This window comes from Fundulus heteroclitus, chromosome 3, assembly GCF_011125445.2.
Source record: "Fundulus heteroclitus isolate FHET01 chromosome 3, MU-UCD_Fhet_4.1, whole genome shotgun sequence".
Classification (NCBI taxonomy): domain Eukaryota; kingdom Metazoa; phylum Chordata; class Actinopteri; order Cyprinodontiformes; family Fundulidae; genus Fundulus; species Fundulus heteroclitus.
In genome coordinates this window covers 34184863-34329041 of record NC_046363.1, presented here as the reverse complement: position 1 = coordinate 34329041, position 144179 = coordinate 34184863, and the positions used below count along the sequence as shown (strand labels likewise).

The 144179-nt window shown below is 38.7% G+C and overlaps 4 protein-coding genes across 5 annotated transcripts; all 4 read left to right on the top strand.

Annotated features, from left to right (window-relative positions):
* The first annotated feature begins 79181 nt into the window (after positions 1–79181).
* LOC105937430 lies at positions 79182–82197 on the top strand. Its single transcript, XM_012878740.3, has 3 exons — positions 79182–79323; positions 79421–79479; positions 81161–82197. Exons 1-3 carry the CDS (start codon positions 79271–79273, stop codon positions 81907–81909), a joined length of 861 nt encoding a protein of 286 aa, XP_012734194.2. The 5' UTR covers positions 79182–79270; the 3' UTR covers positions 81910–82197.
* A 20547-nt stretch (positions 82198–102744) lies between these two features.
* csf3r (colony stimulating factor 3 receptor (granulocyte)) lies at positions 102745–124261 on the top strand. Its single transcript, XM_012878770.3, has 17 exons — positions 102745–102912; positions 106954–107216; positions 108586–108660; positions 108841–109128; positions 110203–110332; positions 110432–110598; positions 113122–113291; positions 113443–113596; positions 113886–113968; positions 114071–114278; positions 115461–115649; positions 115822–115923; positions 116171–116317; positions 116402–116542; positions 116638–116734; positions 119421–119499; positions 122195–124261. Exons 3-17 carry the CDS (start codon positions 108597–108599, stop codon positions 122675–122677), a joined length of 2502 nt encoding a protein of 833 aa, XP_012734224.2. The 5' UTR covers positions 102745–102912; positions 106954–107216; positions 108586–108596; the 3' UTR covers positions 122678–124261.
* A 1493-nt stretch (positions 124262–125754) lies between these two features.
* On the top strand, positions 125755–135626 carry mrps15 (mitochondrial ribosomal protein S15). 2 transcript variants are annotated; one of them, XM_036135263.1, is made up of 8 exons: positions 125755–126021; positions 129641–129703; positions 129805–129880; positions 132136–132184; positions 134284–134368; positions 134479–134537; positions 134964–135155; positions 135354–135626. In XM_036135263.1, the coding sequence occupies exons 1-8, from the start codon at positions 125877–125879 to the stop codon at positions 135456–135458; spliced, it is 774 nt and encodes a 257-aa protein (XP_035991156.1). In that variant the 5' UTR covers positions 125755–125876; the 3' UTR covers positions 135459–135626. The 2 variants fall into 2 exon arrangements, with proteins under 2 accessions (XP_035991156.1, XP_012734232.2); XM_012878778.3 differs by having other exon boundaries at positions 129635–129703.
* Positions 135627–141537: 5911 nt separating this feature from the next.
* LOC110369525 (cornifelin homolog A) lies at positions 141538–143696 on the top strand. Its single transcript, XM_021324643.2, has 3 exons — positions 141538–142330; positions 142426–142562; positions 142762–143696. The coding sequence occupies exons 1-3, from the start codon at positions 142219–142221 to the stop codon at positions 142864–142866; spliced, it is 354 nt and encodes a 117-aa protein (XP_021180318.2). The 5' UTR covers positions 141538–142218; the 3' UTR covers positions 142867–143696.
* The last annotated feature ends 483 nt before the right edge of the window (positions 143697–144179 follow it).

Genomic DNA, 144179 nt, shown 5'->3' with positions numbered 1-144179 from the left:
GTGGGTCCTTAATTCTTTCCTATTTATTTGCTTAGAGTTTCTACCTTTGATTTCTCCCTGTCTGCCTCAGCTTTCATTCTCCTTAGTTTCCCTCTACCTTCATTGCTCTTACCTGTCACTCGTAACCATCTGATGACCTTCTCCTAATTTTTCTCTCATCTATTCCTCTCTCTATAAGCCACCTGGTCATTTTCTGAGTTTGTTAGATCCTCCATTATGCAACCCTTTTTATCATCTGTTTCCTGTGCTTTGTTACGTTTTTTATATTTAAATCGTCAACTACCCACAAGAATTTGGTCCAGTCATCACCTCACTAAATATGACAGTCAGCATCCATGCTTTGATCCAAGTACAGTTTATATTGATTATAACTATACTTCTATTAGTAAAAAAAAAAAAACGCAACAAAAGCATAAGAATATATATATATTTTTAACATTCCTGTGCATTTTTCTGGTCATTTTTGAAAATATTAACTGGAAATGGATTTGGTTACTTCCAAAAAAATAACAAATGAATAATTAAGAGAGATATCTGTTTAGTTTTTTATCTTCAGTTAATATCTATTTAGACTCTCTAAAATCAAGTTTAAAATCTAAAGCCATTCAAATTATATCTGCCATCAAAAAGCTTCAACCAACAAGCACCAATATAGTCTCTCTCAGTCTCTCTCTCTCTCTCCATATATATATATATATATATATATATATATATATATATATATATATATATATATATATATATATATATATATATATATATATACACCGGTATAATATATATATATAAATAACGTTATATAAGTTGTGGTTGTTTCAGAGGATTCCAATTGGCTGACATATTGTAAGTTTTAGTTTAGCTGTACACTGCCCCCATGCTTGTGCCGTATTTTAAAAAAATGCTGAAACGGTGAAGGGGAGATATTTGTTTTTTGTTTTGTTTTTTAAACCCTGCTACGTGTGGACTAGGCCTGAGACAACCTGAAAATCTGGGTCTTGGTCTGGAACAGGGTTCACTCAAGGGGCTTGAGTGTATTCACACCTACACAAAAGGTCCAGACCCAGGAGAAAATCAAACTCTGGTCCATTTAAAGTGTGTCAAATGTGGAGGCTGTGAACACACCCTTATTGTCTTTGTAAAACTGATACTTTTTATTTCCATTATTACATTGAAAAGAAAAGGATGCTTGTTTTCTCATAATATTATGTCAGATGTCTGTTTATTTATTTATACAGCATGTCCTAAAGCAAGCTATTATTGTTGAAGGTTAATTTTCTATTAAAGCAGAGTCATTATTTCTACCATTATTAAATTCCATAGTTTTTCAGCAATGTTTGTACTTATTGATCTATGAAAGACTATCTGAAGTTTGATATTTAATGATTATTTTAATCACACAGAGAATTGATACTTTAAATATGTTTAAAAGTATAAGCCTTCTTTATGTAAAAATAGTATCATTAAAGTGTTTCGTGGCTGAGCCAAGTGTCTCTTTTATGCAAATATAAATAAGGTCACCATAAGTCCCAGTTTAAGCTAAACCAAATTTCTCCAAAGTGATCACAGATTATTTAAAACAGATTTCATTAGTTCTAACAAACAAAAAAGATTAGTTGTTTCCCAAAAAATATTGCTAAAATGTCCTCTTAAGAACTCAATATCATCTCATCTCAGGATCTTTCTATTTCCCCTGACAGGGGCTGGTTTATTGTAGGTCTAACGCAGAGAAACATGAGACAACCTATCTAAAAGATTTTCTAAAACATTTACAAGATTTCATAGTTCTGGGAAGTTTGTATATCTGTGTAGGATTTTAGTTTTTTTCAGCTGAGGAAGAGATTTTAAGCTCTTTGTGGGCTGAGCTGAGCAGGCCCCTCCTGTCGGCCCTGTGCTACATCAAGTTCATCAAAGAGACCTGGATAGTAAGAGCTGTCTGCTGGACGTTCAACCTCTCAGTATAGACCCTATATGCGCTTCGCATTGAAACTACTCCTGAGCTCATCTCTGGGGAAACCAGTCTGCAGCAAAGTAAAGAAGTCCTGCAACTTACTCACCTGGATTACTTGCCAATGAAAAATAGAACGTATATGTGCTTTGTTTAGAAATTATTTATTAGATTTAAATGTATAATTTAAACAATAAAACTTAAATGGCGCACTGACAGCTAGTAGCTTAAATGTTGAGATGGTCTGCCCTCTGAAAGGTAATCAGAAGATAAAGTTACAAATCAGAATAAACCTTGACTCAGAATGTCAGCGACATTCAGCACCATATCTGTTCTGCTGTCCAGTCTGTGGGAGAATATATGCTGATTGACAGGTTCTGTTGGTTTACAATTCTTTAACTTCCTATGCAGCAGTCTCTGGGCGGTTGCAGGAAGCCAACTGTGGGGAAGGTGCTAAAACAGCTTCAAGGGCACTTTGGCTTGGTGTGGCTCTTCCTAACTTCTGGCAAAGCTTGACTTCTGCAAACAAAAATGCACAGACTAAAATTTAAGGCTGGAGGCAATACACATATTTGAGTACAGAAAGCATATTTTTCTTACCCAAGCAAGAAAAGAGAACAGAAATCCTTGATTTCATGATGCCATCCTTCCAACTGTGGTACATTCTTAAAAGAAATATAACATTAAACAGAAACCATGCATTATTTACTGCAACAGGAAAGTTTACTCTGAGAAGTATGGATGTAAAATGTATACTTCTGAAAACAAATCAATTTTTTTGAAATTTCATGTTTACAATCCGATTGCATCACCCAACTCTTCTCGATCCAACCAAGCAGCCCTTATCAGGGTCACGTTTAATGGCTAGTTTCAATGAAGTAGCCATCCGTGAGGTCATGGCATGAGAAGGTTTGAGAAAGGGAGCATGACCAAGGTTAGAATGAGAAAGGAGACACGAGGAGAAAACTTGGACCAATACACAAAGGGCTAAAGGTACCACATAGGTTGACACACAGAGGTTGAATGACCAGCAGCGAGCTGTTCTAACACACTGCTAAGATCCCACCCTCTGGGGAAATACCACACAGACACAACACACCTAACTACCTGACTATTAAAGAATCAATTACATTCTCTTGTGATCAAAAAGGAGAACACTGAGTAAAGATTTAACAATCACTCCATTACTCCATGTGCACTCTAATCTATTATGAGTTACATTGGGGGCCTGCGCATGTCCCGGAGTCAGTTAGTTATTCCCAGATTCATCCGAAGCTTAGTCAGAAATGAGACATTAGTAAAAGCATTTTAACAAGATGCATTTAACTTGTGGAGGGAAGACATGATTGGTTTGACTCCTTAGTTATCAGGATGTCTGAGGGCAGAGGGTGGAGCAGCTGCAGACAACTCCAGCTGCCGGAAAGTTCAGATCAGCCAAAGGCCGAGGACACAAATGCCCAACACAGTACAGAGGAAATCAGCACATTTCATCAGAATAAAGGCAGCAGCTGAATGGCCTGTGATAAAAAACTCTTGCCGAGCCATTTCAAGAACTGGCAGCAGTGGTGGAAACTGATTGCATGCATTCACTGCATCTCATTTCCTGCTCTTTCTTTCTTACAATAAGTCACAATTTTAAGATTTTGATAGTAAGAGAAGAAAAGCACATTTGTAAATCATTTACATGCAAAATGCATTCATCTCAGTCACTAAGAGTGGGGGAGACAGAGGATTAAATCCTTTGACTGAGATACCAGAGGTCTGCAGTAGTTTTCATATTAGTATTGTAATGATTTTCTCTTGTCATACTGTTAATTTAAATTGGAGGATTTTGAACTATGTCTAAGAAGAAGAGAAGAAAAAGAATCAGTTTTATTGGCCAAGATTGTGTGCACAAACAGGGAATTTGACTTTGCTTTCAAGCACACCGATTGAACAGACATTAATTATAATATACAGACTTTTGGGGGGAAAAGATATGGATAAAAACAAACAGAATTTATGTGTATGCACAACCAATTATTTATATGTGCATACACCTCAATTGACTGTTGTTGATGCAGAACAGCAGCAAGTTTATGATGGAGCTTTTCACTCAATGTTCAAGGTTAAGTCCATTCATCCTATACAGATCATGTCATCCACCTCTCATCTAATAGTTGCGTTACATTAGTGATTCTTAGCTGACTATAGGTGTAAATATGGATGGTTATCTATTTATTTGTGTTAAATGTCTATTAAGGACTGTACAATCTGCTCCCTGATGTTCTCGTTCTTGAGCATAGCTCAAATAGACCAGGACAGAATGGGTATAAAAGCAGGCGGATGAAAAAGTAATTCTTTCCTTTTCCTTCCCGTTCACCAAAAATGGATTTGTGCCACAACTGAATGATGACAATGAAAGTACAAAACTTTTGTTTAACAGGAGTCTTTCTGGCTGTTCACTTATTCCTTGCCACAGCAAGTCTGAACACCTTGCCCACAGACTTGGCAAACTTTTTGTGCCTGATGCATCCAGGATTGAACCCAGATCCAAAGTATCAAAGACATGGACTTAGCCCACTACACCACCGAGGGACACAAGCATTTTATGTGCAACACTGCAAAACTGGTTCAGATGTGCTGTGTGTGAAAACAAAGATATACTGTATTATTTTGTGCTTAAATAAGATCACATTTGTACACAGCAGTTACAAATACAAAGAAGTTATAATTATTTTCTGTGAGTAAAGGTTGCGTTCAGGCTCCTGCAATTGCATTGTCTACTGATACAAACTGCATGATATTGCACACAGTTAGTAAACTAAAAAGGTCACAAATTGTACGTCTCCTTGATGTGCAAATCTAATTTGTTTATAGCATCTGTGAAGGAGCATCTGCTGCTTACCAAGGAGACAATTAGCAATCCATCAGTCAGTGCTCTGTCTTGTAGCTAACTCTGATCATGCTCTGCCAAAAGGGATGGGGATCAACAAGCAAATGTTGGCTATCAGATCTGCAGCCCAACTGGGCTTTTGCCCTACAAAAGTTACTGGTGATTCAGGATATTGGCTGTCTTAGTGAATAGACAAATATTGTATTAAACTTACAATTAGAATTGATTGATTTTCAGATATTAACTATTAGATGTTATGGGCTACTAACTTTGCTTACTAGTTTAACTATTACTAAGTAGCACCCAGGGATTGAAAACATCATGTCCTGTAAAGGCTTCATACAGTATTCTAATCCAATGAGGTTCAACAATACATACACAGGCTCACATATATGTGCATGCAACCCTTCTAATATCTGCTTAAACCTCCCTGAGACACCATGGACTTTTTGTGGTGATTAGTAAGGCGCTGCTATAATTATAAATGGATATTTAATCACTCTTCTTGGCAGAAATAGTGGAGGTCATTCCCTTGCAATGATCCAGCTTTTAAGCATAGTCCATAAATATCCAATTGGGCTGAGGTCGAGGCCACTCCAAAAGCTCAATGCTGTCCAGCTTTATATTTCAAACCAGTTTTGCTGCCTGTTTGGGATAATTGCCCTGTTGGAATACCTATATGTGTCCAATTTTTAAAACCATCTGTTCCAAACTGTCAACTCCAATGAACAAGAAGGGTCAGGATGTTTAGGAACAACAAATGAACCATAGAGGCTCAATTGTATCATAGACTAAATGGAATGCCAGTATCACCCACAGTGAAGTGAGTATTACATTAATATGGACTGAAAGGTTGCAGAACAAGAAAGGAAAGCCTGATTTTATATCAATGCCTCCAAGGATCACTAAAACCTGCAGCTGACCACATGGACAAGGCAAATGTCTTGTGGAGAAAGCTCTATGGTCAGATGAGGAAAAACTGAGCTATTTGGCCACAATACCAAAAAAGGGTTTGGATAAGTCAATGTGTTACTTTTACATCTAAGGACACTAAGCCAACTATCAAGCATGGAGGTGGAAGCATTATGATTAGAGTAAAATTTACTGTACAGGAATATTGGTGTGTGGCACAAACTGGTGGAATAATGAAGAAATACCTCAAAATTCTTCAACTTCGACACCAATTAACAACTAAACAGACACAATTGAGTTACAACAGGACTTTTATAAAAACAGCGCACTTTTTGATTAACAGACAAGGCTACTTGTCTCTGTGTTTAAGAAAAGGAGAAAACCAATATGGTAAATAGTAAAATGGCCTGTACATGTATAGCACTTTATCAACTCCTGAGGACCACAAAGCGCTTTACATTCAGTCATTCACCCATTCACTCACACATTCATACCCTGACAGCGGTAAGCTACATTGTAGCAACAGCTGCCCTGGGGTTGACTGACAGAAGCAGCGCTGCCACACAATCAGGGCCCTCTGACCACCGACAGCAGGTCAACGTGTAAATGATAAAGGAGTAAATCTTGAGGGTATTAATATAAAATTTACAAAGAAAAATATTTTGGGATTTTGCTCCTCTTGATAAAAAGACAGGCTTGATTTGTAAGTTGTCTTAATAAACTATTTTCTTATTTATTTATATTCCTTACTGTCCTTGGTATATGTACATATACCAAACATTATGAACTGCCAAAGCTACATACCAAAGTATTTCATTCACTGTTTAGAATTACGGTGTATTTCATTATATGTGACTGATGTAATTTATTTCTGATGATATTACGGAACAAAATGTATAGTAAAATAAACAAAAATAATTGACATAGATAAAATTAGTTGTACAGAAAGACACCATTCATAGAGTGTCAGAAACCTTCCATTATCTCTGAAGTCTGGCAGCTGCTGTGAACTACATTTGCTGCAGAGAGGTCCCTCCTGGTTATAGACTGGGGTCACATCACTCCATCACTTCATTTTACCTGGAGTGAAACATACCTCCATGATCACCTTCAGGCATTCTTATGCGCAGTCTAATGAGCTCTCCAACCAATTATGATCCTGTGGAGACTCCCAATCCTCTTATTTGCATCTGCTACTATGCTCACACAATGAATATCTGCAGAAAACATTCCTGCTTGAATGCACAACATTGCTCTGGGGATGGTAAGATGGATTTGCAATGACTAGGTACTATTCTGTTAGTATATCCCCTTCAAATAAAAATGTCCCTCGCTGCAGCTCTCCCCACTGGGACAATCTGCACCATGACGAAGTGCAATTATGTGCCGCATAATAGCCAGCTCTAACCCCAACCCTGTTTAAGACGGGAAGGGCAAAGCAAAACCCTGTGGGACATGCTGTGACTGTGGAAAATTGGGAAAGAGAACACGCATGACACACTGACTGAAAAACCTGGCAACAATAGCCTAATAATGGAAAGTCATGCCTTGGTCTGACATCATCAAGCAGAGGCGACTTGTGGGTGAGGAGTTTTTGTTCATGAAGGAATGCACAGGGATATTACTATGCAGTACTGCAACTGATTCCAGTTACTTAAAGTAAAATGCTGTTACTACTGATCTCTTGGGGGAGATATGCATCAAAAGAGAAGCGAATAAGATGTAGTCCTCGCGTATGTGAACATTAGCACTCTCTGTATATGGATTTTCAATTTCAAGCAAACACCAGGAATAATTTGACTTTTTTTTTCTAAAAGTAGTTTGAGATAGCATTATTTTTGAACAAATTTGGCTATAATTTTAAATAACTCTCAATCATAAATCAAATAGCACACATGTTCATGATTTTCACCGAGAAGCTTTTTTCACTGTCTCTTGTAATCCTGCTTTTTTTTTAGTATCTTCCTATTTTTACACCACTGCAGATTATTTCCATCACTTCCACTTAAGTGACATTTACAAATGAGGGTAAAATCAAGAAGGCAGTGGGTCCTAAATTGGAAAAGGCATTGAACTGAAGATAATGCCACAGGCTTCTTAATATCAAACCAAATGATATGAAATGTCAAATGATGTGAAATTGTTGCGGAGACACATTTTATGCTCCCACCCTCATCAGTGCAGCACTTTTTAGGATTTTTTTATTCCGCCTTGTGAGTGAATTCCTGATAAGATTATTGCTACATGCAGAAGATTTGAACATGACTGTAACTCTGAGAACTTATTGTCCTTAACTAAACTAAAAGGCAATAATAGGTTGACTTGAAGAACACGGAAATTAAAGTTTGTATAGTGGCCCATGTGTGGAGAGAATTTGCATGTTTGAATTTAATAAAATCTACATCTTCTATGTAAATTTCCATGACTTCTTTTTTTTTTATTCTGTGCCTCGAGCCTAAAAACAAAGACATTTTGTCTTCCGCAGAAGGGGAAGACATGATGGGTTTAATTTACCAACCAGCTGTATGCTGGTGAAATTTTTATGCAGCTCTGCCTCATACTCTTTCTGGCGACATCCAGGATATTCATTGACATCCAATCTCACGCAATGTTTCCCTCTATGAATGGACAATTTCTCACTTACCGTTACCCATGTAACAGAGATGATCATTAGTTTTTTTTATTTTTTTTATCCTCTACTTGATTATCTCCGTCTGTCTCATTAAAGGTCCACTTTCTGTGCCCGGAAATCCAGTTAATTTAGGCTAATGTGTGAAACTGGAGACAGAAGCAACGGTGGTCATCAAGAACACCACAACTGTAGATTAATAGAGTCAGTTTAAACATTTCTGCCGGTTAAATATGTGCAGCTTATTTAATCTACAAACCCTCAACCCTTACATGAAAAGAGTCCCTACAGATATAGCTAATCAAAAGCCTTTTTTTTGTATGTGTGGGTGTTAGAGGTCCGATTGCATTTAAGTAATTTCACCGTATTAAATGTATTGCTCCATACAATGCCAAATGCTGGCCAACCAATTTAAGTGCACAAAAATGTTTTCAAATCCACATATCAAGTATCTCGAGAGCATTATTTCAGCAGAAACTGCAATCCAGGGAACAAGGTTAATTTATTTTATTACACTTAAAAACAGAATAAAAAAATATGAGGACACTTTTGTTCTCGTATCTTTTTCACACAGTATATAATACCTAACATATTTTCAACAACAAATTTCAAAGGTTTAAATGGAAGTGGTCCTGTGTGGATATGTCTAAAGCTATTTGAAAACAATGTGTTTATAGAAAATTTGTTTCTAATTTTCTTATCATGCCTGAAGATGAATGAAAACACTTGGGGAAAAAATCCTTAGTGTGTCATGTCTGCATGTCACTACATTTTTGGTAAAATCCATGTTGATAAAGCTCTAAGACACTAAGCTCTAAACATTGTAAAGTCTTGTGTTATATCTAATTAGGGTCTTGACCTCACTGCCTTTGCTATGTGATGCATGATGAGGAGAAAATCCCATCTAGCTGAAGCCTTTGTCGCCTCCCTGCTGAACCCATGCCCCTTGTTCCATTACATTTGATTTGGAAACCTGTTCACGGTCCAGTGACTCCCATTTTCTCATGGGATTATCGACAGGCAGCCTTCATTTGTTCTAATCCATCTCTTTGTCATTCAAGACCGGATGTCAGTTCCATAATTATGTTTCTATCGTCTAGTCCGATCCGCCTGTCAGATTTATATGGAGGACTTTCACTATGGCACCTTTGCAAAAATCAACAACAAAAACGTGCCAAATTCATAAAAAAAAAGATTCTCTACACTAATGTGAAGTCAGAGGAAAATTAAGAGTTTAATTTTCCCCCAGTCTAGTTTAACAGTGTTACTCGATGTCTTCTTCACCAGCATTTACATTAGAGAAGCCTCTTTTTAGTGATGGGAAGACAGGTGATAGTTCAAGTATACACCAATGTACTCATTATTCAACCCTTGGGAACAAAAGCAGATTATACATTCATGTTTTTGTGAATTATAATTACAAAAAAATTATTGGAAATCCATCCATTTTCTTACTCGCTTTATCCCTCATGGGGTGACGAGGGGTGCTGGAGCCTATCTCCAGCGTTCCACTGGGCGAGAGGCGGGGGACACCCAGGACAGGTCGCCAGTCTGTCGCAGGGCAACACAGAGACAAACAGGACAAACAACCATTCACATACACTCACATCTAAGGACAATTTTTGCATCTATTTAGAAAAACTGAGTGTTAATGAATAGATAAATGATTAAAATTTAAATATGATGTGGGTTACGCAAGCAAGAAGGTCCTGGGTTCGAGTCCACCCTGGGTGTTTCTGCATGAAATTTGCATGTTCTCCCTGTGCACGCATGGGTTCTCTCCGGGTTCTCTGGCTCTCTCCCACAGTTAGGTTCTCTCTAAATTCTCCTTAGGTATGTGTGAATGGTAGTTTGTCCTGTCTCTCTCTGTGTTGCCCTGCGACAGACTGGCGACTTGTCCAGGGTGTACCCTGCCTCTCACTCGTTGACAGCTGGAGACAGGCACCAGCTCTCCTCGTGAACCCAACAGGGATAAAGGGTGTAGGAAAATGGATGGATGAATGGTTTTCATCCACACTGTGTCAATTGTCCCCTGAAAGTTGCTTTAAACATGCCGGATGCATAGGGAGCAGTGTACTGCAAGTTTTACACCTGTGTCAGCCAGTCAGAGTCATTCAAAATAAAGTCAATGTTGAACAGCATTGTGCCGGTGTAAAACATCTGACCTTCAAGTGCTTTTTCTCCGCTGCACCTTGCCATGTTGGAGCAGCTGGACTTGTAAAAACAAACTTATAAAAAGCCTCTGAACCAGCTGTAATATTTATAATGTCCCATGTATGCTTTTACTTTGAAGTCTCAATGCCAAGGTGAAGACAGGAAATGCAGTGCTGTGCCCAGTTTGACTAGAGATGTGGTAGATTTGTGAATTTGTTGTGTATATGTATTTACAATATGAACATATTTTTATAGCTAATTAATTTGCTACACTCCTCAGGATGAGATCTATAAAACTGCTGGACATGCAGCACCACAAGTATTTCATCACATAAATATCCAGTGTACCATCAGACTAAACAATGATCAGGCAAACCTCTGTTGTGAAAATTTTATTGATGTATGTAACTCTGATCATATCTTGTCTGGATGCACCTGCATATTTCCCGTGTGAAAGAAGCTCTAATGCTCACAGATTCACTATTGTGTTTCCACATCCAAGGACACAGAGAGGAGTTGAGTTAGATAGGAACTGGATCGTACCAGTGGCTGCACTCCTCTGACGATAACTCCCACTTTCTTTGTTAACCCAGAATGTATAAAAGTTAGTGTGTTCTTTTTCTCATTGCTCTGTTTCCTGACTGCGTTGGGGGACAGAGACATTCAAACGCTCATGCCTTTGAATTAAAATAACTTAAAAACAAACGATGCATCATTTGTTTTCATGAGTGGTGTGCTCACTTAATTGATAATTATTAATATCCATAACAATTTGGCGTTGTCGGCAGGATCCGACATGCCAGGAGGACTGCATGGTGAGGGATAAGGATGCTTGGCCAGCCTGAAGACCTATCTTCAGTCCACCTACATAAAAAAAAAAAAAGGGGAGTCCTGGAACCTGCCTGCAGCTCCTGGCTGATCGGATCCGAATCAAAGAAAATTCTGTTATGATTTCTGAGTGAGACACTACTCTAAACCATTTTATTGTACATTAACCATCATCTCCTAATACTTGTTTAATTTAATTTTGCAGAGTTGGTGGAGTGGGAACATCAGCGCGAGGGCCTGACCCTGTCTGGAGAACAGGGCTGGTCTATTGGCAACAATAGGACCCGGTCTATTGGTAACAATAGGACCAAGCAAGACAAAGGGTTTTGCGGGTGGTCTTAGCATTTCTACACCTCATAAAGGAGAAAGCCAGGACGGGCAGACGTGCCGCCTGTGGTAAAAAAATGGGTTCCGGAACCTCAAAGGCCTCGGGGGTGTCTCCCCCTCCTCCAGACTCTCCAATACATAAAATTATGGGGGGAAAAGTGGAGATGATTGTGTTTAATGTGCTTTCATTTGGTAAGATAAGTTATAATAAGTTATTATAAGTTTATAAGTATAATAGGTTTATAAGTCAGTTTATAAGTTTATAAGTTATAAATCAGTCAAATAAGGTTAAACAGTTGATGGAGAGAGACTAGGTAAAAAGTAAAAATAATATATATCTATATATACATATATAAACAGGGATTTAGATCTGCGGAAAAAATTATTAAAGTGCTGCAATGAATGCTAAAACTAAATTCTGAACTGAAACAGAGGGCAGGGGAAAATATTTTTCTGGTGACATGGTAACAGACATGACAATACTGGTTGTGCTGCTGATGACCCCTTGTTTAAAATTACATATAGACATGTGATGCTTCACCCTCCTTTCCATATGCTCCATTGCAGATGGAGCTGCAGGCCCTCCAGGTGGCTGACCCGGATCTGGACTCCTGTCCCCCTCCGAGAAGACATCAACCTGTTCAACAGTATGCGGACTGAGGCAAGGCTGGGGAGCGAGGCGAGCTCAGCAAGCAGGGCGGCTCTGACGGAGCAGCGGGTGGAAAACTACGGGAGGATCCCTCCCTCATCAGACCCATTCACTCCCAAGGCAGAGCAGACACAAGAGTCATCTCAAAGCCAGAACTGGACTTTATTCGCACCTCTCTGTTTTTCACATGCCAGAGAAATGGGAAACAGCGAGTAAACCAAGGACAGATTCATCAATTCCCCATGCTGGAGGTGACAGGAGCGAATGAACCCCATGTTTAGACCAAGGACTGCAGCTAACATCCAGGCCAGCGCTGCCCTCCTCCCTAATCCCAGAGAGGAAGGACAAAGGTTGCTGCAGAAAGTGAACTTTGTCTGGAGACTGGAGTCAAGTTTTGCATCTGGCTGATTCAAAGAAACGTGCTCTGCTCAGCAGTAATGTCATCAGTGGAAAAAAAAAAAAGAAGAGACACTGATCTGCACAAGGTTGCCCTAATCCTGTTTTCTGATGGATCTCAACGAGGAAGATCTAACCATCGTGGATGTGGCCATGCACACAAGGGCAGAGGCTGTAGTTGTGGACAGTGGTCTCGTTCTGATGCATGTCGCAACTGTGGACAATTGGGACATTGGAAGAACGACTGCCCGCAGGGACCGCAGCAGCCTGGTGCCGGTAACTGACAGGTGGGGGATCGGACCCTGGATCCGGAGGCCAACCTCGTTGAGAAGGGACCTGCCAAGGGGCGTGAGGCTTCACACACACACACACACCGCTACACCTGTGTTTGAATGCTGAAATGGTACCTGCTTCTACTGATCCACATAGTTTGCTCACAGAGGCCATCACACACTTAGAATGTGCCACAGCTGTTACAACAGGCACGCATCTCCACACATAGACCCCTGCCTTTAAAAAAAAAATGCCTTTAAAAATGTTTTCTATACTGGTAATAGGTGAAAAAATTTATTTTGTTGTTGAATCGGGTGCAACTCACTCTTTTCTGCTAAATGTATCAAGGAACAGCCAAAGCTCAGTGGCTGTTATGTTTATTCTGTCTCAGCTTTCAGTTAGGGAAAGTTTTTCTGTTTCTTTTAAAGTGTTTCACTCCGCAGGGAGTGAAGCTGAAGCATTTTTCTTTTGGTGTCTCCTCTGTGTCTTTTAAATCTTATGTATAGAGCTATGATGTGTAGATTGGACATTATCATTTCAACCTCTGACGGACTGACGGTTTACACTCAGGACTCTGACTTTACTGCAGTACTTTGGGCCCTAGATAAATCTTTGTATGCATACGAATGGAAGCTTCCAGCTGCTCCTGTGCCTTAACATCTTGTCTCAGCAGTAAATGCTGCGACACCTGACAGTGACATAATGATTCAGATGACTTACATAGTATTCCCCTTGTGTCTGACGGACTTGACTTTGACTTGTGGAAACTTTCTCATTTAATACATTGATGATTTGTTAATCTGTACCGAATCAGCTAATCAATGCAGGACAGACATGTTGAAATAGCTTTAACATCTCTTTAAAAAGGCCATACAGTCTCAAAATCTAAATGCAGTTTGTGCAGGAGGAAGTCACATCTTTTGGCCATGTTCTTTCACATAAAAGCAAAAAGTAGTCACCTCAGCGGATCAAAGTGGCTCTAAAAATCCTAAAACAAATCACAAAGAAACAAATTAGTTAATTTCTGGGTATGACAGGTTACTGCAGAGCTCACATTTCAAACTACTCCAAGCTTGAATCTCTGTTGGCTGCTTTAATTCACGGACAGGGACTAGCAGCTGCTGGTAAAATCATATGGACGTCTGAGGCAGAACTGGCTTTCTCTGCTCTGAAAGCAATCTTGTCCTCTGCACCGGTGCTGGCTTTGCCAAACTCTGACAAACCATTTATTTAAATGATGGATAAAAAATCTGGTTTCATGTCATCTGTTTTGTTGCAATCTCATGGTGACAAATTGCGAGCTGTGGCCTATTATTCCAGTAAACTTCACACTGTTGCAGCTGGTTTACCTGGTTGTTGCGCGCTATTGCTGCAGCTGAGAAAGTAGTGTTAGCGTCACGTGACATTGTTGGCTACAACTCTCTGACAGTTTTTGTTCCACATTCTGTTTCTATCATCCTCCTGGAACAAAAGACTTCTTATTTATCAGCAGCAAGGTGGCTTAAACTTTCCTTAATTTTATTGGACATGCCTAATATCACTGTAAAACGATGCAGTATTTTAAACACAGCCACACTTCTGCCTACAGAGGAGGATGAGTAAAGTCATGACTGCGCAGCTGTCTTAAATGTTGTTTGTACCCCTCGTCCTGACTTACAAGACACCCCTTTGTCTAACACCGACCTCGTATTTTATGTTGAAGGCTCCTCCTCCCGTTCTGCTCCAGGTTTAAACTGAGATGGGTTTGCTGTGTGTTCTGACTCAGGTGTTTTATGCTCAGGTCCTTTACAGCACTCCTATTCTGCTCAAACAGCTCAACTCATCGCTTTAACTGAGGCTTGTAAGTTGGTGGAAGGAAAAACTGTGGTATGGACACATGAATTGGATCATGCGTCCAGAGAGGCGATGCTGGATATGGTTAAAAAATATTGGTACACAAATGGGTTTTCAGTGGTAGCTGAAAAATTACTGCAAAAAGTATTTGATCTGTGCTTCTTACAACCCGTCTAGGGTTCCTGCACAGCCACAAACTGCACATACGTCTCTACAATTTCCATTGCTACATCTGATAATGGATTTGATTAAGCTGACACCTGTTGAATGAAATAAATATTGTCTACTGGTCGTGGACATGTTTTCCATGTATGTTGAAGCTTTTGCAATGAAACACGCAGACAGCAGTGCCGTTGCTAAAGCCTTATTAATGGAGATCTTTTCCATGCTGGGGGGTCCAGGAGTTAATTTCCAGTGATAATGGGACATATTTAGTAAACAAATCTCTGCAGGAAATCAGCAAACTTCTGAGTTTCTAATTAATAATAATGATAATAATAATAATTGAACATTATTGATCTCACAGTGGATAAATTTACTTCTGCATCTTAACCCATCCCCTTGGGGAGCTGTGGGCTGCCACTGTGCGGTGCTTGGGGAACAATCAGGGGTTAAGGGCCTTGTTCAGGGACCTAGAGTGCAGGCGCTGGGGATCGAACCGGGTACTTGCATCCTTCTCTGGGTGCAGGCGCACTGCCCTAACCACTAGGCCACCACACCACCTTAATTAAAAACATATTGTGCTTATCATCCAAATCAGGAGTAGCTGTAGAAAAGGAAAAGTTTACAAAAAAAAAAAAAAAAAAAAAAAAAAAAAGCAACCTCTGGTTCTCTTGTACATGCAGATGAGAAATAGATCCAGAGCTAATCTAAGTCCTTTGAAATTCTTTTTGCGAGCACAGGGGAGGAGGACCCAATACTAACTTATCCACAATAATAACTGCTCATTTTAAATATTCAATGTTAGAATATTGTAAGGTTCTGTCACGTTTTTTTTTCTCTTTCCCATCAGGCCGTGAGAGCTGCATTAATCCCAGTGGCTGATAAAATCCTGCACCAATTCCAGGCCAGGACAGTGGGTGCTGATCCGAGATACCAGAAGGAGCCACTGGAGAGACAAGCGTTGGACTGGTCCGTTCCAGATCCTGCTGGTGACCCACAATGCCATGAAGGTCCAAGGAAGGAACACCTGGATCCATGCCACACAGTGCAAAGCGTTCAAAGGAACACCACCTGAGCAGCATCCGGATCCGAACCCTCTGCCTACAAAGGGTTCCAACGACCGCCCACCTGTACCAGGCCGGTAACAGGGCAGCGTGAAGCGCAGAGCCACTCTGGAGAGGCAGCAGGATTTTTATTTAGTTTTTTTCGATTCCGTTTATAAAAAAAAAAAAAAAAAAAAAAGTACTGAGTACCAGAAGAAAGGACAATCGACTCTGCAGCCAAGATCAACATGCAGCGGTATGGAAGACTGAAGTTTTTAAAACTAGTGACTGGCATCACACTCATTTTTATCACTCCTGTGCTCACTGAAGAAAAGGTACAGCACGAACAATTTGTGACTAAACTAAGTAATCACACCAATCATACCCATCGGCTGACTCAAAGAGAGACCCATCACTTCAGTGACTTTCATGATCATGCTCATAACATCTAGTGACAACTTATACATCAGACTGCACGGAAAACAAGAAATGACAGTTATGTTTGTTCTTTGATTCTACATGCTTTTGATAATAACCATTGTTAGTACCTGTTTCTGTTGACACTGCCTATATTCTAGCAACCTTTTTCCCTAGTCATTAATCTAACAGGTTAGAGACCATTTTACACCATAAGACCGAAAGGATACTGAAGTTTTCTGATGTGACTAATTTAACTTGTGCCATAACAGAAACTCTTTACAGGTTTCAAGGTAGTAGAAATCCCATAAGCGATCCAGACATCTGTTTAGTGCAGTAAGAATCCGCACCTGACTTTCAGGGAATGACTGTAGATTGTAAAGTAATCATACCTGCTTCATGTGCGATGACCCATAGAAGTCACTCCTCCAAGTCATGTGTGGTTAGATATGACCCTTATACAATTCCAGGATCTTCATTTCCAGCACGCTGTGTTTTAACCCTTAATCTTACAGCTTTGCCAGATGGCAGTAAACTGCATGGTACAGGTAACTTAAAATTTTCCCAGCAGAGATGTATTTTCATGTCTTAAGAACATGGTTTGGATGTGTGGAATTAGATCATATTTGTATCTGCCTGCTGATTGGTCTGGAGTGTACTTTTTAGCTCATTTACTACCTGCCAGTATGATTCAATTTACCTGTTACTGGAACAGAAGGCAAGGCTTAAACAGCAAAAGGGATCTTGGGTATTTTATTTTCTCATTATGGTGTTGTTAATGCAGCACATAGAACCAATGACTTGTCTGTTGAGTTAGAAAATGTCACTGCTTTAACTGAAAAAGGTTTCTACTCTCTGACAAAGGAACAACAGGCTATCAGAACAATGACCTTGCAAAACAGACTGGCTCTAGATTACCTACTAGCTGAGAAAGGAGGTGTTTGTCACATAATTGGGAAACAATGCTGCACTTTTATTCCTGATGTGTCTCACAACATGACCAATATCCATGATAAATTACAACAGTTGCTGACAATCCAGCAGGAAGAAAATACTGGTTCATCCTGGGATCCTGTGTCTTGGCTCGTTTCTGGTGGTTGGACCTCCTGGTTAATAAAGATTGGAGGAATTCTATCTATTTTCTTTTTGATTTTGAATTTTCTTTCATGTTGTATTATTCCAATTGTTAAGAGAACGGTAATGAAAATGACTTATGCCACTATGCTGAAGATCAGTAATGATGCAGACATGCTTTCTGTTTATACTGACCATAATCTGGAGAAGTATGATGTTTCTAAATTAAAAGATGATGACAGTACTGATGAAGATGGATTTTACATTACTTAAAATGCTATAATGATGTAATAACTCCAAGCCAGATGGGGAGTTGATACTGATGTTCAGCATTCTAGTATTTTAAAATTCAGTAAGATGTATGTTTTAACATTTTCTTTCTAACTATTTTTTTATTATTTTATTTTCTTTATCTTTCACTTTGCTTATGTTTTTTTTTTTCTTTTTTACACAATTTCCTTTTTTTACTATTACAGGCTCACAGTGTTTGAAAATTTTCTTTATTATGTGATGATTTCAGCATCAGAAGAGAGGATTGTTGTGAAAATTTTATTGATGTATGTAACTCTGATCATATCTTGTCTGGATGCACCTGCATATTTCCCGTGTGAAAGAAGCTCTAATGCTCACAGATTCACTATTGTGTTTCCACATCCAAGGACACAGAGAGGAGTTGAGTTAGATAGGAACTGGATCGTACCAGTGGCTGCACTCCTCTGACGATAACTCCCACTTTCTTTGTTAACCCAGAATGTATAAAAGTTAGTGTGTTCTTTTTCTCATTGCTCTGTTTCCTGACTGCGTTGGGGGACAGAGACATTCAAACGCTCATGCCTTTGAATTAAAATAACTTAAAAACAAACGATGCATCATTTGTTTTCATGAGTGGTGTGCTCACTTAATTGATAATTATTAATATCCATAACACCTCCAATTTGAAATGTTTGTTGTACAGTCAGTGGCAGTTACATCAGACAACATACGCTGCAGGTGATGCTAACTTTTTCCATCAAGCTCAGGTAGAGTTCTGTTGACTATGTAGAGAGGGGAGGATGTATCATCACTGTGCCAGCTGAGATTATCCACCTCTGCGATGGGCTGCTCATTCAGAGAGATAAATTCAGTTGGAAACTTTTTTCTGGATGATTTTATATTCAAATGAAAATGAAGTATTTTTCAGTTGTTTCAGCCACCGTATATATATATATATATATATATATATATATATATATATAATTATTTTTCACTGATTAAAATTGTATTTTTAATGCAGTTTTTGTAGTTATTGCACAGACTTGAGGATATTGTTTAATTTTTCTCAACTGCATAAACCACATTCATGAGCTTTTAAACATATTCAAGGAGAAAGAAAAATGGGACAAAACTGCATTTGTGGCTTTGACCTTTTCAATATACAAAAATATCTAAACTGTACTTCAACTTAGTTTTATGGTTTTGGCCACAAGTTTTGTATTTTTAGAATAAAACAGCATACTGCGAACACTTAGGGTGGGTCATTTTAATTAAGGATGATGTTAAAAAACAATGTGAGTTGGTGGGTTAAAACAGAGTTTAAAAGTGTGACACTGTGAACACAGGAAAGCTACAGGGTTCCAAGGACATTCTGCACAGGCAAACTTTTTTTAACTAAGCTTCCAAGTCTTGAGCTGTAATTAATTTAGAAAGTATTAATATAACAACCAGATTTTAGTTCTTGCTGGTCCTTTTTGTTTTTTTGGCTGATGTTTTCTTATTTTTTCTTTTTTTTGTTGTCGAGCAGTACTATGTTTTCTAACAAGAAAAATTAACCACTTTTGGGACCATTTGCATTATGCATTATTCTCTTAAAGTCACCACAAATGTTGTGCATATTATTCAATATATCGACAATATTACTTGTTTCTGCTGCTACAATGAAATGTATTACATTGTAGTTGATTTAGCATGTTAAAAAAGACATTCTATAGATAAATTACATATTTACCACCTACTTCTGGTTCTCTTCATCCTTTTTAGGGTCAGCTCTGCAATTGCAAAGACGAAAATGGTCTTAAGGTCCTCAATTTCATTTCTCTTAGCTTTTCTGTTCTGTCAGTTTGCATTAAGCCTAACAGCACATGCATAGAAGCCTGTGACCATTAGACCTTGTAGTTTCTTTTTTTTATTCATCTTGGAGATTTCACCTCACTAGCTTTATTAGGTTTTCTAGTCATCCCTAAGCATTTGCTCTCTGAACCCAAAGTCCAAAAAGATCTCACTCCCAGAGGAATAAAGACGGACTCCAGAGAAGCTGGAGGGCAAGCCACAGAAATCAAAAGCACTTTTAAATCCGAAGCCTGAAAATAAGGCCTTAAAGGTCATTCTTTTAGGCTTTGAGGAGGCTGTGATGAATAGGATGCTCTGTAACACTATTAATAGGAGAGCATATGACACTGGGAAGCACAGACAAATGCAGGAGCCACTGAGGAGAAAGATTTTTGTGTTGAAAAGGTTTTTATTTTGTGGCTTTTGAATGTGCAGTGTCAGCTCAGTTCTTGTGTTTTTTGCTTACAGAGCTAGAAAGACTCGGTCAACCTGGCGGGTCACAGCAAAGCATAGATTCCCTCGGTTGCATAGCGACTGCCCTCAGTGTCATTGTGATGCTTTTGTAAACTACAACTCGAGTGTTTGGATTCCTGTAAACAAGACTCTCCAGTGATGACCTGAGGGATGCAAAAGTAAATCACTTCTAAATCCCAACAGTTCTGTAGCGTATAAGCCACAGAGCTAGTTTCTACTCACACCAGCTAAATGCAGTGCTTTGCAAAAGTACTCTAACTCTTTAAACCATTTCAACATTTTGTTATGTTTAAACTATAAACTTCCATTTATGTTATTCAGATATTATATGACAGAAATGGGTGCACGGTAGTGAAGTATAAGAAGGACATGGCTTTCACATTTTATTTTCATTTATTTGAATATCTTTTTGTATGTGTCCTTTCTTGCAGTGAAGCGCTGAGAATTGGTTTCAGATTTACTTTCACAAAGGGAGCATTACTGCTTTTGCTTGATATGAATGCAATAAATGTTATTGGTTATTATTTTGGGATTATGTCAAATTCAATGGAAACAGAAGGTGAAAGACAAAGGAAGAGAGAAAGGTGAGGCAAAATGTTAAAAGGGAGAAAAGGTGACAAAATAGAGCAAAGGAAAAATAGAGTACACAATAACATTATTGGAGTCTGCTTCTACAACTGCAGAAAGAGATATAGCAAGGACAATCACAGCAACAGAAAAAAGTATCACAAGCCAGCTATGCTATGCCCCCCCCCCCCCCCCCCCCCCCCCCAATAAAGCCCTGACAGAGCCAGGGAGCTAAGGACCCGCAAAGGAGCCACCAGGAGTGAGCCAGCACACACCCAGCCCCGTACATCGAGAGCCACCAGTGCACCAGCTTCACTAGGCTGAACTAAACTGAGTTAGGTTAGATACTCAGATATCTAACTCAAGCTTTCAGCAGCTTCCCTGTCCCAGCTAAAGAAAAATTGTGATGCTGCCACCAACATTTTTCAAAATGAGGAATGTGTATTCAGGGGAATGGGCAGTGTTAGTTTTCCCACACATATTGCTTTTAACAACTAATGGCCGATTTGTGATCAAGTGTCCTATTCCTTTCACCTCAAAGTTATGTTTTTTTGTTTGTTTGTTTGTTTTCTATTGGTCTGATTCGTAAAGTGGTTGTAATTGTTTGTGGTTTTAGTTTTGATAAAATTTGAACTAATTCCAAAAATGGGTCTGCATCAAATATTAACTTGTTACCAAGCTGCTGGCATAAACATGAAAAAGGGCTAGTGCAGAAACCAGATAAAGAAGGAAAATAGCCATTTTCTGGCAGGTTTGTTTCTCTCATAATATATGCAATATAGTGTGAATTAAATTCCTTATTTGTGTATGGATGTTTGCTGCAGGCCAGCCTTCACAGCAAAACTGTCACCTCAAACCTATATATTGGCTGCATACTCTAACATAACATGTATTATAATGCTTCCTCCTCAGGAGGACTCTCTTCCATCAACAGATTTTCATTATCTAATGGGACATTTGACCTAACAAGTATTTTTAATCCCCAGAGAAAAAAGCCACCAATTTGTAAGTCACACAACAAAGACGTATGGAGAAGAATAGAGCAACCACATTATAACCGAAGACTGTTCTCCTTTTCTTTGTTGTTTTAATTTAATTCCAGGTTTACTTATCACTGTTTTTCTGTTTTGCAGCAACAGTCAGCACTTGTCCTGCATTGTGAAATTCTGCGGCTCATTTAACATTCATCCTCACAGCCTGCTTGGACTGAATAACAGCATTCATGGCTGACGTTAAGATGGACAATCGGTTAGAGTGTTTTTTGCCCTGGAGTTTCAACCTGCCAGACTGAATACGCTGAGACACTGTTTTGATTTCAAGTCGAGCCGCACTACCTGCACAAGGCTGTCTATGAAAGGGAAAGAAAACTACTAAACCCTGCCCTGCAATCTTCACTGGGCTGAAGTAAATTGCTTTCTTTTTGACCAGGTCCCCTTTGTTATAATGTGACAAGGCTACTGATTAGACAAGAGGGAGATCAATAAACTGTCAAGCTTCTGGCTCAAAAGCAGTACAGAGAAATCAGGAGAGACTTTCCCTCCCCCCCCCCCCCAACATTGAGTGGAGTTTACATTGAGCCTCCCGTCTTCTGGGTTAACACCCGCCTTTTATTTTACACGTAAAAGCTCAGAGGAGCAGAGATCCAAGCAGACTGTTCATCTGTACAGAATGATCTTGTTACACTTTTACTCTCATAGATATGGTGCTTTTTGATCATCACGACTTCATGGCATGTAAGTTTGAGTCGGTAAGCAATGTTTTGTGCAATCAGTGGGGAGGTGCTGAGAAAGCCCAGCTGTGTTGGCCAATTTGTTTGGAGTTAGCTTGTTCTCTCCCTTCCTGTGTGGGTTTTCTCTGGCTACTTCAACTTCAGGGCAAAAACCCGACCGCTAGCTTACTTGGTGTTTCAAGATTCACTCCCTGTATTGTTATTTATCATGCCTCACTGAGTCGGCCCTGTGATAGACTGATTGCGTTCAGAATTCTCCTTTCGGTTTGTGTAGTTCCCTGAGTCCTGCATCTTCCTGACCCTTTGCTGTTAGGTCAGTGAGGTCCAGCATTAAAATTGATTAAGAAAGGAATAACATCCACACAGCAAGGAAAGTTTGCAACCGACATTTTGAAAACGTTGCAGTGTTTTCCCAACACATGAAATTATTCACAAATTAACTCATACTTTTCCAATTTATAATCTGTCATATTTTATCCGTTAGCCCATATTTTATGACTCAACTGGCCCAAAATGATCAGACCTATATTAAATGAAAATACTAATATTAAGTTGGCATAAGAAAATACCAAGTCACAACAAAACACAAACTTCTACACTATATTCTAAGGAAATGGGTAAACAATGTTTTTTCAGGTATAGAATAGAAGTAGGAAATTAATGGCTGCAATCTCATTGGCGGTGGTGGCCTATGTTGTTTCAGGAAAAGTTTATTCTGGGTTTTATGAGCTTTCTATTGGTTTTATGGAAGCATTTTTGTTTTTTGATAAGGATTTGTTTTTGCTGTGTATGGGAGATGGGGCTGCATGGCTAACAGAGGTGTCAGAGTGAGAAAGCATTGAATGAGGTGCGCTTCAATAACATGATGCCATAGAAAAATAACAATCTTGCATTGCCTTGCTACACATTTGACATTTGTATGTAATCTGTCCTTCCAGAGTATGGAGCACAAATGAACAGCCTGTGCAAAGTCATACCACAACTCCAGATCACTTTTACATGTATATCTGTTTTTTTTTTTTTTTTTTCTAACCGGTGTTTTGTATGCAGATATGAACAACACACAGGTGCTGAAGAAACACTAAATCTTAATTGTAGACTGTACAATGCGCTTCAGAAGGAAATGGTCTTTTAAACACGTCGCTACTGTCAACTGTTGCTTTATTGGGGTGTAATATGTTGGTAAGATGCAACAGCAAGCAAACAAGTTACTAGGTTATATATGTTAACTATTAAGAACATATGCATGTCTGCTCGATATGATTTCTGGCCGTGCTATCCCTTTTCTGGCTATTACAAAATGCAGTTTAGAACATTTCCATTGATAATGTAAAGTATGTCCAAAATATATATTGTCTACTTTTTAAATATGTTTTAACCTCTTAAGAACTGAGACTTTTTGTCCAAACATAGGCATTTAGACACACGGAAAAAGGCTGAAATCATTAGTTCCCTTTTGAAACATATTGTATTTATTTGATCAGTTGCAAACCTAAATTACAAATCTGTCAGAAGAAAATATATATGAAAATATGTAATATATGTTTGAATAGAAACCGATCATTTTTAGATATCAAAAAACCTGTGTTGAGACTAAAATGATCAGGTCTTAAGAGGTTAAAGGCATAACTGGTGTTTATTGCTGAAGCTTTGGTCAAATAAAATATTTTTTGATTAACCTGAAGGTAAGTATTTTATTTTCAATCAGCCATTTACTTAAATAATGAGCATAAGGTCAAGCCTCTGTCAAAAACATGAGACAATTTATCAATCGAAAATTGTAAAATTTAACCTGTGTTTAATTTGAAAAGAATGCAAGCTAAATGTCTTCCTCTTTGAAAAGATATTTTGTTTTTTGAGGTGGCAATTCGGCTGAGAAAAGGACCTGTTACAAGTTGATTTTCCGTATATTCTTATCATGTAATGGATGGTGCACAGGGAACCCGATATTTTAGCTGGACACTGAGGAGCTTTTAAAATGTTTATTTTTAAAAGAGAAAAGATAACAAGGTAGGCAGGTAGGTATGGGCAGGAGAACATATGATACAGGTGGGGTTACAGACAGAATCAGAACTGACCCGGAGATGCAGGAAGAGATTGATTTTTGCTGAAGAATTGAAGACTTGATCAGAAGCTGCAGGGAGAACTAGACTTAATCAGAAGCTGCAGACAGAATCAGACTTGAAGCCGTCGACATGTTCTCAGTGTGAGCAGAGCGAACCACAGAAACTAGTGGACACAAGCACTAGTAAACAGAGCAGCGAGGGCAGGGTGAGGACTGGTCCGAGGGAAAACGATGAGAAGTCACTTGAGAACAACATGCAGGTGGTGAAACAAGGCAAGACGTTCTAGCAGGGAGTGGATGAGTGAGGCAGGTATAAATAGGGAGAGTGACAGGTGAGCAGAGCTGACTAATTAGTGTAGGCAGCAGGTGGAACCAATTAAGGTGCCTGGTGGGTGGGAGGTGACTAAGCTGATTGGATGGTGGCTAACGGCTGAGAAGTGGAACATGATTAGTCTAGAATGTCCAAACAAAAGCCTAAATTATGACTGATAAGGCAGACATTGTTCAAATAGCATTAGTGTACTTAGGCCGTGGGCCAGAATCTGTAGGACGCTTCCTTAAGAAGTTTCGTATGAACTGTCAGGGGGCAACTTTCTTCCACCAGGATAAGTTGCTACACATAGCAGTGATCTCAAAACACCAATGTTCCCACGTTTTCGCTTGCACATTAATAAGTTATAGCCGATAAAAAATCTAAACTGTGGCGCTCCGGTCCAAGAGGTCACGTGATTCGATTTTTGCTGCTCAGCCAATCAGATCGCTGTATTGTCAGCTGTGCGCGTTCATCAGTTCATCATGGCTGCGCTCGTAAGATGTTTGTATGCATTTGTTTCCAGATGAAGAAAGCCCAATAATAGCATTTTCTGGCGCCAGCTGGCAGAGATCTTGATGGCAAGAAAAAAATAAATAGCCCAGACCATCTGTCCATCCATCCATCCATCCATCCATTTTCTAACAGGCTTATCCCCGCTGGGTTTGCGAGGTGCTGGTGCCGAGCTCCAGCTGTCAATGGGTGAGACGCGTTGTATAAACTCGTTGTGCCAAACGAGTTATCCCCTTCGGAATTTGTAGAATTTTGTATTGTATTTTTGAAATCAATAAAAGTTTTAACCTCCAGCTTTGTGAAGTCTAAATATTTTAAACATCACATTCTAGTAAAATGAAATTTATTTTTTTTAAACTCCTAATACGTTGTTCTATTTTTAAAAGAGACATATCTCGTTTTCTTAATACGGTTAATATCTCGATAAGGTTCTTGGTTGAATTAAAATCTTATTAAATCTGATAATTTTGGCTGTGCCTTTATTCAGTGTTCATTTGATCACACGTGAAATCCGCTTTATATAATCTATTCATGCGGGTTTAGCTACCAAAAAAGAAAAAAAGAGAACCAGCAGACAGCTGTGATGGACTTAGGAAGGTGGATTTTGGTTTCAGCAGACAGACATTCGACAATCTAATAACATAAAGCTAATATTTTCGTGACACATCTGGAAATGACCGTTTTCTTTCTCATAACGTATTATACTGGATGGATGGATGAACGATAATGTAACGACACCATTGCTATATTTCGTTAAGAAAAGTAAAACATCCTCATTTCCACGCCTAATAGGTTGGAAATGAGGCGGAGTTGACTAGATTCATTCTTCCAGCTGAATGCGCTCTTGGCGCAGGGAATACAAATTCTGGCGGGGATAAGTCGTTTGGCACAACGACACCTGTGCTATCCTAGCGCAGCAGGTCTTGGTGATATCACAGTAAATTGGGAAAAAGTCTGGACTATTTCTGCCCTGCGATGGACTGGTGACCTGTCCAGTTTATACAACGCCTCTCGCCCATTGACAGCTGGAGATAGGGACCGGCACCTCGCGAACGCAGGGATAAGCGTGTTAGAAAATGAATGGATGGATGGATGGATGAATGGATGGATGGATGGATGAATGGATGGATGGTCTGGGCTATTTATTTTTTTCTTGCCATCAAGATCTCTGCCAGGTGGCGCCACAAAATGCTATTATTGGGCTTTCTTCGTCTGGAAACAGACACAACAGAAACAACCATCTTACGGGCGCAGCCATGATGACGTGGTAAACTCGCTCAGCTGACAATACAGCGATCGGATTGGCTGAGCAGCAAAAATCGAATCACGTGACTTATTGGACTGGAGCGCCACAGTTTAGATTTTTTATCGGCTATAACTTCTTAATGTGCAAGTGAAAACGTGGGAACATTGGTGTTTTGAGATCACTGCTATGTGTAGCAACTTATCCCGGTGCAAGAAAGTTGCCCCCTGACAGTTCATACGAAAAGTCACCGTACAGATTCTGGCCCACGGCCTAACTGTTCCATGGCCAATTGTAGCATTTGAAACTAAGCATTTTTATTATTTTGGGTCACCTTTTTTCACAGGTTTCAGAACAAGCATATGCTGTCTGTGAATTGTAACATTTATTTTTTTCTAACCTGCACATATGATCTTGATATCATATAAAAATTTCCATTGCTCTTTTAGATACAGTTGCTTAAATTAATAAAATAAAGTAAAAGTAAAATTCAGTTTACCATTATAAAATAGTAATGATAAAATTAAGTCAAGAACATTTTAAAACTGCAGTAGAGCTTTTTGAGACAACTGTGAACTTGGCCTGAAAATTTGATTAAGCATACCTTACAGGTCCTTCCCCCTTGCTTTCTGTTATCTCCAGCACTCCCTCCACAGCTCTCCCCCTGATGGCTGTGCCAGACGTTCCTACTGGCTCTAATTGGTTGTTTCTGTCTGGGAGAGGTGCGTTTCTGCAAATGGCAGTGGGACCTCTTGGAGGACCCAGAGGAGCTTTTTTTTCACTGATTATCTGTCTCATATTTTACTGTCAGGACATAATGACCGTTTTAACAAATATGCTAAAAATATATTTGTACAAAAGTTACCTACTGCTACTTTAAACACAACATAACTAGCAATTACCTCCATTATTGCAGTTACCATTGCTTTCTCTCTGTGATGTAGCGGGCTAAGTCAGAATCTTTGATACAAAGGACCCAGATTCGGACCCTGGTTGTGTCAGAAAGGGCATTAAGCGTACAAATTCTGCCAAGCCTATGTGCAAGTTGTAATGACTTGCTGAAAGAACTCACAGTGCAGTTATCACTGCTAACTCTAAGTAGTCTTCTCTGTGTATTTTGTGAATAGTCTTGCACTGTAGGTCTTTTGCGGTATAGTGGAGTAAGTCTGAATTTTTCATGCGTGGGATCCAGGTTTGAATCCTGGTTGGTTCAGGTGAAGCCATCTGGCATAAAAACTCAGCCAAGACTATAAAGAATGCAAGTTGTACTGATTCGCTGTGGCAACCCATGAATAAGAAGAAGAAAAAAGAAGAATGAAATCTTTATTTGTCATTGCAATTGTACATTTTAACAATATGTGTCTTCTGCATTTAACCCATTACCCTTAGGGAGCAGAGGGCAGCTGACAGTGTGGGTTAAGGGCTTGCTCAGGGACCCATAGTGGCAGTCTGCGGGGCTTGAACTGGGTACTTGCAGCCTTCTTTGATCACAAGCTCACTGCTCTAACCACTAAGCCACCACTTCCTGAATAAGGGAGTAGCTGAAAGGACTCATCATCCTACCTTGTGTCAAAGTCTTCAAACAGGCAGTGAGCGTTTCCAAATCTATTATGCTCCATGTCAGATAGACCTGACACCTGAATTTCCCCGACATGGGACAGTAAAGGTTTAATCTGGTCTAGAGGTCAAAAATCCAATTAAAATAAGCAACATTGTGTACATAAGTTAGCCTTCCTGTTTCTGCTAAAGCACCTTATCTTCCCCTTTAAACCATAAAATGTTGCAGCATGAGGTTCTCTCCACAATAAATATTACTGTAACAGAATAACGTAACTTCCACTGCTTTAGATGTTACATGGAAAAATATGCTTTAGACATAAACAGCTACCTTGTCCCTTCGCACTATCCACCACTTAGAGTTCCCAATAGCACATGTTTAAGGGTATATAGCCACATTATATGCTTATAAAGAAAGACCAAAAACCGTTTGATCATGATAAAATAAGGTTATATACACCACACGTCCATCCTGACAATGTTTTGATAGTTTTTTTTTACGCAAAACAGAACCCAGCACCAGGCGCAATGAGTAGAATAGATGTGGTGCCATTTACAGGCAGTATCGAACAACTATCAGAAAGCCAGATGGCGACTAATAAAACACTACTAATTAATACCAAACCGAGCCTGAGCCCTCTACAATGCCTCGCGGTAATGCGGCAGCTCGTAACATTGCTATTACAATTATCACAGTATTAATAAGGACGTTTACTCACGTCAATTAACTCTGCAGTTACATCTGAGAATAGGTAGCTTTAGCTCCCGATTCAGTAAACATCCAACGTTCATACTGTATTCCCAGCACTATTCCAGTCTTTTCTCTCTTGGAATCATACATTTTATTGTTGTTTTTTAGAGTGGATCTTTGACCTTTCTTCATTGTTTCCATTACTTCGCTGAGATATCCTAATAGCTGTTAGCCCCTTCCTTGTTTTATCCCCTGCTGCACATGTGTAGTGTCAGACTTCCGTTGTTGTAAATATACACGAAGGGCTTTATTTACTAACAAATTGAGCAATAACAAAGCATAAAACACCTAAATAACTACTAATACGGCAGCAGGACCTGATAACCTTTCATAAAAACTTTGTATGCAACCAGAATGAGCTACTGACATAAATAAAAAAAAAACTTTAAAATAAAGTGCCTGTGTACCTTTTAACTTTACACATTTTGACAAAATGGAAGTATTGGTATATATGAAACATCAATTTATGTAAAATTATTGAGATTACCATGGATATAATCTAGATAAATTTTTAACTGTAAACTTTTTAGATTCACTGACCAAAATCTGTCAAGGCAAGCTCCACCAACCCAGGACCACAGCATCTCGAGTGTTGGATGGCCTCACCTTCAACGAAATAAGTCAGTTTCAGGTCTAACACCAAAATTATTTGGGTACAGGTTCATCTGTATGTACTTATATAAAACATTAATATAAAATGTAACCACAGAGGACTTAGATAATGTGCAACAGCAAGTTGCCTCAGTTTATATTGTCAATGATTTCAGTTCAGTTGTTTTACTGTTTTTAATGTTTTATGTCTGCCCAGTTGTGTTCAAAATGATAGAAATTCAACATCACTAACCAGAACAAACACTCATTTGGTAGAATTTGTATTTCTACAAGCCAAACTATTTACTGCTAGGTGTTGTAATCGAAAACCAATGACATGCATGCTGCTGATTTAATTTTGTTGCATCATTAAACAAAAGGGAGTGTTTAAAACAAAAGCAACATGGAGTCCAATCTGTGAGATGTATGTATGTAGGAATGTATGTAATGCATATAGTATGTACAAAACATTTTTTTAATCTTTTGCTTGGATTCTGTTGGTATTGCTCAGTTGTTCTGTTAGTCAGTCATCCTTAAAACAAGTTGCCCTCTAGTTGTGGGCTACCTCAAGCCACTTATGATGCAACCACATTTTTTTTTCTATTTCCTTTTTTGTCTTGCTCTTTGGACTGATGTTCAGCGACAGTGATGCTGATAGAACAGGACAGGTGTCCTTTTGATGTCTTCAGCACAGTTATTAACAAATCATATTGTATGTGAAAACTGATCATAAAGGATAGCAAGTAGTGGTGAAAGACATGCATGATAAAGACATGTCTGTGCTTACTGTCTGTTTTTTTCCCCCTTCTAAGATTATCCTCTCTAAGGGGGATATGGAGCAGCAGGTAGCTATTTGCCATCCAATTAAAATTATTCACAGAGTTCAACAAGCAGACACCTGAAAACCATTTTTCCCCCATTTCCAGTTGCCTTCTTTAATGATAAAGATAGAGGGGGGTAGGGGTACTAATGAATGCTGCAGTCTTAGACACATCCCTCCAAGAAGGAACAACCAATCACATTTCTGATCTGCTTATCAAATAATGACTAAATGAGAGTCTCAGCAGTGCCTGCAGTGTAAGCTGTATGTTTTTAAGTGATTTTCTCTAATCATCCTGTGTAGTTCATTAAGCCCGAAGCGTTGTGATGCCCTTTCATGCAGTTTCTAAAACAGTGCTGTTAAATGTGCAACAGCTGTGGGTTTCTAACTTTTGCTGTTGTTACGACACGGCATTGAATAGGATTGTGAATGAATATATGTAAAACCCTGGAACCACATGCAGTGCGGTGTAAGCTGTGAAAACACAACATAAGCCGTGTTTACCTCGAGTGTCAGTACAGGGGGGAAATAATGGAAGCACTTCACGTCAGTACACCTGGTGATAAAATGTCTACTCCCCCTGTGGTTATCTGATGTTTTACCTGAAGTAGTTTGTTCTATGGAGATCTTTGATTATGAGATTTGCATGTGGCTTCTTAGAGATCTTCAGGGAAAATCAGACAACCCAAATGAAATGACTGTGGAGCAAAATAATACCTACAGAGTATGAACAGCTATGAATTAGAATAAGCTTTACCGCTCAGAAATTTGACTTTGGTTCCACTTTGCTTTTAATGTAAAAACATTTTGAATATAACTATAAATACATTTGTTTAGAAATAGAACCTGTTTTTGTTAATATGTTATAAGACAAAGTTGAATTAGTGTAAATATACACAATATGGACTTGGGGACCCTGGGACTATTAAGTATTCATCAGAGCTACAGCTTAGATGAAGAAACTGTCTCTGTTTCAGCTTGCTTTTGGAAATAGCGTTCAGTAGCGCTAACCCAAAGATAAAAGTCTAAAAGATTTTTGTGTATGATTTGTGAGGTTTGCAGATAGTTTAGCTACCATTTCCTGACCCTGGACTTGTACAACTCCTGGATGGAATACAGGTCAGCTCTCTACAGACCTGATTGTGTGCTGCAGTTTGGCCCTGTCATGGTTTGTGGATGAGCCAAACCACCAAGTGATGAGTGTGCACAAGACAGACTGAGGAATGGCATCATCTCCACAGTCTTGAGTGGGTTAAGCAAAACTTGAGGTAGTTCTGACAAAACCAGTGGACAAGCTGATCACCTCTTGCGTGTATTCAGACTCATTGTTGTAATTGACAGTGGTATCCTCTGCAAACTTCATGACTTTCACAGACGAGTCCACTAAGGTGCAGTCATCTGTGTAAAGAAAATAATGGGGAGACAACAAACCCCTGGGGTCATAGATGCTGATGGTCCTTGTGCAATCTTCTGCCAACCACCAGCTGGTTGGCTGTGAGAGTATGTTTCTTGAGGACCAGGATGATGGTGGTGAAGTAGAAGGGAACCTCATGTAGCTCCAGAGAATTGCTGGAAGTGTGAGAAAAGTTGGATGTAACCCAAGATTACTCCACCAAAATCAGCCTATAAAAATAAAAAGCCCAAAATTTTACCTCTATAAGGCAGTTTGGAGCAGATCAGTCTTACTACCTTCTCCGCTTCTGACACGCAAACGCACACAAACCACACACAGACAAACAAACACACAAAATACTTCTCCAGGCAGAGAGAAACTGTGCATTAATTGTTAAGCCTGATCAGTTCAGTTAGCAGCAGGGTGCAAGACACTGACCGCTGAAGGTGGGGCTTAAAGCCCAAGAGGCGTGTACTAACACTCTGGCCTTATATGGTCTGTGGGAAACCAACAGGAGTACATTGGAGTAGAGATGGAGCAGGGCTGGTAGAGTAGTGTAAGGGAGACAATGGCAATGGAAAAGGGCAGCACAGGGTGGCAGGAGGAGGAGGCATTATTAGGTCATGGAGCTGAAGAGGTCTTCTGATGGTGAAAGAGTCTATTTACACTTTCCTCAGGTATCTTTTGTCCAGGCAGGGGATGTGGAGAGGAGGGACATTGGTCCACGTAGAGCAGTGGTCTCAAACTCAAATTTTGAAGGCCAGTGTCCTGCAACTTTTAGATGTGTCCCTTGTCCTACACACCTGGATCAAATGGCTAAACTGCCTCATTAGCATGCAGTAAAGCTCTGCAGAGCTCTGCTAATGAGCTTATGTTGGAGTCAGGTATGTTGAAGAAGAGACATCTAAAGGTTGCAGGACATTGGCCCTCAAGAACTGGAATTTGAGACCACTGATGTAGAACTTTTGAGTCACAGTCAGATGTTGAAAAGTTGGTGGGAGGTGTCAACGGCTGCTTTTTGAACCCACAGTAGAAACGGTTATGGTCGTCTACCGGATGAGGGTTCTGCTCAAGCTTAGGGGATCATTTGCTGTAGATGGGGATGTTTCTCAGGCCAGTCCAAACTAATGTCATCTGCTGAGAAGCTGTTTTGTTTTAGGTTATTGCTGTAGCTAATTATAGCTGCCCTGATCTCCTTGGTCAGTTTGTTTTGGGCAGCTTATGCAGGGCTTGGTCCCTACTACTATAGGCCTCTGCCTTGTTCCGACACAGTGTCCTCAGACGTAAACTGAACCTTTACTGCAACTAACTGTATGTGCTCTTTTCTATCCTTTAGACATGAAAACTGACTCCGAGCTCATCTGCTTAGCTGTGTTTCTCTTGTAGATGAAGCCACTATAGGAGCTACTACTGCCATTATGTTTTTACTTTTCTCTCACATACAAAGTACTCCTGTATCACTGCTTATGTGCCATTTTTGTGTTCAGTCAGTCGTGGCAAAATGGCTGTTCACGCAGTGGCTGGTTCTGCTGGAGGTTTCTTCCTGTTAAAGGTGTGTTATCCTTTCCACTGTCAACACATGCATGCTCGGTATAAGGGACTGCTAGAAAATCAAAGACATGACGCAATGCCAATTTCTTTAGACTTCTGGTGTGTACTTCTAGCGTTGTTTGTAAAAAAAAAAATGGCAGTGCCCTTTCACTGCTGTACAGTACTATTGGAACTCCCTCTGTGAATAGAACTGTTTGCAGTTTATTTTAAAAAAAGGACTCCAGGTGATGGCTTCATGACTTCTGTAACAATCTGACATGAGAACCCAAGCCTTCTTTTTAAAAACACTGATATAACAATTGTACGTCATTAAAATAACACCCTACTGGCAGTGAAGCATAATGGTGCCCGCATCATGTTTCAGGGCTGCTTTTCTTCAGCTGGGAGTGGTACCTTAATCAAAAGGGAGTTAGGCTAAATAACAGCTTTTTGTTAGCAACAAAACCTTCAAGCATCCACTTGAAAGCTGACGATGAAGACCAAAGGCATAAATTCAAGTCAACAAAAGAATAGCTTTTCTAGAAGTACGTCTAAGTTTTTAGAAACGGGCCAGCCAGGATTTAGACTTCAACCTTATTAAAATCTTTTGGGGTGATCTAAAGAGGACAGAGCACTGGACATTACCCCTACAATCTGGCATATTGTGTGCATTTTTGCATAAAGATTGTGTAAAAATCACTTGGTTGTTTTACCTGTGTTGCCCTGTGATGAACTGGCAACCTGTCAGGGGTGTGCCCTGACTCCTACCCAGTGATGGCTTGAGATTACCACTTTCTCCCCGGCAACCCTGCAAGGACAAGCAGGTATAGAAAATGAATGGCTGGACGGATGGAAGATGAGCAATGCCAGTAGACTTACTCTAAAAGACTGAGTATTGTTATAAATCAAAATGCGTTTCAGCAAATAATTAGTTTTTTGGACTTAATGACTTTACTTTTCAGCATGTTTCCCAAGATGGCGCCACGGATGGCAGCCTTGGTTGCTTTGCTATAAATTGCTTTCAGTGGCTTTGTATGTTTAGTCTGCACTTTGCTAAATTCTCCAATCATTTTTACCATATATCAGTGTTGTAGTACTCGAGTCCGAGACTCGAACTCGAGTCCGAGTCATTAGCTAAATTTAGAGACTCATGACTTGGACTTGAGCACTGATGACTCAAACTTGGACCTGGACTCCTACATTCAGATCATTCTGACTCGGAAATTGTGAAAAAGACTCAACTTTTTTTATATCATTAGGCTATAATTTTAATATGTCATTAGAATTTTATTTGGTGTATGATTTTAATATCTAAATTATTAGTGCAATGGAATGTTACTGCTTCATGTCATACATCACATAGCGGCGCCATTAGGATGTGCCTATGAACTGCGACACCACAGCTATGTGTATTTTTTTTGTTTAAAAACATGTAGGCTATGCTTACTTTAGTGCGGAACTTGGACTCGACCAATAAGGACTCGACTTGATCAATAGTGACTCGATTCGGACTTTGATTCGGATGAGTGGTGGACTTGACTCGGACTCGACTCAGATTTTTTTTTATGACTTGGACTTGACTCGGACTTGAACACTGGAGACTCGAACCTGGACTCGGACTCGAGGCATAGTGACTTGACTACAACACTGCCATTTATAAACTGTTTCATATCAGATAGTCCTCTTTTGACATTTGTTTATTTTTTTATAGACCCATAGAACTGAAATCTTTGTTGGTGACACAGCAGCTCTAAACTGGATTTGTAGGTGAGGTAAATGATCAACGCGCTTGTGAGGCTTTGACAATAGGCTCTCCGTGCACACTTGCCCTCAATCCTCTTGGCTAATCTCCACTCCCTGGCTAACATAACAGACAAACTGCTGTTTCTCCACCCAAAAAAACGTAGACATTAGCAGAACTCTGTCTTAGCAAAAATATTCCTCGATGACAACACCCTGGACTGCATAACACAGATGCAAAGCTTCCAGCTCCTTTGAGCAAACCACATCCCGGGGGTCTTGGGAAAAAAACATATGTTTCACCAAACATACTATTTTGGAAGTTATGAAATATGGCCAATTCATGAAACCATAAAATGTTTTCCCATATGACTTTGGGAGACTTCTGAATCATTGCTTGGATGCCATACTTTCTAAGAGGGTCCATCTTGCTACTATACCCAATAGTTCAGACATACAAAGAACACATAAGAGATTGGTGTTACATGTAAAACAGAGCAAGCACTTAAGAAAAATTATTACAACTCTTTAGTGTTATTATAGGCCCCTTTGGTAGGCTCCAAAAATAGTTTTCTTCCCATCTTTTAATACATTCTGGAGGGTTCTTGGTAAAGTAACTGTTAAACTATATCTTCACCATTTATTAATGGCTCCGTTTTGTAAGATCAATGTTGTATATAATGCCATGAAAATAATTTTGTATCTTTCCTCCTCTGATACATTTTAACAATGCATCCCTCAGATGTTATGGATGGTTTCTGTTGATGATGGCTTTAACTGCAAAAGCATTGGCTGAAAGGCTGCTGGCAACTTTAAATAATGGTAGGCGTGTTCTGAATCTTATTTCAATCCTATTTTTATATCTTATCTTAGACATTTTTCTCTAACCCTTCTTCTAAAAGCTTTGTAGATGTTGTAGGTCACATTACATGTGGAAAAATATTCTAAGACGATTTATCTTACTTCTTTTCTTTACATTTGAAAAGTGACATTTTTAACGGATGTCTGTAGACTTTTATATATACTGCACCTTTAGGATGATCCTTTTTTTAAACTTGAGGAGCATTTGAAAGAAAGCCTAGAGGGCATAAGACAGCGCCACTTCCCTTTAATCTTGACGAAAACATGTAGGCTTCCCCGAAAATACAATCTTTTCCCAGCTTGACCCACTTGTTTGCTCTTATCTCCAGGAATTTTGAGGAGGAGTGAAAAGGATCTCGGGTTGCCAGCAGAAACAGATTCCCGTCCATGTTTTTTTTTTTTCTTTCTAACTACAACAGGGTTTTTTAGCAGTGAAACATTATACGGATTGTTTCAAAGACCGTGTTGCCGAAAATGACTTACTGCAAGTGCATGCATGTGTGCAAGCAGCCAATGTATGAGCTATAATATACTCAATGAGCTATACCTAGTTTTGACAGACGAAGTCACTCACACTGAAGACTGCTAGTAGATAAGAGTGTGCCTCCATTTTTAAAGTGTCATTTTGTAGAGCCGCAGGATGTTCGGTATATGACTACAGGCTCCTGTGGTGTTACAAGTGCAGCCGGATCAGTGAGCCGGACAAATTCAAGGCTCTAGCAAGGTGACTCTTTATATGTCAATGGCTCATGTCTAACACCCATAAAATCCTGTGTCTGAGATGTTGCATTCAGATCAGATTTTAGACAGAGCCCCTTTACTTTTGTTAACAAGCAGTAACTTTGTCACTGTCACACTCCCAGCTGGGCTGCTTGGCACTTTTTCTTATCCCATTGGGTTTAATGACCCTCAGCACCAGCATGAACAACCTAAAAGGGCACCATTATTAGTCTTCCTTAATAAAGTGAGATTGTTTTGGTGAGATGTTTCTAAATACGGAGTCCATTCTTCTGTTTGTTGGCTTGATGCAGATGTTTTTATCAGCAGCAGCCGTGACACTTGGTTATGAACTCAGATAATTGATTTTGTATTTTGAAAGATCAGTGGGGGAAAACTATAGAGAGGCCTCTCTAACAAAATCTTAAAGTGACATTTTTTTATTTATAATATTTTAACAAATTTTAGTATATCACTGTCAACGTTTTCTTTTCTCCTTTAACGGGACTGACTATATTATTATTATTTTTAAAAAACGGGGATTGTAGTAATTAAACAAGAGGGAAAAAAAATTCTTGGAGTTTTTTTCCACGTACAGCAAGGGAGATTTCTTAGTGAACAAGGACTGTGCTAGTGAGATAAGGTGTAGAGTCTCTTTTGCTGTCTTATCAGAATCCTCTGCAGTCTTAGCATTGCCACAGCTCCTGGGAATTGACAATAACAACCAAAATGTTTTTTTACCCTTGCTTTTCCTGGAGATGGATTTGTGGGATCTTAGCGTCTAAAAGCCGTCACCAAGCCCCAGCATTAAACGCTATCGTACCTTATTTAGTCAGAGAGAACTTCAGGAAACTAAAAAAAAAAAAAAACATTCCTTGAACTTTATGGGCGTTACTGATGTGGACAAACAAGAAGGGTATTTCACATTTACATAATCCTTAGCAATAATTTCTGTATGATGTTTTTAGCATTTCAAGTGCAAATAAATATAAGAGCTGAGTGTAATAAATTGTGGTAAAGTGAGGAGAGGGGGACGTTTATTTGTATATGATATGATTTTCACCATGACTAGATGCTTTAATTACCATTGCTCTTTACTTACAGCTATGTCTATAACAAAAAGAATTCAGTAAAAATTTTAAATTCAGAAATACATTTCATGTGAAGATATTACTATGTCCACAATTTAAGCAAAGAAAAACATACAAACAAAAAAAACACAGCAGCTATTATTTAAATCATCTATTCAAACTGTTTATATATCGTTCTTTCACATTTCACGGCACTTTATTGTCCTCTGCAATTTGACTGCAAACTTGTTGCAGTTATTTTGTATATAAAAGATATCTGCAGTTTCAAGCACTTCATGCCAAGGTTAGCAAATTGTTACCAGCGCAGACAAAGCTTCTTCATTGCATAAGATTAGGTAGTGTTAATATTGGGTTATTGTTGTGATATTTGTGTAGCAGTTATGAGAATGCTGCAGTAGCGAATGCACGTTATACATGGTGTGTGAGCACTGTGGCGCTCATGCAACAGATTTTTGTCATCAGTGACATCCAATGCCATTGAAATGAAAAGCAGATGTATAAGAGATTTTATCAGGGTGGGCAAGATGAGCACATCACAAAGATGTGACCGACGCTAGACGTGTAACAGCACATGTATTCTCACACTAACCTCTGCTGAATAGCCGCAGTGTTTTGAAAGCTGTACACATGCTAATCGTGCATGGTTAAAATTAAATGTGCAAATCTACGCTTACCGTCAAAAGGTTGCAAACAACACAGTTAACAAGCATTGAACAACAGACAAACCACTGCTTAAGGACTTCCCTCTGTGATTATAATTAGACGTTTAAGAACATTATAGTTTTTGCAGCTGTAAGGAACGCCATGCATGAACTGGAAGGGGTTTCTCGGAAAAACAGAAACTCTGGAGCTCGCCCTGCTTTTCCTGCTATTAGTCAAAGCAAACTGACACTAACCTAAACAAACTAACAATTGCCATACTGCATTATTTTTCGTATGTTTAATTAGATTAAGAAGATAATTTAATGCAAATAATGTATGTATGCGTATTAATACACATGTGGTCATTGCTGGACCAGGCTCCTATAAATATGGTTGCTGAGGCTGAGTAAAATAAGACCTCTGAGCTGTGTTAAAAACACTAAAGAGGTTGAATAAATATAAAGTTGAATTCTCTCTCAGTTGGGCTTGAAACACATTAGTAATTCTTATTGGAAGTGAGCTTTAATAACATCATCTGAATTATTTAAAAGATCCACTCTTTGTTTCTGTTGTTTATGATTTTTTCCCCTCATAACAGATGGAAAAAAAAACACCACAGACATACCCCTCATATGTGCTAAACTCTCAGCAAGTGCCAGAGATGATTAATTTCACTTGCAGAGACAATATGGTGGCTCAGGCTTCCTTCACTCTGCACGTAGTGCTCCTCTGTGTCCTTTGTGTGACATCCAGAGCGGGACAAAGGGGCTGCAAAGGGGTGACTAATGTATCCAGGGGGGTCACATCTAGCAGGCTGTATAATAAGTAGAATGGGATCAAATTTTTTAAGTGGAAACAGATCAGGAACCGTATCCTGCTCCCAGGGATACTAATGCAGTGACCTTGATGAGAGCTGAATCTAAGCTTTGGGTATGTTGCCAGAGGTTAAATCAAGGTTATTTATCCTAAGCTTCAACGTGTTCATCAGCAATTTTGAAATGAATATTGTGATGCGAAATTCAGAACAAATTTAAAGCTAGTTTTACAAAAATTTTGAGAGAGCTCAAATTTTCCACTCATCTGTTACTGATGTCTTGACCGGCTAGAGGAGCATTTGTCTTAAAGCAAAACTGGCTATGAAAAACGAAATGCATGCAAAAACACGGTAGCTTAGCATGAAAACAAAGGTTTGAGATGCCGCTCAGAATGGATCCAGCAAGTCAAACAACACCAGGAACAAGCACTCCTAACAATTGTCTGTGCAGTGATTCACAAACAGCTGCACAGTGCCATCTAGAGGTTTCTCAAGCAACATAATATGAAGTGAATAATAATAATAATAAAAAAATGTTTCATGCAGGTGTCATCCACATTTCTGCAGGTGTATTAGATGTTGTGAGCTGATATCTGTCTCCAGCACAAGCATGCATGCTCTGAGATGATCTGCAGGTGAAACGAAGCCAACATGTCACTGTGATTGCTGATTCTGTTCCCCCCTTATAACTAATCCCCACTGATCCTGTTTGGGAGAGGGGGAAAACGTGGTGCTATAAAACTGGAGCAAGAATGTCTTTTCCGGGGACACGCCTGGCAAGTAGGGAAGCGAAAAAAAAAAAGCAAAAGTCAGGAAAATTCGGAGCAGTGTGTTTTGACGCTGGCCGAAAAGATGGAATTTGAAAACGGCTGCTTTTTGAGGAGAAATTCATTGTCTTTTTCCATTTTAATCACCAGTGCTCAACTGTCCCAGGCAGGAGAGTGACATCTTTAGCACTGCAGGTATACAACCCACAGATAGACGCTATCATCAATTTTCCTGCCCACTGAGCACACATTGTTTACGTTCGGTACACCCTTGTCACAAAAGTCAAACCTCATCTTTCTCACGTTTGCTGTCGGTTAACATTCACAAAAGCGCTTGACCAGATATGCTGCATAAACAAGTTGCTTGTTTCTGCAGGAAAACACAATCCTACTAAGACACGATCAGATTTAACCACAGCAGTATACACGATATTCTTACTCCCAAATTAAGCGCATGTTTGAGAAAACAGCTTCAGAGGTGGTATTAGTTGTGAAGCAAATGTGGTCTTTACTTCAGATGCTGGATCCGAAATGCTAAAGGTTTGGTCCTGCTGTGAATGTGGCCTTTTCCTGAAAGATGTATTTCCTTTGGTGTAAAATGTGTTTAGTTACACCTGGGTAGTTAAAAAGAAATTCTGAAACAGAACATGTCTTGGTAGTGTGCTATCTGGGTAACTTTGAAAGAAGGAAAGAAAAAACTTGTTAAAAATGTTAATTGCATTGTTGGAAAATAATCAAAATTGCAAAAGTTATGGAGGACCCCATGTTCAGAAAAAGGCCCTTTTTTCTTCTTTTTACTAGCGCATAACAAAAGGACTGTAAAGAAGATGTCTACAGACATGGATGAATTTATCATCCCCCCTGGTAAAAACATGCATAAAGCATTAAAGTAAATTAATGATTGGAGTAGTTTAATCTTACACTCACAAAATAGAAAATTCAACCTTTAACTCGAGCTCCTTTATCTATTAGGAAACAAAATCACCGGTGATTTTATATATATATATATATATATATATATATATATATATATATATATATATATATATATATATATATATATATATATATATATTTGTACCCTTTTATAAATAAAGGTACCAACATTTGAGTCACCGCTGATTTTGTTAAAAAAAATATTTTATTTTCCTAATAGATAAAGGTATATAGACTATATACCTTTTATATATACTATATAGTGTATTTTATAGTGTATAGTGTACTCATGGATTATGTTAATAATCCATGAGTTTATGTTAATATGGAGTGAAAATGTTACATCACATGGAGCAACTTTGCTTTTTTCCATTGTCTGCTAGAAGAGATCCCATATTTTTCTTGCTATCCCACACAGTGAGTAGGATGGTAAGGGGGTATAGAACAATCTGTAAAGCTTACTCTTAGGAAGCAACAGCAACAGGAAAAGAACAAGTGTTTTGGAATTGGCCCATTGAAAGAAGGGATACAAACACTTTAGATAATTGTGATATGTCAATTAAAATCAATATTTCTTGATCTGGAATTTTCTCTTGTCCCATTGAATAAATGCACTCCTATCAAAGGTTATAATGTTTTACTGTTCCTCAGAGCTCCTGCAAGATCTTTTTTATTATTATTATGTTGAGGCATTTTACACATCCTTACCAGGTGTGCTACCAAATTTCTCGCCCTATGTGTGTGTGCTTTATTTGAGTGGTTTTAAGGCCGGTGGATGAGGCGAGGTGAGGCGAGGACTGGGATATTTTAGTGTAAAAATGGGGACAAAAGTCTGGAGTGGGGCCCAGCCTGAATTAATTGCTAACACCTGAAGCAAGTGGCGCTTCGGTTTTTGCCACCCGACGATTACAGAGGTCAGTGGAGCACTTGGAGCTCTTGTCCTCATTCTTGGCTGAAAGAAAAAAAAAAGGGTTCCTTCAGGGCTTGCTGTGACTTTAACCAATGTCACAGTTAAAATATTCAAAATTTGGATACTTTCAGGACATTTTCATCGGCTCTGCAATAATTATCTACGCAAGTGAGGATGTTTTGGGGGTGGACCTATTTCTGTCTTTCTTGAACTGTGGAATATCGATAATTACTTTATAACCTGCAGTCACCATCCATTCTGGGGGACGGTGAAATGAAGCTAAAGAGCAAAGCAATATTTTCAAAACTTTTTTTCCCACATTTCATTGCCAATTAAACTTTTTATTAGCAATATGGCAATCATAAGTGATTAACAAATGTTTTAAGAGAATTCTGACTGATAAATATCGTGCGTCAATGGCAAAAGCCAATAACTGAATGCCAGTAAATGAATTAGCAAAATCACCTTTTACACTTAATAGCTAGATTTTTAAAGTTTCATTCTAACATTGTGGCCTACTGCTGGGGGGCTGTCATAGAGAAGATTGGCTGGAGACATCCGGGTTAGGCAAGGAAACTGAATTTAATTGGGAGGTATGCAGACAAACGTGAAAAATCTTCCACAAAGGAAGGTAGAAATTCAAGTAGTCTAAACAGGAGCTACCTGGACTTGATTTTGCCATGAAACACTGACCATCAAGCAAAATCTTGTCATCCAACAGCTCCTTAAACCCTAGCAGCCAGATGAAGAGATTATAAATGGGTGTGCGGGATGCAGCAGGCAGCCGCGGCCTCCAGCAGAGAGCCTCTCACACCAACACACAAACTCACACTCAAACACCAGGATCATGACAGCAGTAATTTATCGTTAATTATTTACATTAGGTGCAGCGGTGACATCAGGCTGTGTGAGAGTTACAAAATGCTTTAAAAGAAACACAAAATGATTATGGAGCTGACATTTTAAACTGCCTTTATAGCAGCGATTAGAAAGGAAAGCATGTCTATCAGTACGAAAGCGGCAATCTTTATTTTACCGACAGAGATTAACCCCTTTGGTCTGAGATTTTCAAAAGGCTGGCAATATTTCCAAACCCACCATGTTCCATGACCAACGGAGGTTGAAAGCTCCAAAACTTTGCTAGCAACTTTGTTATATTCTGTGTAGCCCTCCTGTTTGCCTGCTGAACATCTCTGTCTCTAGCTCTCTCTCTCTCTCTCAATATCTGAATGCACCTCTGCATTACTTAGGAAGTAAAGTTTTCTGTCAGATAGCGTCTCACATCTCTGTGCCTTTTTTGACTTCCTTTTAAACTCGTACCTGCTTGATAACAGCATCAACAAGAGTGCACTGCTAGCTCTTAGCTTGACACATTTACAGATTTAAAAGTGATTGGATATGTGACTTTTATATGCACTGTGGTACATTTACGTTTTACTTGTTTATATGTTTAATGTATGTTGTCCCTTTTGAATAACAAAATCACTGAAATAAATTTTAAAAGTTAAGATAATTCAACTCTCTCCACTCTTGATTTTTTGTAAAATACTCTATTTTACAATGCGGCTTTTGGTCTAAAAGACAATAGATAGACTTGATTAGCAAGTTGAGGCAGCATTTAGTTGTCCTCCTCAGGTCTGGAACAACTCTCTGAAAACCTAAGTTTTGGAAAAAGAAACTGCTGGTTTCTTTAAATCACGACTGAAACATTTTGGATCCAAGAGTTATACTAACTGAACTGTTTGCTCAATCAGTGATGAGTAACTGAAGTGTCAGACTGAGGATTAAATTTGAATTTGGATTTAGATTTTAATTCAAGTTGAATTAAAATTGGCATTTTAAATCTGCTTTAAACATTTCTTTCATTTTATAAAAGTTATGTGACTCACATATTAAAGCTCTCCTTTTAAGCAAAACTTAAAGGTGTTTAATATTTTGTTGTCTTTTCTTCGATCTCTGTAAACCACTTTGGATTTCCTTATGTATGAAATGGTGCTACGGTATATAAATAAACTTGCCTTGACTTAATATAGTGTCACAGCTCCATTGTGTGTTTGACATGAACAGAATTTGTTTTAGTCAGGTCACACAACTCAACACCATGGTGAAGCTGGTTATAAAAAATCGACCTTGATGATAACATTTATCCTGCCTGAATCTTCTGTCACTGATGAAAACGATGATTTGAGTAGTCTACATACTATACCTTAAGTATGGATCCCAAAAGTGCTAGTTTGTATAGACTACTAAGTTTAAGCACATATATTTCTTTGAAAATGAAGCATAAATGTACAAACTGAGATGCAGTGAAGTGAAAATGATTGAGCTCAGTTGCTGTGAAAACACAGAAGACGACAGCAGTAACTGCCATTTCTTCTCAAGGGCAAACTATGTATGTCCGTGCCTTTCTGTAATTTTTTCCCCCATGCATGACATGTTTTCATTGAAATAGTGTGTCGGTTTTATTATATGTTGCTGTTTCATGGAAGACAATATTGAAGATGATTTTCAGCATGCTCTAGGGCTGTCCCCTCAGGGAGTTTCCTTGCACTTTGTCTCCCATGTCAGTATCTCTGCATGCAGGCGACACATTGATCCATTCAGCTAATGCTTAAAGTCCCCCTCGGAAAATGTGCAGACTCACAAACGTTCGGAATTTCAGTTAGTGGATTTACAGAAAAATGGTCATGTTGGAATTATTTTTGCACATTTTATAACAAGTAGAAATGGTATTTAATGGTTCATTGATTGAAATACATTTTCTTGAGAAGATATCAGATGTGAAACAACAAGAAAATGAATTCAGTAACACAATTAGAAATACCCCCATGATCATCAAAACTATCAAAGCTTAAATAAAAAATTCAGCCACTCTAGCTGTCTTGCAGCTCATTCAGATAAAAAGTCACACATGAGAAAGCCAAACTTTATCATAATCTTACAAATACTTTGAATGGATTTTGTAAAAGATTGCTCTATAATTTATAAAATGAGTGTGACAGTGCTGGCCATTCAGCCTTTTCAAAGAAGTTACAGAGTAATGTTTGATGTATGTCCTGTCTAACAAAGGTGATTGAGCTGTGGTAGGTTGAGCACCCTGTGGTTTAAGGTCAGGATGAGCATCATTCTGGCTGTCTTCATAAATGTATTTTAGTCAGGAAGGTAAAATGAAGAACAAAATTTGCCAGGAATAGTTTCTGACAAACTTCAAAAGAGTTTTTCTTTGTAATGGACATTAAACTATTACTTCTTACTCATAGCCTTTTTTTTTCCAGAGCAAAGGAGTTAAACAGAGGTGAACATGAAGCAGAAATCAAGTTCATTATGCCCATGGTGCAAGAAATTGCCCTTGGGAAAATCATCTACGTCAGTGCAACAGTGATATTTCTAAATGTCCTAAATAGGACAAAATTAATTACCGTGATTCCCCTTAAACAGTTCTTGGTGTAAATTGCTGTGCAGAGAAGAGAAACTATAATCAGTCATCAGCACTCAGTGTTCAAGGACTTGTTTTGGAAATGTGGAGGAGGAAGACGGGGAGAACTGTCTCCTTGATATGCCAGATGTTTCCTCAGGAGCTTCTCATAAGGCCTCAGGCTAGACAACAAAGAGGCGCTGAGACGAAGTTCATTGAATCATAACATCTCTTTTTCTTCAACACTAACTTTGGATATGCCGTTCTGTTGAACTTACTATCCCAGCTTATACATGACAATTATTCCTTTCTGACAAGTTTTAATGTGAAAAAACTTTCTATTGTTGCATTACTAAACAGAAACAATGTGTTGCATCTAACTGATCACACCTCACATAAACCATGAAACCCAAACTAAATAAAAAAAGCTTTATTATTCAATATTCAATAGCACCCAAATAGCTCTGACCTCTTTGGGCAATAAACTACCTTTGGAAACACAAGTGTTTTGAATTCTTGTACAAAAATCAAAGTAAAGATATAGACACAGCCATAAACCAGACTCAACTCAATTACTGTTTACAGTTCAATAAGATTTTCCAAACAAATTATGGTTTTAGCAGTCTATCTGCTAAGCCCTATGCATCTTGCATGATTTATCTCGTTTCTATAAAAAAAAAAAAAAGTGAGGTGCTAAAGAAGAAGCGGGTATTGCCATGGCAACAAGGACGCGTGTAGGAGATTTAACGTGTAATTTTCCATTAAACGTCACTCATGTCTCTGGCACATTTATAAACCACATCACAGCAAAAACAATATTTGAACTAGTGATTAAACTTTTTTTCTATGGTTTAACCCCAGTCTGATTAGAAACAGTGGATTTTCAAACACTGCCAGCCTATTGGAAATCTTAAGAGTTTAGGTAGGGATCCACATTCTCTAGGGCTGATATGCCAGTCTCTCTCGGTTCTTGGTGGCTGCTGTCCTGCTACTGTTAGACGTCTCCGCTTCAACAAATCTGAATTAAATAAAAAGGTCACTAGCATGACTCGGCTATATATGTCTGCATGCTAAGGAGGAAATTTAGCCATTTGATTCGGGCGTGTTGGAGCATGGGCACTGGCCTTTGAGGGATGTAGTTTGACACCCCTCTTCTAGTTAATACATATAGGCACTCGGGTTTTAGTGGTTCTAGCCATTTTAATCTCTAATGTGGATATAGAGATGCAAGGTTTAAAATGTATTAAAAGTAAAACTCAGTTTTATGCAGATTGCTCCCTTGCACACAGTGTGACGTTGCCACTGCCCCTAACATAAATAATGACAACTCATTGCAGGAAAGTTCGAAAGGCCCCCTGTATTGTATGTTGTTTTATTACCATTTTTACAGAGAAATTATGTTCCATTAGCAAATGCCTCGTAAATCAAAAATAGGAGCTAGGAATGGGGTAAACCCGAGTAAACAGTGTCCCAGTTAACACAGTCGGAGAAGTCAAGATACCAAAATAAAACTAAAAAAACAAAAGGTTAAGATTCCGATATGGCAATGGCCAGGAAGGCTGTTGTTTTGTTCGTAGTACCCTTTACGACTATCCTTTAAAAAATTACTTTCCGCATGCCAAGACAACTTTTAATTTGTACAGTTCAGAGTTGCAGCCGTTACATGTGAGATTAGACACATTCTTACAACTGTGCCTTGTAAAAGAAAAAATATGTTTTAATCACAGATTACTCTTCTTGATGTGAGGAGTTGCCATATTGGATCCAACAATCGGCCGTTATATTTTTTTTCCTGATCGGAAGCCAGGATTTCTGAGTTCCACCTGTAAATCCAATGAAACATCAGTATCGGCTAAAACTGGTGCTGGCAGGACAAAGCTTTAAAAATAGTTGCAGATTGAAGTTAAGCCCTCAGATTCTGATCAGTGCATCTTTCCAGCAATAAAATTATAGAATGTCTTACATAATTAAATTAAATTAAATTAAATTACACTAGCAGTGACTTCTTCAATTTCCTTTTCAATGGTCAGTTGAGTTATCATCCTAGCCATAGAACTACTAAGGGCTGAGTAATGGTTCAAGATCTCCAGGGAAAACTACTTGAGCATTTATTAATGATAAGTCAGGATGTTCCTTATAGTGCCCCTTCCTTTTCTAAAGTAGTTGTTTTCTGTGACAATGAAGTTTGTTCCAACTCTAAATAAAAAAAAACAAACAAAAAAAAACATGTTTGGCTCCAAGTTTGTGTAAGGAATACTATAAAACATGACATTTAGAGAAAGAAAATCACAAGAAGAGCAACAAGATTTAATTTTTCTTCAGACAAACAGCCAGGTATAGCATATGGCTACTTTGTTTTGCAATCTGTGATAATCTTGCTCATCTTGCAACAGTGCCTTCGGATGTTTTCTGTTAGTAAGGCTAGATTCACTGAAGGATGACTGTACAATGTGGTTTCTTTGACATGGGTTAACCATTGTTTCACTAGTATAAAAGTTACTGTTACATACAGGGATCATCAACAAGGCAACATGCCATATATAATTCCTATCCTCATTAGACCTTAAATATTATACTACACACATACAGGTATGTCATTGCACATTAAACATACATGATCCTTGTCAGCCTGGATCAAAACAGCAGCTCACATCATCTAACCTGAGTTCCTGTGCGTAGGTGAACTTGTGGGCTGACACTGAGCAGGAAAGAAGACCTGAGGCGCACGCTCTCTTTTCACTCCACAGCTACCTACTTATAAATATAGCATCAATACAGAACCAGCCTGTCTGGTGTTTTGGGTGAGGAGAACGAAGCAACTCTACTTGAAGACTTAGTGATCTTAGATGAATGAGGTGTCATTCAGCGAATAAGCAGTGTGTGTGTGTGTGTGTGTGTGGGGGGGGGGGGGGGGGTCTTGTTGCCAAGTGCTGAAGCTACTGGGGAAGGCCATCTCTCTCAACCTCAGTCACTCTCCAAAGATTGGACAATCTGTGCACTCTTTTGCACAACTCATCAAAGAATGATATATTTAAAGTGTTTATTCATCTTATTTTTGATTATTGTGATTTAGAGCAAATGAAAGCCCACATTTTAGTCACTGAGAAAATTAATATGTTGTATATGACAAATAAAAAACAAACCATTTAGCTTCAGTACTGTTGGCTCATTTTGGATAAATTAGTGCATCGATAACGCTTTTCGCAAAAAGTCAAAATTGCTGTTTGGAACAGCTCAGTGCACATGCTTCCCACCTTTTAGATTCTGACAAACGTTGAGCTGTAAACCTTGAATAGTTTATTTGTACGAGTCAAATAGTGAACATATCTGTCTTGCATATCGCCTCAACAGACATTTTAAAGTAATGACAAAACACTGCTGGGTCGGCACCTGCCGAAATGACTCACAATATGGTGATCATGATCATATCAAGAGAGTTTTTATGCATTTGCCTAAACTCTGAAGGAATGCTGAGAAATGTCAATGTTGGATATGAGGACTTTATTGTGGAAAATATGACCAAAGTCATAGATGTGTGCTCGCTACCTTTTGTTGGTGGCATTGAGCCAGCGATTAAAAGTCCAGACCTAATACCAGCGACTGCAGTGTGTGTGCATGTAGGCTACATTTATTTGGCTTATTCTCAGCGGAATGAAAACATCATCATATAATCCATGACATCCCTCATTATTTTAATCGCAAACACACCACACACTGCACACTTGTGCTGAAACAGTCTATGAAATGGGCTGGTGGTCTAAAGGATTGTCAGCAGGGGTGTTTATGTGTGTAAGTGATCTTCAGTGTTGCATAGTTCGCTTATCTTAAACCCTTTTGGGTTTGTTTTCCTCTAAAGTTGCTTGCAACCTTTGTGAGTCATGTTGTGATTTTTTTGGTGGGCTTGTTTTTGCATCTGAAGTCACTTATTTGGGCTTGGCTTTTCTCTGACGGAACCCTTTTTTCTGCCTATCATGCCGCGGAACAAAATACCCCCCCATTATTCTCCCTGACAACTACTAAATACATGCACTTGTAATGATTAGATGCAGCTTCTGTATTACAGTGTGGTGGTTTGCATGTTGGATTTCTTGTTTGTGTGTGTCTGAGGAGGTGTGCATGTGTGTGTGTGTGTGTGTGTGTGTGTGTGTGTGTGTGTGTGTGTGTGTGTGTAAAGGTGAGAAGGTGAGATGGGATGTGAGTGTCTGATTACAATGGGATATTTGACCTTACAGCCTAAGAAAATAAGCTGTTTTTCAGTCTATTTTTTTTAGTCTACTATAGGGCAATAAGCCCTATAATAATTTAAAACATAGGCCTGTAATAACCTATATATATACCCCCGCGACCCCATGAGGGATAAAGCGAGTTAGAAAATGGATGGATGTTCTTTTTGTCGATTGAAGCATGTTGAAATGAAGCTCCAAAAGTATTGGTATTGTGGTCATAGATCCTCTGTGGGGTTTGCATATGGTGAATTTGTTGGTCATTTTAACCACTGTGATATCATGTTCGTTTAATTTGACATTAGTAGTTTGGGTGGTTAGGACAGATGCCACATCCTGCTGGAAAAGTAAATTAGCATTTTCATAAAGCTTATCAGCAGAGGGAAGCTTGAGAGACTATGATGCAAACCAAAAAAGCAAAACCCAGGTCTCAGCTCGGTTAAACTGAACTCGGGAGTTGTCAAATTCCAAGCAATCTCCAAATGCAGCAAGCAGACTGCAGCACAGGACAAGCTGGGTAAATACAATTGTAATTGAGCAATAATACTAATGAAATAAATCATGTATTGCAAATACCTTGCTGAACATCTGTGTAAGGGTGACATCAATTCAATAAAGCTGCATGCATCCCTGCTCGCGCGCCTCATACGGAGCCAGCTCACCTCCCTTGTGTAAAATATGACAATCTCAGTGGTACACTGCCTCGTCCTCCGCTCATGCTGAGCACATTGTTGAGTTGTGCTTGTCAGGCATACTTGCCAAAAACAGCATCACAACCTGTGAATCACCAAATTATCAAAAATAAATTTTATGAGTTTAATGAGAATAATGAAATAAATAATGTTTGTCATGCGAAATGCATCTGTAAGTTTAAATATTTGTAAACAACTGATCTGATGAATTTTTTTTAGTTTTCGTTTTTGTACAAATGTCCATCCATGCCTTAATTTTCTTACTCGCTTTATCCCTCATGGGGTCGCGATGGGTGCTGGTGCCTATCTCCAGCATTTCAATGGGCGAGAGGCGGGTTCTCCCTGGACAGGCTGCCAGATTTATCCCTAAATCCTCATTAATTTCTTACTAAGTTGCATAACTTTAGTATTTATCCAAATGTATATTTTCTTTCAGCCATCTCTGGCTGCTGTGAGAACCAAGAGAATTTTAACAGAAGCATAGATGTTGCAAGATGTTTCGGATGAATAGCAACATATGTAGCAACATTCCAGTTTGATAAAAAAAAAACAAGCATGAGAGCTAAACACTGCCAACTTTCACAGGGAAAGCTGTTGAAGTTCATTTCTAGTTTTCCTGAGAGAATAGCTTTTGACTGTGCACAGGTGGACCTATCAATCTAGTGTCTGTTTTCATGGTTAGCAGATGTTAGCTTGCATAATCAAAAGTAACTTTTTATTTTAAATATTTTGTTTTTCTGTAGCATTATATGGAAATAACCTAGTGATATTTTTATGGGACATTTTGAGAGACATTGAACAAGTAACAAATTAGCTGAGGAATATGATGAAGGTATTATGTCTTTTGATTAATAAAGATATACAGAACTGAAACATGTAATGTTATAAATAGAACTAATATTCTTTATTCTTGTAAGAATGCCTTATGCATTAACCAGGGGCTATCATGTCATGTTAAAATTCATGCTTTTAATGATGCGATTGAATCAATTTTCTTCCAGGCTAAGATAATAGTCCAGCATACAACTTTAAGGAATTTTAAAAGCAAGGAAAAGGTGCACTTGTTTTAAGTAGTTAGGAATTTTCTCTTACCAAAAAACAGGGCATAAATAACACAAGGAATCTTGGATATTTCTATACACCTGACTAATATTTGAATAAATGTCACTCAATATTTGGACATATGGTCGGGGTTCAATTACCCCACTGGTGGCGCTGTGATAAACCATGTGAAGTAAACAATACAACATGGTGTCACAAAAATTGGTTTAGGCTGTCTCTGTTGTTCTTTATGTGTAGCTGGGTCTTAGTTGTGTGTATGTATATATATATGTATATATATATATATATAAATATATATATATATATATATATATATATATATATATATATATATATATATATATATATATATTAGGGCTGGGTATCATCTAGGATGAGCCGATTCGATACGATTCTCGATACACAGCTCACGATACGATACGATTCTTGATACATGGCTCAGCTTGCTTTGATTCCAATATCGATATTTATTACTTTGAATTAATGCTCAGTGATTCAATCACCAAAATCAGCCAAATATTATGTTTATGTTCTATTTATTGATCACAGACATATTAACAGAAAAATAAAGTGCATTTGCTTCAATGCATTTAACGTGTCACAGAAACCAAAAATGTGCCCAAACATCTGATTTTAGGGACAAAGGAGCTTCTAAAATCTTGTCGGCCGCTCCACAAATTCGTCTCACTTGCTCTCCTTCGCTGTGAACTGTAATGGTTGCGCTGTAATAACGCCCCCTAGAGGTTGGGAGGTATATCGATATTGAAAGCCAGAATATGGATATTAAATCGTTTTTAAAAATATCGATATTAATCTTTATATCGATTTTTATGCACAGCCCTAATATATATATATATATATATATATATATATATATATATATATATATATATATATATATATATATATATATATATATATATATATAATTTCAACAATGATTCCAAACAAAAATCAGAACTGGTTGGGCAGCGCTAACACTGAGCTCCTACAATGGCTCTTTTAAAGCCCCAACCTTTATTCTACAGAAAATGAATAAATTGTATTTAAAACTGTTTATTAATTTATTTATTTAAAACAGGGTGGATAGCAGGAAACCAACCAACAGACATTTCTTCTTAATGATTAGGATTGTTAGACATCCAGCCATGTTTATGATATGAATTTCGTATGGTTTCAAAACTGTGAGCTTTTTTCAGCAACTAGCTAAGGAACATTTAATCAAATACAGGTAGGGTGTATGTATAGCCCTGAACCTGTGTGTAATGGAACAAACTTGTGAGTACATTGTTTTAAGGTTTTACACTGATATTTCCAGTATGATCATTTGAGCCTGAAGAACAACTTGTTCAGATGGTTTATCGAAAGCCCAAAATTTATATGACAATCATGTTCATGCTGAATGGGTGTCAAAGACTGACTGCAAATATTTATAAATGATTAAAGCCTTGACCAAAGTCACATGTAAAAATTAATTGTTTGGGTTTTTATGCTTTTTGCATTTTTTTTATTATTTTCTCAATGCTTTTCATAAAGAATAATGATATCTTTTTTTTGTTTGTTTGTTTTTTTTGCATGAAAACAATAAACAGTCTTGCAATTAATAGTGATTTGAATTTGAATTCCCATATAATTAATACAAGCACCAATCACAGGAGAGTCTGATTTATTTTTTCCAATTACGAGGTATCAACCTTTAGGCCTGTAGCACTACAAAATTTATGATTTTAAGTTGATGGGATCTCACATTAAGGTTTTTTTTTTTTGGATACAAGTGTAAAATTATCATTGTTGTATCTAAGGGCCATGTTTTTAGACTATATTGTTTAAATTTTGTTGATCACATCCATCCAAAACTCCTTGGTTATATTACATTTCCAGAAACAATGAAAAAAATTTCTTCATGCAACTCTAGCTCCACTGCTCATCAACAGCTCAGCTGTGGAGGTGGTCAGCAGCACCAAGTTCCTGGGGGTGCACATCACGGACAACCTCAGCTGGACTATGAACACCACGTCACTGGTGAAGAGGGCACAGAAACGACTGTACTTTCTGCGGAGGATGAGGAGAGCCCGCCTGCCCCCGCCCATTCTCACGACCTTTTACAGAAGCACCATAGAGAGTATTCTGACCAGCTGTCTCTCTGTGTGGTGTGGAGGCTGCAGTGCCTCCGACTGGAAGAACGTGAGGAGAGTGGTGAGGACAGCAGAAGGGATCATCGGGGCTCCTCTTCCCTCCATTAAAGATATTTCATCGCAGCGCTGTGTGTCTCGAGCCCGTAACATCATCAGGGACCCCTCACACCCCCACCATGGACTATTCTCCCTGCTGCCCTCTGGAAAGAGGTTCCGCAGCATCCGTTGCAGGTCCACCAGGTTCTGCAAAAGCTTTTTCCCTGTTGCCATCAGACTGTTGAACTGCTGAAGTATAAAAACGGACTGTGTACCACACACGACCCGCGAATTTGCACATTTGTATGTATCCTTCAATATCGCTGCTGCACTTTTTCCGGAAACGTACTGCAAAACTGTTTACAATGCAACTGTCTATTGTTAAATCACTGCTGCACCTTACTGCATAATTGTTTACATTGCTTACATTGTCTTTACATTTCAATCTGCCTACTGCTCACTGCTGCACTTTATCCGAAATTTAATTGAAAGTTATCCTGTATTTGACTGTGATTTACCACTGCATTTTTCTTATCCTGTACTGTAAATTCACTGCAAGGTATCCTGTAGAGCTACTGCAATCTTTCTGAGCTGTATGAAAAAACGAAATTTCGTTCTGTATGCACTCTGTGCTACAAAATGACAATAAAGAAAGTCTAAGTCATATTGACAAAAAAAAAAAAAAATTTAAAACAAGTATCGGGTATTTCTTTGTTATTTTCATTCATGTTTGTATGTTTGCATCAGCTAATTATATTTAAGTAATTTCATATTGTTTGCTGATTGTTTCATTTGCCATTTTATCCAAATCTGGAACCCTGCAAATCTGGCCACTCAGTGAGAATGAGAGTGACCTGAAGTGTCAAAGGAACGATACAATAGGATTGTTTAAATAAAAAAACAATATTTTTTTTTTCAAGACTATAATTGATTTTGTTGTATTATATGCCTGGAAATCCTTATTAAGAATTAAGGATCCACACAACATTTAGTAGGTCAAAAAATGTGCTCTTTGGTAGCTTATCTATTGTGGCACCACTCCAGCAGCTGTTGCTGAATTAAACGTTTTTATGACCTGTCTGTTAAGCCAGATAAGAAAACTGTGTACCCTCTTCAATGTAAAGCTGAGGAGACTTGCCTGAGGTAAAAAAAAATATCTTAAGTCAGCAGTTGAGGGTAGCATTTGTGCTGGTTCTGTTTTCGTCCTAGTCCTGTCTTGTAACATCCCACCACATTGCGTCGTGTCCTGCTGCGTGTTGTCCTGAGCAGGACAAAGCCATGTTTCCACCTACTGCTTACTGGTCCTCTCATATCATGTTTGTGTCTCATGGATATAATCTGGCCTGATTCCTTCCTCAGCTGTGGCTTTTTTCTACTGTCGACATGACAGCCATTAGCTTTACATGCCACAAATCTGGTTATCAGGTAAGAGTGGCAAGAAGAAAGGCATTGTCTAAAGAAAACCAGACATTTTTTTTTTAATTGCACTTTTTCCACAAGCCACATATGAGACACAGCAAGCATCTCCTGGAAAGTGCTCTGATCAGATTAAACAAAACTGAACCTACTTTCTCTCAGTTTAAGTAGAATTGTGCTTCACCCTGAACACATCATCAATACTAGGAAATATGGTGATGGCAGCATGATACTGTGGTGATACTTTTCACCACAAAAAAAATTAAACTGATTGTTGGTGAGAAGACGGTTGGTCCCAAATACCATCCAATGTTTATGAGGTTTCATCACATTGGCACAAAAGCATTAAAAAAATCCTCCAGTAATCCATTGCATTCCTTTTCGGGTTAGATTTGGATTGTTGATCATTTAAGTGCTTAGTGAATAAACAACTTGCTTTTTGTTTTTCAAACCTCCCATAATCATAAATTACAAATAGCACACTCGGATCTGTTGAACATTGCCTATTACAGATAAGCCAAACATGATTCACTGCCCTGGCAGATTTATGATTTAAATTGTGTTATACAACCAAGAAGTTGGCTTCTCATAGGAAATGAGAAAGGTATTTCTCAAAAGATAATAAATCAATCTAAAAGGAGTATCCGCTTGAAAGAAATATAAATATAAAATATATAAATATAAAAGAAGTATACATATATCAAAAAATTGCATACTTTTCACACCCTTTTTAATTATCAGTGGAAGAAATGTTTATTTGTATTACAGCAATCAAACCCTTATTATCTGCATCCAGCATTTTGCAATCTTCAACTGATATTTTGTTCTCATTTTCCTTTAGCAATGTTACTGTAATCTGTAGCTCACTTACAAATTCTCTACCAGATCCAAGCTGGGCCCCTTCAAAATGTCAGTATTGCTTACATTCAAAAGAAACGTGTTAAAAATTACTTTAAGCCTAAAACCTGCCAGGAATATGAATAATTTTTGGTTTAATTTAAGTTTTTTTTTTTTTTTTTTTTTTTTTTTTTTTGAGAACACAGAAGAGATTTTGCCTTTCCATTAATTGGCAATAAATTATGAATTTAACTCCTGCCCACCCCTTCTTGGGTGGCATGGTGGTGCAGTTGTTAGCACTGTTGACTTGCAGCAAGAAAGTTCTGGGTTTGAATCCCTGCCCTGGGGTCTTTGTGCATGTTCTCCTGGTACATGGCTTCCCCCCAAAGTCTAAAAAGACAGCTTTTAGGTGCAGTGATTGCCTTAAATTGTCATTGGCTATGGATGTGTGTTAGGGAGACATGGTTATTTTTTTCTGTGTTGTCCTGTAGTGGATTAGCTGCCTCTTGCACAGTGTCACCTGGAGATAAGCATTACCCCTCTTGCAACCTTGCAAGAATAAGCAGGGATGGATGGATGGACGGATGGGCAACTCCCTACAGAAAAGAATGATGAAAACATTTTAAATAATTTAACAATACTGCTGTGAGACTGTGTTTTGGTGTTGTTTTTCTTATTACTGTATTTTTCTTTTAATCTCTATCTCTTCAAATGAAATGCAATGAATTTGGATGCATTTCTGTTCAACTTGTTGTTTTATATTACTATTTTACATTCATAGTGATGATGTTTATTCCCCTTTTAGATTACACAGTCGTCTATACACTAAACATAAAATAAAAAAAATATCCTCATTCCTTTTTTGTTGTGGCTTCCACTGAAGATTTCTTTGCGCAACGGGCACCACTGTGTTCCCACTGGCTGTAATTTAATTACAGTGGACCTTGGCATACCCAGGCAGAGCCCACGCAGAGCTATGTAGAGTGCCAGCCGGGAACATCCTGTCTAAGGCGACAGGAACATCAGATGCGACAGATGGCTCATAAATCATGGAGGTGCGTGAGGAGAGTCAATGGGAGGCCTTCCTCTGGAGAACACACCATGAGCAGGTGGGCAAAGGGAGCACCAGCTCAGCAGCGTGTGCCCTGGAAGCATTACCGATGCGACTGGGCTGCTGCTTGTTGTCCCAAAGGCAGAATGTGGAGGGGAAGCATAGAAACCTGCTTTCATTGTGTCACACTTTCAGTCAGCTCTTTGTTCCACTTTCTTTAGGGTGTGGTTTAATTAAGAGTGAGAATGTGTTGTTAAATGTCTCAAGATTTGAGCTATGAGAGCGGCGTACGTAAATGCAAGATTTAAAAGTCTCACGTTTGACGTGCACGATAAGGTTGAGTTCCCGTCTGAAAGATTAAATCCAACTGTTGTGGATGAAAATGTTTGTACTGTTTTGCATATGAGCCAGAAAAATCTGAAACTGAATATAATCCCCATCGAGTTCTGGTTCATTGTAAACCTAATAGTTTAGTGTGGATTAACTTGGAAAATAAAGCTTTTTATAATTTTCTATTATTATTGGTATTGATAAGTATGAATAATGGCCTTAAAATAAGACTATTTACATTTTGAATCACATTTGGTCTTCAGTGGTGTTTACTTGTTTTCATGAAAGGCTGCAGCAAAAACCCTGAGCCATACGTGAGGACCGTTTGTAGGTTTCTGGCAGCAAATAAAGCATTGAAGCAGACTTCAATGGCCAGATAGGATTTTAGCATCAACTATATATGCGGATGGGACCGGCAAAAGAGCTACATCATCTGCTACAAGTTCCAAAAAGGAGCGCTAACCAGGCAGGCTTATAATGGGACCATTCAACCACTACCCACGACCATGACTCCACATGGTCTGCATAAACTTTACCATCACCATTATTCCTACCAACATCGCTAGTGGGAAAAAAGTAAGAATTATTTTTTTTTTTAATCCAGCCTCAGCGGTAAGCACTTTCTGAGGTACTTTATCAGTACTTGATGAAATTATGCACAAGCCAAACAATGAAGCCCTTTGTTGTATGTTTTGTATAATGTTTAATGTATAGTACATTGAATTTGCGTGTAACTTGGTGACTGCTGTACTGGCACGTAACAAGTTAACTAGTTACCTGCAGAATGTGGCATTAATGAGGGTTAATCATCCGCAGAGAACAATGAAATGTAATGCTTCAGTATGAAACACCAACAGCTTTGTACCACTGAAGGTTCTGAAGATGATCAGTATATTCATGACTCTCTGCTTTAGCATCTCAATTTACTTTAGTATTCACTCTGGCTTGTGAATAATCAGAGTCATATTCTGGCTCAAATCCATAAGACTGACCACTTGGAGTTGAAACGCTCCCTCTGCTTGACCTTCATCCTTTTCTGCTCCATCTGAGTTGTACTCCTCAGGGAAAAGGTCCATCGGACTGGATGAAAATTTGTCATATTCTATACTGGAATCTGTCCAAAATTACTCTTTCAGCGTGGTGTTCACTAAAGCCTACAAATCAAATTAAATCTTGCCTCTTTGTGTGTGTTCTAGTTATTTTCTTCTATTCTTGCTGTCTGGTGTTAATCATGACAAGGCCCTGTAATGACAAAACTCAAATGTTTAATATGTTGAAATTGTGATTTTTGTTAATACTTTCAAGGTCATTTTTTAATCATATTTAGTAAACAAGTAAGCTTTATTTATATAACACCTTTCACAGGATATAAGCCACAAAGTGCTTCACAAATAAACAATGATAAAACGACACTTAATAAAAATATATAATTATAAAACAGCATAAATGCAACATCGTAGCATCAAACTAGTTAAAAACTAGTTCAAAGCCAGCCGGAACAAGTGGGTCTTTAATAGAGCGTAAAGTTAAAGGCAACATATTCCACAGTGTGGGGGCCACAGCTCTAAAAGACTGGTCCCCTCTGGTCCTGAAATTAGCTTGTAGAACCATTAACAGCCTTTGGCTGGAAGAGCTCAAGCTAAGAGAAGGGGAATATGGTTGTAAAAGCTTGGTAATATAAGCTGGAGCTTGGCCACTCAGGGCTCTAAAAGTAAACACTAAAAATTTTAAATGTACTCTAAAATGTACTGGTAGCCAATGTAAAGAGATTAAAACTGGGGTAATGTGCTGTCTTTTTCTTGTGTTGGTTTAAAGTCTTACAGCAGCGTTCTGCACTAGCTGCAGACGGCCAAGATCTTTCTTAATCAAACATTTAAAAAGGCTGTTACAATAGTCAAGATGAGATGAAATAATAGCATGAATAATCATCTCTAATTCAGCCTTTGATGCCAAAGTTCGAAGCTTAGAAATATTTCTTAGCTGAAATAAGCAGTTTTTTGATTAATCTGTGAGAGTGACACTCTAGCGACATGGCAGAATCAAAAGATATACCAAGGTTTGACAGAGGAGGCCAATACACCCAGACATTTCTTAATTTGTTCACTTTATATATGAAATCCATTTTTATTATTGTCCTGTTTTGTTCCTAGGAAAATTCGCATCTGATCACTGTATTTTAGTTGAGACTGAACTGCGTTTAACTCAGTCAATTTCCCTCAAAAATATTAATTCTAACTATTAAAACACTGAAAAATAAATGAAAATCTCCTGTGATGAAAAAGATTAGAAATTTCTTTTTATACCCATTTTGCAGGAAATGTTACCAAGCTTATGATCAAATAATGCTTTAACATCAGCTCTCCTCCCACAGAAACAGACCTCAGCACAGGATCCCCCCCGCTCGCTCCCCTCACCGCGGCTATTCATTCCTCATCTGCAGCGAGTTAATTAAGACAGCACAGCATTAATTGATCCTGATATGCAATTCATTCACAGGAAAAGTAATTTCCTTTTTGATCGCTAACTGCCTTGGCTTCTAATCAGCGCTTTATTTTGCATTCACTCACATGAAAGAGTCGCTGCTCCCGCAAGCATAAGGCGAGGTGCAGCAGGTGACAATATGCTACATTAATAATAGACAATCCTCTTTTGAAACAGAGCTTGTTTGTTACTTCCAGTCCATTTGAAGGGAATGCTTGACTAAATGTGAAAACACGCCGGGATTCCAATGTATTGTAATACCAATATCCAGCCTCATGCATTTAGTTTATGTGTCTTGTGTAGAACTAAAAATCTTACCTCATTCATGACCTTTTTAATAAAGAATAAATTAAAAACATAAGGCAAAACCAGATGGGAAGTATAATACTAAATCCGTTTACTGAATATTAATCTACATTTTCCAAGTTTTCAGATCAAATGTTCTGGGTCATTTCCTTGAAGGAAACAAACTCTGGCATCACTGAGCAGATGAAAATATTAAGATGAATTTATGTTTTTTAATCAGATACAACCAAAAAGAGAGACGTCAGACATCACAATCTGACAAGGAGCTAGCCCTGCAGTTACAATACAGGCATTTTTTTCCCCTATCAGACAGTATTAAGCCTTAAAGTGACAAAGCATTTATGAATATTTATGCAGCACGGCATGTAAATTATAGACAGGTCAAATAGCACTTGCATACTATTAGTGTTTTAAAGGTTTGAAATGGCTCCAAGCAGGGATTTCCTGGATCATAACACTTAACACCCGCTAGTGTCAAATAAGTTGGCAGCATGTTAAGAATAAATTAATTTTTGAATTGTTCTTTAGTGTTTTGGCTAATTTGGGGGCTAATTGATTTGCTTGTGAGCCAAAGTGTGATGTCACGTACAGCGCATTGTCTTGGGTATTCATACCCCTTGAATTTGTTGCAAATGTTGTGACATCCCGACCATTAATCTCTGTGTATTTTATTGGGTCATTGCAAGAATGACCAACACCACATAGTGCATGGCTGTGAAGTGGAACAAAACTGAGACATCTGAAAAGTGTGGCATAAATAGCATGCAACATTGTGCTAAGCTCCATCCATCTTTCCGTCGATGTTGACCATCTTCCCTGAAGAAAAGTATTCCACCAGCATTATGCTGCCACCACCATGCTTTTAAGTAGGGATGGTATGTTCATGGTACCTTCTACGTGTTTGCTGTGATCCCAATTTGTCCAGTGGAAAACAGCAAATGGGATGTCCTGTGGCTTTCCTCTGATTGCTGCAATACTTGCCCAGCCTATCAGTTTATTTGGACAGTTATGTCTCAGTAGGTTTGCTGTTTTTCCATACTCTTTTGCTTTTCAGATGATGGATTGAGGAGAGCTCAATGAGATGTCCAAAGGAGATTGTTTTAAACCCCAAAACCTGCTTCCTGTCTGCAGCGTTCTCCTAGCCTTCATGCTTTGTTCTCTGTGCTTCATTAAGCTCTTTGATTATCATGTTCTCTAACAAACCAAAAGACTTCCAATAAAATCCCAATAAAATACATTCGAATTCATGGCATTGTGATAAATGTGAAAACATTCAAGGGATTTTTAAAATGTTTCACTGAAGCATTAATGTTCCTTAATGCTCAAAACTATTCATTTAATTTTCATACTTAGCTAATAGTAAAAAAATGTATCAGTGGAAATGGTTAGTCAGGAATACAATTTTTCTTCTGTTTGTAGCATGATAAGAGAATAATTTCCTTCATTTTATTACTTTCTTCAAATTCAAACACCGATACCATTGTACTTAGTTCAGCTGTGATCTCAGGCCTTGTACGCATATAGCCGGGTAGTTATAAGTCAAATATTTCCCCCACATCAAAATCAAAGTGATGCTAAACAGCATTGTGCCTGTGTAAAACAGCTGACCTTCAAGCACTTTGTCTCATTTGCACCTCGTCGTATTGGAGCAGCTGGGCTTGTAAAAACAAACAAATAAAAAGTGTCTGAACCAGCTGTAACGTTCATAACGTTCCATGTATGCTTTTACTTTGAAGTCTCGATACCGAGGTGAAAACAGGAAATGCTTTGTATAAGTAATGTCAGTTGGAAATAAACACCAGAGATACCGTAGGTGAGTGAATTTGTCCAGTTTAACATTGATTAGACACATATTAACAGTCAGACACAACACCAGCATAGAAATAAGCTCCTCTCTGACAGCATTCATTTTTTACTCCACTGTATGGCCACACATGTGACGTCAGAACCAAGATGAGCCGAACCATGGATGCAATAACTGGAGATAATTACTGAAAGTAGATCACGTGGTGCAGATCACCATTTTGGGCTGAGATTGGTTCTGAAGCTGAGTTTTCACTTGGTGAGAACAATGCAGAAACCCAACAGATGGACCATAATTTTATGTTTACTAATTTGTTATTGCTGTATTTTACAAAACTAGGCTGAAACATTGGCAAATTAAGTACCCTGGAGTTACAGAGTACAACCACATGCAATAAGCTGTGCAAAACAGCTCTCTTTCAAGGGTCTGAAGCTCCAGCCTATTTCCATTTCAAGCATTTGAAAACTTTACTCGAGTATAAGCCAAACTTGTGATGGTCCAAAATTGCCCTCCCGAAATATTTGTTGATTTCTTTAGCTTTTTGGTGTACAATCAAAATACAATAGTTGGTAAATTTTGCTGAAATATTGTGAATTAACCTAACAGAAAAAAAAAACCATCAACTGGGGGTTCCTCAGTAGTTTAAAGGCATGGTGATATATGTAAACATCTGAATTTGAGGAAATTCTCTTAAAAACATCTCTCTTTATTCAGGAATTTAACAAATGCCTGAATAATTAGAGATTAAATACTAATGTTAAAACTTAATTGACCTAAAATAGGAAATGTAGTCTGATTAAATATCAATTATTTTCATACGGTGTAAGTAAATGTCTGTTTTCAACTGTACGTTTAACACCCAAAGCTTTAAATGTATTGTAATCACGTCTACAATTTTAGTTCTCCTTTATAATCACCAGTCAATGAAAGGAGATTGGCAAAGGTTATCACACCCCTGTGTTACACCTGCTGGATCAGCGGGGTCACCCGGCAAGAGCGGCGGAGGCAAATTAAAAATTCAAGATGATTTCAATTAGTGACAGAGAAAGGCCTTTGATAAGCGGATATGTGTCTGAATAAACAGACAGACAGATGAACTAATGAATAATACACTCCCAGGCTCTGCGAGTGAGATGGATTCCTCCCTAGATCAATACCTCTCGTACCCACCTTGATGTGAAAGTGCAGGTATCCCCATTCTGAATCAGAGCACATCACAGCGGTCTCTGGGGAACCCCACAGCTCTTCAGCATTAAAAGACCGGCTGAAATATTCAGCATTAACTGCACTTGAAGCCAATGTCACAGGTCCCACTTTTTGCAGCTGGCTTTTATACTGATGCTTTGTGTGCTAAAAAACCTTTCCATCATTTCGCCGAATAAATCTAACATCCAGTTGTTTAAATTGAATCTCTTATTCCCTTTATTGATGAAAAACAATTGCCTGCGTCGTTTTGAAGAGAAGTGTGGCATGCTGTCAAACTCAGTCTGTAACCCAGAAAAGGAACATCAAAACATCAAAATTCTCCTATGACAGCTAATCACGTTGAAAGACAGATGAGAATGGGGATTATTCTGTGCAAACAAATGTGTGAAAGGATTTTATGCAGCGGTATGAAAAAGATTATTCACTCAGTTGCTTGTGCATTGCGCTGTCCGACACTTTAGCTCAGACTGATGTCTCATCAACAACTGCTTGAATTTCCCAGAAATTGTAAGAGGATAGGAGGAATCTCTTTTGAAGTGTCTATCTGTATCACCAAATCTGTTAACCATGGCAATTGATGTACTTACATCAGTTCCTATGTTTGAAAAATGTCCTAATGGGTGAAATCTGAGCTTCAAGGTCACAAAGAAATCTAATTTAATTTTTCAGTGTTATATTGCTAACCTAGAAAGCCATCTGGATAATGTGTAGCACTCTACATTCTGCACATTTTCAGTTTGGTCCTGCTTCCGTTGAATCAGTTTGGGAAAAGGAGGGACATTCAGCAAACCTCTCAAAGCTGGTTGGCTGAAGCCACTCAGCTTGGAGAGAACTAATGCCCGCCTACCAACGTTTGGTTTCAGCCAATCACGGTATCAAATGAAAATGTAAGCAGCAGGCTCCACGAGAAACCACAAGAAGTTATGCTGGTCAAGGCCCTTCTTGCTGTTCTTATTTCCAAGAAGAAATTGTGAATTCTGACAAAACAGTTATGATAGCAGCATACTCCTGCGCTGCCTTGTTTATTTTGGTTCGGCTTTGAGCTTGGTACCTCTTGCTTTCATCACAGCTGGTATGCCCCACCTTAAACCATAATACCGCAATGTGACTGGACCAAACCGCTTTTGGTTCGGACACAAACGATTGAGGTGGGAGCGGGACAAGATGGATTCTCATGTGTTTGTGATCTCACACATACCACGAGAACTCAGCTTGCAGGAAAGGTTATTATGTTGCATCCAATCCACTATAATAAGAGTGAAGATTCAAATAGCAGGTTTTGTTGTCAGCACATCTGATGTAGAATAGTAGGCAATGTCCAATTATTCAGTTAAAGCAGGATGGATGTTTTTTTTGTTTTTTTCTGGTGGTTGCTCTTACTTTAGTTTGTATGGAGAATCTGTATACAGCACCTTCAGCTCTTATTGGCATCCCTGGTAAAGATGTCTTGAAAAGCCTTAAAAATGTTTTATCAAAACGTTGAATTGAATTCAATTGACTTTACTTGTCCCCCATAGGTGAAATTTAATTTCAGTATAGCCCTTTAAGAGAAAGAAATACCTGGTAGACGGGTCCAGTACCCCAAGTGAGCAGTGCTTATGCACACATCCGACATAGGTTCCTGTCCCAGGAGGGCAAAACAATCAGGCACATTGTTGCACTTGTCCTGCTAAGAATAAATTTGACTAAAACAAACTCCCTAGTATTCCCATTAAATAGATGTAACTGGATTATTTTTTATTCATACCTTAAGATCATCAGACAGCTGTTCAATCAAAATTGAGTAGAAGACTGGACCTTACTTTGGATCCAAGATTTTTTCTTCAAAGAGTTCAAAAGTCTTTTTTCTCGACCAGCACGATCAAGATGTTCAGTGCATGTCCTCAGTCCAGCGTGTGGAAAGCTGAGGGCAAAGAGGGAGAATACTCAGGATATCCAGCAATGTGAAGACCTTCCCTCCCAGGAGCTGTGCATTCTGGGATTCAGAGTTCTTTAGCCATCTATTTTTTTTTTTTTTCTGAGTGCAGTACAGTCCTGTTTCTCCATGTGGCTGGGATGGATCCCCAACATTGTGACACAGTATTTGTGTTTTGCCATTGTTGTTTTTCTAACATCCTGTTGCAGTTAGCTGAACCTCGTTGACTTGGGTAGCTGGTACATCAACAGAAACAGGTTCAGCCTTTTTCATTTCAGTTTGTCCTTATTTCTCTCCTCCTAACAGCTTTTGTGAGCATCCACCACACTCCAAGATTACCTGCTCAAAACCAATTTATTATCTTGAATTTTTTTTTAAATCTGTAGGGCTGGACGATATAAAAAGAAAGCATATCGATAAAATAGAAATCATATTGATCGATATTGATAATTATTCTAAAGTGCAGCCCTGGCCATTTTATGCTATTTCTTAGCGACATATTTTTATATACAGAACACACAAACAATGAATTCAAACTCAACCCTTTATTCAACCAACTTTTTACCAAAAGTGCACGTTTTTAAAAAAGAAAAGAAAATGTGTGCTCTCTGAACCCTTTGAAGGGGGCGGAGCTTGATGACAGAGCATTCCTGTACGCTTATCGTCTATCGATCGATATATATTGTAATTGTATTATCGCCCAGCCCTAATCACATGCACAATTTTTTTGAAGCCATTAAAAGATTTAGTTAAACATTTCTTTAGAATTTAACTAGACAGGAAACAGGGTTAACAGTTAAGAGCAAAAAAATAAAAAAGGAGAGTTCAAAGTCCCGGTTTGAACATTCAGTAATATTTCAAAGTGCCATATTAGACAGACGTAAAATAAAAACAACACCAGCCAGGTTGCACTGCAGTGGTTTGAGTTGAGGGACAAAAGTATTTTCATTTTATAAACTTAAAAAAAAATAGCTTTGCTGAATAAAAAACTGCCGAGCTGAATAATGAAAGGCAGCTGACATTTCTTTTTTTTATTTGGGGGTAACTTGAAATTATTTATCATACAGCAGCTGCCAGAACAGCCGCTATGATTGGGCTCCACTCTTAGGCATCATGGTGTTCGCTCTGCAATCAAGTTCTGCTCCCCCTTTGTCTGCACTGATTTTTTTAAACTACTTCAGCAAGTCTCTCTTTTTTGTCTGCTGCTTCAAACACAAGCTCACAGTGAACAAGCTGCTATTTTGAATTTCTCATCTGAAGTGTTTCTTTTTTTCTTTGGGGATTCTTGTATTTCCAAGCATCGTGACAAATAACCTGATTAACAAAGGGTATTTTAGATTTCTAGATTTTAATGAATACCATTTATATACAAGTGTTTGATTGCCAAACTGTGCTCTATGCTTCTGGTTGTCAAAGGTTGGGCTGTGTGTGGTTTCATCTTATTATATATAACCACTTCACTTTTGTATGGATATTTGCTGATGGTAATTCATTGAGTAATATCAATTCTTCAAAAATGAGACTATATGATAGCAGTTTGGTTTAACGGGAAACTGAGACCAAAGGTAATGTGTAGCAAATAAATTAGCTAATAAGATACCCAAGAAGATGCTAAAATTATTTATTTTTAACCAGCTGCATGTGTTTGACTCCCTGTTATTGGTAATTGTCACTGAACACTTTAAAATAGTTCCTGTTCAGCACTCAAAGATTTTGCATCCGCTTCATCAAGGAATTACTTTGTTTACATCCCCTCATGGGCAACTTTCCCCAGCTGGATCTGATTCACACACTGACCTTGTACTTGCTGACTTACCTGGAGGGAAGCTTCTCATGCCCTCATTCAGCACATATTGTGCCAAGGCACGAATGGAACAGAGTTCTGCTCTGGTGATTGCCAGAGGTGGCAAAGAGTCAAATGTATAATTCATCTGTAATGTATAGCTTGTCCACCCCTACTGCGTGCCGTACTGTTGCCATTGACTGGTCTGTTTGAGCTGCCAATCTGCCCCCGACCGGTTGTTTAGGCGTAAAGATTTGAGATACGTTAAAAAAAGCTGTATTTCTGTCGTGTTATTGCTGATTTTCAGAACATCAGTCCGTTTAGTGCGAGTCTCACAGCGGTCCTGACATCTCCTGTCAGCACAGATAAGACACTGACCCTGTGAGGCTGTGCTCGGTTTCCGCTGTGTTTGCAGTCCTGTCTCTCTTAACCACAAGACTACCGGCCAATTAAATAACCTAAATCTGTGTTATTCAGCGCAACCAAATGAGTGTTGACTGCAGAGCGGAAACACTCAGAGTGTGATGCTGAACTGCCTGTGAAAAGTTTAAAGGGCTGCCTTCCAGATGGTCCACAGATCTGTTTTATGCACCACTGGGGGGAATATGACAAAAGCTGCTGCGAGTAAAGCTAAAACAACAGTCACTCTATTTCAAACTAAACTATTTTAAGCATCATGGCAAAAGTGTTAAATAATCAATGCTATTATAGAGACATGCAAGAAAAAACACACAGCATAAAATAATAAATAAGGTTAGATTTTAGGGATAACGTTAAACCAGGAATTTGTATACAATTCAATTTAATTCAATTTTATTTATATAGCGCCAATTCATGAAACATGTCATCTCAAGGCACTTTCCAAAATCAAATTCAATCAGATTATACAGATTGGGTTAGATTATACAGATTGGTCAAAACGTTTCCTATCTAAGGGAACCCAGTAGATTGCATCAAGTCTTGACAGGCAGCATTCACTCCTCTTGAAGGAGCGTACAGCCACAGGGAGAGTCGTCTGCATTGTCCATGGCTTTGCAGCGATTCCTCATACCGAGCAAGCATGAAGCGACAGTGCACTGTTTTAAAAGACGAATAACACTTTATTCACTGTCTGACTTCAATTAAAACCACGCTTTCCATATTTGTTCTATCAGTGGGAACACTAAAATCCTTTCCAGTTGCTAAATGCCAGAGATTTTTGTTTCTAGATTTTTTTTCAAGCCTTTTTTCAAATTCAGAAGGTTCCATCCTTTTTTGTTGTTTGCAGTATATTTGCCTATTAAATTTAATGACTTGTGCTAAACATTGTTGGTATCCTTCCACAAGCTCTGGACAAGAATTTACTGGAACTATAGCCCATTTCTCCTAAAATAATTGTTGAAACTGAGTCACGTTTAAAGGCCGCCTTGCTGACACAGACCTTTTCAGCTCTGCCTGCAATTCTTCCACAGGACTGATATCAGGGCTTTGTCATAGGCGCTCCAAAACACTCACTTCATGCCCGTAAGCCACTTAGGGCTTAAGGGTATGAAGGGTACTAATTTTGTCTTATGTTCTTGGTTATTTCCATAAACTGTACTTTTGTCAAGATGGCATCTATTTTGGGAAGTGCACCAACCCTCCCTGTAGCAAAACACCCGCGCAACATGGTGCTGTCAACCCAAAGTTTCTCGCTTATTTCTCCTAATGGTTTTGAGCAAATCTTTCACAGGTTCACAATGTCTTCAAAGATTAAGGTCTTTGTCCTTGTTTACCTTTGTCAACTGTAATCTGTTTTTCATGTTGCTTTTGCAAGAGTAAAATAATCGCTTCCTTCTCTGTAACGTTTTTTCAGTCCATGTTGGAACAGGACTTCACTGTAGATGATGACCTTCATCATACATCTCTGTGAGGTCAATTGCGTTTGTTCTGGGCATGTAAAGCATGTTTTGCACAACAAAACATGTTGGCTTGGAAACTTCATAAAAGCAGTACTCACTAAATATTAGCTTGGTTCAAAACTTAATTTGAGATATATTATTTGATTTTCAGGGCAATAAACAGCACTTGGCATGTATCTATGCTCTAGAGGGATGAATGTAGCTTGTCTTTACAAGTAACTTCATGCCTTCTCAATTTGCTGATCCAAAGTGGTTTGTTATCAGATTCCAAAACACAGAGGGAGACTGTTTAATTTTGCGAGAGTACAATGTTACCAATGGCCTTCATGGGCTCTGAACATAAAATTTACTGGTCTAGTGCCCCTAGTGGCGAACAGTTACAAGGTGCTGCTTTAAATATTTGGTTAAGGTTAGGGTAAAAGCCAGCAACACACAAGTTTCAAAGACAAAGTGCACATTTTATTTAAGAAATCCCTTCCTTTTAAAGAGGTGTGGTGTTGTGTTACCGATTAATTCCTGTTTTTCTCTTGAATATTTCTTCTGTTTAGTACTTACAGTTTTAGGCAACCTCAGTGTTCTGAAGTGGAAGACATCTGCCAGATACGTGTAAGCAGATTGGGAGGACTACATTGAAGAAATATGTTTTATATTGTTGTCACAGAAGCTCTGTTGCATCAACCTTTATAGTTTAAGCTACAAAATGTAAAAGTTATTATAAAATTGTTTTGTAATTCCTCTTATTTAAAGCCCCCAGTATTTCTTGTTTACAGTATCCCTACATCAACAGGAACCATAAAAGTGTTAAGTTTTCTGCCAAATCTGGAAGCTAAGGGACAGGTGTGCGGTGACAGACAAAGGGGGCTGCACAAACACCATGCACAGAGGAAAGAAGCCAAGACCTGCCAAGCATGCACAGACACCAGCAAACCCCCAAATGACACAACATATGGAGAACTGTGAAAAATCCCCCTGCCCATTCCCATCCGCCACCATCCCATCCCTCTTTCCTGCCACACAGCAGCTATGTGAAAAACAGGCTCAAAGCTGTGATGGAGAACAGAAAATCTGAATAGCTATTTTTGTGACAATGGCAACCATGTTAGGCATTCTCAGAAGGCATGCAAAAATAATTCCATTTCATACAGAGAAGCCCTCAGCTGAAAACATCTAATTTCGTATAATAATTGAATCGATGAAGCTTGTTAGAAATAACAGTTTGCCTGCAGTATCAAAGATGGGATGGTAATACCTGAGTGTTGACTTCTGAATAAAATGCAGTGTGTAAAAATATGAGTGCCCAATTTGTGATGTATGTTAGTCTTGATGCAATGGATGCAATCAATGTGTTGCCCTATTATACAGCAGCTACTTTAGTGCCAGAATCAACCATCACAGCTCCTTATTTTGAACATTTATTTTCTCATTTTAAGGTCTATCTTTAATGGTGTCTTTGTTTTGATTGCATCTTTTGTGCTTTTTTTATCTTTGGACTAGTTTTTTTTTTTTTACATTTCTGCATTTGTTAGGTTAACACCACAAACTTCAATGTATTTTATAAGGCATATTATATCCATCCATCCATCCATTTTCTGACCCGCTTAATCCCTGATGGGGTCACGGGGGTTGCTGGTGCCTATCTCCAGCATTCGGCGTATTATATGTTAGATCAAAATAGTGTATTGTGAAGTGAAAGGCAAAATGTCACAAAAATGTTAAAGTCTGATATGCATCTGTATTCAGCATCCTTTATCATCGTGCCTCTAAATAAAGTCTTGTACCAGTGACCTTTCATGAGTCGCGTAATTAGTAAATAGCGTCTTTCTATTCTGATCAAGAAACACACTTTATCAAAGATAAAGTTGTGGATAAGTTTAAAGCAGGGTTAGCTTATTAAATATAATCCTAACCATTGAACAATTCAGGGAGCACTGTTCAATCCATCATCTGAAACCAGACAATCTATTGCACAGCTGACAAATAGCATGGTCATTCATCTAAAGTGGCAGGTCAGCCTTAAGCCAGCCAGGTAGTCTATACTCTGGATGAGCTACAGAGATCCCTAGCTCATGTGGGAGAGTCTGAAATAAAAGTCTTTGTTGAAAGAAAACCATAGCAATGCTCTGCGATTGTAAAGTTTAAACTCTGCATCAACAGTTCCAGGTGAATCTGGATGATGGTTCTGCTCGGCTTGGCTCGGCTTAGTTAACTGATCCAAGCTCGGACCGAGCTCGGCATGGATCGGTTTAACAAGGGTAGTGTAAATGGGGCTAAAATGTCTTCAGCTTCAGTCCAGTTGTTTTATTTTTTAACCTTTTTTTTTTCATTAAATACACAACAAGCTTTTTACGAGTGTTGAACTATAAAAACAGGCAGTCCTTTCCTGCACTTAGCAAAAATGCTCCTCTGGAAGCATAATTGTAATTTATAACATAAAAAAATTACTAAATGTGAAAGGGTTCAGGGGTACAGAGTACATTTTGCCGAGCACTATTTTAGTTTAATTTGTTATTCACTTTTCCGTGGTCCTTGTGATATATTCTTAGCTTTAAATTATTTTTCCAAGTATGAGAGAGGTATTATCAAGGCTGACCTTCCCTCTATCCATGACTTGTACAGGTCTTGGGTCAGGAAAAGGGCAGCTAACATCTCTGCAGACCCCACGCATCCTGGACACAAATGTTAAAGACTTTGACCTTCAGGTACTATTTATTAATTTATACCTAATGTCTGTATACTGTGAACGCTATAACCAAAGTCAGGTGTCTTGATTGTGCACACAGACATGGCCAAAAAATGCTGATTCTGATTGATGTTTGTTTAAAAGAGAAAAAAATTGTGTTGGCAATCTTCTTGCTGCTATACAACTATATTTAAAATTTCCTTTGTCTGTTTAGCGTTCATTTATTTTAACCTTGCTACACGCCATCTCTCTTTCGATCACAGTATCATTTGGTGACGCTTTAGTGTGAAAGTCTTTAGAAGTTAATAGTCACCAACCACAACAGCAGAAGGGCTTTGATTGCAGGGCACTTCCAGATGTGCAATGGATCAGACAGGCATTACCAGCAGGCTTTACACCCACGGGCCTATGACTGAATAACAGCCTGTCACAGCCAGCTAATGCTTGCCCCTGGCTTCCCATTATGAGACATTCCAAGATAAGTCCGAGTTACTTTTCCCTGCTGGTTCAATTCCATGAGTTCATTTCATCTCTTTCAGAAGCAAACATCTGATTTAGCCATGGACCTAATCTGTACATAAGCCGAGTTTTAAGGATTAGAACAGATGGCAAGCTATATCACCGACTGCATCCATGTTTGTTTGATTTATTCGCTGTTAAAATGTGACACCACTGTGGCCAATTACAGTGTTCATCGCTGATGTATTCTGTCCAAAAGGAACGGCCATCACTGTCTTGTTATTCTTTTCAGACACATAATTAATGCCTTGTCCTGGAGATGGTAAGACACAGAAACAGGAAAGTATAAAATAGTGGACAGTCAGACACATTTTAAGAATATAGGAGTCTGGAAATGTTTTACACCAATGAAGACTCTGTAATAACAAAAAATATGTAGGAGGTGATTTCACTCAAAGTCTGTGTTCCCAGTGATAGCTTTCAATATTTATTATACCAGTAAGAAAAACCTTTTCCATTCTCACAGAGTCACATGGTGCTGATGCCCACTTCCTGCTGTCTAGGATCTGCTGTGTGCATTTTTATTCATCCACCCTTCGTCAGTACTTCGAAGAACCACTTGTGCTCCAGTTACTGTTGTTTGGGATATGTGTTTTCCAGGTTTTCACAGCTACAGGATGAAATTCCTGCCTATTTCTTCCTTTCAAAATAATGCATGTCAGTCAGCGCCTGCAACATCAATTTTCAATTCTTACCATATTTTCTTAATTAAATTTAGATACAGCCATTTTAACACATGAATATGCTTTGATATTAATTATTCAGTTGTAGCCCTGGCTGTAAGTTAAGGGTTGTTTTCCCGATGGAAGGTCAACTACTGTACCAGTCTCAACTCTTCTAGATGATCCTGTTTATCTCTCCTTAAGTCTGACCAGCTTCACTATCACTGTTGAATAAAATGCATCCCCTTGGAATGTTGCTTTCACTACTCACATGTAGGCCGCCAGAACATCCGTTTTTGACTGATCTGACCAGAACACCTTCTGCCACAGGTTTGCTTTTTGAAAACTGCCAACGATACTTCTTCCATGGCGCTTTGTAAGCACAAGGGGGAAAATAAAACTGATTGTGATTCATTAAGGGCAGATTTGTGAAGTGCATAACTAACAGATGGTACCATCTGAGCTGTTTCTACAGGTATAAATACTTTTGCAGGCTACCTCAGGGGAGACAGCATTAGACTTGACAAGTTTTTTTTTTAACTATTATTTTGTTTGTGTGTGAACTAAACCCCATTACTTAGCACTCTATTTACACTTGTATAACAATAAAAGACAAATGTCCTAGGAAGAAGGCTATTTTTCTGTCCCCCGACATGTAATTAAACTTAATCAGGTTGAATGACTATTGCATTTTCTATAGACACATAATTTACTTAAATATGTCTGGCTGCCAGAAAGTACTGTACTATAAAAAAAATGTAAATTGCTTAAATTTCTCAGAATTCAAAACTACTTTTTGGAAGATAGGGTAACTGATTAATTTATTCTTCTGTTCTTTTCTCTTTCCTAGCTTGCTTGAGTCCCTAACTAATTAATCCCTGACACTGAGCCCAGAGCAGAAAGATGTTTTGGGATGGCGCCACATCATATGGAGACCATAGCACTAAACAAAGCCTGTCAAGTGACTGTGGCCTCCATAAGAGTCCCCTCACTCATGCAGAAACCAACCACACGGGGCATTTTAGGGGGATATCACAAACAATACTTGCTGACGACTTTCTTTTCCTAATTGGAATGGAATCTGAAGGAGCAATCTCGGCAGTGTCATAGTTAATTATGCTGCTGGGCTTATTTTGTTTTTGCAAAGTTTTCTAATTTTTGAAAAACAGGGCGGGGGGGACAGATTGCATGCTGCAGTGTATGTTGGTTAAAAGATGAGAGAGAAATGTTCCAGAAAGGCCTAAATTAATTGTCGTCTCAAATCACAGGCTCAGCAAGCCTGGAGCCCGCAGAAGTCTAAACCTACTGTCATGTGAACAGGAGCTGCACTGAAGGGCTGGCCTATTTGGTAAAAAGAAACAAATTGTTTGCTTCCTCTTGCACACATTTTAGTCTCCGCCATTTTTGGATATCTTATCTAGAACATGTTTTAACTATTTGCTTTAAAGAATCAGTTGATCTCTCTGAGTGTGTTCATATCCTCATTTCCCTTGCTCCCTGCGCTGATTGCTATTCCTGTTTGAGAGGCAGCTTGAGCCCTAAAGCTCAAAGAGTTCAGTATGTTCTCCGCTAAGAGAGGGAACGAGTAGGCAGCATTAAAACAGCACGACTGTGCAGGAAAAGGAGCTTGAATTTTAAACATGTACTTAGCCTACACCATGCTAGTTCACACATCTAAATATATATTCTGTACGTTATGGCTGTGCTAGTAACAGTCTCACACATGACATCAGAAATGAAATTAGCTTTTTTTTTTCAGATCATTGAATGCCAAAGCCTCATTCTACTCAACCAGCCGTAAATTTACTACAAGAGTGTTTTAAATTTCAGTGCAAATAAAAAAAAAAAAAACAATGCTCTAGTTTTTTATCACATAACTGCTGTTTAAACAGAGCTTTCTGGCAGCTAATTGGTTTCATAGTTAAGCTCTGACACCTTGTTTTTTTTTCCTGATTTACCAATCTCCTACTTTGACAACAGTGCCAGTGATAATAGGGGCAGTGCTAAACATTTTCAGGGAAATGTAAAATAATATTGATCAGATGCCCCTTTAAACTTGCAGTAGTTGGGTTCCTTTTCCATTATTTGGCAATGCAACTTGATATTTGTAAAATGCATGTTTTGAATGGCCATAAGTTACTATGGCATTCTGATGATAAACAAACTTTAAAAAAATATCATGTTGAATGAACCATAAGGATAGTTGCAATATCTACTTGTGTGGCATTGCATTTGCTAAGAACTGCTTGACTCAAATATGAGTTAGATTATCCTATTTCAAGTCCCATGCATTAAAGCTCTGAATTCAAATAACGTATTTGGTCTGTTGATGGATTTCTGCTTCCCTTTGTTGTATAAACATTTAAATTTTACTCAACAAAATGCTTCAGCTCCAAAAAAAAGTGGTGGGGAAGTTGTGACAATGCAAAACAAGATAAAGCGTGAGGAAAACCTTGAGTCAATCACAATGGATATCATTGTTGCAGTTATAAACCACTATTGCAATTATTTGTTTTCATGTAGTCACATTTAGCAGAGAAAATAAATAATAAATTCATTAAAAAATTTGAGCAAATATGTAAAATTGCTACTACTGCTTTTATTCGTAATTAAGGTTGGATTATCATGTAATAATAATTCTATTCAATAGCATAAAACAAAGTTGAGAAGACCCAGCAGAGACTGCACCTCCTGTGACAACTCAAGAAGTACAACTTTCCATAGAATTATTCAGTCTGCCCTGTTTGTCCAACAGCAGCTATGTTTACATAAATAAAATTTCCCAATCCGATTAAAATATATTTGGATTAAATAATCAGATTGTACCATTTATATAAGCGCACAAGCTATCAATCCGATCATAATGTGCATGTATATGCACCTGGCTTTATTCAGAATAGAACCACTCTGACATGTGCAGTTATCAAATCCCCCTAAAAAAACAAAGAAGTACTTCCATATTTGCTAAACAACACAAAATAGTGAGCAAACCAGTGCTATACGAGTTTGGCTTGAACCTGAATAGCTGTTGCCAGCAAGCTATTTAGCAGTGGTATCTGCAGAGCCTGCAATAGACTGTCCACATAATAAATGTTCCCATTTCCAAGTCATGACTTTTTGTGTATTTCACAAACAGAAACATTCTACTTTACATTTTCGTAACAGGTGGACCTCTGTTTTTGTCGTCTCAAACACAGCTGACTGATGGCTTACCAAAAACAGCTGATTTGCCAAACAAGTTGAAGACATGCAGACTGGAATGTGTTTCTGGTCCTGCAGGCTTTACACGGACGAAGAGGTACACTGTTCAGTAAGCTGTAGCAATCAGAGAACTGTACATTGTCAACCGCTTTTAATGTAAGAACTTTAAACCAAAGAAACAGTGTCCGAAACTTTTACCGGCTTTAAAACTTTCAGCATAACTGAATTTAAAGAGTGAGGTTTAGAAAACAGTGGAAATAAAACCTTAATTTTTATGCATGTGCACTGTTTTTTTTCCTTATTTTTAAGATTGTTCCACATTTAAAAATAGTGAACTACAATTTTTAAGGTATACTAATGTGCAAAATAAATGTACAAAGCCATCTGAAAGATTACATTGCAGCATATGTTATATCATTATTTCTCTCTCTCTCTCTCTCTCACTCACTCTCACACACACACTCACACACACACTCACACACACACACACACACACACACACACACACACAAAACCACTGGTAAAAACACTCTGGCAAGCACTGTTTACAGATATGCGGATTGGGTTTAAGAGCGCAACGCTGAGCATTTCAATCTAAACAGTAAACACTCCTAATTGGATCGTGTGCTTTGATGTGAATCCTCTGAGGACTGTATATTAATGGGCCTAATTGATTCTGATACATATTTGCACAAGTTTAGGAAATCAGCCCCAAACAAATGCGAGTTGGTCTGTCATGATTCTCACTGCAAAGCTATAAATCGCACCTCTTGGTTGAAAGACGCTGGAACTGAAACACTGTAGCGTTCACTGGACTGCTCATTTGGCAGTCCAGTGAACGCGCTCTGTCTGCAGAGACAAACTACAGGTCTCCTGATCTTCACAAATGAGGCCCAGAGGTGATGATGGAAGGCAACTGATGGGGGCTGGGGTTAAGAGGTGGAGCACTGATAGTCCGTCGCTGACCTTGTTTACCATCAACTGCCTCCGGAGGCAGCGTGTCAAGCAATTCAACCTCTTCCACATGAGGTAAATGTCTGTTTGAGTGTTCCTGGAACAAACACGAAGCCGACGCAGGCACCTCGCTGATGGACGTGCCACCACCACTGTGTGTACTATACTGTCTGAATGAGTGAATGTGTTTTTCTCAATCCTGGGAACTCCACAGGGACCGACAAGTCAAACTGCAAAGTTCAAGAGAAGTCGAGTCTACTCTTAAAAACAGACAGACCGTCTTCTAGTTAAAGGAAAAGGTTATGTCTGAGGGCTGATTGAAGGATCCTTATTCTCCCTGGTATTGTGCTCCTTTAGGTTTATCCACTACTACGATATTGGTGCTCAGTAGTGTTTAACCAATTTAGTTGGTTATCAAAGATAAATTCTATCTCATGACTTATCAACAAAAGTAATTCGATCTGATGCATAAATAACATTGGGTAATATCAGTTAATGTCTTCTAATGACAAATCAACAAAACAAACAATCCTACCTCAAAGCTACAGATTATTTGTTGAGGAAGAGTTGATCAAAATACAAATGTTATTTTGCATAACAATCAAAGCTCTTTAAAGAACTAAAATGTATAAAGATTCTGATTGACCCTTGGATGTCAAGAGCAAGGATATTTTAATAATGCCATTCTGAGTTTTATGAGCTATCATAAGCTAAAAGGGAAAGACTGAAATGAGGGAAGAAAAATTAAAGTTCCTGTGCTACATAACTCTGTAGAAGCTGCATGCATTCACATTAAAATCCACTTAGGACAAGCACAAAGAGCCTTTTTAGGTCTGACACATGGCGTTGTCTTCGGTTCATGGAACTGGCTGTGTGATATATGGCTCCCTTACGACCGTTTCTTTGGCTAAGAGACACTTCTGGACACAGAGGACAGCACAGTCTCCACTGCCCCACGGTGTTCTCTTTAAGAAAGGACCGCGGAAATGGTCTCTTATGCTCTGTGTTAGAATATTTTGAGATGTTTCATAATAGATTCGGAACCTGGCTGTTAATGCAAATAAACTTGCTGAATGAAGCACAGCAAAATGGGTAGAGAACAGTGCACTTTTTCTTTTTTTTTTAGTTGTTGCTTTTTGGGGTTGTCAAAAAACAGTAATGACAAGCAAAAAAATAATTTTCATGTTACAAATAAAACATGAAATCACTAGTACCAAGAAATAAAAAGCTACCCTGTTTCGTTTCCTTCTTTTTACACAGTAAAACTATTTTAGAAATTCTTCTTTTGCACGAACATAAAAAGGGAAGCAAGCATTCAGCATTATAGCTCCTACAGTATGGAATCATCTCCACTCAGAACTTGAGATAGCGGATTTTATTTTTTTAAACTTATTTCAGACCAAAATGCAAATGCTTTTAAATTGTATTTTATGTATTTATTTTATAATTGTATTATCTTTTAAAATGTGTTTGACTTGTGTCCCCTTTTGATGTGTGCTGCAGACTTTCTGCCCAGGTTCCCCTTGCAAATGAGATCTTGAGCTCAGTAGGATTATCATCTGCACTCGTACCAGTTTGTGTAAAAAATATAAGAGGCAAAGAGAATAAGAAATGAGCATTGCTTCAACCTACACGTCGTTGTTGCCCTTGGTTTTGTGTGGGATTGTATTGCTTCCTTTATTTTCTAAAGTGGTGACATGATCAAAATAATTAAACGTATGATAAAATAAAACAAGAGCCAATGTGGATGCAGATGGTTTTCATATACACAAAATAGCCTGATACGTCACAAGCGTGTTCTGTTGTAAGAAACTGGTTCTTTGAAAAGGATGTGTTAATTTGGCTGAATCATAAAACGACAATTTCAGGTGGATGGGAGCACAAAGAGTCTGTGGAAATGAAAAGGCAAAATCCGACGGACTCACTTCTTTGGTTGAACATCGCCACCGATATGGAATCCATTATTTGCTACAGAACCCTTTAAATAAAGCCCATGCCTGTTAATTACCCCTGTATGGGATCATGGTAAAGGTGAATGTCCATTTACAGAATTGAATCAAGCTCATGTCAGGCTTGTCATTCCTGACAGAAATAATGTTTCAGCTGAATTTATAAATGTGTTCACAGCCATTAACGTCTTTACTGTTACTTTATCTGAGCTGTAGGAATCCAGCCTATTCCTTGTTTATCTCCAATGTAAGACTGTTAAGTGTGCTTACTTTAAAGAAGTCTCTGAAAAAGTACTGATGTATGCACGCTGTGTTGTTCTTTGAATCTGAAATGAAAGAGGCCGAACCTAATGAGATAATTTGGATAATGATCATGCAGAAAGTGCCATTTAAATTTTTTTTTTGGGTCCGATGAGTTAGAAAGTTTAATTAGAAACCTGATTTTTAAGGTATAATCATCCAAGGTGATGTGACACGGTTACAGAATCTTGTATAAATCCTGCATTTTTTAGCTAAAAATCTAAAACCCTGAGACATAATACAAAAAAAAGACAGGTGGCAAAAGCAATGGAAGGAAGAAAGGAAAGGACAGTAGTTCTATAAAATTCAAAGGAATATAAAGAGATGAGAAGAACAGGAAGACATGGGAGGGAAGAGACAGTTATGGCAACATTCAAACTTGGCCATACTGCACTAAACAGCACCGTACTCATGATAGGCAAGCTTCAGACAGGGAAATGCGACAATAGAACATGATTTTATGCATTGTCAAGATACGATACCCTGGATTTCAATTAATTCAAAACCTTAATCATATAAAGAAGTTGAAGTTTACCAGTTGGCAGGCTGGATTCTGCAGTAGCAAATAATTGCAGCCATGGAGACTGTTAACCCCCCCCCAAACACACACAACACACCCACTGACTTTATGGTTAGGGGACAAGGGGGGGGGGGGGGGGGCTTCTCGGATTCTGTGGTTGGCTTTCAGTTGCCATGATGAGCAGCTGTCTGTAATCAGCTAATCAAGCCCTGCTTTAGGTTTGAGGTTGTCTGAGGGGCTGCAAAAACATCCCAAGAGTGAAAAGTGAGTCAGCAAAATTTTTTGCTGGCATGATGATTACAGTGAGAGTCCAGAAATGTGTCCGCCTCTGGTGGTTGCTCAGGTATCTTTTTGTTTAATATAACAACAATCATCATTCACAGCTGTGCTTGTTACCCTCAGTGCTGTTTTATTTTTATATTTTCCATTGTTGTCTCCAGCGCTGCTCTACTTCAGTCTGTATCAGCCGGAGGTGCATATTGTGCTAAAACAGCAAGAGGTATGTAATTAGCCATAATTGCCTTTACTGATAATTGCCAATTAGTGGGTATATTTGACATTTTAAAATGACATGGCTAACATCGAGTGTTGTTACCACATGCTTTCTCAAGATGAGAGGACCGCTACAAAATGGATGACACAATGCAGTCTGCTTAGCTTCCTTGGACAACTTTTGCCTAATCGCCATGTTGTCGTCAACTGAATCTGACTGTATTGTATGATGTGTGATCCAATTAAACTGGACTATGTGAATTGGATCTGAACGAGTGTAGAGTTATATCTCAATAGATTGGAACATAAAAAAACCTTGGTTTATTCCATTGAGTCAATGTTAATTCAGTGCATTATATAGATTGCAAACTTAGTGATATATTTTAGTTATTTGATTTTGTTCATATTGATAATTTGTCTTGTAGTCAAAGGGAAACCTAAATGAAATATTACAAAAAAATCTAAACAATACAAAACGGTTGGTGTGCTGAAAACAATGTCCATGTAATATAAAGTATATGCACTCAGTCTCAGTTTGGGCTCCTTTTGTGAATATGTGGAACAGCCTGGAGGCGATCGCCCTGCGTCTCTGCTGAGATGTTAAGGAAGCCTAGGTTGCTTTAATAATGGCCTTCAGCTCAGGACCTCATAGATTCTCTATGGGTTTCAGGTCAGCTGGATTTTTACTGGCTAGTCAAGCACAGTTATACCCTGTTCTTTAAACCTTGTGTTGGTACTTTTGGCTGTCGGGAGAGATGCTAAGCCCTGCTTGAAAACAAATGTTTCCGTAAATCTTATCAGTGCTCTAACCTGCCCTGGTAGAGAGACTGTACTAAAGTTTTATGGGAGGAAACGACATGAACGAACATCAGAATATGACTTGGCCCCTCCATATCATGAATGACTGTGGAAAGAGAGAATCACAGAGGACCTAAAGCAGCTTGGATTCTGTCTCCTTTCTTCCTACAGACTCTGGGACCAAGGTTTCTCAATGAAATGCAAAATGTACTTGACATAAAAACAGGGGCCCGATTCCTTTTCACTTGCTTAGGTAAGCCATTCCTGCAAGAGTCTCTACTTAAGGAGACATCTAGAGCGAGGAATGTAACAGTTGTAGCCCAGGAAACACTCCAGCTATAGTGAATCTCCCTCAAATGCCTGAATGGACTTTGTTTTACAATCCTCTCAAAGCGGTAGTTATCCCTACTGCTTGTGTCTTTTTATTCTAACATTTTTCTTTCCACTCAACCTTTCATTACCACTGCGTACAGCACTCTGAATAGCCAGTTTGTTGAGCAGTGACCTTTTGTGGCCTCTCCTCTGTGTGGAGGGTGTGAATGATTGCGTGCTTTTCAATTGTCAACTCGAAAGTCTCCATGATCGACGAGGCTGTAACATTTTTTATTTTTTTGTGCAGTATCATAATTTTAAACAAATTTTCATTGGCTTTAAACCATATTCATGCAAATTAAGAGATTGAAATGCATCACTTTCTTTGTAATGAAGCTATTTTCTTTTAAATTAAAATAAAAATAACTTTCAATCTATTGATGGAGCTGTATGATTGTGTTGAAATGAATAGGACTTTTGGATTGAGTCTGTGCTGAATTGGCCAACTTTGTCTTGTGCCTTGCTTGGAGGTTTTTTTTTTTTTCTTTTTGTGAACTGGACCTGCATTTGTTTTACAGCTCATGCAGCTGCCTTGGGTTTGGAGTATCCTGGAGTCCATGGAGCCCCTGATCTCTCTTCACCAGCTTCTGCTTCGCAGCATCCCAAGATTTTCAAGTATGATAACCTGGCTAATGTTGAATCTAATGTGAACCCTTTCCAAGAGGATCGGTTGGTGAAAGCCCACTTTGATCACCCTCCGTATAGACGAGCTTCCCCCATAGACTCTGGTGGGTCCATGTTGAACTCTGACCCATACGCGCAAGCCTCAAGAGGACACACAGCCGACCAAATGCGTCGGTTTCCTCAAGATCCGTCAGTCAGCAGGTCGGAGTCAATGTCAGAGGAGCTCATGCATGTTGCCCCACCAACACTCAACAAGGCCCCTAGCCATCCTTATTCAAGGAATCAGCACGAGCAAGGTCACAGAAAACAACCTCTCTTCATCCACAGGGAGCACGAACCTGCTGGAGATGGGTCAGCCCCAAATAGACGTGGCAAGCCTTATACTGGAAGTGTCCCACTTCTGAGCAGGGGTCGCCCTTTTTACCAAAGTGTAATTGGTCCCAAAAGGGAAGCCCCGAACCTGGGTTATGTTCAGCTGTTGCGCAGAGGCCATGGGAGGGCTCCGGTGCAAGGCCTTTGGAAGATGGTCAGGCGTCCTCAGCGTCTCCCTCAGTATCTGGACAGGAGAGTCGGTGGGAGGCCACTTGTTCAAGGTAACGCTATCTTTCAAGGCTTGAGGAAAAACAAAGTGAGGCGCACTTGAAATGAGTGTGAAGAAAAGGGCCTGACATGTAGCACAGCTGTCTTGTCAGATAGTGTCACCATGACACGAGTTAACAGGCTAGCATTTTGAGGGCTCTGTGTGGGAAGGGGGATGTCGCGTATCTTTTGCAAGTGTTTAGGCTCTGCTGCAAATTTATGTGCGCCCATATATCTGTACAAGTTCCTGTGCTGTTGCTTTCTCATCTGTAACTCCAAAACAAGTCATATCACACCTTCTCTCTTGAATATAAAAATGCTTCCAAATTGTCAATGCTTTTTTTTTTTTTTTTTTTTTTTTTTTTTTTTTTTCCATTATAAATGACTAAATGAAGTCTGTTACCAGAGTGCCATCTATTGGTTCTAATGGGTACAAATCATCTTGGCTCACAGTGCTTTAACACAGGTGTTTGTTTAACAGAAGGTCAGCCTTTGACAAATCCTATAGTCTGTTAGCAATCTGTCAGCAAGTACCAATGGTGCATATCCCAATTTCTCTAAATGGTCTATAAGTGATATGTTTCACTTGTTGTCTGGCTTCATTTAAAGCAAATCAAAATCCAAGAAATGCATCTTTTGTACTTGACACACAGAGTTTGAGCATGTGAGGTGGCAGGTGGGTAAGGTCATCACCGATCGACCCCCATAAATCAATCAATCAGGAGCTCGGGGAGGGAGTCTGTCTATGAGCAGTCATTTGGAACGGGGAGTGAGGAAATGAGCGGCAGAACAAAGTAAAGCAATCAACTGTGAATGAGCAGCAGGCAGTCGACAAAAGCAGCAATGCATCACAAAGGACATCGGGTTGGGCAGGGAGAACAAGAGGACCACTTGGCAGCAGAGGGCATTGAGTCTGAAGCCATGATGTGACGCTGGGTTTAATTTAAAGCTTGCGTGGAATATTTTGAGCCGAGGTTCTAAAAGAATAGAAAAACCTCTGTTTAGCACAGCTGTGCTTTTGAGATGCTGCGCCACCTTAACCTTGATCAATAATGCTTTGTAATGTGTTCAAAAGGTTTTTATTGTTTTAATGACAGGCAAGCTAAAATGCTTAAAATGGAGGGAAAGAAAAGCGAGCTCGAGCAAGGACTATATTTAGTACAGCAAGTGGCTTCATTTGATGAAACATGTTCTGCATGTTAAACTGAATCTGTGCCAAAAGCAGTTTCCTGACATACAGACTGACTTGTTTTTAGACTTGTACATACAAAATCCTTTGTCATTTTGTATGTACAGAGTGCATACAAAATGAAATTTCATTGCATACAGCTTACAATAATGTAATGAGATTGCAATCTAAATAAAGTAACATTACAATATAAAGTGCAGCAGTGATAAGAATGTACCGTGCAGGAGAAAAAACAGTTTTTAAAAGAGTTCAGAAGAATGTTCCATGTTTACAAGTGGTTTTCACATACAAATTGTGAACTATTGGGAGATCTTCCTCCTTTTGTTGTTATCCAGGTGTACTCCATGGCAGGATATTTTCCGAAGGAAATGTACTGATACTCTTAATCATTAGGGAAAATATGCTGTATCTGAGGTCCCAGATACTTTTTTTTTTTTTTATTGAATTGGACAAAAAAATGTGATTCTGTGAATAAAAATTAAACATTTGTACTTATTTAAATTTATTCAGTGTATATAAAGGACAGAAGGCAACATGCATGTTGGCACATAGTGAGCATTTTCACTCTTTGGCCCCTTTTTAAAAAGCAAATGTTTTATTAGGATTTAATCTTGTTGACTTACAAAAACTAGTTCATAATTGAAGTGTGAGGAAAGTAGTACATGTTTTTGTTTTGTTTCTCTCCCTCTTTCACAGGTAAAACCCTGAAATGTGGTTTGCATTTCACTCAGAATCCCTGCTTCAGTCCTTTGCAGAACCAACTTTTGAAACAAAACCAGTGTTTGCAGTCTTTGCATATGTATGGACTGAAGTTTTCCCCATTCTTGGGTTAGTGGCAAAAGCTAAACTGGATTTAATGGACAGTGTTTGAACATCAGTTTTTTTAAATGGAGTTCGCCATTCCATTGCATCGGACTTTGACAAACTAGCATTGAACTGCACATTGACAATGTACATCTGAGCAAAAATTTGTTGCAAGGCTCAGAGTAAAAAACAGGTAAGAGAAACCTAAATATGTGTGCACTATAAAAAAAATAAAATGTATATAGAAACAGAATGGACTAATCTAAGATGTTTCATTGTTACTCTGGCTAGGGTTGTTGTGCTGGAACATCGATCTCAGCCTTTATAGAAAGTCTTTTGTGGCGTCCAACAGGTTATATTCCAAGGTTTCCTTGTAGTTGACCCCCATCTACAGAGTCCATCAGCTCTGACCAGTTTCCCTGTTCCTGCTGAAGGAAAATCCTTACTTGAACCATGATGCTGCCACCACTGTTTCACCAAGGGGATGATGTGTTCAGTCTATTCTGTAATATTTCTTTTCTGGCACACAACCTGCAATAAGGTCAGAAGGTAGTAGTGCTCTCATCTTTACTGTGTCCTTAACATGACTTACTGCAATTTGTACTTATATTGGCTTTCTTTCTAAATCTGCTCTTTTTTTTTTTTTCTTTTTGGCAAAGATTTCTGACCACAACTTTTCATCGTTCCTGATTAGAACAGTGGGTGGACATCACTGGCTCAGCTCTTCGGTGGTTTAGCTCCTACCTCTGACAGGAGCTTCTGTATCATCATGTAAAATTTTACTTCTACTGCCCCACTTGCTGAGGGGAACCTCAGGGCTCCAATTCATAATCCTCACCTGTTTGCTATTTATTTACGACCACTTGGTGCTGTTCTTTTGGGAAGAATTGAATCCCATCTTAGATGCTGATGACAGCAAAGTTTATTCCCCTTTAAAACATGAGGGTTCTGTTCAGCCTCTACTTGATCTTTTCATTAACAGAGAATGGATGACACTGAATTTCCTTAGTTTTAATGAAAAAATTGAGGTTCTGCTTTTTAAATATGGTGACTCCAGCTGTATCCCTTTTCGTTTTCTCAGTTTTGTCCCACTTGGGGAAAAAAACAGCCTCACTAATTCAGGTGTAATAAAATAAAAAGACAGCCTAAATTTTTATTCCGATGCCACCGCTGTGGTCAAGTTCTCTTTCTTTCGGTTGAAGCCACTTTCAAAAATAATGTCCCTCCTGTCTAGATGGTGCTTATCAGTGGGACATGATTTTATCACCTCGCCCCTGGCTTATTGTAACAGTTTTGATTTGAGCCAGGCCTCCGTTTCACAAATGCAACTGGAACAAAATGCTTCTGCAAAGCTTCTAATGCATACAAGTAAAAAAGAGCACATAATTGCAGTTTTGGGATCTCTTTACCCACTTCATGTTCAATCTTAAATTTTAAAATTCTCAATGTTCTGGCACCATTGTGTGCTCTTAGGTTGGCTGACCAGATGCTTTTGAGTGTCCCAAAGACTTTCATAAAACCAGAAAAGACGGAGCCTTTGCAGTTTTGGCTCCTAAAACGTGGAATAATAATTAAAACTTATTTAAAAGGACACTTTACTCCTTCACTTTTAACCCAGCATGAGTTGGATTGTGTGCCTTTATCCTTTACCCTTTGTATGAAGCTGTATTTTTGTAACTTTTCTATAGCTCCAGTGCATTAACTTGTAGTTGTTTTATGCCTGCTCCTTCTCTTACAGCTTTGAAAAAGCACTTTCAACAAAAGCTTTTTTTAAAATCTTTAATGAAGATGGAATACACAACTAGAAATTGTTACCTGTTAACTGATTATCTTATCTAAATTGTGGATCTTTGCAGCTCCTCCAGAGTTGCTTACCTGTTTCTTCTGAAAATAGTTCTCTAACAATAATCATCTGGATTGTCATTGCAACATGCATCCAAATGATATGTGTTCACCTTTCCCATAGAAAGCAGTGGGCTGCCACCGTGCAGCACCCGGGGAGCATTTGGGGGAATAGGATATTGTTTTATAACCCTGCCTGCAAGATGAATTATCGCGGTATTTGTACTACTGTACTACTACGATTTAAACCGTTTGTGCCTGAACCAAGAATGGTTCAGGCCAATCACGTTGCAGTATTATGGTTTAAGCGTGGACATACCAGGAGCTTCTGAGCCCACAGCAGAACCAATGTAAACATGGCAGTGCAGGAGGACACGCGTGGCTGCTGCTATCACATCTGTTTCAAGAGAATCCACAATTTCTTCTTTAAAAGTAGAACAGCAAGAAGTGCCTTGACTAGCTTACCATATTGTGGTTTCTCATGATGACTGCTTACATTTAATTTAATACTGTCATTGACAAAAACATTTGTCATTTCGCCCAGTCAGCTCGGAGAAATCTGCTGAAAGTCCCTCCTTTCCCCAAACAGATTCAATAGGAGCAGTCCCAGATTAATGTGCAGAGCTAGAGTGCAACACATTATCAGTCCAGCTTGCCAGGCTAATTGTTTTATAAACTTGGTTAAAAATTGTTCATCACTTCCTGACGTTCAGTAATGTTCTCGATAACAAACACACACAAGTGGACTTTATTTTAGAGTGAAAGAGGCTAAATGACACTTTTCACACATTTTTAAAATTTTATTTCCCCTACTTTGCCTTTGTCTATTCCATTTGTGATGGTTAAGTGAGTAAATCTAGACAAACTTTAAAGGGTATTTCCTCTTTTGCAAAAACGCTCGAAGTGGAGCACATTTATCTTTCTATATTTCTGCAAAACAACTCAATGTTTGCTACATTTGTACATTGCCCCAACCTCCACCCCCCCCCCCCCTCCCCCCACCCTCCAAAAAATATTTTGTGTTCCCACTAAATCCTTTTTTCCGAGATTTCTATTTTTACAGATGCTGTAATTATCCCGGGTTTATTGTAAACTGTTCTTTACCAGATTTTTTTGTCCTAGAGGCTTTGTCTGCAATCCAGACTAGCAAAAAGTTAGGGAAGGGACTGGCTCTTTATCATGTCTGCTACACAAAGCAGCATGTCTGCAAAATGTGAATACACAAGAACCACATTTGCTCATACTGTCCTAAATAATGGTTACTATTGTGTTTTTTGAACGTAGCAAATGAGATGAATTTCTCCATAGTTCTGCACTATAGTCCTGTTGGCAGCTGCACTTGGCACATTTAGCAATGAGCTGCTGAAAATAATGAATATCCCTGCAGACCACACAAGCAGCACCAGCAGTAGCAGCCCTCTGGCTCCTCTTGGTTGTTTAATTTATTATTTGAATGAAGCAATCGTTTCTCGCCTGATAGCAAATGTTGGTAATTCAATGTTGAGTTTGTGTCATAGAGAGGGAATTTTGGTTTAAGCTGGAAAAATAATTGCCGATCGATGTTTTTATACCAGTGTTCAAAATGTGGCACTGAGTTGAGAGTGAATTGTGGGCAATTTTGATGATTAAAATGCCAGCAATAAATCAGCGCTAATGATTTTGTGTGCAACTGTTTTTACAGCTGTGGACTGAGTGAGACCACTTTGTAGGAAGGCATACATTGTACTTTAAGGATCAAATCATGCACTCAATGCTGAAGGCATACAGAAGTTTGCATACACTTGTAATAAGCAAAATGTTGAAGTCAATTTTGGGGCTTTAGTGATTTTTGAACCTTTTTTCTGCAAATTATTGTACATAAAATGTTGAGTGTACAAGTTTGAATTACTTTTTGTTTGTTTAGCCACAGAGAATGAACATTATACATTTTAATTAATCTCTAATATTTGATTGAATGTCCTTCAGTATTTTGCAAGTTTTAAGCTCTGTGGCCACTGCTCAAGGTTTTGCAGTAGTAAGTTTTGCTGTTTTGGTATGTGTGCATTTCAAAAACTGAACTGAATGATGTATTATATAGAATGTATTAAACTGTAATAATGGCTAGAACATTGTGGCTTGGATTTAAGTTGGTGCTCCAACAAGACAATTCTCCCAAGAACGGTGGTCAGATATTCAATCAGAATCCAGCCAGAACTTTTACTGTGGCCATAAAATCCATGTGGTTTCTTTGGAACTTGCTAATGGACATTTATTTAAATATTACTGTCAACTAGTTGTGGATAGACTGCAATGAAGAACACTGTCAGATAATACAGTTTACTAACCTTGCCAGCAAACTGAATTCTTGAGGTATTTGTGCATTCACAAACACACGAGAATCCATCTTGTCCCACTCTCGCATCAACCCCTTGAGAAGTGACCCAGCACGAGTCGACCAATCACGTTGCAGTATTATGGTTTAAGGCGGGACATACAGCTGTGATGAAAACAATAGCTGCTAAGCCCACAGCCGAACCAAAATAAACAAGGCAGCGCAGCAGGACATATGCGTAGCTGCTGCAATCACATGACATCCAAATAAACGTGTCTTGCATGAATAACTTGTGGTTTCTGATGATGCCTGCTGCTTACATTTTTATTTGATACCGTGATTGGCTAAAACCAAAGGTTTTTCTGAATGTCCCTTCCTCCCCCGATCAGATTTGATGGGAGCAGGCATTGAGTGTTAAACATTATGAATCTGGTTTGCCAGGTTAGCAATTTACCACAGTCTCTGAAAACATTTAAGTGAAATTGTTATGCAAAGAAATCTGTGCTAATTAGAGGTTTCCCACCACCTTTTATCATATTAAAGTAAGGGCTGTTAGACTGGGTTGTATGGGATGCTACTTTAATATGAATCAACTCTGGTAATATAACCGTTTCCAGTGTGCAGCACACATACACATTACATCTGCCGGCACAACAGGGGCAACAATGAAATTAAACTTAGTCCACACAGCTGTGCTCTAAGATTGCTTTATTAGTTTTTTTTGTTTTGTTTTTTATGGGGGACCTTATGTCTTTATTCCTGATTTTAATTGTTCCCCCTTACATATAAAGATTATGCTGGAAAAACGAAATCCAGGTTTAGGTATCATGCTGGTAAAAATGGTATTTTTACACATTTTAAAAACTAAATCTGAGTTCAGTGTTTGCGTGGCTTACTGTAAAGCTTCTTTTTAGCTTGTTGCATCCTGACCAATGTTTTTATCTCTAGTCCACCAATCCACAGCTAATTTCCCCCTCTTTTCCAAATAAATCCTACTGCAATTTTTATCAAGGTTATACCCAGTCGCGCACGCACGTGTGCGTGTGTGTGTGTGTGTGTGTGTGTGTGTGTCAGGCTGTGCATCTAATATAACAGCTCTTTTAAAGCAATTCTGACTGCCGCCCTTCACACACACTCAGCAAAGGAGGTGGTTAGCAACCATGAGCAAATGTCCTTGTGTGATTTGTCGTGTGTATTTCCTCCTCCCATATATGCTGCCCTCCTCCTGCTGTCCCACTCGAGGCCCTCGGCAAGTCAGCTATGGCCTGCCAGCGCAACTGACCTGTGGTAAGGGGGAAATCAATAGTCAATTCCATTTTGCAGCCAGCATGTGACAGGTACTAGATAGGAGTGGATTGGGTGCATGTAAGGAGCAGGAGCGTGAGTCTGAGCTTGTTTGACCCTCTCCCACATGTACAGTGTCTCATGTGATCACTCTGAAATCACGTACAGCGAACACAGCCGTTGAATCACGAAAACGTTCTCTACTCCCTAGGAAACAATGACACACGCTGCCATTGTCCAGATATTTTGTTCCTCGGCAAATCCAACCTAGGATTTTTTCGTTTTGTTTGCTTTGTGTGACCGATAAAAGAAAACTGCACGGAGAAGCGGGAACTAGTGTGACAAGCAGTTTAGCAATTAGAATTGTATGAGGATTTGCATTTCAAACGTTTTAATGTCACCATCCTTTCTTGCTAATTCAAACCTCTCTACAGATGAATAAATAAATAGCACAAAGCATCTAGTAAAGCTAATTAAATTGGATACATTGGCAAAACCGTACTTTAGAGGCCTCAGAGGAGGTATTCCAATTTTTGCCTCAACTTTGCACAAACCTTTGAGGTATTAAAAATGTGTACACGTGGTCCTAACAAAAACACACAGTGTCACATAAACATAGTTCAACTGCTTTCTTTCTGAGCATGGATTTGTATCTGTTTTTAAAGAAAACACAGACTAGCTTAATTCCTCTCAAGCACTTTAGCTGTTACCTAGCACTGTTTCCGTTCACCTTCTACACTGCAGACTTCTCCAATCAACTTCCTACGGTGCCACCTGTAGTCGTCTTGATGAGACCTACTAAGGAAGAGTACAGACCGTGGATCCAGAGCTTTGTAGACTGGTGTCAGCAGAATCACCTCAGGTTAAATGCAGGAAAAAAACATATGAGCTTTTGGTGGACCTTTGCAGACCCAGGCATGACACCAGTGAACATCCAGGAAACTATTGTTAAGATAGTAGGCTCTTATAAGCGTTTGGGTGTTCTCCTTAACAATAAACTGGACTTTATAATCTTTGCTGCTCACAACAAACTAAAAAAGTGTTTACAACAAGCTAATGGTTGCACTGGTTCTTGTCTCTTGGATGCTAATATCTATTTGCACACTTTTTCTATAATCAGCTGCTGTTTTTCTTTTTCTTTTTTACTTGAACATTTCATATTTATCTGAATATCCCTTATAAGTATTTTTCTTCTACTGTACAGCTTAACTTTAAATTTAGCATTTGTCTTTTTAATTCATGTTGTGTGTTAATCCGGTGTCTTCTGTCTACTTGTTTTTATCACTGTCATGCCCAAATTTCCCCATTGTGGAACAGGGAAGGTATTTCTACAGATGTTAGACCTTGCTATTAGAGGATCAAGTCTACAGAAGATGCATGGCAGAGTGTAACTCCTTTTTTTTCTTATTTAATCAAACTGAAATTGCAGCCTAAACTGAAATAAAGCTGGAGGCTTCAAATTGAACTTGAGTGTAGCACTGCTCAGATACAAAAACTCACTTCACTACAGCTCACCAACATGTGGACTCCAATGTCAGCACATATTGCACTTGCCTTTGTCATTTTATGACTTTATATATATATATATATATATATATATATATTAAAAAATACATTGATTTTTTTTCTGCATTTGATCAGTCAGGTCCTGCCAATTTCTGCCCTCTTTTATTTTTTGATACATTGAAAACAAAAATACTAAACAAGCTTATAAAAGCCTACGGTAGGGTCTCTGAATGGCTGCTGTTTAATTACAACTGGCAGATCATGATCTGTTCTGTCAGCTGACATGAAACTAATAAGAAATAAAAATAGAGTGTGCAAAGATGTTTGTCAAATATTTGGTCCATTGCCTGTATACAGCTGCAGTTTCATTTTCAAGATACATATTTATTTCAATCACATTGTAGAAAAACAGAAAGAAAATGCAAATGTTTTCAAAACTGCTTATTTGTATAATTTAAGTTTACTGTAAAAACCGTGGAGGTTTTCAGGAACCCTGCTTTTGTAAAAAAAAACACATAATTAGTCACATGTGATATTTTCATTGTGTCGCAACTGTTTCATACCCAAGTTCCTAATGTGGGTTTGAACCTATTACAACATTGCAAGTTCCTCCATTTAAAAACAAACATAACAAACATGTTCAATATCATCATCTTATTTATTGTGTGCATAAATATATATAAAAAATATGTTCCATGTATAATAATTGGTTGGTATGGGACAAAGTATACCATCTTTACTATCAAAGTACAGCATAATTGCTGTATGGAAGTAAAATGAAACATGGTTTCAAAACATACAAATAAAGTCAGAAATCATATGGTGTTCATATGTTTTATTAATAATATTAAGAATTATTATTATGTCTAAGGGAGAGCCCTTATAAATAGGGTGGCTGGGATCCGTAGGGTGTCTGAGCTATTAACAATGTTTTTATTGTTTAGTTTTGGGATTTTTTTTTTATTTATTTTTTTTGGGGTGGGGGCAGTTGTAGACAGAACAGTGTCATAAAGGTGAACGAATACCTTGTTGTATTGTATCTTATCGAAACCCAATAAGATGGATGCTAACCAGTCAGCAAACAATTTCTAAATCAGAATCAGAATCAGACATACTTTAATAATCCCAGAGGGAAATTACTTTTGTTACACGCTCCAGATATACACACATTTTTATACATATACATTTACAACATTCCACACAAAATAATATAAATATATACATACATAAGTCAATATATATATATAAAACTATAGACAAATAAAGTGATAGTGACTTGTGCAAGAACAGTGCAAAGAATGCATAAATGTCAGTTACAGAGGGGGGGGTGTCTGAATCACTGAGGGAGGCGTTGTAAAGATTGATGACCACAGGCAGCAATGATTTCCTGTGGCGCTCTGTGGTGCATCTGGGTGAGAGGAGTCCTCTGCTGAAGGAGCTCATCTGCTGGGCCAGTGTGTCTTGGAGAGAGTGTGAGACATTGTCTAAGATGGACTAAAGCCTGGACAGCATCCTCCACTCTGCCACGGTCGTCAGAGTGTCCAGCTCCTCCCCACAACATCACCGGCCCTCCTGATCAGTTTGTTTAGTCTGTTGTTGTCGGCAGCCCACAGCCCACTGCCCCAGCATGTGACAGAAAAGAAGAGCGTGCCGGCAACAACAGACTCATAAAACATCCTCAACAGCGTCCCACAGATGTTAAAGAACCTCAGCCTCCTCAGGAAAAACAGTTGGCCCTTTTTGTAGACCGCCTCGGTGTTCCTAGTCCAGTCCATCTTATTGTTAAAGTACACTCTCAGGTACTTATACTCCTCCACAGTGTCAACAGGGACCCCCTGGATGGAAACAGGGGTCACAGGTGTTTTTGTCCTCTTCAGATCCACTATTAGCTCCTTAGTCTTTGTCACGTTGAGCTGCAGATGGTTCAGCTCAGTCCAAGTGACAAAGTTGCCCACCACAGTCCTATATTCACTCTCATCACCATTTTCAACAGCCAACTATTGCTGAGTCATCAGAAAACGTCTGAAGGTGGCAGGACTCAGTGCAGTAGTTGAAGTCTGAGGTGAAAAGGGTGAAGAGGAGGGGCCCCTGTGTTGCTGACCACGCTGTCAAACACACAGTTCTGTAGGCGTACATACTGTGGTCTGCCCGTCAGGTAATCAACAATCCAGGACACGATGCGGGCCTCCACCTGCATCGCTGTCATCTTCTCACCCAGTAGAGCCGGACGGATGGTGTTGAAAGCACTGGAGAAATCAAAGAACATAATTCTCACAGTGCCCGCCAGTGTAGATTGTGTAGAGTGTAGATTCTGTTCAGCAGGAAGATGATGCCGTCCTCAACTCCCAGGCGGGGCTGGTAGACGAACTGTAGTGGATCAGTGAAGGGCCTGACCATGGGCTTTAGGTGCTCCAGGACTAGCCTCTCAAAGGTCTTCATGATGTGGGACGTCAGTGCCAACGGTCTGTAGTCCTGAGGGCCGCTAGGTCGCGGGCGTCTTTGGCACAGGAACGAGGCACGACGTCTTCCACAGACTCTCTGGAGGTGCAGGCTCAGGCTGAAGACTAGGCTAAGTACTCCACAGAGCTGGTGGGCACAAGCTTTGAGCACCCTGGGGAATACACCATCAGTGCCTGCAGCTTTGCCGGAGTGGAGTCTGGTTAGCTGTCTTCTCACCAGGTCAGGAGTGAAGGACACTGTAGAGGTAACAGTAGGGGGAGGGGTGAGGTCCTCAGGTTGTGGAGGACATGATGTGAAGCAGGGGGGAGGGGTGGAGTCGGTGGATGTGGATTGAGGTATGTTGAGGTAGGTTAATTAAACTTAGCGAAATTGGTAATGCAATCAACAAAAAGGGAGCTTGGCGATTATCCATATTTTTGTATTAGCACAACTGAAAGGCTGTGTTATAAATTGACTGTAAAATCAATTTCAAGCTCAAGCTCCTGAATTTCACAAGCCAGACAGGAAACGTTGGGCAGCAAACAGGATAAAGTTCCAGTGAAATTTAGATTAAAATCACCAATCTAAACTACGCTAGCTTGACTAGCATAAACAAAACATCAACAACGAAACAAGAGAAAACAAAGGAGCTTTTGGAGGATGAAATAGCATATTTAAGCACACGGATAACAAGTTTTGCCCTAGAAAATGTAAGCCATGGCTGTTTTTTTAATCATTTATGAGGGATGCCAACAGAAAGGACCACATGAACTTCCGCACTCTCCAGTGAAACAGGATCCAGATCTTCTTTGTTTTACGTATTAAAACAATTTACTTTACAGGTATTTACTGCCTTGTTGGTCTATTCACATAAAATCCCAATACAGTACATTAAAGTTACTAGTTGTAATGTAACAAAATGTGGGACATTTAAGCGGTCTTGTTGCTTTTGCAAGGCACCTGCACTTTCTAGAAATCATATAATTCTTGAGTTCTTCACAAGTATCTCATCTTTCTTGTTGTATGAAAGCAATGATTGTATTTCCAATGCAAGATATCACCACATTACTTAACATTTAAAAACTTTTTTTTTCTGCACCAAATGCAGTTAATTATCTTATAAAACCAAATGTGAACCTTCGTAATCAAAAGCTCCCATGACAACAGCAGCTGTGGTTAAAGTTAACTGCAGTAATTATTTGTAAAGCATGAAAAGAAAAAGATATAAAATTATGTTTTGTATGAGTGTCTAATTTGGGGTTAGCTGTATCTCTAATCTGAGTAAGAATCGAAAGACGAGACAGCATTCTGTTAAGTACAGTACAAAACTGCAATCAAACCTAGCAGAGTTTGCTTCCTGGGTTTAGCTTAGCTCCGGGACCCTCTGCTAATTTTACTGCTCACTGAAATGTAGCGTGTAATACCCAGTGGATGGAGAACACTTTGTTCATTACTGCTGATTAGGAAATAAGATCAAGCAAAATATGTCAACTCATGATAACCAGTTAATGTGTTTTTAATTAGAGCCCGCTTTTCTCCTCTCCCGATGATTCCTGCTCTGAAACCCACCACCGCTCGCATTAAATTCCTCCTCTGGAGGCCTCTTGATTAAGAGTTAGCCCCTATTATGATTTTCAGGGCAGCTTAGTGACAGAGGCAGAGATGCGGCTGTTTGATTAAAAGGTTAGTGGTCTTGCTCCTTGGCGCGTCTCGCTCACTGTTGTGAAATGAAGCTTCATCAATGGGCTCATTTTAGAACTTAAGTTAATAAATGGAATATGGCAACCAGTTTCCAAGCGCCCTTGGGAGGGTTAAGGCGCAGCTTACAATCCCATTTAAAAGTCTGTTCTATTATCTTGCAGACAGAAGTGTAGACCTGCTGAGAGAGTGAGATGATGGCCTTTTGAAGCCGCTGTGGCAAGACAGCATATCTGGCGCTTCAAAGGTCACCCTCAACAGAAGAGATCTTCCCGATGCAATATAATCACATACTTACTGGAAGATCCCCACATGGACTCATTGTCTAGACGAGTGGTTAACATAAACTTGTGACAAGTGATACATAATCCAAATACTACATTTCGCAAGTACTGTATTACTGCCAAGACAGCAGAAATTAAACTTTCTCTTCGTGTTATGTTTTGTAACAAGAAGACAAACCTATCAGATTTTTTTTTTGTCTTTCTACTGCAGCTTTAAAGTAAAATTGTTCAAATAGCATATTGGAAAAATAAACTGAATGACTCTCTGAAGTCAAGAGGCAAAGATGAAGGTATCCCTCCAACCCCAACCTGAAAATCCAATATAGCTGCAATTTGTGTCAAGCACAGTGAATGTTTCAGTATGTATTATTATTATTACAACAATAATAAAGCAATTATTATCACTTTATTATTGTTGTTAGTCCCATACTTTATGCCTTCTTCACTGATGACTGCATCCCATCACCTTCAGCTCAATTTCAGTTTGCTGATGACACCACCACTACCAGGCTGATCGACAGCCACGAATCAGCGTGCAGAGCGGAGATGCAAAACCTTGCAGCTGATGCCTAAAGAACAACCAGTATCTCAACCCGGAGAAGACAAAGGAGCAGCTCAACGAGTTCAGGAAACTACGAGCTGCAGATGACACACCAGTTTCCTGGGAGTGCAAATCTCAGAGAGCCTCACATGGATCATCAACTCTACTGCTTAGGTGAAGAAAGTGCAACGGTGACTGTTCTTCATGTGGATGTAAAAAGACACCAGACTGCCACAGGAGATGCTCATAACTTGCTAACGTTGCTCCATTGAGGGGATTTTAACAAAGTGCGTTTATACAGGGTTTCTCAGCTGCTCTGCAGGTGACAGACAGGCCCTCCAGTGCATCATCTCTGGTGCACAGAGTTGTAGGAACTCAACTCCCAAAGCTGGAGGATATCTATAACACATGATGCCTAGAGAAAGCTAACAGCATCTGCAAGAACCCTACTCATTCATGCCACCACTTATTTGAATTGCTGCCATCTGGCATGAGGTACAAATCCCTCCACACACAAACAGGCTAAAAAAAAAATTATTTTCTCATAGCCTTGGCTGCACTGAACAAATGCTCTGCAAAATACTCAAAAGAAACATAAACTGATTTGGGTTCGCTTTTTTCATTTCTGCACAGAAATATTCACTCTCTTGCTCCCCATTCACCCCAGCTACTGCTGTTTTATACTGTTAGTGTTTTAAATTATTCATTTTCATTCTCCTTTTAACAGTTTTAAGTCTCGTTTTTGCTGTTATGCAATAGATTATTGCTGCTAAACAGTTTTCTTGCTCCTGAAACTGCTCTGTGTTGGTTTACTGTATTTAAATTGTTAAATTGTTGTCCGATTACAGTGCTGCTTCAAACTATTTTGTTGTACTGTACGCTCGCAGAATGCACTGATGAGAAATAGCATAGTTTAGAATAGAATACTATTTTATTTGATAGCTTGTCAACACAAATAGTATATCGGCCAATCACATTGCAGCAACTCAATATATTTAGTGATTAAGAAGTACTGAAGAGGACCTGCTTCAGATCAAACCAAGCATCAGAAAATGAAAGTAAAGAAACTGAAGTTATTGTCAGTGTGAGGGTCTCTTTTTCACAGGGTCCGTTTCTTTGCTTTGTCCTTACTGTTTGCAGGTCCTGATTAGCCATAGCAATTAGCCTGAAGGGGTAGCGCCTGGCCTGTCCTCCAGGATCTTAAAACTGACTGAAGACTGCCACAGCTCTCTCTCTCTTCTAACCAGAGATGGAGGGAGGGCACCAGCTGTCATTCCTACCAGCACACCCATACAACAACAGATGAACTTTAATTTAATTTAGTGGGTAAATCATATAGATAATTGTCTTTAAATTTATGTGTAAAGAGGTTTTTCGTCTCAGCCAAAGAGCAGTGTCATGACAAATTGGCGGCTTTTTTCTTATAATTTACATTAGTGGTAAATTGATAGCTTTTTCATCTGTATGCTGGTGTGTCATTCATTGCATACGTAATCATTTTTTTTTAAAGTCCAACAAAACTTTCATGTAAAATGTGCCATATAACACAAACAGTTACAAATATTCTGGCATTATTTGAGTCGCCGAGGATGCCGAGATGGCAGCACCCGTGAAAAGCACAGAAACAATGAAAAATACAGTGTTACTCTATGTACGCACGTGTTGGCACAAAATTACTATTCAATTCGATAAAATTTTATTTATAGACCCAATTCACAACACGTCATCTCAAGGCACTTTACAAAGTCAATTCAATCAAATCATACAGGAAAAAAATGGTTTTCTATCAAAGGAAATTCAGCAAATGTCATTGATTTGCAGAATTCACTTCTCCTGAAAGAGCGTAGAGCCACAGTGGACAGTCGTCTGTGTTGTCGTTGGCTTTGCAGCAATCCCTCATACCGAGCATGCAAATAGCAAAATGGAGAGGAAGGCTGCATCTGAAAATGCCTTTTGGGTAAGGACTCTTCAGCTAAAGTGGAAGTGTGTCAGCGGTCGACATGATAAGGGCTGTTCAGATAGTGCAGTCAGTAAGGAAGGAGGTAGGAAAAGGAGGCTGTATGCTTCCTCTCATAGCTACTTTAGCATAGGAACGCCACAATGTCCATCGACGGGGCTAAGGAGCTGTAAGGAGTATCACAATCCTTTGTGAGACATGATATGTAGATGCACAGCCCACCTCAGAGAAATGAATGAGAATGGCCAGAGAGAAGAGAAGATAAGAGAAGAGAGAACACACAATGGCAAGTACCACCATTTACCCTTTCACGTATTGCATGACTTGTTGGTCAGCCATGTGGAAATGAGGCCTTTGGCCATCTCTGTCTTTGTCCTCTACAGCAAATGAAATCTGATTGTGGAGCAGTGTAACAGCAACGTTTTCAATCAATGGAAGATATACAATCACCAGCTGTGACTTGATGAAATATAACATATAAGTGCATATGTTAATCGTGAAAATAAAACTCTGATTATTTATGTACACAACGTCTATTTTGCATACAATGTGCATATACAATTTCCTGTTAAATATAAAACCTAATCATAAAATAAAACAAAATAAATAAAACAAAATAATCGCCAGTATGTCAACTCTGTTTAAGAAGACAACAACAAGCGACTGGACCGGTTACTGTTAGAACTAGAAAGTCTGTATAAGTTTAGGAGCCAGAGTCTCTGTCCAGGTCTGCCCACAGAAAAAATCTGATTCATTTTGGATATTGGAGAAGCAGGAGCATGCTTTTTGGCTTACAAACAACTGCCAGCAATTTCCTTAACGTGTGTACTATTAATAAGAAACCAGCCTGATGACAGTTAATTAAGTTTTCCTGAAGTTTTTGCTGCATGCGCCATTACACGTTGAAGTGTACTAAAGCGGATTCTGTTCTGGAGAGCGTTGCGTAGCAGAGTTGCACGCATTTTCTCTGTCTGACTTGCCTCTTAACATTTCGCAAGAGAGTCTAGAAGCTGAACAGCTAGCAAATCAGTCACTGGGTGGTTTGCTTGAACAACTGCTTTGCTCAGAAATAAATTGAGAACAGTTGTCAGGGTTATCACTTGCAAAATGGGTTGCGTGTAATGATGGCTTTGTGGGAGATCCTGTTACTCAACTTGTTACAAGCTAAGGTTCAAAGATGGGTTGTGACACAGGATTGCCAGTGCCAGACAGACTGGTTTGTGTATTTCAGAAACTGAATATCTTTTGAGATTTTCACACACCACATTCTGTCAGATTAACATGACAGATTGGAATGGTCAAAAAAGAGAATATAAGTAATATATAATATGAAATAGGGGGCAGTTAAGTGGACAAAACTGCGCTGCTGGTGGTAGATGTCAGAGGAGAATGGTCAGACTGGTTTGAGATAATAGAAGGGCAACAGAATATCAAATAACCATTTATTACAACAAATGCACACATCTTCATTTGATCTATAATAATTCAAAATGAAGGAGTTTTGTAGTATAAATTGGTGGTCCAGCTCAGTACTACCAAGGTGTACCAAATAAAGTGCTTGTTGGTATAGTTTTTATTACTAACCAACAGGCATTGGACGAGAGCAAGGTACACTTATCAGTCTTGTTTTTGGACTATAGGAGAAAGCCAGAGTACCCAGAGAGAACCCACACATGCACAGGGAGAGCATGCTAATCATGCAGAAACCCAGGACCTTCTTGCTGCAGGGCAGCAATGCTAGCAACTTCACCACCGTGGTTCTCTATTAAGTCCAAAAACTGGTAAATCCCACTGGTTTTCAATCTTGCAACTAGAAAATAATTAAGTATGGTTTAATATAATACTCGGATGCCATTTCCAACCCCAGACATAAAGGTAGTATATTACAAGCATTTCTATGAGAAGATGAATAAGCTTGAACTACTATTGTTGCTTATTAGCTTTGCATTTGTGATAATTTGGTTCATATTTACAATGAAGTCGTCAGCATGGTACACCATGGTCAAAACATTTGAATATTGTGAAAAAAATCTGTGTTTTTTCTTTGTCAATTATAAGTAAAACTCTTATAAATTCATCGGACGCAAAGTGAAACATTCCCAGCCTTTGTTTGTAATTTTGATGACAGTGGCTTCCAAATAAGAAAAATGCCAAATCTGGTGTCCATGAAATTTAGCACAGAGCATAAACCTAATAAAAAAAACTGCATATTAAGCAGAAATATCAGATGTTTGATAAGTATGCTCATTTCTATGCACTTCAATACTCTGGGCTCTTTTCCATGAATTGCTGCATCAATGCGGCGTGGCATAGAGGCGATTTGCCTGTGGCAGTGCCGAAGTGAAACTGATGAGGTAAAATGGAACCCCAGGTTGCTTTGACAGCAACTTTTGATAGAAGGCGAGTTTGCAGGACAATCAACTACAGCAACACCATGGTCACTGAACCAACAATGACCAAACTGGTTCAAGACTGACTGTGGAAACTTTCCACTTTCATTGGACATCAAGCAAGGTAGATTCTGTGCTTCCCGGCACTTCCTCCAGACTCTGGGGCACTGATATTAAAATTAAATGCAAAATTTACTTTCCTCTGAAAAGAGGACTTTGGACCACAAAGGAAACAGATTTGTTTCCCTGGCTCAGGTAAGATGCTTCTGATGATGTCTCTGGTACAGGAGTAGCTTGACACGTGGAATGCATTTGTAACCAAGGTGTAGGATCAGTCCACACATTGTGAAGCTCCTAAAAATTCTTAAATGTATTTTGCTTGATGATGCTCTAAAGGCAGCAGTTATCCCTGTTGGTGGTGCACCTTTTCCAACCCAGTCTCACTAAAAAACGTATAATATCCACATTGGTCCACAAAAAAAAATTGTTGTCACAATTTGGCTCAATATGTCTACTGAGCCTACGTTTCTACCAGCAAAAAAAGAAAAAGACAATTGTCAACATTCCCTGTACTTTATGTGGAAAAGTCAACATTTAAAGAAAGCATCTGCAGTTATATGCATTTTGATGACATTTCTAGTATAATATTCTCATATTCTTCCTTCAGGGAATGTAGGCAATCTCTAATTTATTATTTTCGCTGAAAATTTCAGTGTCTCCGCAGAAAAATGTTGGAATGTCACCTGCTCTACGGTAGTGTAGACTGTTGCTATGTTCCATGTAGTCTGTGATCATTCTCCGTACATGCAGCGGGAAATCCCCACCCACCCCCCACCCTCTTTCCCCCTGTGTGTTTGGCATGTTTAAAACAACAATCAAGGGTGTAGTTGTGTGCGTTTGTATGGATGAAAACTTCTGAAAGCGATCCCATGTCTATGGTGTTATTTTTAAAAATGACATGGGAGAGATATTCATTTTTATTATGACCTGGCTACATGTGTACAAGGCCTAAGACAGGGGTCTTTATTTCAAGTCTCCAAGGTCTTGTGTCCTGGAACTTTTAGATGTGTCCTTGGTCCAACACATCAGAATCAGTATACAGTCAAATTCTCCTGCTAATTCAGTTCAGTTCAGTTAAATTTTATTTATATAGCACCAATTCATGAAACATGTCATCTCAAGGCACTTTACAAAGTCAAATTCAATCATATTATACAGATTGGTCAAAAATGTCCTATATAAGGGAACCAGTTGATTGCATCAAAGTCCCGACAAGCAGCATTCACTCCTGGAGAAGCGTAGAGCCACAGGGAGAGTTGTCTGCATTGTCCATGGCTTTGCAGCAATCCCTCTTACTGAGCAAGCATGAAGCAACAGCGGAAAGAAAAACTCCCCATTAACGGGAAGGAAAAACCTCCAGCAGAACCAGGCTCAGTATGAACGGTCATCTGCCTCGACAGACTGGGGGTTACAGAAGACAGAACAGAGACACAACAAGACAGACAAAACAGCACAGAAGCACACATTGATCCAGTAATCTGTTCTACATTAGATGGTAGTAGCGGGTGAGCCGTCTTCTCTGGACGATGTCACAGTTAACAGAACGCCAGACCAGGTGTACCTACTATGAAGAAAAAAGAGAGAGAGCAAAAAGTTAAAAGCTGAAATGACAATAGTCATTTCAATGCAATGCAATGCAAAACTGGAGAACAATAGAAATCAGTGAGAGAAATAGACCCTGATGTCCTCCAGTAGCCTAAACCTATAGCAGCATAACTATAGAGGTAGCTCAGGGTAACATGAGCCACTCTAACTATAAGCTTTGTCTTGACTTGACCAATTACTTGATTATCTGACTACGGTGTGTTGAGGCAGAGACATGTATAAAAGTTTGGGACACCGAACCTCGAGGACTGGAATTAAAGACCCCTGGTCTAAGAGATCACTTAGAGGCTCAGGAGACCTCTCCAGGTGTTTTAAGTTAATTGGCTGATTAAGGTGTGACACCATAAGTTTCCAGTATCTAACTTTTTTACAATATCAACATTTTTGAAACACTGAATTTTTGATTTTTATTATCTGTAAGTCAAAATCATCAAAATGACAAGAAATATAGACTTGAAATATGACACTCTGTGTAATGAGTGTAATAACTATATATTAGTTTTAATTTCTGAAATAAGTGACAAAAATATTGAACTGTTTCATGTTATTCTCATATTGTGAGACGTACCTGTACTATAGTTTTCTGTGAGTAATGGTAAAAGCACCTTAAGTATCAAAACTGTGTGAAAGCCATGGTTGCAGAGAGTTTATCTTGTCAGATGATCATGCTGTTCAAAAACAACAATGTAATGGTAAAACACCTGCCAATAAAGCACCAAGAACATTTATTGGGCATATGGTCATTTGTTGAGGCGTAATTCTTATTAGCCCCTTGGCAATCACAGTGCACAGTAAAAAATTAAGATATTCAAAAGTCACCTGCAAAATCACATATCTTCACTATTTGCACATTTTTAGCTGAACCAACGATCTCCTTTCTTTTGAAAACAATGCCGGTAATTTAAACACACCCCACTTTTGCTTCCTAGAACAGGGCCCCATTAGTCATGTGTTTCTTCCTGGAAAATAGTGAAGTTTCACAAATCAAATTCAAAACAAGGATGTTGGTGCTGCTGCTGCTGCCGCCACCGTGGCTCGGCTGACACAAACACGTACATCCTCCAATCTGAGCCGCTTTGAGCCACACCGTTTCATCTCGTACTATCAGGGTTGATGAGAGCCTCTTGTCTTTCTCGGTCGGCTGCAGCTGCTGTGTGGTGAGTGGCAAGCCTCTCTGATGGCTCTCCTTTATCTTCGCATCAAGCAATTTGCTGCTCCTTTCATTATGATCCTCGTGCCAGATTGAAAATGGAAACTTCACAAAACTTGTTTTTTTAAGTGACTCCAGTACAGCTGAAAAGGCCATTTTAATTCCCTTTAAATTGAATCAGATTTTTCTTCTACCTTTATTTCTTTTATTTCTGGCCTGTTTGTGACGTTTGTCCTTCTTAAGGCTTCTTGTGGCTACAGAGTCACATCAGATTTTGAAAGAAATTGAAAAATGCAAACATTTCAGGTTAAATGGTAATGCACAAGCAGCAAGTTAAATTATATTTTGACAACTATGATGAAGGTTTGGTCAGTTGCTTTATCATTAAGAAATGCTTGACTCAAAGCTTTCCTTTGAGATGTTTCTCCGGGTGTTCTTCGGGTGTGAAAAAGTATATTCTTCAATCTTGAGAAAAAGAGGATGTGAAACAGATTGTTCTCTTGTTTGTAAGATTGCGGGACTTCTATGAGTGCTGACGCAAACAATCCCATATTGAACTTAACTAAACTATGTTTTCACTCCTAAATCTTCAGACGTAAATACATAAACATAAATTCTCTTTTCAAAATACAATGCCTGGCATGAGAAATAAAACAACGAAAGAGGAACAAGTGGTAAGTTGTCATTGTACTATGCGAAGGATATTGCCAAATCCTGTGAGTGGGCGTTGAGTAACCCCTGAAAGCAACAGGAAAGGAAATGTACAGAGACAAGAGGGGAACATTTCTTTACACATTGTGACATTTATCTGTGAGACAGAGGGAATATTCCAGACATGTATTTGCAACTTTGAATGGGGAACATGTACGATTTATGCGTGTTTATTTATTTGTTGACAAAATACACTCCAGGTTTAATACCCTCTCCCTCTCTGACGGTCTCTTTTTCTCGGTTGTCTTTTGTCACAACCGCAGGCAATTATCCATTAGTGGCGAGCAGGAATTCTTAAAAAGGCAAGAAGGGAAAATGGAGGTCTTTTTGCAGACTGCTGATAAGAAAAAAATGGGAGAAATTCCATTTCGCTCTCTTTGCAAAACAAACATCAAATGTTCAGCTATGGACAAAGAGGAGAAATCTTACAGTTTGAGTGATAGCTGCAAATGATTTAAATTATGAGTCATGTTTCTTCAACTTGTGGCAAATCATGTTTATATAAAGTTTTTTTTAGCGCAAAGGCAAAACCTTTAAAACAAATAATTTTCATTAACATCTTTTAGTGCAGCTCATTCTGGGCAACTCCAAGGTGTCCCCAGGCCAGACAAGACCCAGTGTGTTCTGGGTCCTGATCTCTCAAAAGTAAATATATAAGAGAGATTCGGATCAGAGGTCTGACCCAACTCAACTACGTGTATTGGTGATCTCAATCTGTTTGTTGTGATTTTATAGCTCACAACCAAATGGGAAGGACAAAATATTGATGGACCAAATAAAGAATGTTATTTTTTGGGCTAGGTTCTTTCTATATCACTACAGAATGTGGCAGTACCCACAATACTGGAGATAATAACTTTACATGAACATAGGTGATCGGAATAAAGGGCCAATTGGAATAAAAATATGTCATGCAAACATGGCAATGACCAGATTAAGTTCAAATAGAATTATTTTTTTTTCTGAATAAGGCAGGTCGTTCTGGTTGGCAGGCATGTGAATGCTTGTCAGGATAAAGTTATTCTTAATGCGTGTCGTATTTTCTCTTTGAGCGACTAGACCATGTCGGGAAGCAAAATTGTCTGTGCACCCTTTTAATGTTCAGAAACATCAGTAACGTCTCAATTGTAATTAGAACCTGGTGCACGTCCGCCTATGGCGTTCCGAAAAAATCGTACACTGCTGCTTTGTTTTCTTCCTATTTTTTTTTTTTATTATTTAGCAAAGACAGAAGTACTTCTATTCATTTCATTTTTTTTTTCTTTAGGGAAATTTGGTATCTCTGCGCACGTCAGTGGTTCCATTCTGAATACAGCCAGGTGCATATGATCGGGTTAATTGATCGTGTGCCCATATAAAATGTACAAACCGATAATTTTTTTGTTTTTGACTCTGAATACATTTAAATCCAATTCTGAAATTTTGTGCATGTAAACACAGCTAATGTCCCGCTCGGTTTATCCATCTCCCTCTCCATCCAGCAATTAGCTGAAATATTTCAACTCCCATGCTTAGTACAGATCCCCAAATCTAAGACGAGCTTTTCTTTTAAGTTAAGAACCATGGCCTCAAGTTTAAAGGAACGGAGTCTCGTCACAGCCGTTTAACACTTGGCTGTGTACTGCATTAATGCATGCTGAGAAGTCAAAGCTTGAAAAAGCCAGCAGAAGCCTATCATCGGCAAAAAATAAAAAGACGAGACCGTGAGCAGATCCACGGCTCTTCACAACTATGCCATGAACACCACAGTCAGGTTCCTGAGGCATCTCTGATGGAGCTCAATGCTCAAGGAGAGACAAGCTCACTTATGTGGCCTTAAGAGCAGTTCAGATACTACACTATATCACTTCTGGCCTGGAAACACCTTGGGTTCCTCCAGAATTTGCTAGTGAATGTACTTAGGAAAAAGGAGGTCTGGGTCTCCTTTCAGGACCTATTCCCACTCGACCCAGTCTTGGTAAATTGGAACTTGAAACAGGAATTTGCTTGCTGCTGTGGTCTCACATATCAGTATGAATTTCACATGTATGTATGTCAGCATGTCTGTGACACGTCTGCGATGTTGAAATCAAAGCGTCATAAACCTCAGAGGTTGTTTGTTAACACATGAGAACATTTATCTCTGTTTGGTTTTGGCATTTGAACAATTGTTTGTGACTACATTTGATGAACTGCTATGTTAATACGCTGTTTTTCAAGCAAAACATTAATAAATCTAACCTAAGTTTGGTCACGTTGCTAAAGTACTTGGCAGATTACTTTGATTTTAGATGAATTGCATCATTCATATTTCTGCAAATGTACCCATCATAAAACTAACTTCATATTACTTTTCTGTTAATCTTTACCTCAGATGGGACTGTGTGCCATACCCCCCCCCCCGCCCACACACACACACAAACATAGACACACACACACCAGCCCAGTTTACTTGATCAAGCTAAGATAACTTTAAGCTAATTCTGTGGTTATATTCAGAAAAGTCGCCAGCACAAACAGTACTCCACTACCTGCCATTCTTGATATTTTCTTATTCTGTGGTATTTAAATTGTAGGCAGTCATACTGTGAGCATGCACATTAATTTCTACTGATTTCTGTCATAGTACACATGAGCCAGGGATTCTGTGTTAGAGAAAAGGGGGAAAAAAACAATTATCCCTGTTTACACGACAACAGAGTGGGATGTTTTTGAAATATTACACTTGAACCCATTTTCAAATTGTGCCAAAAGACAAAAGACATTGTCGTTGTGTAAATGAACAGTACAAATGCAACCAAACTTTTCCATCTTCATCAGAAAACGTTGTGTAAATGAAGCCCTAGTTTGCACACAGGTGGACTTCATTTCACTAATTAGGTTAGGTAATTGGATGGATCAGACCTTTTTAGGGCCATTTTTTTGTGTTTTCTTTTTTTTTTATTATATATTTTTATTGTTTCACTTCGCTAACTTAGAATATTTTGTGCAGCTCTATCATATGAAATAAGATTAAGAAGACTGTAAATTACAGGTTGGAATGTAACAAAATAGGTAAAAAGCCAAGGTGTGGGGGGGGGGGGACACTTTTGCAAGGCACTGTACAAGAAAGAAATGCACCATTTAACAGTGATTTCAAAAACACTGTAAGTGATACATGTAAAGCTCATCTTGTATTAATAACCACAGCTATATTAACTTGTATTGTTTTAATGTTCGTGACTAATTTTAATCATGGTATACAAAGATATATATATATATATATATATATATCGTTCTACCTTTTCGTTCCTTTTCTTTGAAAGAGTGATTGTTGTTTTCACACTTCTACATTTTTTTTGTCTCTGTTCCCACACAGAAACAAAATTATCTGGATTCTGCTGTTGGTTGGCAACCAGATTTTCTTTACACCTGAACGTCACTGCCTGTGTGAGTCCTTTCGGCTGCTCCCTCATTTAGTGGGTCACCACAGGAAGTCATTCCATCTTCCACACAGACTTGGCAGAGTTATTACACCGGATTCCCTGCCTTGCACCACTGGGATTTGAACCCAGGTCCCCCATATCAAAGACACAGTCTTAGCCCCTTTCACTACAACAGAGCAACTCTGAGTCTGTAATGGTGAGTGTTTCCAGATCAATGTCCTCTGACACCTACATTTGTAGCACATCAAGGCTAGTTGCCTGTAACAGGTGGCAGCTCCCATCTTCTTGACTTGACTTCCTTGTATGTAGACATCCAGAAGTAGACATCTGATTAAGTTTTCCATATCATCTTTACTTTTTAACAAGGTTTTCAATGTTACATTATCAGCATTATTGATGTTTCAACAAGCTGAATTGAATGCAGACATTTATCAGATGGCAAACTTAGTTGCTGCACCAACATCCCCTCATATTGATCCAACACAGATATTACTTCAACGATGGCGGAACAGCGACTTTGAGGGGTTTACACGCTTATTATTGGAGTCAGAATTAAAAATGTGTTTGAGAAAACAGAGAAATGCAGAAAGTTGTTGAAGCACTCATAACAAGGTAAAAAAAAAAAATATGGGGTAATGATAGGTAGTAATAGATAGACTGCACGATTTAAAAAGAACTGTTAATACTGCTATAAATTTGTCTGTGAAAAATGGTGATTCCCTCATGATATAAGATTACATTTTTGTTACATTCATCATGGTAAATGTAGCGCAGCAAATTATTTTGGCACTCCCTGGTGTGCAAACCTGAAATAACTGGAGTTAAAAAGCTGCAGTATAGATACATAAAGATAACGTCATACAGCAAAATCACACTTATGAAATATGTTTAAGGGGATGATAAGCTATAAACCGGACTTTAAACTGGTAAAGGATGTGAAAAACTGTGGGCCTGTTTCTTTTCGAAAAGCCATGGAAACCCTTTTACAGTAAATCATGATCTCTTTGAAAATACCAGGAGGATCAAGGGTAATGGATATTACTAATTAATTGAAAAGCAAGTCACTTTGGGGGATTTATCAGCAAAATTATTCAAATTATACTGTCAAATGAACTCTGAGTTGGATCAAAAGATGCAAAATCAGCCTTATTCCATAATATTTTCAGTCCCTTGAGCTAAATCCTACAAAAACCAAACTGTGGAGTGAGTTGATGGGTAGATTTTTCTTAAAATTCTGAGTAATATGCTGCAAAATAAAAAGAAACTGCAATATAAGTTTGTTGTTGTTTTTTTACACCTTTGCCGCTCATTTTAAAATTTTACATTTCAAAGACAGCAAATGCAAGCTGTTTATACAAATATAAAAATATAACGTGAATCCCAGTGAAACACACAGGAACACCGCCCCTGTGATTTATTTTAACCAACACATGTTATCACTCTAATTCTTGCTTTACAATAAAAGTGCATCACTTGGAAAGGAATAGCAATTCCAGGTTTGTTGTGATATGGCACCCAAAGTCTGCAATTTTAAAATGATGCTCTTCAATTTGGCTGCCCAACAGGTTTTGTCACGATGATATCCACATGGATGTTGGTGATTGTCATGCTGGTAGGCTCTTCAAATGGAGCAAGTAGTGGTAAGTTTTGCTTTCAGCGAGAAATTGAAACGTGAATGCCCAACCGCCACTTACAAAGACGATTTCAGACGTGTTGATTTTGCACAGCTTGACTTAAAGACTATAAAAGATAAGGTTTTGGTGTTAGTGAGATTACAAAATATATTTTCTGCATTCTAAACATCAAACTTTCTTTCTAAGGGAATGACACCCAGCCATGTGCAAGGATCAACACGTCTAGTTTGGTGGTGCCTCTGGGATCACGCGTCACCGCCACCTGTGTCATCAGGGAAGACTGCCCTCTTGGACAAGATGTTCACATTGAGTGGCGTCTTGTGGACGAGCTGATTCTCAGCAGCCCTGCAGCCAATGGAAGCAATAGGGTTTCCACGATTGTTGTACCAAGCTTTAATCGCACCAGTGCGGAGCTCACCTGTCGCATCAAGCCTTCTTCTCAAGTTCTCGCTGGAGTGGTGATCCAAGCTGGATGTGAGAAAAATGAAATGTACTTTTATAACATTAAATGAAATCTGATAGGAATTTCTATAAATAGCTCTTGGTTAAATGTTTTGAACCAACTACTTCAATGTGCTGAACCAACCATCCCCTTGGAGAAACTGATGGATGATGGCAGTGCCATCCTATGGGATGCTTTTCTTCAGCAGAGACAAGGACGGTGGTCATTGTTGGCTGGAATATCTATGGTGCGAAACACAGAAAGATCTAAGAGAAATTAACTTTTAAAGGCAGCAGAAGATTTGACATTGGGACAGAGGTTCCTCTTCAAGCAGTACAACAACCCTAAACATACAGTCAGTGCTACAATGTGGAATGGTTTAGATCAAAGCATGTTAATGTGTTAGAAAGGTCTAGTTGAAGTCCCGACCAAAAGAAATTGAGATTCTGTTAAAAATAAAATAAAAAGTACAAATTTAGAGGACACTTCCATCCAATCCGACTGAGCTTGTATTATTTACAAAGACGAATTGGCAAGTATTTCAGTTTCTAAATGTGCAAAGCTGAAAGACCTGCAGCAACAACCCCAGCAACAGATGGATCTACAAAGTATTAACTCAGGGAAGCTAATATCCTATACATGCCACACTTCAAAATAATTATTTCCACTATAACACTTTGTGCTGCTTTGTGTTGGTCTATCAGATAAATCCCTATACAATAAATTGAAGTTTATGGTTTTTACATCACCATGTATAAAAAAACGCTCAGTGAATACTTTTGCAAGGCACCATATGTGATCATCTACATACTGAATAAAACAATGTTTGATTTCAGTTTACACGTATCTGTTCTGGTTCGTGTTTGAAAGACAAGCATTCCCTGGAAAGTAAAAAAATAGATTATTGTTTTACGTTTTACGTATCCTTTACAGTCCGTACTGGTCATCTGGTCATCTGGTCAAGTGCTTCAAATACAAAATATTATATTATCACAAACTTACTTTCAATAACCAAATTGCAGATATTAATGGCTCACCAGAAGTAGTTGATAGATTTGCATATATGTCCCTGGAATTAAAGTATTTGTTTATTTTTTTATAATTAGATCCACCAGAAATACCACAAAATCTAAGCTGTCAAACAAATCTCACCGACTCCACCTTGAACTGCAGATGGGACCCAGGACAGCGGGTCACCCACCTCCCCACAAAGTACACCCTGTACACTGAAATAAGGTACATTTTTGCCTGAAACTATAAGTAGGCAAACATAGTTGCAAGAAACAAATCAGTTTGATGTCAAGAACCGTTTTTCCTTCTTTTGTTTCATTTCAGGGACTTAAATACGAACAATACTTATGAGCTGCCACCAGATATCCATCATCATTCCATTCCTCGTACTGACTTTGGGCTGTTCACTGACATGACGATCTACGTAAAGGCAGAGAACGACCTCGGAGAGGCAAGTTCAGCACACATCGTTTTGGAACCAGTTTGTGCAGGTTAGTATTCACATCTAGTGAACACTGTTTTGGACTAACATACTGGAAATCTAAATATCTGGTTGGTTTTCTACCCATCAGTTGTTTTTAACAGCATTTATCTGTCGCCTTTATTGATGATTATATGTATCTTTTCAAGGTTGCCTCACAGTGTATTGTCTCAATGTGTAGATCTCATTTATTGGGATTGAGCTGTAATAAGAAATACAGCATCCCTCACAATTATTAGCACTGGTGGCTGTTTTTGATATGGACAAAATGGCTCTCTGCCCAAGTCAGGACTGACTAGGGGCACCACAAGGCACACATGAAAACAAAAGCTGCTCTACAAATGAGTTTTCTATTTACAGTTGAACTGTCCAGTTATTGGGTGTTGGTGCCCCACTGGGATGTGCACAGTGTAAGAAAACATTGTTGCATATTGATGGACAAGTTAGTAACTGATTTGCCGCTTACAATTCAGCAGTGACAGTTTTCTTATTTGGGCAATATCGCCGAGGATGCCACGGTGAAACACATTGATAATATGTATCACTCTCCGTTCTGCACTTTATCTATCTGGTTCTGCTCCCATCAAATCCGTTTGGGGAAAGGAGGGACATTCAGCAGAACTCTCCAAGCTGATTAGTCAAAGCGATACCTGGTACCCGCCTACCAATGGTGGGTTTTAGCCAATCAAGTTATCAAATGAAAATGTAAACAGGACGCGCCATTAGAAACTGCAAAAAGCTGGGCTGGTCAAGGCAATTCTTCCTGTTCTTTCAAAGATGAAATTGTGGATTCCGACAAAACAGATGTGATAGCAGCACCTACGCGTGCGTCCTGCTGCGCTGCCGTGTTTGTGTTGGCTCTGTTGCGTGCTCGTCGGCTCTTTCTTTCGTCACACCCGTATGTCCCACGTTCAACCATAATACTGCAACGTGATTGCCCTCAACGGTTTCTGGTTCGGTCACAAACGGCTGAAGCGGGAGCCATACAAGATGGATTCCTGTGTGTTTTTCAATGTACAAATACAGTGAGAATACAGCTTGATGGCAAGGTTATAAATGCTTACAAAGAAAAAAAGGAACACATTTGCACATCTTAGCAGCCAATGAGGAGTCATACACTGCAGCATGACGCTGTGGTTTTTATCTGATTCATCTAGATAGATAGATAGATAGATAGATAGATAGATAGATAGATAGATAGATAGATAGATAGATAGATAGATAGATAGATAGATAGATAGATAGATAGATAGATAGATAGATAGATAGATAGATAGATAGATAGATAGATAGATAGATAGATAGATAGAAAGAAATATCTTGTAATATACACAAATAGACAGCACCAACAAGTAAGTACAAGGTGTGTCATCCAGTGATTCTTTTTGTCATCATTCTATTTTTAAGCCTCCCCACTGATAATAAAGCTATTAATGGCTGAAGTCCACTTACTTGTGTTGCCTTGGCACAGTGTGTGTTGAAAGAGTTTGCTGAATGATGACATTTGTTGCACACTGATCTGCGTTCCTCTTAACAGTAGAGTGTGACATTCTTTTTCTACACTCTACAAACCTAGGCTTGATGGCAAGATAAATTCAGGGTCTGGTGGAGCCTTTTTTTGTCACAGTTCCAGTTCTTTCAAATTATTTAATTTCTCTGACTGTAGATATCTGACAAAATCTTTAGTCTGTCCTATTTTTAAGAGTGGCAAAGGAAATGGGCCTCCATGTTGTGTCAAATGTACGTCCTGGTAAAGCAGGAAGTCATGCTTCAGTAACAAAAGTAAAACCTATTAAAAAGTTTCAGTTACATTTATTTTATATGGTTTTGTATGAGTTCCAATAATCTTGCTACCAACACTGGGTTGGTAAAGCATTTCTTAGCATGTTTTTTTTTTTTCTGAGTTTCAAAATAAAAATTCTGGAATTATTTCAGAAACCCTTTGTGAAAGATTATGCTGGAACAATAAAAACTGGTTTATGTCAAGGTTTTTTACACATATTTACCTGGGGTGCTAATACTTGTATTCCGTATACAAACCTTTTGTTTTCGCGTCCAAGATGTGTTTATTTCATACATTTATGATTATATAAATATATTCCCTTATACAACACAGAATCTAAAAAAAAGAACATTGCAATATGTAGGATCATGAAAAAGAACATAACATGTAGCATCATATAAAACACTTGATGTTTTTTTTTTTCAGTTGAATAAAATCCCGGAAACGGTACTACTTCAGAAATGGGGAAAAATTCTCTTTGTTTGCACCAAACAAGAAACTTTCCATCAACCAGGTGGTTGGATAATTATGTGAGGATTAAAGGAATATTTTTAGCACACATTTTTCCTCTGAGTGGTTTTTAAAGGTCAACTTGTATTTTTGCAAAAGCGCAATCCTTTTCTCTGTGATCAAAGCAAAACATTCATCCAAATGATGCCCAAACTCTGGGTCCATCTTTTAACCTGTGCTTTATAAATTAGAAAAAATTGTTTTAAGAATTTTTTTTATCTTTTTTATCTTTTCTGTCAGCTAAATTTGACCAACCCAGTATTGTACAGATTGATGTGGATCCTAAAAAGTTAGGATGCCTAAAGCTGACATGGACATTGTCACCACACCAGGAATGGCTGAGTAACTACCCTGTAAACCTGGAAGTCCGATATAAAACCGCTGGCAGTGACCAATGGAGCGACCCACCAGTGAGTTCAGCTAAAGCAGTTAATTTAACGTTAGATCATTATGTTATATTTGCCTAAGACTCGCTCTTGTTCTTGGAAGCATCCATGAAGCATTAGAGCCCGCCTGAAATGTGTATTTGATGTCATGCTCGCATGACTTTTTGTTTCTCAGATCCCTGTGATCAACGTTAAATCATCCAAAGTGGTGGTGAAACCTTGTCATCTCCTTCATGGGACTCAATATTTGGCCCAAATTAGAGTCCGATGCAAGCAGAGCCCCTGGAGCGAGTGGAGCGGCAGCAAGTCCGGAGTCACCTTGGAGACTGGTAGGGCTCGGATCGATTCGGAGTGACACAACCAGTCACTCTTAACATTTTTCAATCTGTTGAATTTTCTCTCCACTTTTGCCTCGTCTTTTCAGCGTATGCAAATGTCATGTTGTGCATCTCTCACCGCTTCGCTCTGCAGCACAGGCCGAATTGAATTATTGAGTTTTGTCGCATACACAGACAGCGGATCCATAGACCTGTCTTGTAGGGAGAAGTTTTTTATTTTCTGCAGAGTTAGAGGACTTTCGACAAGTTGCCGCACTGACAGCTGTCTCTTCGTTTTCAGCTCCAACTGGACGTTTAGACTCGTGGGTGAAGGTATCAAGGAATCACACAAGCAAAAAGGCCAACATACAATTGTTCTGGAAGGTACTTATACAATTTTTTGACACCTGTTTTAAAAAAAATGTTTTCCCCTAAAAATAATACAGGATTGTATGAAGTATCTCTTTATTTTTTTTACTGTTTCAGCCATCAAAACAATTCCGTGGAAATGGCCAAAATCTGACGTATGTTGTCTCACAACAAAAACTAGACGGTGAAAGGGGAAGAATATGCTCCACAAGTGAGAAATGCTGTGCTTTCCAACTTTCTTGGCGCACAAGGAAAGTGTATCTACGGGCTGTGAATAGAGCAGGGAAATCTCCCCCCACTGAAATTCGGATTTACAAGACTAAAGGTAACTCATATCTTAAAACAAGATACAGATTATTGCAAAAACATCATATTACACAAATGTTATAACCACACATGTATTTTATGTGTATTTCCTTTTACAAACAAACTAGTGTTGCGTCGATGCCATTTTTTGGCCCCGATACCAATACCCGATACCTGGCTGTGCAGTATTGGCCGATACCGATACCATACCGATACCATCTGTTTGAAATTGATTTGTGTTTCTATATATGAAGACATGCATACTACTTAGGGTAGTAGAACTCTTTATTGCCTACCTGGAATGGGTGACAATAGTTGAATTAACTTTTGGCTCTCAAAGGCCAAAATAGTGAAACATTCGTGGAATTATAACATGTATAATAGTAGTGTAACAGTAATACAGTAAAATTACATTAATAATTGAATAGTCTCTTTGAGTTTTGGCTCTCAAATGCCAAAATAGTGCAACTTTCGTGAACTTATATAACGTGAATAATACTAGTCGGGAGAGAGAAGGCTGCGTTCAAGTGACATACAAACATCAAACTGGTATTGGTGCCCTATTTGTTGGTACTCGCCGATACAGATACCACCATTTTAGTGCTGGATCGGGGCCCCGTCCGATACTGGTATTGGTATCGGTGCAACACTAAAACAAACACGAAGCACTGAATATGGGTTTCAAAGTTCTTTTACAAATAGAAATCTGGAAAGTGAGATATCCCCATTTTGTTCTGATGTGGAAAAATTAAGGCTGCACTGTTGAACTCACAATCTTCACCATGAAACATGGTGATGGCAGCATCATGCTGTAAGGATGCTTTTCTTCAGCAAGGACAAAAAAGCTGGACATAAACTATGCATGGAGCGAAATACAGATAGGAAATGCATTAAGGGCTACAAAAGACTCCATAATCTTACATACATATATTCAATATATATTCAATCCACCCTTTGATTCAGGTGTGTTGTAGTAGGGAGGCATCTAAAAGTTGCAGGCTGATAGCTTTTGAGGAGTAGACGTGGGCACTTCTGGTTTAAATCAAAGCATACTGCGATTTTGAAATGGCCCAGTCAAAGGCCACACCTTATCGCAACTGACAATCTGTGAAAAAGCCTGAAAATTGTTGTTTCCACTTCAAAATGAGTGTTTTGGTAAATCTTTTTCCTTTGTAAACCTGAGATGTCTTTATGCCTTCAGATTACACGCCGAACATGGACGTCACCGCTGTTCCACTCGATGACCGATCATTTCTGGTCCAGTGGACAGCTGTGGTTACTTCGAGTCTCACTGGTTATGTGGTGGAATGGAAACCTTTACTGAAAACAGGCCTCTGCCACACTCATTTTGAAATTGTGAATAAAAGCCAGTCTAGTCTCCTAATAACCGGTACGTCTACAGAGTTTGTCTTACATGCAATCGCCCTTTCATTTCTCACTACATGAACTCAAATAATTTATTGTGCATGATTCTTAGTTTTGTCTTTGCAAAGCCCACCTGTACACACTGTTATTAGCTTGTTGCCCTTGATCCACTCTGCCCTCTACGCTCTCATCCATAGGCAGCTTTGAGCCCTACAAGCCCTACGGGATCTCTGTGTATCCGAGGTTTAGGGATGGGATTGGGCCTCCTCAGACTGTTAATGCCTACTTGAGACAAAAGGGTAAGTCACCAAAGACAAACAGGGGATCACACAAAGAGCATGCAGAGGTGCAAGAGTCAGGTTGCTTCAACTTTAAGGAAGTAGAAAAAGGCTTTTGCATTAATCAGATTACAGGAGAAGTGGGAGCTTTCTGGGAGCAAATTATATGTTATGAAATGTTGCCCTCTTGTGGAAAGAAAAAGATAATTTATTTGCCGAGGCAAATCCAAAACACCATCTAATATAAATGGTCTCTTTGTTATTGAAGCTCCATCAGCTGTTCCTAAACTTGAAATTAAAAAGACCTGGGGGTCATACATTGAGATCTTCTGGGATGAACTCCCCTTAGAGCAAAGGAATGGATTTATCAAGGGCTACAAAGTCTTCTACCGGGAGGAGAATGGTCCTATTAAAGGTAGGTTAAAGGCCTGAATTGTTTTGGCTGTAAAGTGTCTTTGGAGTTGCAGCTCTCTAAGGTTGGACTTTTTTTTTTCTCCAGTTGTGAGTGCAGATGCAGAAAACAGGAGGGTGATCCTGAAGGACCTTAACTCCGCGTCTCTTATTGAATCTTTCATGATGGTTAGCACATTTGGTGGGAGCCTGAATGGGTCAACAATTCATTTTGAAATCAAACCCATTGGTTGGTACCGTACTTTGATTTCAATGAAGTGGATATGGATTGTCAAACTAGATTTTAAATTACAACGTATGCTTTCTTTTTTTTTTTTTTCCAAGATTCTGTTACTGTTGTGATCCTGGTAACTGCAGGTGGAGTTGGACTGGCGTTTTTGATCATTTTCATTGTGCTGACCTGCCTCTCCAAAACCACCACGTAAGCCAAAAACCACATTGTCTAGCGATTTATTTGGTGCAGTGCTATGAATAGGTTTTTGCCTCCATACAGATTTCATCTATTTTTGCCATACTTGCATGTTTCGGATCACAACACAATTTTTTTATGTTTTAATATAATTTATTTGCGGAGTAATTAATTCAATTCAACTCTGTGTATTTATATAGCGCCAATTCACGTCACATGTGGTCTTGGGACTACCATAGAAAAGGCAAATTTGTCGAATTATAGAGACAGACTGAAAGTCAATTCTAAATTCATCCTAGTTTTCAAACATGAGGTCAAGTTTGTTATTCAAAATGGTTCTAATGTTTTCTATCTAAGGAAAAACAGCAGATTGCATCGAATCATTGATTTGCAGCATTCTCTCCTACTGGATGAGCATGTAGCAATAGTGGACAGTCGCTTCCATTGTGTCATTGCGTTAATTCCTTATAACGAGCATTTATGTAACATCAGGGGAAACAAAAACTCCCTTTAAACAGGAAAGCACCTCCAGCAGAACCAGGCTTTGTATAAGTGGCCATCTGCCACAACCAACTCAGGGTTTGAGAAGACAGAGCAGACATACACAAAGAACACAGACGCACTGATCCAGAAAGACTATCTATGTCACAGAAAAGTAAATACATTGTGGCAGTAGAAGCTCAATTTGTAGTTCATTTAGTTCATTTCTTAACATCTATTAAGTTATTGCCCTCGAAATCAGCAATAACTGGTTGTGCCAACCCTAGAGGAAACAACTGCCATCAAGTCTTTTTTTGGACAATCCTCTTATTAGGTTGTTTTAAGTCTGCTACCATGGAGGTTTTTCAAACATGAACTACTTGGTCAAAGTCACAATTGTGTTTATGTCTGGACTTGGATGTGTTTTTTTTTTTTTTTAGCCTTTTACAGATGGACTTCAGATACTTAAAGCAGCACTGTGTAAGTGTTGCCCCAAGTATTAGCTTAATTTGAGATATATTAAAGGTAGAGTTGGTGATTTTTCTGGAAATCTAGGTAAGAAACGCCCTAGTGTTTGATTGGCAGGGATTGGTTTGCAGATTTCACAGAGATAATTTTTTTTCTACCCTTTCTGAATACATAAAGTATTGACTACTCTCAGGATGGAAGAAGCATTTCACCCAGTATAACAAAGTCTTTCTGATCGGGATTACCAATTTAAGATTTATATGATTGTTCTGGTCAATAAACAGCACTTGGAGCTTTTTGATGCTCTGTGCGGGCTGCTCTACTCAAAAACTTGCCAAAGTAACTTCAGAGTCTGTCGCTGAATGGGTCATGTGACCTAAAGTGCTCTAGGTCACATGACCGATTCAAGGTAACAGCAAAACAAAGCAGATATAACGCTTTCCTGATGTGACATATTTTCGGTTCTCTGATGTAGGATTTAATCTAGATGGGTGAATGTGGCCTCGTCTTTAGTTACTGCAGGACTTCTAAATCTGCTGGTCCAACGTGGTCTGCTATCAGATTTCAAAACACAGAGGGAAACCGTTTAGTTTTGCGACAGTGCAGTGTCTCCAGGGGCACTAAACCTGGAAGTTACAGGTCCAGCGTCCCTGGTGGCTAAAAGTTACACGCCGCTGCTTTAACCTGTTTAATGAGCCAAGTGTGTTTGAGCTTCACCAACTGTTGACTTGACATTCACCTTTAGGATTTTCTGATAGAATACAGAAATCACGTTTCCATTTGTTACATCAGGTCGTTCAGGTCCTTATGCAGCAAAGCTGCGCTAGAACCATCCAACTTCCTCTACCATGTTTGATTGTTAGGATGTTATTTCTTTAATATGCTGTTAGTTTCGCACCCGATATAACCGCCACACACATTCCAAGAAAGTTACACTTTCTTCTCGCAAGTCCACGTATATTTTCACAGAAGACTGGAGAATCGTCAAGATGGTTTTAGGTAAACGCCAGACCAGCAGTTGTGTTCTTTTTGGCAGCAGGGGTTTTCACTTTAGACCTCTCCCATAGATGCCACTTATGGCGTAGTCTCATTCCCTATTGTTGAATCATGAACAAACAACAAATGAAGAAATTATCCCGGCAGTGGTTTAGACCTAGTTCTGGGTTCTTTTGTGACCTTCTGGAAGATTACTGGTAGGTTGGCCGCTCCTGGGAAGGTTTAACACTGTTCCATGTTTTCTCCATTTTGGGAGATAATGACTCCCAGAGCCTAATGGCTTTGTAATCCTACCATACTGATAGATGTCAATGGTTCTAATCTGTTCTTGAATTTCTTTAGATCCAGTCATAATATGTTTCTTTTGGGAGATCTTTCAGCCTACTAAAGCTCTATTTAAGGGATTTAATTAATCTACAGGCGTGACAGTAAACAGGCCTGGGTGTGGCTAGTGAAACTGAACCAAAAAAAGCTGGTTAAATCAGTTAACTTGTGATTTATTAAAGGAGGGCAATACTTTTTGAAAATAGGGATAAAAATGTTAGGATAGCTTTTCCCCCCTAATTGATAAAATTATTTGAAAACAACTTTAGTATTTTCTCTGGAGATCTTTTTCTGATATGAAAACTTGTTTTGTGGTCTGACACAAATAACGAAAAATGCAGATAACCACAAGAAATCTATGAGGGCACACATATTATCAGTTCATGGTATGTTCGGTTTCTAACATGGCTTCTATTCTTTTGACCTTAAGGTTGAAGCGTCGCTTTTATCCAGTTGTTCCGGATCCAGCTAACAGCAGCATTAAAAAATGGTCATCAGAATCAACTCAGGTAACGAACATTCACATCTGCTACCAAGGTTAAATTAAAGTGTTAATAATCAACGCACAGGTGTAACATGACCTACCAAAGTGTAAGAGAATTACAAACGTTTTAGAATTGTATTAGTTTCTCCTACACACTTTTTTGACCAAATATTCATTCTATTTTACACGTTGTAGCATTAACAGAAACACAAAGCACAAGCAATACAATTAACAAACTAACAAAAGACATACACAGGTCCAGGACAACCGTAATTAAACATTACATCTGCACACTATGAAACATGATCTAGATTTGTCAACACAACAGTAATTAAAGGAGGCCTCATGTCAAAAGCGCTTTGAGGTCAGCCACTGCTTGATTCCACAAACCACAATTTCCTTCTTATCATTGTGCCCACATGGAGTAGACAACTCTAAATATGCAACATCTATAAAAGACAACACCCACACTGGCAGTAAGACAGGGAATATGGAGGTTTCCATCTCAACACGGCCATTTTCTACACAGATGTTAAACCAGACAAAAGTACCTTTTCTTGTACTTTGCACGATTTAAGTCGGGACATGTCATTCAACGAAACAAACTTCAGGTGAAAAAGGAATATTAATGTGTAACAAAGTGGACAAACTATTTCTTATCACTACACAGAAATAAAACACAGCTGGGAATGCCCAAACCAAATGAAAAAATTTACCCACAGAGTTGGTTTGACACAAGGTACAATTCTGGTCAGCTTTAAGCTTCGTGTTATAGAGCTTACGAGGTGTCAAGTATGTTCTGTGAATAATATTCAGGTATTTACTGATGATCAGGGTTCTTGGATGAACAAAGCACAGAGTCCCAAATGGCTTCCCAGTCAAAGTCAGGATGTAAATTAGGAATATCCGTTCTCCAGACAGCATCCAGATGTAAGGGAACATACGTCTCTTCTCATCACAGTTCTTAGCTGGAGGAAAAAAAAAAAAAGAACAAAGCGTGCTGCAAGTTAAACTGAACACAGAGATCCTCAAATGACAAGAGCCCATTATCACCAAATGTTTTACCAAGGGTGCGTACACCATTATCTCAACATTGTTTACTTTGAACATGTTTTATGGAACACTTATTAATCAAAATACCTTCATTATAAAAGACTGGAAAACATGGGTTCTAGTTAGACTTAATCCCACACACCTTTTCAACACCATGCCAGACAGTAACGATATGAGATAAAACGGGACCAAACCGAGCTGTACATTTATTTTGAGGGGTATTAGCAAATCATATCTCCTTGAGCTTTAGCGGGTCTGCCAGGGACTCCTCCAATGAGCGCCATGCCACCTTCACTAATTTGTTATACCAGGCAACCATAGGGCATAGAGTGAAAGCCCACTGGTAAAGTCTAAAGTCAGGGAGTGATAGACCCCCGGCCGATCTATGACATTGTACTGTAGACAGTCTCACACAAGGATGTTTCCCATTCCATATACATTTAGTGATGGCTCTCTGTAGTCTATCCCAGTAACAAGACAAGGGCAGAAGCAGGATTGTAAAGCTCAGAAAGTTGATATAGAGGAACACATTCATTTTGACAATAGAAACACGTGATCTAAGGGAATTGGGCAAAGAGGACCATCTCTCAAGATCGGCTACAATCTTGGATAAGGCACCCTCATAGGTATTTTTAACAATAGAGTGCAAAGTAGGAGAAACCTCAATTCCAAGATATTTAAACTGTTGGAAACAACAGGTATATCAGAAGGTAAGTTCCCCCCACACACTTATTGTGAATGTAAAGGTAATCTTTATTTGGGGTATATCGGCAAGAAATGTTGAATAGAAAGCGTTACTCCAAATCTATAAACAAGGATTATATAACGTAAAAAGGTTTTAACAAAAATATAGATTGATCATTTCCTATTTGAAAAGAAGTAGGGAGAAGCAAACGCTTATTAATTACCCTTTTTAATTAATCATATATTCATATCATTATTATATTGTCCATACTTTCCATAAATGTTTATATTTATATAATTAACTTGTCCCATTTGATTTTAAAGGTGCATCAATGAATTAGGATATCATCAAAAAATCATTTATTTCTGTAATAGTATTAGTCATCAGCTATTCTGGAGCTATTCTGCTCCTATCGATGGATGCCAGTAGGGACAGCACAGTGTATATTCCAGCTGTGGAAATCAGATGCTAACCAACCAATTATTCAGCAGTTGTCCCCTTAAGACCCGCCCATCCTCATTTGCATAATGAAGCAGAAATCCATATAGAAAAGTAAGAATGGCAGGCAGAAATAAACAGAGTTAAAGGAATGAATAGGGTAAAAATACAAAGGAAGAATAAAATAAAATAAAAACATATGCATAAATAAATACATTTTAAAATAATTATTTAATAAATAAAGTCGAACATCATAACAGAAAAGAAAGAAATAGGCAATTATTACAAAGGTGAACAACTAAAGAAGCTAGTTAAAAGAGATATATACATGTATGTCTCAATGTATAATTTAATTATTGCCTACATAATTAAAGAAATTGATATTTTACACAAAAAGTTCAACTTGAAAAACTAAGCATTTGTTTAATTTAGGCAGACATAATAAAAAGGTCATATGTTGTTTTATACAGTGTGTTTAAACTTCTGGCCTTAACTTTAGGTGCTTTTCTAGTTAAATATATGCATTCATTGTTTTTCTCTGCAGTTTATTCATCCATCCTGGGACAACAACGAGCCCAATCCAATATACTTGTCCCATCTCAGCTTCCTGGACCTGACTACCAAACTCAGCAAAGAAGAAGATGATATTTGGTCAAACAGCTTGGAAGAAACCAGTGATCTTGGAGATTCGATTTCCGGCTCACTGTTCACTCCTACTTACTCTGGTTCAAACAGCGAGGTGGTTCCTTATGCTACTGTGCTGTGTTCCTCTTCAAGCAATGGCCCAACACCAGATGAGCATCCTGTCTATCTGCGCTCCGAGTCTACACAGCCCCTCTTGGAAACTGAAGAATCTTTCAGTCCAAAATGCTATCAAAATGTTGCAACCGATGGGATGCCCAGGCATGATTGTTTTTTTGGGCCCAGCGATGACAATGTCCCTGGGGGGAAAAAAGTTCCAGCTTTGATTTGGGATGACTTTCCATTCCTACATGCCTTAGCCATAAATGAGATGGAAAATGACTAAAGTTAATTTACCGATCATGAAAGTATGCTTGCAAAATTTTGATTTTTTTTTTTTTTTTTTTTTTTTTTTATTTGTAAATTAGCCTAACCAGCATTACAACTCTGTACCAGAAATTTTGATTTAAAGCATTATTGTTTCATTGCTGTCATGGTATCATGTGTAGATATAATTTAGAAAATAAAGGTTATATTTTCAGCATTTTTATGATACTGGTGAATGTTAAATGTACAACTGATTCAATTAGGTTGCATTTCTAAACAGTAAGAAGTCCAAAGGTCAAATATTTCAAGTTTTGTCATTTATAAAGATTTATTTTTCCCTCCCTCACTGTCCTCCTCAGTGTTTGTGGTAGCATTAAAATCCATTGGTCCTCAGTCAGCCTTTGTCTTGAGTTTATCAAAACTCAACTTGCATATAGGCACGTGTTGGCATGTATAGCTGTTTTCTTGTACCATTTTCCAACATGTGAGGATAAGCATCTATCAGTCTAGTTTTAAATGAATGCTCTCATGTGTTGCCTTTTTTTTAACAGTGGCTAAGAGAAATAGGCTTTCATGTCATGTCATGTTTTAACTACAGGTACATACATAAATGATGAATTGCTGATTAAAAAGTTTTTAGTCAAATTAAATATATATGTTTTTAATTCTTCAGTCTGTTTTACAGGATGTGTCAGACTCAAAACGTTGGCCTTTGTGATCTTGAGGGGGGAAAAAAGTCAATAAGAGAAATTATGCAAGTGCAACATAAAAAATTACATGAAGGCTTTTTACACCTCCTTATCAGGGGAGCCAGTTGAGCAGATTGCTCATTGTGTTGTGATTTTAGGTTAAAGTATATGTATATGTTAATATTTTCTAAAAACAATCCCCTTGACTTCAGGGTACATTACAGATTGTGGGTGAACACAAATGACTCATCCAAAGACTGTCTAAATTTAGTCGCAGTCCAAAGAAAGTAGCCCCGTGAATTTTTCTTTTTTTTTTCCTGGGCCTGATGTTCTGAAAGCCTAAAGTGAACATAAGTGTCCTACAATGACCTGTCCTTCTCTGTCACTGATTGGCAACTACTTACCGCTGTCACTGGGTGCAATAGTTCTCTATAAAAAAGGGAGAGGATCAGTTAAGGCTTTAGCTTGCGCCGTAAGGCACGCTTTGCTTCAAACATGAATAAAATAAAGCATGTTAAAATCAAAGATCAAAAACATAAAAACAGTAACACTTTACTGCTATGTGAAGGAAATGTTTTTATTACTCACCTTTATATCTTTGTGGAAGAAGTGATTGACATATTTTTATCATAATCACATAATTTAGCACTCAATCCTGTATATGTGATGTACTCAGCTTTATGATGTTTCATGGGAGAGGCAGGATGTTATGTTCCACAAGAGGACTGTCACAGTGCTGCACTCTGGCAAATGTGTAAATAAAAATAGTTTAAGATTTCCATTGATTGCTTCTGTTATCTGTGTATTTTATTTTTGTGTGAAACTACTCTGTTTTCTATCTGGTTGTTTAGTACACAAAATGTACTTTAACCCAATTTGTTGTAGAGAGAAAATTAAATCCATTGCAAATGTAATTTTTTGTTCTTTCAATCATAAGAAATTATATTATTTCATTCCAGTTCAAGAAGAGCTTTTTAAAGCACATTGTTAATACATATCTGTATTGAAAAATTTATCAAAGTATTGCTATGCATAAATGGTTAAAACAAAAATAAACAACTAGAACAGTGCAACCTTAATGGTTGCACTAAGGGTGCTAAATAGATAGATGACTGGAAATCATCTCATCATTATTTCACAGGTTTGTTGTTAAATTAGTAAAAATACTAGACCTCAGCAATACTTTGCTGAAGTACTCACACCAATTGAACTCTTTTACAATTTATGCAACGAACCACAAATGTATGTATTCAACTGTGTTTCACTGGGATTATATGTAGTTGACAAACAGAAAGCAGGTACAATTTATTTATATATTTATATATTTATTTTACAAATGAAAATCTGAGTCAGTACTTGGATCATAATCACCTTTTGCCATTTATGTTTACCATGTTTAGTGTGGAAAGAAGGAAGGAAACAAGAAAGGAATGATAAAAGAAAGGAAACAACAAGGGAAAGCAGTAAGGGCAAGTAAAATGAATGGAGATAAGACACAAGAGAGAAAGAAAGGCAAAACGTTTAGATAACGTTTTGCCTTTAGATAAATATTTGCCATGCCTTTGTTTTTGTATAATCATCTGAAATCAACGTTTATATTTTGCAGACTGTATAAGAGCCCAATTAATTGTTAATAGAACAGAAATCCAAGCCATGAGATTTAGCTGATTACTTATTTTTTAGCCCTTAACAGTCGGCCTCAGCTAGAAATCTATTGGCTCTTCAACGGGATTCCGCTCATTTGTAACCTCTAAGGCAAGGGTCACCAACATGGTGCTCGCAGGCACCAAGTAACCCCCAAGGACCACATGTGGTGCCCACGAACCTGTTCTAAAGGCAGCGCAACCCACCAGTGAGCTGCCTACAAAACTTTATTTTATTCCGTCACTCCTTCTGTTTATTCACACTTGCATTTTTGTTATAGATATTGTCATTTTTATAAAATGACAATATCTATAACAAAGCATGAAAAATGTCTTTATTTTACATTAAGTTAAGATGCACTCTGACAGTCTTAGTTCAAATGTCAGTAATGGTACTGTAATGGCCTTTTTACTAAGGCAAGGCAAATTTATTTGTATAACACATTTCAGTACAAAGACAATGCAAAGAGCTTTACATGATTAAAATATAGGAAATTAAAACAGAATAAAAGCAAGTTGGAATAAAATGTAGAAACAAAATAAAAATTGGAAAAATAGAAACTAAAGTTGGACTACAAAGTTAAACTAATGATGTTTCAGGAAAACAGTTTAACCAGAACAGTCGAAGGCAATCCTAAACAAAAGTGTTTTTAATCTTGATTTAAAAGAACTCAGGCTTTCACCGCTTTTACAGTTTACAGGGATCCTATCGATGTGCTCCGGAGTTGTTAGTTGAGCCTGGCAGAATCTAATCCTTTTTTCAGACTCGGCTAGTTGCGTCTAACTAAAATGGCGGCGCTCCTGTAGGGGTCGGGTGTGATTATATGCCACGCTTCCAGCGCTGTTCTCGGGATTATTTTGCGTGTGTTTATCTGTAGTCTAAGCCATGTTTCCCAGCGTCGGCCTGCGGGCCGTTCTCAGGTCTTCTGCGGGTGTTTTCCGTGACAGCTCGGCTCTGGGCGCCGCGGTGTCGGTCAGACCTCGGGCCTGCAGCGGTCCGGCTCTGTTTTCAGGACCTGCAGTTAACAAAGGTGAGTAAAACGCATTCAACCCCAGAGAAAGTGAGCTGTCTTTTTCTTTTTTTCCCCCCGCAGTGTATGTTGACAAGCTGCCGACAGAGTCTTACTGTCATTCAACGCCCTCGCCAGCAGTCGGCGCTGTTGGCAGAATTGCGATATTTCCAAATGGGGCTTTTCATAACAGATATTTTGAAGGCAGAATACATTGTTTTAGTTATGCATGATTTCCCGGGAATGTTAACCATTTTACTCTTCTAAATCAGTCCAAACAAAAGTAATCACCTTTATTTGTATGTTATAAAACGAATGTACGCCCTCTTTTAGCTCTTGACGTTGACATCAGATCACAAAATAAAATATTCTACTCTTTACAGGCTCTAAAATCATTTAGATCTGACTTCAACGTGTACAAAAAAAAAAAAAAAAAAAAAAAAACTGATGCTGCCGTTACTAATTAAACAAGAACAAAGCCAAAATTGAAAGCACTTCTTATGTGGAAAAGTTAGTACACCCAGTTGCTTTTGTAGGATTCAGAAGGGAAAGTAATGTTCCACAAGCCAGATGCACTGGAGAAAGTTGGCCACCTTTTATAAAAGCAGCAGCTTGCTGCTGTGGAACTAACCCGGTGCCAAGATGGAAAGACCATAGCAGTGACCATTAAAAAAAAAAAGAGCCAGTGTTGCTGATCATCAGTCTGGGATCTGTTCTTAAATTACTTCAAAACTATTTCACGTCAATTTTCTGGCTGTGGGACTAAGCAGGGTTCAGTTACCACTAAATACCAAACAAGGTTTTAACAGGTTTCTGGTTTAAATTGAAATCAGTAACTTTTCCATCATACCATGGCAACAGTTTAAAGCTCTTCTTCTTCTTCTTCTACTACTTCTTCTTATTTTTCTTCTTATTCTTCCTTCTTCTTCTTCTCTTTTTCTGATGGTGGTTGGCAAACAACTTATAGGTGTTTAAAGCTCTTTGAATGACAGGCCAGAGAAAGTGCCGTCTTGACAGGTGTTTCCTCCATCTGATTGCAGCTTAGAGTAACAAAGCACTGCCCCTCTTTTAGCTGTTGCTGCACACCGCCCATCAGCTACCTAAAAGATGATTCCCCAGGACAAATCCTGCTGTTTGCAAATGTTTCTCATCAAAAATAAATATCAATCGTCAGGTTGTGGAAACTAAAGGAACACCACCCTTTTATATGCCTGAATAAAGGCTGGTTATGCTCGACTAATTTACCAGATAACATCAGTTTGTTAAATTTCAGCTTTTAACTTTTTGTTCTACCTTTTTTGTTTTTCTTCATAGTAGGTACACCTGGTCTGGCGTTCTGTTAGCTGTGACATCATCCAGGGAAGACAGATCACCCACTATTAACATATAATGTAGAAAGGATTCCTGGATCAATGTGTGCTTCTGTGCTTTTTTGTCTCTCTTGTTGTGTCTCTGCTCTGTCTTCTGTAACCCCCAGTCGGTCGAGGCAGATGACCGTTCATACTGAGCCTGGTTCTGCTGGAGGTTTTTCCTTCCCGTTAATGGGGAGTTTTTCTTTCCACTGTTGCTTCATGCTTGCTCAGTATGAGGGATTGCTGCAAAGCCATCAACAATGCAGACAACTCTCCCTGTGGCTCTACGCTTCTCCAGGAGTGAATGCTGCTTGTCAGGACTTTAATGCAATCAACTGGTTTCCTTAGATAGGAAACTTTTTGACCAATCTGCACTATATTAATAAAATTTCATTGAATTAAATCTACTACTCTATAAAGAGCAAGACAGCTAAATATATATACTTTGCACAATAAGCATTTTTTAGTATTCAAATTTAAATAGCAATAAACAGATGTTTGCCCTCTTAGAGAATTCCTTTTTTTTTCTCCTCTTTATTTTAATCACACTTTAAATGTTTCAGATCATCAAGCAAACAAATGTTATATTGGGGATTTGTTTGGTTTACCCATCCGTCTACATTCTGACCCTCACCTGTGGTCAGGTGGTATGACTTACGAGAACGAGGTCCTGCATGCAAGCAGCCGAAAAAGGGCTTCCTCAAGAGGGTGGTCGAGTTTAGGGATTGGGTGAGGAGTCCTGCTATCCCGCTCAGAGTAGAGCTGCTGGCTCTCTCCTCCAAAGTAATTAATTTGAGGTGGTTACATCAAGTTCAGTTGCACCTATACCCTGGGTCGCACATTCAAAAGAGTTCAACTTCATTGGTGGTATCTGTGACATGAATAAAGCTGGAGATTAGGTCTAAATCACAAATAAGACTGAAATTTTTTATTTTATTTCTTTCCAAACGAAGCTGAACAGAATCAATATAAACCGTTGGTCGTATGTAGAAACCAAATTTCTACAAGTTTTCTAACACTACTGCAAGTCTAACACTACTTAGACTATCTGTCTTTATCTAACTTGTCATAGCAACGCCTTTCATCGTTATCATATCAGATGTTCTAGAGGAGCTGAGCCTTCACTTCCCCCTGAAATCTGCCTTAATATTTTCACACGATGCCTGACAGAAGTACTTAAAGCCTGTGGCTTTTTCATGTTTTGGCATCCGCTGCAAACTTGAATGGCCGTCAGGATTTTATGTGATGGACCAACACAAAGTAGAGCATAGTTGTGAATTGAAGGGGGGGAGGATGCATTGTTTTCTTTCTCTGTTTTCTTAGCTTATTCCTTTGTTTTTCCTATGCACATCTGTAATGTTTTTCTGTTCATGTACAGCACTTTGAATGTCTTGTTACTGGAAAGCGCTATACAAATAAACCTACCTTACCTTACCTAAAGCAAAAACTCAATAATATGCCTTTACAGGCCCCTGAGTCAATACTTTTTTAAGTCTTTGCTGCATAACATAAAAAGGGAACTTGGAATCGGTTGCACATGTGGTTACATTTCTAATGAGTAGAGAACTAATCAGAATTTCAGGAAGCCACTTGATTGATGGTTTTGATGATACAGAAAACCGCTATTTTGTCACCATCAGTTTTACGCAACGTTATGCTATCTGTAGTGCACTGCAGCCATGTTCCATCGATTGTCTTTGTCTTGCTCGTATAGTCCTTCAGTCGGCCGCTCAGTTTCGGCATGTTGACCTGTTGCTCAATCGCCGTCTTCAGATTGTTGGTGCTGAAAAGAAATCTTAACTCTTACTACCTGCAGGAAGACAATTTTGGTGTTTTGTCAAGGTGGGACTCTTTGAAACTGAGGATGACTCTTCTGTGTGTAAATAGATGTTTCTTCCTGCATGAGAATTTTTCCATCTCTGTTGTTGACAGTAAAACCAAGAGGCTTAATGTCTGAGACCCCAAGCACCTTTTATGTGGACTAAACTGACCTGAAAATTCTTTACCAACAATTTTCTTCTCTGTCAGTCTGCCCCAGGGCAGCTGTAGCTACTAACATAGCTCACCACCGTCAGGGTGTGAATGTGTGTGTGAATGGGTGAATGATCGTCAAGACTAGTTAAAGCGCTATACAAGTACAAGCCATTTACCAATTTTTTTTTTGTTCACATGCTCTTTGTGGTCTCATTCCTGACCTTTTTTTTTGTGCAAAATTATAACAATTCTTTGTGCAAACAATTTGAAATTCCTTTAGCTAACTAGTTTGTTTTTTTTTCTTTCAGTTTCAGGAAGCTTCGCAGTTCCACCACCAGTGAGACATTATGCCCGGGTTGCAAAGAAAAAGAAAACGGGTATTTAATGAGACAGTTTTCTTTTTTATGCAAAACCAAGTTTACACTGTTTGGCTTATAAAAAAAAATGTCTTCTCATGTGAGCATTCGGCTTCTTCCAGGCCCTGAGAGCCATCTTGATGATCTTTCTCCGACGATGCTTAAGATGGATTATGCAGCAGTCCCCCTTGCTCAGTCGTAAGAAAAACACTCACACCCTACCTGAGAGCAATTCAGTGTATTAAAAAAATATTGTGCGCCAATAATCATAACCTATAATGTGTTTTATCTGGATTCTGTGTGATAGGGAAACACAAGTCTCTAATTGTGTAGCAGGAGGGGGAAAAACAGTGTTTTGCCTTTTTTTTACCTGTACAAAGGCAAAATGTGTATTTGTATACTGACATTTTTTAGCCCACATTACTGTAATACCCCTAAAATAAATCCATTGCAACAAATTGCCCTTACTCTTGGTCTCCTTCAGCTTTTCAAAATAGCTCAAGGTCAGTCACATTGGATAGAACAGCAATTTTCAAGTCTTGCCACAGATTATTAATTGGAATTATTCCTGGACCTTGACTGTGATCCAGACTTTTCCTTTATAGCTCTGTATGTGTTTTTATGGTCATTACCCTGCTGAAAGGTGAACCTCTGCCATAGTCTCAAGTGTCTAACAGGTTTTCCTCTAGGATTGTCATGCATTTAGCTCCATCAGTGTTCCAATGAACTCTGTTCAGTCTTCCTGTCCCTACTGAAGAAAAACATCCCCACAGCATGATGTGCAGCCCTGGTTTTCCACCATACATAACATTTTACACGTGGGCCGCAAAGTTCAGTTTTGGTCTCGTCTGTCCAGAAGTTTGTTTTCCAAATACCGGCTGTGGCCATGGCGTGGCTGGTTGGTAAACTGTAAATGAGACTTCCTTCATAACGTATAGTTATGCAGCTGATTCTCCCTCCTGAGCACTGGATCTCTTCAGTTCCTCCAAAGTTATGAGGGCCTCTCAACTAGGGATGCAAGTTAACGATTAATGAGTTAATCTAAAGTTGACCTTATAGATCAACTAACAATTGATTGATAATCAGCTATTTTCTTAAAAACCCTAGTTTTCTTGTGCATCAGGTGGGTCATTCCATAACTTGAAGAGCAATTTTATTTTACAATATGCTGAGTTTCTGATATTTTAACAGTTTATTGTATCACTTGTATTAAATACTGACTAAATAAACAAAAAATGTGGTTTCCTTGCATATTAAGAAACTTGGACATATTTATAAAACATAACTAAACAGAAACCTATTAGGTTACTGAATAGAAACAAGTTGAAAAGAATGAAATATATGGAAAAACTAGTAATCCCCACCAAAGCCCTCACCATCAACTGAGCTTTGGGCATCATGTCTTTTTCTATCATGTTACGAATGTTTGCGTAATCCTCTCCGCCTTTCTGTCATCACATCCTTGCCTTTAGAGCACATCGGTGAGTTTTGGTTGAGAAACTGACGCTGCTCTGCCAGCCAGCCTGGTCGACCAGGAGCTATTAGATGACAACTTAAGGACCTTAAGTGTTAATATTTAAAAACAGAACTGCATAAAGGGCATTTTGTCCCACAGCGGATTCTGTTTGGACCGCTTCATGCCGCCTCCACCACGACTTTTTCCCTTGTAACTGCGGTTTGGCTTCATTTTAGAACGACCTGCAGCGCCCTCTTCTGGATGGCGACCATACTACAATACTGGAAGAAGGTCTAGCGGATGTTATTATTTAATCAGATGGAACAAACTTTAATCTAATTAACCATTATCGACAATTAATCGTAGGTCTATTATTTGTTTGCATCCCCACTCTCGACTGCTCCTCTGATTACCTGTCCTCTTAGTTTTGGCGGATAGCTGTCTTTGTAGGTCTCCAGTTGTTCCATCTTCTCTCTATTTTCAAAAAAGAGATTAAACTCAAGAGTCATCTTTGTAAATTGCTCAAAGGTTCAGATAGTGTTTTGAATTTCTTCAAAGCTTTATCTCGGACTTGTCTGGCGTGTTCCTTTGCCTTTATAATGCGGGTTCTCTAACAAATGTCTTGAGCCTTCACAGAAAGGCTTTATTTATACTTTATTATTATTATTATATACTTTATTTATAAGTTTAAATTACACTCAGCGGTTTAGATTTAGGGACTCTGTATTAATGTGGAGTAAATGCCACCGAATGCCGAGGCAGGCCACACTATGAAGATTTTTATTAGTAAAACATTGGAAAAAAAAGGCTATTTCCTCCCACTTCACAGTTATGCCCTACTTTGTGTTGTTCTACCGCATAATATCCCAATAAAATACATTGAAGTTTGTAGGTCCAAATTGACAAAATATAAAAAAGTTCAGGAGATGTTGTTTATTTCTGTTGCTATATGAATTCATGTTTTGTTGATAAAACATGGCTGTATTTCTCATTACAGGACGGATGATCTTGTCAAACGCCTTCTTTCATTGGAACTGGCGAATCACGTAAGGACTTATGGTCTAATATATCACTTTGTATGGTTTCCCTGTGCTTTGTTTTTAATCTTTTACTGTTCATTTTTATATTTTATTTCCATATAGGAGCTATTAACAATAGCAGATAAAAAAAAATCGGTTGACATAATTAGTTTAATTTAGTATGAAGTATTTGACCTAGAAATGTAACATACAATTGCAAGATTATTTCCATTTAGTTTCACATTTTTCACATGCACAGCAGTAAAGAGGTGTTCTATTGCGTGAGAACACCACACATCATTTGGTCAGTATAACATTGTCCGGCGTAATTAGCAGGTTAGAGACTGTGCGTATAGGCTGTAAGGTGGTGAAGGGTAGCAGGGCAGTCAAACTTTTTTACAGCAGCAGGCCACACACTATCAGGTAGGAGGGTGCACTTATGCCGGTGCCCAAGCCCCGGAGGGGAGAATTTTGAAAAATAGAGTCTACCTGATGTATTTTGGAAGCTTTCAAGACACGTGATTATTTAAAGAATAGTCAGAGTGCATGTTTTAAATTGAATAAAAGGCAAAAAAAATAAGTGACTGATCAATTCTTCAAAAACAACCTTTGTTTTTTTATTATTATTCTTAAAACATTATATTTTCACATGATGTTATCATGCTTTGACAAGGTATGGTAATCTCCATTTGCATAAAATTTGTTTAATTTGAATTACTAGCACCACATAAAACAGATCAGATTAGGTGAGGTCTATTCATCTTATTATTATTATTATTATTCACAGTTCTGTTTTAAAAACGATCGTAACATTTCTTCACGAACAAAGTTGAATTTGTATGATAAAACTACAGGGTTGGAATTTGAAATTTAATTTACATGTTGAATTTATTTCAGTCGTATCGCTCTTTCGAAATCTCTTATATCAGTTTAATTTCACTTGCACTCATCACACACACGATATCATATCATCGGCGAGGATTCTAGAGACGAACACAAAATGCATCCCCTGAAAACCTTTGATCATTTGCTGCTGTAATATTATATTATATGTAATATTATAGATTTTTCAGAATGAAAAGCTAACAGATGTGCATAATCAAAAAATATCAGAAATACAACTATAGAGCATTCAGTATTGTAAGAAAGCCCACACTGTTTCTGGATAAATACATTACTCTATGACTTAAGTTCTATTCCTTATTATGCCTCTTTCCTTGTAAGTTTGAAATGTCCCATGCTCCTGAATGCACCACAGCTTTCTGACGCTCGTGAATGCATCACACTGGTTTGTGAATGCGGTGCTGTGTAGATGCACGTTTGATCTTCCGCTTAAAGCTTTGCAGTTTCAAAACTCACGTCGGCTCTCACGGTTTATTGTTGTGTGTGAATGACAAGAGACCACAACAAATAAATCAGCCGTTCCTCGGATAAAAACTTTGGATTTAATGTTGTTCATTGCACCCGTAATTTTGTAAAAGAATCCGCCAAATAACAGTTTTTTTTTCCCACAAGAGGTTTAATAAAACGTTTTGATATCATTAATTTAAGAACAAGGAACTGCGTTGGTCACATTTTAATCCGTTTTCTTCATCGATATTCAGTTGTACAGAGCAAGGCGCGCTCCTGCGACAGAGGATGCATATCTCGGCAGGCATGCACTTTTCGGCATAACACCCGTCTGTGTTTTGATCAGAAAAGTAGCATCTCGGTTGGAACAAGGAACCCAATCACTCTTAATGTTGCTCTCAGTGGAGACAGATGCAAAGGTGATTTTTGGGATGTATAATCGGGGAAATGTAGGCAAACATATCGCAAATCGCCGTCTATAGCAGCTCTTGTTGTCGTTGACCGGCTACTTTTGACTGCCCTGCATAATACCACAATAAGCCGTACGCTCCATAGAGCTAGGCTTTATAGAACAGTGGGCAGAAAAAAGCCATTACTTGGTGTGTACCTTTAAGTTATAGGCATGTTCTTTAAATCAAATGCTGCAAGTTCTCAATGTCTTAATTCCAGGTTATGAGGCAACAAAAAATGAACAATGTAGTGAGCGGGGAATACTTTTGCAAGGCACTGTGGCTTAATAGTGGTAATGATTGTAGCTGTCTTGTTTATGTCTTCAGAGGGAAAAGCTAGAGCTGAAAAAGGAACAACTGATTGCAAAAGTTCAGAGAGATGAAAACGACCGCAATTCAGTGGAAGTCCAGGGTGAGAAGCTGTTAGTGTTGCATGTGGTTTTTCCTGAAATCTAAAGATAAATACAACTTTATCTTAGCCGAATGAGAATTGACTTCCCCTTCTGATGTTTCTCATTGCAGTGGCTATCTTGACTGCAAGAATCCGAAACTATCAGGAGCATCTGCAGAAACACCACAAAGTGAGTGAAATGAGTTTTTCGGCCCCTGCGTGCCGAACTATTGCGTGTCCTTTCTTAATGACGATAAATTAACATGATTCAGAGTCTTGTCAGCTTTCATGTGTCTGCTTCCTCTCATTTTAACTTCCTTTTGGGGTGAGGTGTAAATGTGCTACAGGATATCCTGTGTACTAAACCCACGTAAATAAAATGTGTGCAAGCATAGCAATGGTCGAAAGTTTTCCGTCTTACGTCACTCTTTACACGTCAACATTTTATTAGATTTAAAACTGGGGTCTAGAGATGGGGAATTTCAACAGCATCTCTGTCACATCAATGAGATCATTTTTATTTTTATTTTTTTTTCAAAAGTAAAATGTTCAACAGTCTAATTAGATCCATCTAGATGGCATTTACGGCTCATTTTAACATGTTTTTTCATGTCAGGACAAAGCTAACAAGAGGCGCATGCTCATGGCCATTGATCGCAGGAAAAAGCTTCTGAAAAACCTCAGATTGGTTCGTTTTGACACCTTTGAAAAAGTGTGTGAGCAGCTGGGCATCACCTACACCTTCCCCCCAGAGTACTACCGACGGGCCACCCGCCGCTGGCTGGCCAAGAAGGAGCTCTGCATTAAGGTAATAAACAAATATAACCCTATTTTTGTTTGCATTGAGTTTTTAATGATATGTAATATTGTGTGATATTGTGTAATGACATCCACTATTTTTCTGTTGTATAATAGGTTAATAATATGGATTACTTTGCGTTGAAGAATTGCTTTAACTTTTTTTTTTTTCACACCCAACTAACTCTTGTTCTGTGTCATTTCTCAGGTTTTCAAGGCAGTGCAGAAGCAGAGAGCAGAGCAAAAGATGCAGCAACGTTTAGGCACCACAGAGGCAGAGGAAGCCAAGGCACCACAAGCTCAAACGACATGAAGCAAACTAGCTTATAAAACTGTCTGTTGTGAACACTTAGGGATTATGTTTGCTTGTCTGAGCTCAAACTTTCACGTTCCACATTCTTCAGTGTTTCCATCCTAATGTTACATTTGAAATTGTGGTAATATCTTATGGTGTTATTGGAAATAAAATGTCTCAAAAGCATTTATTCTCCTTCAGAAATATTTGTTTTTGCATGTGTAACTCGAAACACCAGAGGCGGATGTTTAGTTCAGCAGCACACTGACTGAATTCAGATTACCAAATCATTGACATTCTCAGATGACAACATAGGATCCAATTTAACAAGATAACCCCAGCCTGCAGATTATTCACTCTTATCTCAACTTCCAGTCAACAGTATTGCTCTTTCAGTCATCCTATCGCAATCGGTAGTTTCTCCTTTGCATGAAATGGAAATGTCTATTAGGCAATATTTTAAGTTCAAATAACTTAGATACTTCTTCTGTAGAAGATAAGGCTTTATGTTTTCTTCCATCTCAACGGCAATTGATTCATATAGCCTTAGTATAGACTTCTTGCAGATTAATAGATAATAAATAGTTTATATACAGGAATTGGTGGGAAAACCACAAACATCTTGTTAATGTGATGAACTGATTCTAAGGAGTCGGTAGACGGGGTAATACAAAAGCTAATGACTAAACTCTCGGTCCTCACCAGCTATTGTTGTGGTTGTGCAGAATTAGTAAGTACATGTTGTCAATTTTCCACAAAGGGAAACCTATAAAGGTTACAAACAAACAAAAACCCCTAGAATTGCATTTACTCGGTGAATGCTGACGAAATAATCGAGATGCATAATCTGCTGGAAAAGCTGTTGTAGTATATAAATTACGACAAATATTAGAAGAGCAAAAATGTTTGAATAATAAAACAGGAAGAGAGTGTTGCCAAGGAAACGGACACGTGCGGTCGGCCTGAGGAAAAAAAATCATTGTTTGCTAAGGAAATGCAGTTTTTTCTAAGTCAAGGCAAGTTTGTTTATACAGCAGTTTTCAGTAACAAAACGATTCAAAGTGCTGTACATGAACAACTTCTACTGTCGTATCAACAAAGGGACAGTCCTGCAACACCCCCCCCCCCCCCCCCCCCCCATGACACCACCCAACAGACCACCTCCCCCTCAATGACATCTCTTTCCATACACGAGAGAAATGTTAACAAACTCTTCAAAAGACAGAACCCCCGGAAAGCTGCTGGACCAAACTCTGTCTCTCCATCCACCTTAAACACTGTGCTGATCGGCTGTCTCCAGTGTTCACAGACATTTTTAACACCTCACTGGCAACATGTCACGTGCCAACCTGCTTCAAATCCTCCACTATCATCCCTGTTCCCAAGAAGCCAAGGACCACAGGACTTAATGACTTTAGACCCGTCACTGTGACCTCTGTGGTCATGAAGTCCTTTGAGCACCTCATGCTTTCACACCTTAAAGAAATCACCGATCCCCTCCTGGACCCCCTACAGTTTGCCTACAGAGCCAACAGGTCTGCAGACGACGCTGTCAACCTGGCCCTTCACTACATCCTCCAGTACCTAGACTCTGCAGGAACCTACGCCAGGATCCTGTTTGTGGATCTCAGCTCTGCCTTCAATACAATTATCCCAGTTCTGCTTCAGGAGAAGCTCTCCCAGCTGAATGTGCCCGACTCCACCTGCAGGTGGATCACACACTTCCTGTGTGACAGGAAGCAGCACGTGAAGCTGGGAAAACATGTTCTTTCTCCTCTGCTCTTCTCCCTGTACACCAACAGCTGCACCTCCAGTCATCAGTCTGTCAAGCTCCTGAAGTTCACAGACGACACCACTCTCATCGGACTTATCTCTGATGGTGACGAGTCCGCCTACAGGTGGGAGGCTGACCATCTGGTGACCTGGTGTAGGAAGAACAACCTGGAGCTCAACGCTGTAAAAACAGTGGAGATGGTTGTGGACTTCAGAAAGAACTCAGCCGCAGCTTCCACCATCACCCTCTGTGACTCCACCATTGACACTGTGGAGTCTTTCCGCTTTCTGGGAACTATCATCTCCCAGGACCTAAAGTGGGAGCTGAACATCAACTCCCTCACCAAGAAAGCCCAGCAGAGGATGGACTTCCTGCGGCAGCTGAAGTAATTCAACCTGCCAAGGACAATGATGGTGCAGGTCTACTCCTCCAACATTGAGTCCATCCTCACCTCCTCCATCACCATCTGGTACGCTGGGGCCACCGCCAAAGACAAGAGCAGACTGCAGCGTGTCATCCGGTCTGCAGAGAAGGTGATTGGCTGCAATCTTCCATCTCTCCAGGACCTGTACGCCTCCAGGACTCTGAGGCGTGCAGGGGAGATTGTGGCTGATCCCTTCACCCCAGTCACAGACTATTTCAAACACTTCTCCTACCTCTGGCAGGAGGCAGCAGTCCATCAGGAGCAAAACCTCACGCAACAAGAACAGTTTCTTCCCATCTGCCACCAGCCTTATCAACAAGGCCAAGAGCCGCCCGTGACACTGGACACTGCCTCTCCCCCGTTCAGGAGTTACAAGCTTCTGCGTTACATTAACGCACAGTCTACTGTGCTTCTGTATATATATATATATATATATATATATATATATATATTCTATTCTATTTTATTTTGTTTTTAAATTGTCTTTGATTTTATGGTTTTAAAGCTGTTCTCTTTTTCCTTCTGAAAAAGATCATTACACATCACAGTAAATGCTTAATGAATAGTAATAAATAACAAACGAGAGAAACGTTTTGCCATGAGTCCAGTCTGTCTCTAATTCACGAGAGTGAAGAATGACCCTATGCAACAAAAACTAATTTGAAACTCTAAAAATGTAGAACATTGAAATTAGATGTTGCAGTTTCTGCGCACAGGCTTAAGCCCTCCATTTTCTTCTAACGGACGCCTGCTGAATACTTATCAGGTTTCTCATCATAATCAGTTGATCTCTACTGAATTTACTTCACTGCAGCTGTTTTAGCTGTCAAAACGTTGTTAAAGGACATTAAATGGGGACAATATCTTATCACACCACTCAAACTCAAAAAGTAACACGTTTTTTTTTCTCGCAACAGCATGCCCTTTAGCGCTAAAAAGTAACTTCAAGCTAAATCTATTCAAGAAGTAGAAGTTAAAATCATCAGATAGCAGTCAATCATTATCTTTCATTTGGCTCAGACAGAAAGAAATAATGCTGCTGCCGCTAATGGTTGGTTAGGGCATTTCCTTACCTTGAAAAAAATAAACAATACCCACAGTTACCTCAGAGTTTGTTGCTTACTCTCTGATCGAGTTTAGTTTTGGCATGGACTTACCTTGGCTTTGGGTTGTTTCTTCTCTTAAATCCATGATTCAGTTGTTGTTTTTATATTGGCCTTTCTGATAAAGTTAACTCACTGTTGCACTGCAACTAACTTTAGATTAAATTAGCTTGTTTTGTTATTTCATGACCAAAAGTTGTGTGTAACTTTGTGATTTTGCCACAATTCCAGCAGAGAGACTTGGAAATGGACAATGGAAATTTTGTCCCCCCACTTTTTATAGAGCATGCCTATGTTTCCTCCATAAATCATTCAATTATTTTTTTAGTGCTAAATCAAAACACGTCATCTCAAGGTACTTTACATAGTCAAATCATATGAACATATTGTTAAAAAAATATTCCTATCTACAGAAACCCAGCAGATTGCATCGAGTCTGAAATGCAGTATTCACTCCTCCTGAAAGAGTCTAGAGCCACAGGGACAGTTGTCTGCATTGTCCATGGCTTTGCAACAATCCCTCGCACTGAGCATGAATGAAGCGACAGTGGAGAGGAAAACTCCCCTTTAACTGGAAGAAACCTCCAGCAGAACCAGACTCAGTGTAAACGGTCATCTGCCTCGACCGACTGGGGAGTTAGAGAAGACAGAACAGAGACCCAAAACAGTACAGAAGCACACATAGATCCAGGAATGCTTTCTATGTAATGGCAGATGATCTGCCCACCAGAATGGTGTCACAGCTGAGCTAACAGAACATCAGACCAGATGTACCTACTATGAAGAGAAAAAAGAGAGAGAACATAAAGTTAGCACTTGAAATGACAACAAATAATCCAAAATTGGAGAACAGTAGGAGAACTCAGCAGAGTGAGAGAAATAGATCTTGAGAGAAATAGATGCTCTTTTGGCATATAGGAAGCTAAATTTTTTTAATCTGCTACAAATAAGTAACTAGTGGTCCATTCCATATATCCCCATTAAAAAGTTGTCAAGAAAACAATAATCTGTCTACAGCCATACAAGGCAGCGCACAACCGCTGTGCCCCCTTTTTAAGGAGAGCATAGCCTACCATGTAAGTGGGAGCCAATGCAACTTGAAGCTTGTTTGGTGCATTAAAAGCATAAACTCAGCAAAACATCTGTTTTGTGGGGTTTAGATGCTTGAATGTTGTGGCAAACAAGTTCTATGAGACCATCCGTTCTGGTGTATGTATGTATATATATATATATATATATATATATATATATATATATATATTAGCTTTGATTGCACAGAAGAGCCAGGATATTGCATTGACTCCCACACAAAGTGGGAGGCACCTTCCAGCCCCAAAGGAGGCATGGCTGTTTGTTTGGTGAAATACGTTACAACACATTCAATTTCTTAATACAGAATGACATGTTTCATAATAGTGCTGTAAAGGATGCACCCTAAACACCCTTATGTTGTAGTGCCTTTCTGTTTTAAAGTGCATTCCTCAAAAGGCTCTTGCTGTTTCAGAACAGGGCATTTTGAAACTACTTTCCCGTCATTGTGATTCAATTGCATTTCATCCTTTTTGGTTTGCAGCTCTGAAACATGATAAATGTGCTTCACCTTCAGCTACAATGCTAAAGGTAGCTAAAATAACACAATTAGCATATGCACTAACATTAGTTGATCCTTACAGCATTCACACAAAAAAAACTTAATTTGTCACTATTACGTTTTTTTAATTGTGCTTTTGATTTATGTTTTTGTGGATTTTTATTTATTTATTCGTTACTTTCAGCAGACAGTCCAGGTCTAAAGATCGGCAAATGCAGCCTCTTTGCATTTTTGGTCAATACAGAAACACAAACTACAGCTAGGTCTTTGCTCAGCTGATTTAAAACCACAAGCAGTGCAAAAATAATCTGTGTGGTGTTTTATCGAAATTAACTGGAAACAGATGGCTCTGCAAAAAAAAAATGTTTGCAATTGAGTTAAGAAAAGATTGAATAGCCATACAGTGGAAGTGCATCTCTTCATCACATAAACAATAAATTAAAATCATACACGCAGAGGTATGCAAATGTTAGATCCATGATTTTCTATTTGACAGAAATCCCCCACAAATAAGGCCTTTTAAACAACTTAATATGGGACAAACAGTGCTTTGCTCCTCTGTTAAAATCACACAAGAAAAGCCTTGAAATACTGAAACAGCACTACAGGTGACTGCATGCTGCTGATTGCCTTAAGATTCCTCACTAAACACAAAACTGAACCAAAACAGTTGCTTGCCTCAGCTGTCTTCAGGTATGTCAAAGCAGGAAGAGAGGCCCACGCAAAGTCCCCACCCCCTTTTATAGAGTCTCCCCTTGCCAAAGATAGCAGAGATAGTCTTGCAGCCTCTGTACTTCTCACTAACCTCACTTCAGCTAAACTTTTAATAGTTCCCACAAGTAAATTTCCGGAACAGTGCTTTTTCAGAAGAAGCTTAAAAACGTTTAAAATCACAGTATTAGCTGGGCTCATCTGGCAAGAACCTGCGTCAGTCCACCTGTGACCCCCAAACGCCTCTCAGAAAAGCATCGGTTGTTGTTAACTGGCCTAGTTTAGATTCCCCACAGATCTTTGTCATCCTCAGAAACAGCAGTTTTTTGGCGAGCCAACACTTCACAGCTCGAGCTCGTCACAGTTTCCTGTGTGGTGTGAAGCTTGTCAGTTTGATCAAACGGAGTTCAGACTTCTGGTAAGTGACATGTTTGCTCTCTCACTCAGCAAGTCAACTTAAACGTTCTTTTTTGTAATTTACTTAAGGTGTTTATTATGTGATGTATAAATCTTTTTGGAGCTTTATTTATTATTCATTTTTTTACAGACTAAAACTTTCAAATGCAATTTAATGTAACTTCATACTTCTTTCTCGCTGCCTCGTGATCTGTCCCTCGCACTAACTTGTCAACGTCTACAAAAGTATTTTTTTCAAGCCAAAGTTAACGTTTGATGTTTCTCTGGAATTAGTGAACAGAAAATACACTACAGCTTAGTATATTTTATGTATTTTAGAAATAAAAATCTTTAGTTGTTTTGGAAGGATATCCTAAAATATATACACACATGATATTGACGTATGAAAAAGTAGTTTAACTATATAATTGTGTGCAAAAAAATGTTTTAGAGATCACATATCACAGTTTCCTTGTCATTTAGGAAATGCATGAAAGCTTTGTTGAAACATTGCAACATTTATTACTAGATTAATAAAGTTTGATCGCTTAGTGGAGTAGGTTATGAATGACATTTGCTGTGTTTTACTAAGAAGTAAAACCTTTTGGTGGAGTAGCTTTCTACAAATAGGCTAACTTGGTTGGTAGTTAAATGTTTCATAAGCATGTTGTGTCTTTTAAAGGAAAGAGTTTTTATCATCTCCTCTCCCACCCACAACAGTCTTCCTTTTTGCAGGCTTTTAAGTGGCTGAATCGAAACTTTCCGGTCCCACAGTCCACATGTCGAACCCAGTGGTCACCAGTCAACCTGGGGCAGGAGGCTATGGGACAAACGTCCAAACTGGAGAGTGGAGCTCAGGCTTGTGTTCCTGTTTTAGTGACTGTTTAGTTTGTGAGTGCAATCAGATCATTTATTCATGCACAACATTTGTGGTTTATGAGGGTCAGAAAAAAAATAAAGATATATAACTGAATCTGTGTTTTCAGGTGCGCTTGGTTGTTTTTGTCCAATGGCTCTGAGCTGCTATGCTGCAAATAAGTACGGTGAAAACTGCTGTCTGGGTTGTGTGCCAGGAGGCATGACTGCCATGAGGACTCATATGAGATTGACGTATGGTATCCAGGTACAAAACTGTCAATTCTTATCTTATGTAAAGAAAAGATACTGACGTTTTACAAAACATTAGTTGTTGTGAAAGGTTCAGATTTCATTAACAAATGAAATGCTGGTGTTCCCTGAGATTACAAAAGCTGAACTACCGTTCATTTCATAATACAAGTTCCCTATTGTGATTTTTTTTCCTTGTCATTATTTAACCACAGGGGACAATATGCAACGACGCTCTCATGACCTTTTTCTGTGGACCTTGTGAACTGTGCAGGATGGCCCGAGAAATTCGCATCAGGAACGGAGACATTTCACTGTAACATGATGATGATGATGATGATTTAGGAAGCCCAGTGCTTCCTAAAGTAGTAGCCAATGAAACCAGCAGTTTAGTGTAATAAGTGTAATTTTGCTCATATGAAAAGTTTGCTATCTGTATATGACCTGCTTTTACCAAAAACATCACTTATGTTGAATAATTTTGACATATGTCTTGTCCACAGTGTCAGGTTTCTCTTTTTTATTTTAAATGTCTTTGTGTGAAATTATGCAAAGAATGTTCAAGATACATATTTCACTATGTAATCAAACCGCTTTTGTCTGGTTCTGTTTCTGAGCTACTTTTTAAATGTGATAATAATCTATTATGACTTCAGACTTCTTAAGACCTATTTAACCTAAACCATTAATATCCAAAATAAACCAAAAGCACAAGTTAGATGAGCTGGACAATAATATTTTTTCTTCTCTAATTGTTCTATATCAAAGATTTCCAGCCAAATATGGATGAAGCTCAGTTTGATATTAAAACAGTGAGTGTGATAATCTAATTTGTGTTTTATCATTTTGATGATATTTTAAAAGCAGCATGAAATTGTTTCTATTCACTTTCAATTACTTGTAAATCATTCTGTCGCTCTCTTGTGGCTTGTAGGTGAAGATTAAGTCAGTCACTGTGACATTGTTAGTGTGCAGAACAGATCTCAAGCATTAGTCGCAACATGGGTGTAGTGTAAACTAAACAATTTCTAGTTGGTCTATAGGCCTCAGTTCGGTTAGGGTGATTTGTTGATGTCTGATGGTTAAACTGTTTGTGGGTCTTTCAGATTAAGATCAGCATTAACCAATAAACAGTGCTGATTTGTCATGTCACTGGAAAATGACTTCAATTTGTGTTAACTGGCTATTTAAAGAATGATTGAAACGGCACCCAAAACTAAAATAATTTTAAAGTGAGAAAGTTCAAAAATAGACCAAGAAATGTATCATCTGTATTTACAACTTACACACATACTCATATTCATGGATTCCTATGATCTCCAAACTAGTTGCACAAAGGTTCAATTTAAATGGCTATCTAGTCTGTACTCTTGCTGTAAAGGGTCAAGCCTGCCCCTCCACCCCAGTCTTTTAGGATTACCAAGTGTTTAACTTAATTAATTTGTCAGCAACTTCCCGTCTCTGCTGAAGAAAACCATCCCAAAAAAACGTTCCAGTTAATACTGTCGGAGAAGTCGGGATTCCAAAATAAAACTATAGGTTAGTATTCCAATATGGTGACGGCCAAGAAAGCTGTTGGTTTGTTTGTAGTACCTCTTATAAACATCCTTTAAAGCTGTATTTTCCACAATCA

Coding starts and splice junctions, on each gene's coding strand:
- LOC110369525 (XM_021324643.2), top strand. CDS start 142,219: ATGTCGAACCCAGTGGTCACCAGTCAACCTGGGGCAGGAGGCTATGGG. Junction 142,331..142,425: donor TTTTAGTGACTGTTTAGTTT/GTGAGTGCAATC, acceptor CTGTGTTTTCAG/GTGCGCTTGGTTGTTTTTGT. Junction 142,563..142,761: donor GATTGACGTATGGTATCCAG/GTACAAAACTGT, acceptor ATTTAACCACAG/GGGACAATATGCAACGACGC.
- LOC105937430 (XM_012878740.3), top strand. CDS start 79,271: ATGATGATTACAGTGAGAGTCCAGAAATGTGTCCGCCTCTGGTGGTTG. Junction 79,324..79,420: donor CGCCTCTGGTGGTTGCTCAG/GTATCTTTTTGT, acceptor TGTTGTCTCCAG/CGCTGCTCTACTTCAGTCTG. Junction 79,480..81,160: donor TTGTGCTAAAACAGCAAGAG/GTATGTAATTAG, acceptor TTTGTTTTACAG/CTCATGCAGCTGCCTTGGGT.
- mrps15 (XM_012878778.3), top strand. CDS start 125,877: ATGTTTCCCAGCGTCGGCCTGCGGGCCGTTCTCAGGTCTTCTGCGGGT. Junction 126,022..129,634: donor AGGACCTGCAGTTAACAAAG/GTGAGTAAAACG, acceptor TTTTTCTTTCAG/TTTCAGGAAGCTTCGCAGTT. Junction 134,369..134,478: donor CAATTCAGTGGAAGTCCAGG/GTGAGAAGCTGT, acceptor TTCTCATTGCAG/TGGCTATCTTGACTGCAAGA.
- csf3r (XM_012878770.3), top strand. CDS start 108,597: ATGATATCCACATGGATGTTGGTGATTGTCATGCTGGTAGGCTCTTCA. Junction 113,597..113,885: donor CGGAGTCACCTTGGAGACTG/GTAGGGCTCGGA, acceptor CTTCGTTTTCAG/CTCCAACTGGACGTTTAGAC. Junction 116,735..119,420: donor TGCCTCTCCAAAACCACCAC/GTAAGCCAAAAA, acceptor TTTGACCTTAAG/GTTGAAGCGTCGCTTTTATC.